Source organism: Heteronotia binoei, chromosome 5 (genome assembly GCF_032191835.1).
Source record: "Heteronotia binoei isolate CCM8104 ecotype False Entrance Well chromosome 5, APGP_CSIRO_Hbin_v1, whole genome shotgun sequence".
NCBI classification, from domain to species: domain Eukaryota; kingdom Metazoa; phylum Chordata; class Lepidosauria; order Squamata; family Gekkonidae; genus Heteronotia; species Heteronotia binoei.
Window position 1 is genome coordinate 32,893,580 of NC_083227.1, and position 141,777 is coordinate 33,035,356.

Below are 141,777 nucleotides of genomic sequence, written 5' to 3' on the forward strand. Positions count from 1 at the left end.
CTTCTTCTTCTTGACCGTAACTGCCCTTAGCCAATTCTTTTTCCAGGCTTAAGATAGGTTTGGAAAGGCGTGGGCACCATCCTGTGAATGATGTGACCTGGGGATGAGATGCAGAATAAGAATAGGCTTTTTGGACCAAAGGATAGGACTTCAGCCCTCTGTTTTGCTCCTTTTCCCCTCAAATGACAATAGGGTTGCCATCTTTGGGTTTGGAAATACCTAGAGATTTTGAAGGTGGAGCCGGAGGGGGGGTGGGGGTTTGGGCATAATGCCATTCAGTCCAACTTCCAAAGTGGCTGTTTTCTCTTTGTCACCTGGAGATCAGTTGTAACAGGAAATTTTCCAGCCACCACCTGGAAGTTGGCAACCCTAGGTGACAGAGGAAGTGAAACAGACCCAAACACTGCCAGCAACATCATGTACCTAGCCTGCAGAATCCAGCTTAGTTTATAGCCTACTGCAACAGATACATTTATAGCACAGATGCTCATCTCTAAACTCCTCTCCTGTTATTTCTCTAGATATCACATGAGGAAGTTCCTCAATCACCCACTTTCAAACCACATGTCTTCATTTGGAACACTTCCTTCTTTTTCTCTCATAACTTCTTGTCCAGAGGCCACAGCGACTGCTGGCACAAACCCAATTGATCAAAAACACTTTCCAAAGCAACCAACACTTTTGCTTTACAGAAAGTGTTATATGTCCTTCACACATAATGGTGTTAAAGTTTCATTTACTTCATTTATACCTTTCCTTTCTCCCCAGTAGGGACCAAAATGCATCATTTTCCTTACCTTCATTTTATCCTCACAACAACCCTGTGAGGTAGGTTGGCTGAGAGTGTACGACTGGCTCAAACTCACCCAACAAGTTTTCATGGGGATACTGGGGAAGAGACTTGCCTCACCTGGACAAAATTCCTTTTGGGGGAGGAGTGAGCATTGTGTGTGACTGGAAATCATGGTTGACTTCAGGTGACCCCTAGGGGGGCTTGGACATTCAGAGAGATGGCTTGCTATTGCCTGCCTCTGCGTCCCAGCCCTGGTATTCCTTGGAGGTCTCCCATCCAAGTACTAGCCAGGGTCGGCCCTTGTTAAGTAGTGAGTTCAATTCAGTGGAGTTCAACTCCGAACATGGTTTATTGCTACTACATACTAAGACAACATGGCGGGGCCGAGACCCCGCTTATATTCATGCAATAGAACCTCCCCCCCCTCAATTCCCATACCAAATCACAACAGTCAAGTTTAGCTCCAAGACTGCTCATTGGTTGCTGTTCCGAGTTCAAATCTATCAGAGTCTACAGTGTTTCCGGCAGTTGCCTGGATGCCTGTGAAGCTACCGCAGTAAATTCAGTACATAACAGCCCTGCTTAGCTACCAAGATCTGATGAGATTGGGCTCACCTTGGGCTATCCATTCCTTTAACAACAGCCCCTTTCATATTACCATTCTAAACCAGCATACCGGGTATTCAATATGAATCTCCAAATGCATTTCAGAATCCACAGTAAATCCTGGCTTCTCAGATACCTGATGTGAAATTATGAGAGCATTTGTTTGGTTGAAGTAGGGAACAAGCATGGCTTTTTTTCTGGAGGAACGTGACAGAACATCAAAAAAGGTTTAAAAGTTTCATGAGGGGCATTCATGTGTTTCTCCTTCATTTTCCTCTTGAGAGTTCTGGCGCCTCTTTTTCCAGCCTGGGTCCAAGACTGCAAAATTGCCTCAGTTTCTGTATTTGGTCTCTCTCTCTCGGCTTGGCTTCGCGAACGAAGATTTAAGAAGGGTGCAATAGTCCACGTTTGCTGCAGGCTCGCTGGTGGCTGACAAGACCAATGTGGGACAGGCAGGTCCGGCCACAGCGGCTGCAGGGAAAAGTCTGATTTAGGGTTGGTCCTGTAGCAGTGCAATTCTTAACCAGCTTTATTTCCCCTCTCCATATACCGACAAAAATATGCTATTTCCATACCTTTAACAGGGTAGTAAAGACAGCACACTCCCTAAGAAGAACTGCAGTCTCAGCAGCATAGAGATCCTTCCCATCCTTGGAAGTCAGTTGTAGGGCTGCCACCTGGCTGAGGCTCCTCCCCCTCCTGGTCCCCTGGGGAAGGAAGGCAAGAACCAGAGCTTCCTTTGCCCAGTTCCCTAGATCACACGGGAGAGATACAAAGAAAGCACCATTAAGATCAACAAGTGCTAGTGTCTTAAGCATGTTTTATTTTAAGTTTTTTAAAAAAATCTTTAATTGTGTTAGTGTCCTTTATAAGTTTATATCTCTGCTATCTGGCATTACATTTTATGACACACATGGCCCAGCCAGACAAGGTCTCATTTATGTCAGATCTGGCCCTCATGACAAATGAGTTTGACACCCTTGGCCTAGAGCATCCCTGACAAGTATTCATCCAGCCACTGCTTAAAGATTGCCAGTGAGGGGGAGCTCACCACCTCCCTAGGGAGCTGATTCCACTGTTGAGCAACTCTTACTGTGAAAAGGTTTTTCCTAATATCCAGCTGGCACCCATCTGCCCTTAATTTAAAGCCGTTCTTGTGAGTCCTTTCCTCTGCTGCCAACAGGAACAGCTCCCTGCCCTCCTCTAAGTGACCGATTCTCCCAAGGTCTCTTCAACGGAATTTAATCCTGGAAAAGTATTCTGTGGACAGCATTGTTCTTATCCTGTATGGCTAAAAACACTCCGACCTGGATGGCCCAGGCTAGCCCAATCTTGTCAGATCTCGGAAGCTAAAAAGGGGTCATCTTAGTAGGAGCCCATCAAGGAAGTCCAGGATCATAATGCAGAGGCAAGTGAGCCACCTCTGAATGCCTCTTGCCTTGAAAACATGATGGGGTCATCGTAAGTGAGCTGTGACTTGGCCACACTTTCAACAACCACCACGGCTAGGAATGCCAAGTGTGTGTTTTTTTTTTTTAACAAAGTCCCAAGTAGGCTTGTTTTTCTCCATTCAACGTGAGGAAGTACAGCTGAGAGTAAAGCATTAGATTATTGACTTTTTGAATCTGCTTGCATTTCCACTTTCTGGCACTTCGACTTCCTTTTCTCAATGTCCTAACCACAAAGGCTGCCCACCCCTTGCCCTTCCCCTTCTCATGCCATTCTATGAAAAGGCATCCTTGGCAGAAGGTCCTGAAAGATGGGGAATGAAGATGGAGATGGGACAGGATGCCTCCAAAGAATGAGAATAGCGACAAGAACACCTCCAAAGGAGGTCCGAGGTATTGAATGTTATGGTCATCCTTCCTCTCTTAATTTCTAGCCTGAAAGTTTTACTTCACAGTCTAGGAGAAAAAAGCTGCTTTTCCAACCATCATTTCATTTAGGTTTTGTTTTTGCTGTAGGGTTTTCAGGGCAAGGGCTGTTCAGAGGTAGTTTGCCATTGCCTGCCTCTGGGTCATGACCCTGGATATTTGTGGTGGTCTCCCATCCAAATACTAACCTGGCTGACCCTGCTTGGTAGCTGAGATCTGAAGATGAGGCTAGCAGTAGACATCAGTAATTCACTCCGTTTTTACACCTTCCTTTATTATATATGCTACTTAACTTAATTACTTAAGGTCCCTCCCCCTCAGGGCCATAGCATTCTTGAACAGATCCTTAATCTGTTGGGGAGAGGGGTAAAGGTAAAGGTAGTCCCCTGTGCAAGCACCAGTCATTTTCGACTCTGGGGTGACGTTGCTTTCACAACGTTTTCACGGTAGACTTTTTACGGGGTGGTTTGCCATTGCCTTCCCCAATCATCTACCCTTTCCGACCAGCAAGCTGGGTACTCATTTTATCGACCTCGGAAGGATGGAAGGCTGAGTCAACCTGGAGCCAGCTACCTGAACCAGCTTCCACTGGGATCAAACTTAGGTTGTGAGCAGAGGGCTCCAACTGCAGTACTGCAGCTTTACCACTCTGCGCCACGGGGCTCTATTTTGGGGAGAGAGTTGCGTGGTATTAAATACTTTGATTCCACCCCCCCCCCCCCCTCTTTACAGTATATTAAGGTTGCCAGCTGTGGGTTGGAAAATATCTGGAGATTTGGGGTTTGGAGCTTGGGGAGGGCAGGGTTTGGGTAGGAAATGGTCATTGGGATGGTACTATGCCACAGAGTCCACTCTCCAAAGCAGCCATTTTCTCCAGAGGAACTGATCTCTAGTCTGGAGAACAGCTGCAAAAGCAAGAGATTTCCAAGCCCTTCCTGGAGATTGGCAATGATACCCAGCAATATTCTGTGGCAGACTAGAGATTCAAAATTGGGTCTCTTTGTGAGTATGTGTTAAGTGCCATCAATTCACTTCTAGTGACCATATGAATTAACCTCCAAAAAATCTTGACTTGAACAGTCTTGCTCAGGTCTTGCAAACCGAGGTCTCGCTTAGGTCTTGCAAACCGAGGTCTTGCTTAGGTCTTGCAAACTGAGGGCTATGGCTTCCTGCATCGAGTCAATCTATCTCATGTTGGGTCCTCGTCTTAGCCTGCTGCTTTTCCTAGCATTGTTATCCTTTCTAGTGAGCCCAGGGCTGGCCCTAGACTGTCTTGCACCCCAGGCAAGGCTAGCTTCTGCCCCCCCTCCACTGATAACATCATGAGTCATATGGGGGAACGCCCAATTTGTCACCCCCAGAAGGCCGACGCCCTAGGCAATTGCCTAGTTTGCCTAGTGGCAAAGCCAGCCCTGAGTGAGCCTCGTCTTCTCATAATGTGACTCCCCTCTTCTATGCCTGCCACAAATGGACGGACACATCCTTTTACTATTATAGATTCAACAGGAAACTGTCCTGTCCCCATGTGGGTGGGTGTTAAATGCCACTGTATCTGAAGGCGTGTGCCTGCACACAAAAGCTGATACTCGGAATGAAACTTCGTTGGTCTTAAAGGTGCCACCGCACTCAAACTTTGTTCTGCTGCTTCAGACCAACATGGCCACCCCCCTGATTCTGAATCTATCTTCCTCTTCTGGGGAGAGTTCAAGCTCGATTTGCTCTAGTCCACAGTATCTATAAAACTCTCCTCCAAACCACACTTCCAATGAATCAGTTTTCTTCCTGTCAGCTTTGCCAACTGGGTCCTGAAACAGAGGCTTAATGGGATTTCATTTACCAAGTGATTCAGGGGTGGAATTCTAGCAGGAGCGCCTTTGCATATTAGGCCACACACCCCTGATGTAGCCAGTCCTCTAAGAGCTTACAAGGCCCTTTTTTGTAAGCTCTTGGAGGATTGGCTACATCAGGGGTGTGTGGCCTAATATGCAGAGGAGCTCCTGCTAGAATGCCACCCCTGGATGAGATTTACCTCCTTGCAGTAAAAAGCTCCATGCATTAACCTATTAAAGGGACAAGACTTTATTCTCCAGGCCAACGGGCAACCCTAGCTGTAAGTTGTAGCTTTGCAACCTCTGCTTCTTTCATAGATACACAGAGGAATATGTAGTCAGCAAGCAGATAGAGAGAGTAATGGTCTCAAGACAACATCATAAGTCCAAGAAACCTCAGACATTTGTCATGGTAGCCCAGTGTGCTCCTTAAAATGTCTAAAGATGTTTCCATATTGTCCTCCTAACCCCCCCCCCCCCGAGACTTTTCCTCTTGCAGGTTTTTTTGGTACCATTATTGCACATTTGTGTGTGTATGTGTACTGCACCCAAGCTCTTCTGTCTGGCTGCAGTCTTGGGTAAAATCGACATCCATTCTCCAGATTTTCCCCTAGAGTTGCCAGTCTGCAGGCAGTAGATAAAGCCTTGAATTCAATAATGCAGTTGCAGTTGGAGTCTCACAGATCAACAGATCTCTTAGCACAGAGACATTTTGAATCTGGTGACAAAGGGTAACCCCTAATGGAAAACTGTTGATCTCTGAGGCTCCAATTGCAACAGTCTATACAACGATTGTAAAAGCTGGAGAGCGTCTAGCTATAAATTTGAAGGAAATACTGTGTATTCCGTTATTGAATTCAAGGCTTTACCTAGTGTACTGCAGCCTGAAGAAGGCAAATGAAATGGATAGTTACCTAGGCAATCCAGTGTTGCTGCTATTGCTGTAACATCAACCCTTGTCATTTTGCCAATTTTGTTAAAATCTGGCATTTAGTGTGTAGTGCTTTTTTGTCAATAATATTGATAATAAATTGTTCCAAAATATTGAGTAGCAAGCTAAGACTTGTATCAACAGTTGATACTTTTATACAGTTTTTTCCTTTTGTTACAACTCTCTTTCCTTTTCTATATAACTCAGTTTCCTTTTCTATATAACCCTCTCTTTCTGTATAGCCTGCAGGCAGTGGCCGGAGAACTCCTGGGATTACAACTAATCTCCAGGTAATAGAGATCAGTTCACCTGGAGAAAATGGATGCTTTGGAAGGTGGACTCCAATGGCACTATACCCCATGGAAGCCCCTCCACTCCCCAAACTCTGCCCTCTTCAGGCTCCACCCCCAAAATCTCCAGGTATTTCCCAATCCAGAGTTGGCAACCCTATTTTCACCACAAATTTTAATTCCACAGGCCCTACTCTGAAAGTCTGCAGAATAATGTTGGTGGTTCTTCTGGCAGTGAGCGTTGCTCTGAAGTTGTATCTCCTTTTCATTCTCCTTCAGCCAGGTACTTTTCTTGCCGGCTTTAACTCATTCAATACCTGCACATCCCTACTTGTGCTACATCCAGATGGGTAGCTGTGTTAGTCTGTTTGTAGCAGTAGAAAAGAGCAAGAGCCCAGTAGCACCTTAAAGACTAAAAAAAATTGTGGCAGGGTAGGAGCTTTCATGAGTTACTGCTCATTTCTTCAGATGTATCTAAAGAAGTGAGCAGTGACACACGAAAGCTCATACCCTGCCTGCTGTAAATTTTGTTAGATTTAAGTTGCTACTAGACTCTTGCTCTTTTCCTCTGGTGCTATCGATAGTCATCCCACTGTTGCCTCTGGTAAAAGAGTTTCACAGGTTTTCGCCATTTTAAAAGAAACCTGCAAAACCTGTTTGACCAAGAATGGGGCGGGGGGGGGGTGGAATATGCATACAGGGCTTCTTTTCCTGGGGGAACACAGCAGAGTGTAGTTTCAGAACCTCTACATGGAAACAAAATTATTTTTTTAATGTTTAGAAGTTCATGAGAGGCACCTGTGTGTTTCTTCTTCATTTTCCTCTCGAATGTTCCAGCACCTCTTCTTCCAGAAAAAAAAAAAGCCCTGTACACAGAAGGAAGTGATGAAGCACCTCTAACCCCCACCCACTAAAGTTGTCTGACTGCATGTTTGGATGGCATAGTGCCATTTGAAATCCTTCTTTTTGTATCTGTTGTGTATGTGTACTAGTTGGTCTGGGCGGGGAATCTACCACCCGGGAAGTTCTCAACCCGCCGGCCCACATTGGGTCAGCGGGGTGAACCTTCCCCTGCATCGCTGGCATGATGACATCACCCAGAAGTGATGTCATCAAAATGGCGGCGCCCATGTGGGGCCGCTCTAAGCATTTCTAGGAAAACTCTATGGTTTCCCCCGGATGGTCTAGCCATTTGGGAGGTAAAACTGTGGTGGGGCTTTTGTCAACGGGTACAATAGGTACCATAGGTACAACAGGGGTACAAAAGGTACCCCTGGAAAAGGAACCTGGAATTAACATCAAGCCATCTTGTATATACTGAGACTGTAGCACCATTATACTGTTTTTAGATTAATGATTTTAATGCTAATTTATATATTGTATAATTTATATAGTTCTGTCTATTGCTTGTATTACTTTGTTTTATTGTTATACCATGATACTTTATATCATGCCTTGTAAGCCGCCCTGAGCCTGCTTCGGCGGGGAGGGCGGGGTATAAATAAAAGCTTATTATTATTATTAAAAGGTACCATAGAGTTTTAACCTCCCAAATAGCTAGAGCATCCGGTAAAACAATAGAGTTTCCCCAGAAATGCCTATGAGTGGCCTTGCACGGGCGGCAGCATTTTGATGATGTCACTTCTGCGTGACGTCATTTCATCGTGCGCACATTGTGCACGCAAATGTCCCCCAACGGTGGATGAAGAGGACTTGGCAATCCTAATGTGGACTAATGTGTATGTTATTGGTAGTGTTCCTGCCTGGCTCATTGGAGCCTTGAGGCCTGAGCTTGGGGACTCAGGAACAATGGGAAGTAGGATCCAAGTCCCTTCTGCCCTGCTCCAATCACGAGCCCCCTGCTGGTTTGAATGATCCAATGGCGTCCTAGCAAGGGAACCTTGAAGTGTATATAGTTGGCCCCCACTGGCCCAGTTCTCCAGTCTTTGAGTTCAGCCATTACCGTGCTGTACTTAATAAAAGAGCTATGATCACTACATCAGCGTCTTCTCCTTGCATTGAACCCACTATATTATAATATCACAGTCGACAACTGGCATTTTTCAGTGGGCAGGGCAGATTTGGCCCCGGTGTTGCTGATTGTTATAGCACACATTCCCAGATATACCTGAAATACAATTTCTAGTGCTGCAAGGAAATATTACCATTAGAACTGCTATTCAGTGTGGCAGTGCCAAGCCCTGCATCATGAGCCTTGATTGGGAAATTCCTGGAGATTTTGTGGGTGAAGCCCAGAGAGGACACCATTTGAGGAGAGAAGGGAACTCAGTGGGGTACAATGCCACAGAATCCATCCTCCAAAGCAGCCATATTCTCCAGGGGAAGTGAGCTCTGTCATCTGGGGATAAGCTGTAATTCTGGGAGTTCTCCAAGCCCCACCTGGAGGTGGCAAGCCCAGCCTCAGGATTTGGGAAGTGAGGCAAATCCTAAACGAGTGTAAAAGTTGTGTCAGAATGAAACAGTGGTGTTTTTCTAATGGAAGATATTTACAAGTTTTTCAGGCAAACTCTTCAGAAATTGACTCCACTTCTGCAGTCTCATTTCGTTCCTGTGAACTGGCCCATCGCAATTTAACAGGTAATCCTGGCATTCTCTTAGAGCAGGGGTTCCCACAACATAGTGCCCAATGACAACTTTCCAAGTGCCCACCAAATGTTTTTAGAAACTGGGGAGGGCCTGGTTCATCAGTGGTACAGCAGTTCCTCAGTGGAACAGGCTTCCTCGGTTGGTGGTGGACTCTCCTTCCTTGGAGGTTTTTAAACAGAGGCTATATGGCCATCTGACAGCAAGGAAGATCCTATGAATTTAGGGGGAGGTATTTGTGAGTTTCCTGCATTGCGCAGGGAGTTGGACTAGATGACCCTGAAGGTCCCTTCTAACTCTATGATTCTGTGGTGGGGCTTTTGCCAACAGGGCTTTTGATTGGCTGTGCATGTCGTAATTCAGAAGCTGGGACCAAGTGCGCAGATCCAGCCCACGCACTGGTGATAAGAGAAAGATTTACACCAAAAGAAAAACACACACATGCACACAAGGAGGCGCCTGGAAAAAGTTATCTAGTGTTGCGCAAATCAGTCAGAAGCTTCTTCATAACTCAAAAACTCTTTATTATCTTCTTGGTACATTCTTAGTTCCTACAAAAAGCCCTACAAAAGACCAAAAGACCCAAAAAGCCCCAAAAGACCCTCCCAATACCGAGGGCTGCCTTTTATATCTTTCATGACTTAATAACATGCCACCTGTACCAGCCAATTAATTACCCTGTGTATTCTGCCCAGAGACAGTAGCTCACACATGCGTACAATAAAAACAACAGCAAGTTTCTTTGAGACATAAATCAAACTAGGCTGCAAAACATCCCATCCAAGTTCTTATCTCTTTCTGTTCCTCAAGCCTGCATTCCAACACACTTCTATGTACTTAAACTGAATGAATCCCCACATCTCCTCTGTTTTTATTTATTTTGTCAACTATTAAGGCTAAAGGAAAACATTAACTACATAATCTAAATACATTGATTAATGCAGGAATACATTGAATATAAAACAAGCTATTAATAATATGAATATCATAATCACTGCCATTACAAAATTTCCCAACTACTCCCAATTTTGAAACCAGGATCATATTTAACCATGGCTTCCTCTATAACCCTTGATTCACTTAAAAAAACACAACAAAATTGATTTAAGAAAGATATAAAACCTCATTCTATAAAAATAAAAAATCTAAACCAAGACAATTCTAAAAAATAGTATTCATTACAAAATTCATTTCAATTAGCAAAGCAGCAATAGCTATTTTTAAAGCATTAGTAAATAATTCTATATCTTTAGAAATGGTTAACAATATCAAATCATTACTAACAAAAATCATAGTAAGAATAAAAACTTATAATATCCAATAATACTATCTGTAACTTATTCAGTGCTTGCTTATACATATATGTGTGTGAGGATTATATGATACCATAATATCAGAATGCTTAACAGTATACATGTCATAAGGACTAAGAGCAATTAGAGTACATTTGCTTCTCTAATAAGAAAACAAAACCTTATAAGCACTATGTTTACAAACAAAATACACCATCTTTTAAAACCATAACTATAATTTTCAGTTGTTTCCACGTTTGTCTTTCATTTCAGAATTACATTTCCATCTCCAACTGTTACTCTTAACATTGAGATTATAAAAACAATCCAAATTCTCTATGCCATGGTTTGACACATCGAGCAGGGATCCATAGAACACCCTGCCACGTTGGGGGAATCCATAGAGGTGCTTTCTTTAATGCTACTGCAATATATTCTCTTCCTCAGGTGATCAGGGGGACAGGACCTTTCCATTCAGGATAAGGAAACTTCTGATAGGTGACAAGTGGTCTAGGCAGTTGTTCTTCTGACCTAAAATAAAGCTCAACAGGAATATGAGACCCTGTTATGGGAAATAAACAAAAATTTAATGCATAAAGCACTCTAGCCATGACTGTGAGAATAGCTGCTGTTGGAATCTCTTTCCCCTCCGTCTGGCAATACAATAGCAATATAAAGATCAAATGAGCTCTCTCCACAATAGCTTGACCTGTTGAATTGAAAGGAATAGCATGAGTTAATTTTATGCCCCACAATTGACAAAAATCTGCAAATGCTGTAGAAACATAGCCAGGTGCATTGTCCATTTTTAAACATCCTGGCCTCCATAACTGCAAAAGCTCAAATACAATGTTGAATGACATGACATGATGTTTCTTCTTTCATGGGCATAGTCCAGATAAAACCCAAAGATGTGTTTAAGGTGAGATGTAACTTGTTGAGAGGAGCTAATGTTGACACATGAATCACATCCAATTGCCAAACCTGGTTGGCCTGAGCTTCTCGAAAATTCACTGCATCATAAGAAAAGCTAATAGAAGTCTTACAATAAGAAAAACACACAGATACAATGTCTCTTGCCTGTAACATCTGTATGGAAAACATTCTATGCAAAGTCTTTGCAGACGGATGGAATGCAGCATGTGACTGAATAGGATTGTCAAATAAGGAAAAAACATTATTCTGAAGAGATGCATCTGCACGTGCATTTCCTTTCACCAACATCCCTGGTAGGCCAGAGCAGAAACGAATGTGACAAAACTGAAAGCTCTTCTCTCCTGTAATAAAAACTGCAACTGACAAAACATTTCATACAACTCTTTGTCAATAGATGGAACCAAATAAAACAAAAGTAAATGCATCATTAATCTGAACACATATTAAGTATCTACTACAAGAATAAAATCATTATTTTCAAACAACTGAAATGCTAAAATTACAGCAGCCAATTTTGACCACTGGGCTAATGACTGTAAATTAGTAAATTTCACTTCCCACACCCTGGAGATCCATCTGTAAAAAGAGTTAACACATCTTGCAAAGGGTGTGGAGAAAAAATAAGCTATTAGTTTTAAGGCATTTGGAAAAACAACAACAAACATTTATCTTTGGGGGGGTGTTACAAAGGATTGTTCCCAGAAAACCCTCAAAAGCTATTTGGAACTTTGAAGTAGTCTGCAACAACCTGTGAAAAGGGAAAATAAACAAGATTAATATCTTTTTCTGTTAACTGGATTGGATTACTTCTGGATTTAAAAACAAGTCAGAGATTGCTATAATCTTTGAGTACAAATTCTTTTTAAAAGTATGTGGTAGATGAATCCATTCCACGACAGCAATTTCTTCAAAGGTAGACTTCAATCTTTTCTGCAGGAGATGAATGTCCAGCAAGTGCTAAAAATAAAGGTGACAGTTCCATGGTTGTAAACGCTAGGAAGGCCTAGCCCAATTAATGTTTCCCAGTGTACTTTGTAATTGTATAAATGTCAATGTCTTTTGGAAGCTGTAATTGTGGAAAAACTGGAATTAATGAAGCTGTGGAAAATTTGTGCCTTAAATACACATAAGGACTTTGACGTTGAATCTTTTCTGGTGCAATCATAAGGCCATATTCTTGAAACACTTGTTACTAAAAAAATCCACATGATGACTTAATGTCCACTTCCAGCCAGCAGAATGTCATCCATATTTCCAGTGTATAGGCAGGGCATGTAATGACACTGCTGGATTTAATGATCCTTGAGCAGCTTGAATTGCAGCCGCCAAGAGGCAGGATCCCACATTTTGGCACACTTTGAGCATAGATTGAATATCAGTGGTGGGATTGCTGTAGATAGGTGTCAAAGCTGCCTTGCAATCCTCATTAGCATTTTCAAAAGACAATTGCTTTCCAGCCCCAGCACTGTCAATCTGCCTCTGCACTGCCCTCATAAGTCCATTAACAGATTCAGCATAGGGTTCTGTGGCACCTTGGCGTGTGTTAGCAAAACTAGCCAAGGAATTCTCATCAGCCTCTGGGATTTTTTTATAGGCCTTAGTAACAAGTGAGGACAATTGAGAGAGTGCTCCATCCTTCAGCACTGCCTGCTGTACAGCTGTGGTACAAGGTACTGATTCCTGCAGCTCATTCAGAGTCTGGAATGTATCAAATCTGCCACAAACAGCTAGCTCTCCTCCCCCACTTGAGCCTTCTGGGAAAACAACTTCAGTTTGGCCTTGATGTTCTGTATCTGGGCCTCCTCGGATATTTGCATCCCCCTCCTCCAGCACTGCAGCTTGGAGATTTGTAGTTAATTGTGCTGGCCTCTGCATCTTTGGAACAAGAGCAATGCTGTTGAGTAGTTGCTTATTTGAATCTGAGCCATCTGGTGATTTAGGGGGTAGATGAATCTCATCATGGCCAGAAGATGTAACACAAAACCCTGAAGGCAATGGTAGCAGAATCTGAGGTAAGACGCCAGAAAGCATTGCTTCAGCCTCTGTCTGCTGATTAAATAGAATGTTGGTGGGCTTAAGCCCTTCTAAACAAGCTTTCACTTTGCCCCAGGTGCATAGAACTTTGGCTGTGATCTTTGGATGATCCTGAAAAGCATATCCTATTTTATGCAAGTCTTGTATTGTTAAAGTTCTACTCTCAGGAACCCACAAACAAATATCTGTAATAGCTTTCACCAAATCAAAAACATCACACTTTTTGACAACAAGCCCTTCTTTGGAAAGAAGACAGTGTAAATATTTTCTGAGGCTGGCTGGGCCAGCTGATAAGGAACAACCCATTTTTTTCAGGGTCTGTGTGCTCTTTACTTGACAAATCACTCTCACTGTCGGGATCCTTGTCCGGATGAATGAAATGTCTTTGAAGCCCTTCCTCGGGCGGAGTGGAGTGATTTTCAAGCAATAAATCAGCCTGAGCAGCACATAACGTAGACCCCATCTTCACTACAGTGTGTGTGGTCTAACTTGACAAGCCAACTCACCCCGGAACCTTGAGCAGGTAAATTCGACGTCGTAGCCCTCGCCGGGCGCAGGGTGTGAGTGATGATCAATAAATCAGGTTATCTTGTCATGCTATCTCTTCTGAGCCTCGCTGAGGGGCACCAAATGTCGTAATTCAGAAGCTGGGACCAAGTGCGCAGATCCAGCCCACGCACTGGTGATAAGAGAAAGATTTACACCAAAAGAAAAACACACACATGCACACAAGGAGGCGCCTGGAAAAAGTTATCTAGTGTTGCGCAAATCAGTCAGAAGCTTCTTCATAACTCAAAAACTCTTTATTATCTTCTTGGTACATTCTTAGTTCCTACAAAAAGCCCTACAAAAGACAAAAGACCAAAAGCCCCAAAAAGCCCCAAAAGACCCTCCCAATACCGAGGGCTGCCTTTTATATCTTTCATGACTTAATAACATGCCACCTGTACCAGCCAATTAATTACCCTGTGTATTCTGCCCAGAGACAGTAGCTCACACATGCGTACAATAAAAACAACAGCAAGTTTCTTTGAGACATAAATCAAACTAGGCTGCAAAACATCCCGTCCAAGTTCTTATCTCTTTCTGTTCCTCAAGCCTGCATTCCAACACACTTCTATGTACTTAAACTGAATGAATCCCCACATGTGCAGATGTTTTAAAAGTTACTTCAGCACAAGGATCTTCACTGAATATAAACTACGTATATACAAGAAAATGTTTTAAAAGTTCATTAAACCATGCTTCCGCTTGAAGTATTAAACAGTTACTATTAGACTTATGCATGACCTCACTCCCTGACATTTTGTGGCTGGCTCCACCTCCTGTGGCAGCCCTTTTGTATTTGTGCTCACTACCCTAGGTCAGAATTCCAAAGGTGCCCTGCACGCTCAAAAGAGTTGGGGACCCCTGTCTTAGACTCAGATGGATGAGTTTCTACTTTGAGCATGGATTCAGTCCAGGCTTTAGACCCAGGATTCTGGATTGCTAGAAGCCCTGGCCCCGGGTTAATGGGGGAGGGGGCTAACAGGATATACTAAAGTGCATGAGCCTTCCTCCCAACACAGCGCTAACAGCAGTAGTGGCCAAGGATGAATTTAGGTAGTCTTGTCTACTTAGGGTTGCCAACTCCAGTTCATGAAATATCTGGGGACTTTGGGGGTGGAGCCAGGAGACATTGGGGTAGAGCCAGGATCAAGGATGTGACAAGCATAATTGAACTCCAAAGGGAGTTCTGGCCATCACATTTCAAGGGACTGCGCACCTTTTAAATGCCTTCCTTCCATAGGAAATAATGAAGGATAGGGGCACCTTCTTTGGGGGCTCATAGAATTGGAACCCCTGGTCCAATCTTTTTGAAACTTAAGAAGTATATTAGGGAGAGTCACTGGATGCTATACTGAAAATCTGGTGCATCTACCTCAAAAAACAGGGCCCCCAGAGCCCCAGATACCTGCTGATCAATTCTCCATTATTTTCTATGGGAATAAGCCTCCATAGGGAATCATCAGATCTTCTTCGTGGTCTCTGTGCAGTCCCACACATGGGTCTTGCCGCAGGCAACGGATCCGTACCTCAGAGCTCCAATAGCTCGCCTATAGCGTCTTTTGGCGCGCTTTCCTCCCGCCCTGGGGAGCAGGCAGCGACTGCGCATGCCTGGAGCGGGGGGAGAGCGCCCATTCCACTCAGTTTCTTCCCTACCGCCGCCCGGACATCACCTACCTCGCTGCGTTTCCTCCTTAGCTCGCTTTTTTCTTCATCCTTATCTCTATCTGGTATCGTATTCTCTCGCCCTTTTATTCCTTACTATTTTCGTCCCTTAAAAATATATATATAAAAAAATCCGTTTTCTGCGCTTCCTTTCCCCTTTTCTTTCCCTCCCTCCCCTCCCTTGTCCGGAGCGCATGGAAGGGAAGGTTACCTTCAAAAAGTGCAGGCGCTGTGGGGCTAAAATCCCCACCACTGACGGCCACAGCCATTGCCTTTTCTGCCTTGGAGAAGCCCACCGGGTCGACTCCTGTGCACATTGTGCGAACTTCGGAAAGCAGGCCCGTAAAAATCGCGCAGCAAGGCTCCAGAGCTTTCTGCTTGAATTGTCTTTGCGGGCGATGCCCACATCTTCCTCGCCGCCTCCCCCACCTAGAGCGGGAGATTCGGCCACTTCGGACGTGCCTCTCTCGCAAAAGCAGACGCACAAGTCCGTAAAGAAAGTTTCGAAGCACGCCGGGACCGGCCATAAGTCTTCAAAAAAGTCGCGTCATTCCGGCTCCGAGGAATTGGCGCCGAAAGCACCACGTCATTCGAAAGCGACGGATTCGACTCCGAGGAAGTCTTCCGAGTTGCACTCGACCGAGTCGCACCCGACCTCGCACTCGCATCGGGCTTCGACTTCGGCTCCTGACCCTATGGATGCCTCAACTTCGACTGCTCAACTCCGGCTCCCGTCGGAACTCTCGGCTCCGTCAGATGTAATCACTGACATGCCGCAGCTCACTCATCAGTCTTCTATGGCCGTAGAAGTGATTCCTATTCAGTCTCATTCACCGTCGGTCCACAGCGTGGTTCCATCGGACTTCTTGGAACCCGACCCATCCGATCCTACTCAACACTACGCAAAGTCTTCACTTCGAGTCGGATCTTTCCAGGACGTCGCACTTTCTCCCCTCTATAGGGATTCAGCGACCCAAAGCTCTACTCATCGACTTCGTTTGCACTCTCCAGAGACCCAACACATACCGCGTCGGATTCGATCACGTTCCCCGACACCTATGCCTCCTCGGTTTCGCTCTCGCTCCCCGCGGGGACACCGCGATTCCGGCTCCTCCGCCTACTATGACCGGTATGACCCGTATGCTCGTCCGCGCTATGACTACTCTTCGCAGTCACGATCACCTTCGCCAAGGGTTAGGTCTCGTCATCGCCGATCTCGCTCTCCTTCCTACGAGAGAACTCACCGCTCCAGATATCTAGACCTCGGTCGTGATGTCGTTGCCCCTCGGATCCGCTATGACGACTCTCCACGAACCCGACTATATGATCCTCATCGAACCCGAGCATACGGTCGGTTCCGTGACCTTCCTCCAATCCGACACTCTCCTCGAACCCGTGACGTCGATCAACTCCGAGACCTTTCCGAGCTTCGAGAATCCGATCACCTCCCTCGACAGTCGGCTCTGTCTCCAGTTCATGATCGCCCTCGGGACCTCAACAAGCCCGTTACTATTCCCTCCGGAGCCCCCACGGCTCCCATCCGGATTTCTCCGACTCGACCAGCCCAGGACACTCACGCTCCCAAGCTTCGGGCTTCGGCTTCGGAGTCGATCGCTCCATACCACTCACCCAATGCTGACGACTCCCAGTCTGATCGGGAATCCTCCCTTTCATCGGACTCGGAGGACCACCCTGCCTCTGTCGCTTCGGAGTCTGCACCACAGCTGCGCCTTTCACCATCAGATGCTTCCAAAGCATATCTAAATCTTATCACCACTATGGCCGACGCTCTCCAAATTGCCTTGCCGTCTGACTCTCCTAAAGTTTCAGACATTGTACATGACTTAGTACAGGCTGACTTCCCACCAGGGTCACTCCTTCCGATGCTACCCGTACATCTCGAGGGGTTGCGAGAGGCGTGGGACAAGCCGGCCTCTGTCCCGCCTACCTCCAAACGATTCGACTCGCTCTACAGGGTTCATGCCCCGGATGCTAAATTCTTGGCGACTCACCCAGCGCCCAACTCCATTATAGTTCACTCTGCAACTAAGGCCAAGCCCTCACGGCACCCTACACCACCAGATCGCGAAGGGAGAAAACTGGACACCCTGGCACGGAAGTTATTCACTCTGGCCTCTACCAATTCTAAGCTCAACAACTACTTGGCTTATTTTTCTGCCTATGTCTTCAATCTAGCCAATCAATTCACACCCTTGATCCCTTCTCTCCCTGAAACCTCTCAGAGAACGGCCTCCAATTTGGTCTCAGAATTGTCCAGAGTCTCCAAACAGCAGATAAACACCGTACAACATGCTGTTTCCTGCTCTTCTAGAGTCTTCGCCTCCTCCGTCGCCTTGCGCCGTCATGCCTGGCTGCGTTCTACTAACCTGCAGCCTGACATCAAGCAGAAGATAGAGGACCTACCCTTCGACGGCCTAGGCCTCTTCCATGCGTCCACGGACGAAGTGCTAACCTCTGTCGACGATGGCCGCAAACGCGCCAAACGTCTGGGAGTGTCCCAACCAAACTCCCAGCAGTTCAATCGAGCAAAAACTTGGAGACCATCATTTCCAAAACGACAACGGTCACCAAAACAAAGTGACTACTGGAGGCGGAAGGGTCCACAACAAAAACCTCATTTCCAACAGAGACCTAAGCCCCAGCAAACTAAGAAGGCCTCCCTCCAGACCAAGCAGTCTCTTTGACTCTTTCACAAACCCACTTGCTCTCCAAACTCCACCGTCCTACAGCACACGTCTCCTTCCGTTCCTTCCCAATTGGAACTCGATCACAACCGACTCCTGGGTGCTGACCATCGTGCGCCTAGGTTACGCAATCGAGTTCATTTCTCCACCTCGCCACCACTACTTCATTTCTACCCCCCTGTCTTCACTCCTCCATCAGGAAATTCTGGACTTGCTCCAGAAAAATGCCATAGAACCCGTTCCTCCTCAACATCGAGGGACAGGCTTCTACTCGAGATACTTTCTGGTCCCCAAGAGGGATGGAGGCAAGCGTCCCATTCTAGATCTGCGAAACCTCAACCGACACATCGAATACAGGAAGTTCAGAATGATTTCCCTGCAGTCCATCTTGCCCCTGATTCCCAGGAATTCCTGGATGGCTTCCCTAGATCTCCAGGACGCTTACTTCCATGTGACCATTCGACCTCAACATCGGAGGTATCTGCGATTCGCCATGGGCCAGGACCACTTCCAATATGTGTCCCTACCATTCGGCCTCTCCACTGCACCCCGCGTTTTCACCAAGTGCATGGCAGTGGTGGCAGCTGCTCTTCGCATCCGGAACATCCCAGTCTTCCCATATATCGATGACTGGCTTTTCATAGCTCCGACTCAACATCGACTGCAGAGCAACCTCAACACAGCTCTCACCCTTCTGAAATCCCTGGGCCTTCGTGTGAATGCGTCAAAATCTCATCTCACACCCACCCAGGACCTCAAGTTCATAGGGGCCCTTCTCTGCACTTCTCTCCATCGTGCCTTCCTCCCCGAAGATCGGGCACTAACTATCATTGCCTTAGCCAAGTCAGTTCAACGACAGCCTCGTCAGTCTGCATTCACAATCCAACGCCTGCTGGGCCTCATGGCCGCCACAACGTCTGTCCTTTACTTTGCCAGGCTACGGATGCGGCAACTTCAGCTCTGGTTTGTACGAGCCTACCATCCTCAGGCGCAACCGCAGAGCGTTTTACTCACTGTTCCACAGAGAGCACTTCTATCTCTCACTTGGTGGACTATACCCGACAATCTGCTCGCAGGCATGCCGTTTCTACCGACTCCTCCGATGACTGTCGTGACAACAGACGCCTCCAAGTGGGGATGGGGAGCCCACTTAGAGGACAAGACCGTCAGGGGGCTTTGGACTCCCTCCGAGAGGGCCATGCACATAAACTGCCTAGAACTGATTGCTGTACACAGGGCCCTCCAATCGTTTCTCCCTCTGATCAGGGACCGACACGTTCAGATTTCCACGGACAATATGGCAACAGTTTACTACATAAACAAACAGGGAGGCACCAGATCCCTCCGCCTGTGCCGTATAGCCGTACTGCTCTGGGAATGGTTTGTCAAGCACAACATCTACATGACTGCCATTCACCTCCCCGGTGTGGAGAATATTCTGGCCGACTCCCTCAGCAGGATTCGCATAGACGACCACGAATGGTCCATCAATCCGACCTACCTTCGGCATATCTTCCGATGCTTCGGAATGCCCAAGGTGGACGCTTTTGCTTCCAGGGAGAATGCCAAATGTCCTCATTTTTATTCCAGGAGGGGCAACGACGCCTTCCTTCACAGCTGGGCGGGTCCCCTTCACTACTTCTTTCCACCAACCCCCCTTCTGACACGGGTGTTGGTAAAGATAGCACGAGATGGCACGGACTGCATCCTCATTGCTCCATGGTGGCCTCGGCAACCGTGGTTCACGAGGCTTCTCCAAATGTCCCGCCACACTTACCGCCGTCTTCCTCCTGTGGGCGACCTTTTATCCCAGGCCAGTGGTCAGGTTCTACATCACAACCCTCGGGTTCTGGCCTTGGCAGCCTGGAGAATACATCCGCCTGCCTCTCCACAGAGGTAGCCAACATCATCCTCAACGCAAGGAAGCCTTCCACTAGACTTTCGTACCAACGCAAATGGAAGCGCTTCTGCTCATTCGCGACATCTAACCATCTGCAGCCAGAATCAGCACCCCTTAACCTGATCCTTGATTATCTACTTTCTCTACAGAAATCAGGACTCTGCTATTCCTCTTTAAAAGTTCACTTATCTGCGGTTTCTGCGTTCCATAACCCTGTTGATGGCAAAACTGTGTTCTCCCATCCCTTGTCCAAGTCCTTTCTTAAGGGCATGTTGCACCTCAATCCACCTGTTAAGCCCTTCGTCCCGACCTGGAGTTTGTCACTAGTTCTTTCCTGCTTGATGAAAGTTCCCTTTGAACCTATGGCTACCATAGACCTTAACCTTCTTTCCTGGAAGACAGCATTGCTGGTAGCCCTTACCTCAGACAAACGGGCAAGTGACTTATGCGCCTTCCGCCACGATCCTCCCTACACTATTTTCCACAAGGACAAAGTTGTTCTGCGACCGGACCCTGCGTTCCTTCCTAAGGTTGTCTCCCAGTTCCACTTATCGACTTCAACTTCTCTACCAACGTTTTTCTCCAACCCATCCGACCAGGGACAACGAGCCCTGCATTCTCTGGACGTTAGAAGGGCTTTATCTTTCTACCTTGATCGTACACAACCTTTCCGTAAGGACCCTAATCTGTTTGTGGCCTACGGAAATCCTCACAGAGGACACAAAATCTCTACCCAGAGACTATCTAAATGGGTAGTTAGTGCCATCAGGTTGTGTTACGAACTGGCTAAACAGCCTCTGCCCAAAGGTCTTAAGGCCCACTCTACTAGAGCGGTCTCGACATCTTCGGCTTTCCTGCAAGGCGTCTCCCTAGAGGACATTTGTGCGGCTGCATCGTGGTCCTCACCATCCACGTTCGTCTCCCGTTATGCCTTAGACGTTCGTGCGAGACGTGACGCCTCCTTCGGTCAAGCGGTCCTCAGATCCATCTTCCACTGAAGCCAGGGGTGAGTGCATCCGCTTCCATCTCTATGTTGCATAATATGATGTGATTGGGTTACGTGACTAACTTTTTTCTTTTACCAGCACCCTCCTCCAGGACATTTAGCTGGCTAGTCACCCATGTGTGGGACTGCACAGAGACCACGAAGAAGATAAACAGGTTGCTTACCTGTAACTGATGATCTTCGAGTGGTCATCTGTGCAGTCACACACGCCCACCCAGCCTTCCCCGCTGCTGGCCTCTTGTAATCGTTGCCTAACTTGGTATAGTGTCAGTGCCAACGGCGGCTGGAAGAAACTGAGTGGAATGGGCGCTCTCCCCCCGCTCCAGGCATGCGCAGTCGCTGCCTGCTCCCCAGGGCGGGAGGAAAGCGCGCCAAAAGACGCTATAGGCGAGCTATTGGAGCTCCAAGGTACGGATCCGTTGCCTGCGGCAAGACCCATGTGTGTGACTGCACAGATGACCACTCGAAGATCATCAGTTACAGGTAAGCAACCTGTTTTTCCCATTAGACATTTCCCTCCCCCCTCCCCGCTTTCTGATTACCCTGAAGTGGGGGGAGGGCCTCCAAATCAGGGGATCCCCTGCCCCCACCTGGGGATTGGCAACCCTATGTCTACTGTAGGGCTGCCAAGCCCCAAGTCCCCAGTCCCCAGGAGGTTCCCAACCCGCCAGCCCACATTGGTTTGCCTGGATGCTTTAGCCATTTGGGAGGGGACCTCTTTTTGGCGGTTTCCGTTTGCGCCGCAAAAGCGCCGGGACTTTCCGGCTCTTCCGGCTGCTCCGCGGCGTTTAGTGCGAAATCCGCGCAGATCCTGCGCGGTGAAGAGGGGCGTCGCGCCGGCTGAAGGTGAGTGCGAAAACGCTCTATGGTTTTTCCGGATGCTTTAGCCATTTGGGAGGGGAAATTCTATGGTACTCTCCTGAGTGCTTTGGAGAAAAGGCGGGATAGTAATGTAAGAAACTGTGGAGTTCTACTAGGGGTTTCAAACTACTTATGAGACTCGGGTAAAAGTGTACTTTTCCTCCACTCTCCCCCCACCCCAATTCAATTCCTCTGAGAGAGAAAAGGCACTCTGTACATGCTCAGCAGCAACAATCTTCCTTACTCCCATTTTTTGGAAAAAAAAACTCCAAAAGCTAGCTCTCTTCAGAAAGGTCACCTCGAGAATAGACTACTGTAATGCCCTCTACATGGGCTTGCCCTTGACTCTGACTCGACTACAGCTAGTGCAGAATGCTGCAGCATGGTTGTTAATGGGACTCTCAAGATGGGAGCACATTCAACCAGTGCTGAAAGAGCTGCACTGGCTGCCTATTGCGTTCCGAGTCCATTTCAAAGTGCTGGTATTGACTTTTAAAGCCCTATATGGCCGAGGACCTGTCTATCTAAGGGACCGCCTTTCCCCATATGTTCCCCAGAGAGCACTGCATTCAGGTACTAGGCTTCCCAATCGCCAGGTCCCAGCAGGGGATCCCCCTTTTTGACAGGCTTCTCCCCGCCCCCAGCCAGCTGACCTGTGGGGGAAGCCCCGCCTCCACAGTCATCCTGTAGTTTTAGAGCTCCTGCAGGTTTAGAAACCTGCAAACTGTTTTTAAAATGTGTGCCTTTAAGACTGAGCAGGAAGCATGAAACAGGAAGGGCTTCATAGGAAAGGATCAGTAACAGTTTCCTCAGAGAACGGCCCTTCCCTTTCTTTTGCTTTCGTTTTCAGAGCAAGGAAAGTTCTGCAGGAACAAGACCCAGTAAGTATTTGTGTGTGTGAGAGAGGGAGGGGGCAGGGGATTCCTTGGTTTGGAGGCCCTCCCCACACTTTAGAAAGCGTGGTGGGGGAGGGAAATATCTACTGGGCACTCTATTATTCCCTATGGAGAACGATTCCCATAGGGAATAATGGGGAATTGATCCGTCGGTATTGGGGGCTCTGGGGGGCTATTTTTTGAGGTAGAGGCACCAAATTTTTCATATAGCATCTAATGCCTCTCCCCAAAATACCCCCCACGTTTCAAAATGATAGGACCAGGGGGTCCAATTCTATGAGCCCCAAAATATGGTGCCCCTATCCTTCATTATTTCCTATGGAAGAAAGGCATTTGAAAAGGTGTGCTGCCCCTTTAAATGTGATGGCCAGAACTCCCTTGGAGTTCAATTATGCTTGTCACACCCTTGTTCCTGGCTCCACCCCCAATGTCTCCTGGCTCCACCCCCAAAGTCCCCAGATATTTCTTGAATTGGACTTGGCAACCCTATTAGGAACTTAAAATCTATTGTCCATCCCCAGACCAAGGGAGGCCAGACTGGGCGTTACACGGGCCAGGGCCTTCTCAGTGGCAGCACCAATGCTGTGGAATGCACTCCCTGAGGCCATAAGAGCTCTGCGGGATCTCTCCTAATTCCACAGAGCTTGTAAAACTGGACTTTTAAAACAGGCCTATAACAACTAGGGGAGAAGGCTGCTGCTACTGGGCAACTCCACCAGAAGGACCACCAACAGATAAATTGTATACTCTGTATATTACCAATACTTTGTTTTAAATTGTTTTAAGTTATAATTGACTATCTTATTGTTTTATATTTGAAATTGAGATGTTGTTTTTTATATGATTGTTAGCCGCCCTGAGTCCGTTTAGAATGGGCGGGATATAAATGGAAAGTAAATAAATAAATGAAAAATAAAAGTAAAGAAGCTCTGCGTGTACACAGTGACATTTTGTCAGCAGGGGTTTTTTTTCGCCTTTCTACCCTTCCTGCACAAGTTTAGATGCATCATTTCTTAGGCACCAGAATCTCCGAAAGTGTCATCCATTAATTGTTCAGAGCCACATGAACATGTGTGTCATCCAAGACTGGTCTTTGCTTCTGGTGAACATCTCTTCTCTCCTTTGTTTTTGCAGAAGACCTGACTTTGGATCCAGAGACAGCACATTACCAGCTGGTTTTGACAACAGATGGCAAAAATGTTTGGCGTGGAAACAGTACAGTAGATACGCTATCCCCAAACGAAAAGAGATTTGACCATGTCCTCAGTATCCTGACCCATCAGGGATTCACCTCAGGGAAACATTGCTGGAAGGTGGATACCAGGAATGGGAGATACTGGGCTATGGGGGTTGCCAGAGAGTCTGTGAGAAGAAAGGGAAGGTTCAACATTAGTCCTGAGGAAGGGTTCTGGGCGATTCAGCAGTGGGATGGTGAATACCAGGCTCTCACTTCCCCAACACTGGTTCTCTCTCTGAGAAATTTCCCCAGAATTATCTGGGTGTATTTGGACTATAAAGAAGAGAAGGTGGTGTTTTTCAATGCTGTGACTAAAGACCCCATTTTCACTTTTCCAAAGGCTTCGTTTTCTGGAGAAAGAGTTTCCCCCTGGTTTGCAGTGTGGGCCTCGGGTTTCTACCTTACTCTGCTGCCCTGAGATACCAAGAGCTAGGCCTACAGACTAAAGGGCTCTGGTATTTGTGGCTCTCAAAAGACATTTCTGCCACTGGACTCAAACTTCATTCTGTTGCTTCAGACCAACATATTTAACTGAATCTATCCTCCCATTTTGTTTACTCGGTTTCCCTCCTCCTTCCATTAACTCTCCTCAGCTTTCAGTTTGGCCTTTCTGTTTCTACCTTAAAGAGGTAGCTCTTTGGGAATAAAACAGTTATCCAAACAAACAGATTGCTGAGAGCTACACCTGGTTCTCAGGCAATAGTCCACACATCCCCCTCATAGATAGAGTTACCAGCTTTGGGTTAGGAAATACTGGATTTTTTTTGGGGGGGGGGAGGACGGATGGGGTTTGGGGAGGGGAGGAACTTCAGTCCTCCTTCCAAAGTGGCCATTTTCTCCAGGTGAACTGATCCTTGTCACCTGGAGATCAGTAATCTCAGGAGAGCTCCAGCCACCCTACATCATGTCACCCAGACCCAAGCCAGACTTCACCCAGAAAGCAAATCACCCAACTTTCCCAGTCTCATGGCTAGTCACATAAACATAGGAAGCTGCCTTCTACTGAGTAAGGTCATTGACATACGAAAGCCGGTATGGTCTACTCTGACAGGCAGCAGCTGTCCAGGGTCTCAGGCAGAAGCCTCTCACATCACCTGCCACCTGATCTTTTTAACTAAAGATGCTGGGAGTGACCTGCATACAAAACAAATGCTCCAACCCTGAACCATGGCCCTTGCCTCTTTGGGTCCTGGGTATTTTGTTGCCCTTAGACACTTTTCCTTGGTGGCCCTGTCAACTAGAAGCCACATACCAGAGCCCTGGTAGCAGCCTGTCTCTTCCAATGCTCAACCCCACTTTATAAACTTCTTAACTGTCTGTTGTCTTCTTTCCCCCACTCAGCGATAGCTTGGCTAACATTATTTTTTTTTAAAAAAATGCTAGCTTGGCTGTCACTTGACAACACTTTCCATCATCACCATCTTAGCCATGAGAGAGGCAGGTTCATCCAGAAAGCTTTTTTTTTAAAGCTTTCAAAATACCACAAATAAGACAGAACCGGGATCTCAGCTTCTTTGTTTTGAATTTTTTAACATGGATTTGTCATGGTTTGAGCACCGCACATGAAAGATTCTGCTTGGAAGTATGGTTTATGTGGAACACCTCATGATATACCTGGAACACATTGTGGAACTGTAAGAGAAGTCTATCTTGTGTGTGTCACAACACTCACAGTCCTTGTGATATATTAAAAGTTTGGGGCTTTTTAGCCATACGACTGGTGCTTGCACGGGGGCCTACCTTTACCTTTATTTAGTCATTATGGATGTGCATCTGTTCTTTCTGGTGATAACTATTTCTGCAGCCAATCAATAAGGAACAGTGGGGACGGGTGCCAATCCAAGATTTAATGCACAAATCCTTTTTGCCACTGGTGGGTCAGAACAATAGATCTATATAAACTAAAGGCTCTTTTCTTCAATCTGTGACAGACAAAATTTATATGAAACTCAACCTAGGAGCCTTGAAATTCACCTCTAGCTTCAGAATGATGATAGGAGCTGCTATGCCAAAATGAACAGAACTGGAGCATTTTGGCTCAGGTAATTTCCAGAGGACCCTCCACCCCATTTGCACTGGAAACTACATAAGAAGAGAAGATTGGATATTATACCCTATCCTTCGCTGGAAGTCTCAGAGCAGCTTACATAAGAATATAAGAGAAGCCATATTGGATCAGGCCAATTGCCCATCCAGTCCAACACTCTGTATCACACAGTGGCCAAAATTTTTTTATATATATACACACACACACACACACACACACACACACACACACACTGTGGCTAATAGCCACTTACAATCTCCTTTGCCTTCCACTCCCCACAACAGACACCCTGTAAGGTGGAGTTGAGAGAGCTCTTTCAAGAACTGCTTTTGAGAGAACAGCTCTTTTGACCATTGTGACTGCAGGTGCATGTAGAAGAGTGAGAAATTAAACTTGGTTCTCCCAGATTAGAGTCTGTGTTCCTAACCATTACACCAAACTAGCTCTCAGTTGACTGTGTCGGTATAACTCATCCAAAATTAAAACTAGGAGCTTCAAAACTGGCTACTGGCTTGAGGACTATTGTGGGCACTGCAGTGCCAACAAAGAAGGGAATTGGACCATCCTGCCACAGATGAGTTTCCAAACATCTCTTTTTGCAAGGGAAGCAAAAGTTTACTCACAAGAAGTCAGGAAAGTGCTGGCTGAATAATAGTGTGTTGATTTCAGCAGTCACATGGTGTTTTGATTTCAGTGTTTGCTCAATCTCCAGTTGGCAGGGGATCCTCCGGGTTGGAGGTTCCCCCCCCTCACGGTTATTAGAAAGCGGGGGGAGGGAAATGTATGATGGGAACTCCATTAGACCCTATGGCGACTGATTCCCATAGGGTATAATGGAGAATTTATCTGCAGGTATCTGGGGCAGGGCCAGATCTAGGGGAGAGCAGAGGGGGCACTTGTCCAAGGTGCAACCGGAGGGGGGGTGCCAAATTGGGTATGGAGTCCATTCAATTCTATGGGTCCATAAGATAGAATGGGTTTATATGGGGGTGTCAGTTTTTAATTTTGCCCCCCCCCCCTCAAAAAACATGTCAATCCTGTCCTGTTCTGAGGGGCTGTTTTTTGAGGTAGAGGCACAAATTTTCAGCATAGCATCTGGTGCCTCTCCTCAAAGCATCCCCACACACAAAGTTTCAAAAAGATTGGACCAGGGGGTCCAGTTCTATTAGCCCCCAAAGAAGGTGCCTCTAAGTTATTTCCAAATGGAGGGAAGGCCTTTAAAAGGTGTGTGGTCTCTTTAAATGCTAGAACTCTGGAGTTCAATCGTGCTTGTCACACCCTTGCTTCTGGCTCCACCCCCAAAGTTCCCAGATATATCTTGAGTTGGACCTGGCAACCCTACACTAAATACATAATAAATAAGCCTACCTGATACTAGAAACAATCTGGACTGCATTAAAACTTTGATCTATAAATCATTTCAGCAACCAAACACAACCTGGATATTCTGTGACATCATTTTCTAATGCATTTGTGGCATATTTTATATGAAAATGAAAATATACAAGAGAAACTTGGGGTTAAACTTAGCCACAGATCAAGGAAAGGTAGAATTAGCAAAGGAGAGAAGCTTAAATTTCGTAAACCAGAAGCAGAGAAGTTCTACCACACATGACTACATTTTACAATGTTTTCAATATATTGTTAAGGAAATGGTTGTTTTTGAGTGGACTGAGTGAAAGGATTGAGAAGTCACTGAAATGTCACATTTTAAAACTAAATTTGTGAGGGAGGTTCAGTGGCACAAGAGAAACATATTTTATGTGTTCACGTCAGAGCAATTACACCTACATGCCCATTGTATGAAGAATAAGAAGAGGATATAGTGGGTTCTATGCATTGATGAGTCATAGTATACGTGATAACAAGCTCTTTATTAGGTACAGCACAGTCAAGACTGGCAACTGGCTAACAGGCCAAACTTATATACATCTCTGGGTTCCCATGCAAGCACATTATTGGGTATTTCAAACTGGTGGGACTTGTGATTGGTCCAGGGCGGCAGAGATTTGTATTCTACAACCCACTGATCTTCATAGCCTCTGTGCAGCTCACACACTGGGTCTTGCGCCTGAGCCAGACTCGTTGGTAGCTTCAAAAGCTATAGACATATGCCTCTTCTGGGTGGGACTTTGCCAGAGCTGAGGCAAGCCCTCCCACCACTCAGTTCCTTCCTTACCACCTTCACAGCTGGACATTTTTTCCTCGGGTCTCCATGACAGCCTCTTCAAACAAAACAAAACAAAACAAAAAACATACAAAGACTACTGGGACTCATGTCGGCTACGACGGCAGTTGTGCCTCTTGCAAAGCTATGTATGAGACCACTGCAATTATGGTTTCTAAAAAAATACCATTCTGTCATAGTACCTCCACATCTCAGGGTAACCATACCACGAATAGTACAATCAGCACTTCAATGGTGGACTTCGCTCACCAACCTTATGCCAGGGATGCCATTCCGCCAAAGGACAGCAGAAGTGACTGTGTACACAGATGCATTCCCGTGGGGGTGGGGAGCCCACTGCAGAGATTTGTCAATCCAAGGACAGTGGACAGAAATGCAGAAACAACTACACATAAATGTCCTCAAACTATTAGCAGCATGGAATGCTCTCCATTCTTTTCTCCCAACAATTCAGAACAAATCTGTGCAGATCACCACAGACAAAATGACAACAATGTACTACATCCTCAAACAAGGGGGTACAACCTCACCAACCTTATGTCAGTTGACCACACAGGTCTGGGACTGGTGTCTTTGTCACAATATTCATCCAACAGCCATGCATGTTCCAGGCACCGTGAATATTCAAGTCGAACTCTGGTCACACAACATGAGTGGTCACTAAACGAGACAGACCTCAAGAAAGTGTTCCAAGTGTTTGGATACCCATCAATAGATGTGTTTTCAAATGCAAGCAATACTCACGGGGTCTACTCATGGGGTCAACTGGATCAGGGCTCCTTGAGAGATGCGTTTCTCCATCAATGGAAAGGACAAATGTATTACATATTCCCACCTTTTCCTCTGATTCCACGGGTACTACAAAAGATTATCTCTGATCAAACAACCACCGTATTGATTGCACCATGGTGGCCAAGACAGCCTTGGTTCCCACTTCTTCGGTTATCCAGAAATCAGTATATACTGATTCCAGCCAAGCTAGATCTACTGTCACAACAAGACGGTCACCTCCTACACCACAACCCAGGATTTTTCAAGCTCACAGCTTGGAAGATTCAACCACCCTTCCATCTGATGTATCAGAGATCTTACTAAATGCTAGGAGGCCCTCAACCCGTCAATCATATCACAAGAAGTGGACTAAATTTGTTCAGTAGGCAAATGTGCAGGGATTTGATCCAAATTCAGCCACACTTTCTTCAGTCCTCATCTACCTCACTAGCCTACATAAGTCAGGACTTGTGTTCTCTACGATTAAAGTCCACATGGCGGTGATCTGGGCATACCACAAGTGGGTTAATGGTCAGCCAGTTTTCTCTCACCCCACCGTTCTTCTTAAGGGGCGTTCTACACCGCCAGCCACCACAACGACCATTCACACCGGCTTGGAGTTTATCGCTGGTGCTTGCTAAACTAATAGGGAAGCCTTTTGAGCCACTGGCAACGGCTTCAATGCACTTAGTATCATGAAAAGTAGCATTTCTTGTGGCACAGCCAGGAGGGCCAGTGAACTCTGCTCTTTAAGGTCTGATCCACCATACACAGTTTTTCACCACAGTGAAAAGGCATACATATTTAGCTTTTGAAGCTACCGGTGAGAGTCTGGCACAGGCGCAAGACCCAGTGTGTGACTACACAGATGACCACTCGAAGATCATCAGTTACAGGTAAGCAACCTGTTTTTCCCAAGTCCCCAAGCTCAGTCCATATGACTACAGTGAACCAGGCAGGAGCACTCAAAGTCTTTACTTGAGTCCACATACATAACAATGCCCATTGATTTGAAAGCACTTTCGTTAAAAACACGAACTCCTCTTTTTAAAAAAAGTACTGTCTGATTTCTCAGGACAACTTTTAAATGAACAAAAGGCTATATATGTTTACATATAGCATTCTTCCTGCACTCCAATGTTTTGTCACACAAAAAGGTGGCATTTAAGGTGAGGTAGGGAAGTAAAAGGGAAGGCTTGTCTATTCCATGGCAGTGGGATGAGCCCATCATCTTTGGCAGATTTTTTTTTTAAACCCAACAGCTTAACTTCTCTAAACCAAAAAAAATGTAGTAAAGATTTTCACATCAGAAGGCATGCCTTCCAAGAGAGAAAGAGAGAGAGAGAGAGAGAGAAAGATCAGGCTAGAAAGAGGGTTACCAACTTTTTAACTGGTCTCTCTAGCTGTCCCTTTAATATCAGCTCAATGTGGCAAATACTAAGTGATATTATTCTCAGGTGCCATTGAAGAGCTTCACCTTCCTGTTCCCACACAGTAAGCCTCTAATAAAGGGACAGGTCATTTTTGGCAATCTTGCTGGGGGAAACATAGCTGAAGTAGCACTCTGAGTTGCATGTTCAGAAATATCATGAGGCAGATCCATTCCTTTGACTGTACCACTTCAGGAGACAGGAATTTCCCTGGAAGATCTCCCTGCTAGGTTTCCTCATAACAGCCCAGAGGTAGCTGGTCTCTGTTGCAGAGTCCCCATCTGCTGGAGGGACTTTGATCCAGCATAATTCTTACCATTTGGGGAATAAAAGACAAGGCGGGGCTCCCAGACAAAGTCGCATGTTTGGTGATGCTTTAACAAAGGGAAACCTTATGATTTCTCACACACCTAATTGAGTTTGAGACTGTAGCTTGAGTTTGGAATGACCGACCAACCAACCCTACCTGTTCAACAAAACTAGGGTTGCCAAGTCCAATTTAAGAAATATTTGGGAACTTTGGGGGTGGAGCCAGGAGACATTGGGGTGGAGCCAAGATCAAGGCTGTGACAAGCATAACTGAACTCCAAAGGGAGTTCTGGCCATCACATTTAGAGGGACGGCACGCCTTTTCAATGCCTTCCTTCCATAAGAAATAATGAAGGATAGGGGCACCTTCTTTTGGGGTTCATAGAATTGGACCCCCTGGTCCAATCGTTTTGAAACTTGGGGGATATTTTGGGGAGAGGCACTAGATGCTGTATCGAAAATTTGGTGCATCTACCTAAAAAAACAGCCCCCCCAGAGCCCCAGATACCCGTGGATCAATTCTCCATTATTTTCTATGGGAATAAATCTCCATAGGGAATAACAGAGTTCCCAGCAGACATTTCCCTTCCCTCCCCCCACTTTCTGAAGACCCTGAAGCGGGGGGAGGGCCTCCAAACCGGGGGATCCCCTGCCCCCACCTGGGGATTGGCAACCCTAAACAAAACACAGTTGAAATTAACTGAAGTTATCTTGGGCTGCTTCACAGTTACCGTGGCTTCCACACTAATGTGCTAAATAATACTGTTTCAATCTACTTCAGTGACTGTTTGCAAGTGGATTTTGCAATTTCACGCAGTGAAATCCTGCTGCAAAGTTCCCACTGAGGAAGAAAAACAGGTTATAAATGTCTAAATAATATTAGGCTTTTGCTCAACTTCATTTTTCTTTTGCCTGATGGACCTCCTAGAGTTGCCAGCTCTGTGTGGAAAAATACCTTGAGCCTTTGGGGGTGGATCCAGGAGAGGGTGGGGTTTGAGGAGGAGAGGGCCCTCAGCATGGTACAGTCCCATAAAGTCTACTTTTCAAAGCAGCCATTTTCTCCAGGGGAGCAAATCTCTGCCAGCTAGAGGTCAGTTGTAAAAGTGGGAGATCCAGGGCCCCACCTGGAGGCTGGCAATCCTAGGTAAAGGTAAAAGGTAAAGGTAGTCCTCTGTGCAAGTACCAAGTCCACTCATGGAAAAAGAAAAGAAACATCCCCTGTGCAAGCATCAGTCATTTTAGAGGTGACGTTGCTTTCATAACGTTTTCACAGCAGACTTTTTACAGGGTAGTTTGCCATTGCCTTCCCCCGTCATCTACACTTTCCCCCAGCAAGCTGGGTACTCATTTTACTGACCTCGGAAGGATGGAAGGCTGAGTCAACCTGGAGCTGGCTACCTGAACCAGCTTCTGCTGGGATCAAATGCAAGTGAACAAAGGGCTCCAACTGCAGTACTGCAGCTTTACCACTCTGTGCCATGGGGCAATCCTAGGACCTCCCTAGGATTGCCCCATGGTTGCTGCAAATACTTAACTGTTTCTGGAATATTTATAGGTACCAAGAAGCAGCCCTGAATTTTGTCTCCTGACTCCCAGGTTTTAGGCACCAGAAACTGATCATACCAGCTTCTTCTTCCATAGGCTTAAGGTTGCCAGCTTGGGTTGGGGCAAACCTGGAGATTTGGGGGGTGGGGCCTGAGAAGACATGTCTTGGGAAGAGGAGGGACCTCAGCAAGGTGTAATGACACAGACTCCATCCTCCAAAGCAGCCATTTTCTCCAGAGCAAATGATCTTGGTCGTCTGGAGATCAATTGTAATAGTGGGAGATCCCCAGGTGCCACCTGAAGGTTGACAAGTAGGGATGCCAGCTCCCAGGTGGGACCTGCGGATCCCCTGGAATTATAGCTCATCTCTAGACTACAGAAATCAGTTCCCTGAGAGAAATGGATCCTTTGGAAGGTGGACTCTTGATGGGCATTTTACCATGCTGAGGTCCCTGCCCTCTCCAGGCCCCATCCCCAGATCTCAAAGAACTTCCCAACCTGAAACTGGCAACCCTGTCAAGCCTACACAGGCTACACTAGTTTTCCTAAATGAACAGTGGTGACGATCCTGGAAAGAAAAAAGTTATGTTCAAGTTGAGCGCGTGTATTGCCAGGGAGTCCCCAGCCCCTCACAGAAGCAATTCTCAGCTCAATGCAAAGAACCAATCGTTCTCTTTAAGACTACAGTTTTCATGAGGCAATTTTGAAACTCTGAAACCAAAAAGGACAGTAGTAGGTGCGGCACAGCCTTTTGGGAACTGTAGTTCAGTGTTCGTAGAAGGGCGTGGCCAGAAGCCTATCAGAGGGCTATATAGTTCATGAGAGCAGGTACAGCTTAGGTGTGGAGAGGTTTCTTCTTTGCTTTGGAGGGTAATTGCCTGCTTTTGTGGTTGTAGCTTTTCTGAATGGGAGGACTCCCTCTGTAGGGTGGTAATTTGAACTAGCTGTGAATTTTCTGCATGGTCAGCCTGAGTGTTTTTCTCTTCTTTTATGTTGGTGTTGCTGTTGTGTGAAAAGCTGAGGTGTAGCTCTTCCTGTTGATAGCTAAAATGCCACAAAAATTAGTCCTTTTGTTCCTTCAGTGGACCTGACCATGTGTAGAGTGTAATTTTCTTACTCATGAATAGGCACAGCCTGAATGCACATCATTTAGGACTGTAGTCATTACAAAGGAGTGTGTTGTAGGATTGGATGGGGCTCTTAAGGCTTAATTGGTTCCAGTGCAGAAACTTAAAGCCTGTCTTTTGTACTGTTGCTTTGTCTTGCTTCCATCAATCAACTATTTTATGTCTGTGGTATGCACAATGGCTGGTAATGTGGAAAGACGAGGCTTTTTTCGAGCAGGAATGCAGTTCCAGCTGGATTGGCTTCAGGGGTGTGTGGCCTAATATACAAATGAAGAAAAAATGAGAAAAAGCCGCATGAAACAATGGTGTTGTCAGGGGGTGTGGCCTAATATACAAATGAATTCATGTGAGGCTTTTTCTACAAAAAATAGCCCTGGGAAAAACTCTTGACGTGATCAGAATGCTTCTTTAGAAAGAAAAAAAACAAATTTCCTAGTGCTTTTTTCTGAATCATATTTGGCCCTTTAAGAAACACAAAGTGCTCCAATCTGGTTGGGGCTTGCTGCTCCAAAATTGGTTGTTTCTTCAGCTAGTCTGGTCTTCCTTCTTCTCACTCAGTGTATATAATTCCCAGTTGGCAGTAAGTACCTGATGCATTTTTAATGGTTCTCTTCAGGTACAGCAACCTTCCTATGTCCAATAGTAGACTTGAAATGGAAAAAAGTCAGAAATATGTACACCTCTCCACAGAAAACTTTAATAAAAGGCAAAAGAACGCGCACACACCCTTGAATATGTATGGAGTATAAATTTCTTACCAATCAGTAGCCATGTCCTGATAGTAAGATTGACTCGACTTGTTCTGGTTTTAGAGACACAAGACTAGCCCCCAACCCCCTGGATCACTAAACTCTGCTGACACCTCTTACTATGCTGTACTGGTACTGGTACCTTGTGACTGGGAGCCTCTCAATGTGTCACAGGCTGTGGGCACCTCTGAGTAGCCTTGCCAGTCTCCAAATGGGGCTTTAGAGCAGGGTTGCCAGATCCAGGTTGGGAAATATCTGGAGATTTGGCTGCTGGAGCCTGGAGAGGGAAAAGTTTGGGGAAGTGAGAGACCTCAGCAAGTTATATAGAGTCCACCCTCCAGATGAGCCATTTTCTCCAGGGGAACTGATCTTTATAGTTTGGAGATCAGTTGTAAATGCAGGAAAGCTCCAGGGCCCACTTGGAGTTTGGCAACTCTACTTTGGAGATCTTGTGGCATGACAACTGATCTCCAGACTGCAGAGATCAGTTCTCCTGGAGAAGTCATCTGTTTGTAAGGTAGAGTCTGTGGTCTTATACATCCTCCCTGGGTTCTGCCCCTTAAATCCAGCAATTTCCCAAACGGGAGCTGACAATTGCATGTCTGAGGCATTTGAACTTCACTCCCATTTTCTTCTATTATCTCCAAGTAGTTGTTCCTCTCAAGCCATTCCTGGTAAACTCTGCAGTGAAGAGCTACTGGTGCTCCAGTGACGTTAACCTTTTATAGTTCGACCCATGGATACGGAACTTTTCAAGACAAAGCTTCAGGATGAAGCCACGTGCTCCGTCTGCTTGGAGTATTTTATCAATCCAGTCCTTCTGGACTGTGGGCACAATTTCTGTCGTAGCTGCATTAACCGGTGCTGGATGGAGTTTCCCGAAGACGCTGCCTGCCCTCAGTGCAGGAAGGCTGTCATGACAAAGAACTGTAGGCCGAACAGGGCATTAGCTAACGTGGTTGAGATAGTCAAGCAGCTTGATAACCTGAAGGAAGAGAGTATAAACAAAATCTGCAGGAAACACCCAGAACCCTCTGAAGTTGTCTTTTGCAAAGAAGATCAAATCTCTCTATGCCTGCTGTGTGAGGGACATGAGCAACACAGATGTCACCATGTGATTCCTCTGAAGGAAGCTGCCCAGGAGTATAAGGTAGGAATTGAGATGTCTGACCATGAGTTAAATGAAGGCTGCTTAGGAAAAAGTAGGACGTTGGGTGAGGAGAATTGAAGGAAGGGGTTGTATGTGAGGAGGGTAGGGTTGCCAGCATTGGATTGGGAAATACTTGGAGATTTTGAAGGTGGAGGATTGGGCTGGAGGAGGGACCTCACCATGGTATAATACCAAAGAGTCCACCCTTCAAAGCAGCCGTTTTCTTTAGGGGACCTGATCTTGGTCATTATAAGAGAAGCCATGTTGAATCAGGCCAATGGCTCATCCAGTCCAACACTCTGTGTCACACAGTAACCAAAGGTGCCATTGGGAGGTCCACCACTGGGGCCACCTGGAGGCTGTGGTCCACCACAGATCTTCAAGTGCCACCTGGAGGCTGGTAACCCCAGTTAGGAGGTAGCTGTTCCTGGGTTGCAGAGGTAGTCCTAAAGGGTGCCCAGTCAGGAAAAAAGGATTTCCCCTTACTTCAACATGTGAGAGTTCATTATCCAAAAGAATGCCGGCCCCAGTGCATTCCCTGGTCCCTTCTTGCTTCTTGAGGTTTGGGAATAACATTTAGAGTCTTGAACAGAAAAATGAGGCTTCTCAGATTGCTTTTCTAGTCAGTTAGCTGGAGCTCCCCACATTCCGGGGTTGCCATGTCATAGCTGTGTATCCTTGGCTTATTCATAGAAAGAGGCCTTTTGTGTCTCTGGGCGTGGAGTTCTTTCAGTGGAGGTTATTCCAGTAAGAAGAGGAGAAAATTTTATACCTTGCTTTTTATTACCTCAAGGAGTTTCAAAGCAGCTTAGCTTTCAATCACTTTCCCTTCCTCTCCCCACAAGAGATCCCTTGTGGAGTAAGTGGGGCTGAGAGAGTTCTGAGACAACCGGAATTGGCCCAAGGCCACCCAGCAGGTGTCAATGTGGAAAAAAGTGGGCTCTCTTAATTGCTACATACATAGCCACTACAACAAGCCTTCTCCTTCTCTTTTTGAAACTGAAAACAAGTAACCTGTGCTGCTTGCTTACACATTTTTATTCAGTCTTTTCCCTCAGAGAGATGTACATGGCTATTTGTACTTCTCTCCTCTTCACCATATTTTGTCCTCACAACAATCCTGTGAGGTGGGCTAGGATGACATTGACTGGCCCAAAACCACACAGTGAAGCTTGCAGTTTGCTTGCTGTGAGGGAAAGAAAAAATGTCTCTGTGGTGTTAAAGTCTTACACAGGCTGCTGCGCCAGTGTGATGTAGTGATTAGAGAGCTGGACCTTGTTCTGAGACAACTGGAATTGGCCCAAGGGGAGGTCTGGCCATCACATTTAAAGGGACCATGCTCTTTTTAAATGCCTTCCCTCCATTTGGAATAATGAAGGATAGGGGCACCTTCTTTTGAGGCTCATAGAATTGAATCTCTGGTTCAATCTTTTTGAAACGTGGAGGGTATTTTGAGGAGAGGCATCAGATGCTGTGCTGCAAATTTAGTGCCTCTAACTCAAGAAACAGCCCCCCCCCAAGCCCCAGATATACACAGATCAATTTTCCATTATAGGGAATAATGGAGTGTCCAGCAGCCATTTTCCTCCCCCTCCCCCGTTTTCTGATGGCACTAAAGCGGGAGGGAGACCCTCCAAACTGGGGGGATCCCCTGCCGTCACCTGAGGATTGGCAGCCCTACTTAATTACCCCATCCTAGCTCAGGTGAGGCTCTGGGTGAATTTTACAACATAGTTAAACTATATAACATTAACAACAACACACAAATTAGGTAAAATTGTAAAAACTCAGATGGCACCCTATAGGTTTTCTTAAATCCTGAACTACCAGGGCATCCTGCTTGGGGGAGAAGGAAACTTTCAAAGTGTCTGGGAGGGGGGGTTAGAAAAAAGGGAACTACCAGCCAAATAATAAACTGTTGCTGCCCTCAAGTGAAAGCCTGATGGAACACCTCTGCCTTACAGGCCCTGTGGGATTTCATAAGGTCCTGCAAGGCTCTGATATCATCTGGCAGAGAGTTCCACCAGGGCCAAGAAGGCCTTAGGTCGAGGACAGCTAGTGCCAGAGATCACCAGGGTGTTGTTAGCAGTGGGGCGCAAAGCCCTTCCAGAGACATACCAAAGAAGATGGTCTCTCAGATATGTTGTTCCCAGACCACTCAAGGCTTTAAAGGTTAAAAACAAAACCTTGAACTTTAAGTTGTGATTCCAGAAGATCTCCAACCACTACCGTTGGAGGTTGGCAACTATTCATCACAGAGCCATGGCTCCTCTCCTGAGATGATAACTAGGCTACAATCAAGAAATTGGGGCTTGAAGGAAGGGTAAATAAGAGGAAGGATCTTGAGGAAGAAAACAAAAGTGAAATGAAAATTAACCTTGATGAACAGTGTTATTTTTGCTACAGGACTCCAGTAAACTAACACAGATACATGTTTTTCCCTCCTTTGCAGGATCGTTTTCGTAGCTATATCAAGGCTTTATTGAACGAGAAGAAAGAAATTCTAACATATAAAATATATGCTATACGAGAATTCGAAGAGTTGATGGTGGGTGTCTGTTTCTGGGAACTGACTGAATGAACTTTGAGCTGGGTGGGGTAGAGACCAGCCTTCCCTCGAGGGGACCACAGAATCTTACTGAAAGACAATTTCTTAAAAAGAAAAACATTTTTGCAAAGGATCCCCATGTTGGTTTGCAGTAGAATATTGTGGTTTGTTTATTTGTCCCAGGTTCAAAGTGAAAACCCAGGCCGATTTCCCACTCATCTTATGCCGCTCTCATGTTCCTCTTCTCAGCGGGGCTTCCTTCCGATTTCACACTATCTGCCCAGGGGCTACAAGTAGTCGACGTTTTTGCACAGCAAACAGAAACCTCTGAAAACCAGTTTCTGTTGGCCGCGTGAAAATGCCAACGTTACTTGCAGCTCTGGGGCAGATAGTGTGAAATTGGAAGGAACTTGAGATTGGCATATGGTGAGTGGGAAATTGGTCCATGTATTTCCTAACAATAAATAAGTATTCACTTTGAGCCTGGAACAAATATATAAACTTCAATATCTCCCTTAGAGCTTGGGGGGCTGTGGCCTTGAAGACTGAATATTTTAAAGGTGCATCCAATTATTATCCAGCACTATGATCCAGTGGCCAGTGTGTTGCTTTACTTCAGTCAAAGAAGTTTTAATTACCATTTAACTCATTAAATTAATATCCCCTCTCAGGTAGGTCCAAGTGACTACCACCCTCTCAATACACAGCGAATACATCTTCTACATCTTGACTCTGCACCGATAGTCTCCTTTTGCTGGCTATGATCTGTTTCCTCTCTCTTCCAATTGTTGTAGAAACGTACAGAAGCAGAGAAACAAAAAATACTGGAAGAGTTCAAGCAACTGCACCAATTCCTGACCGAGCAAGAGATCTTCCTGCTGGCCAAGATCCAAGCTGTGGCCAGAGACATTGGGAACAAAAGGAATGATAAGTTGTGTACAATCTCTGCGGAGCTCTTCACTCTTCAGAATAGCGTCCGGCAGTTGGAGGAGAAATGCCAGCAACCTGACAATAAACTTTTGCAGGTGAGACCAGGGACTGTTTCTATTGGGCTCTTCTCGGGGGGAGGGGGGGGGGAAGCCAGAACCAAAAACTTGCATACACTCCTTAGTTAATTATCAACCCCAGAAATGAAGGAGGCTACCAATAATTGCATTTATGGCTGCTCATACAGTGCCACAGGGGGACCGAGTAGCAATACTTGTGGCAGAATGCAGAATAAGCTGGTCTGAAGCTGTTGTGTAATACCACGGACAGGGCTTTTTTTTTGTAGCAGGAACTGCTTTGCATATTAGGCCACATACCCCTGATGTAGCCAATCCTCCAAGAGCTTACAGGGGTCTTTTTACAGGGCCTACAAAAAAAGCCCTACTGGCTGGTGTTCTTTATTTAAGTGTTTCTCAAATGGACCAGCTGAGGATAATGTGTTTTCTTTTGTCCATAAAATGCAAAGTACATCCTCCTGCAACTTCACTTTGCCTTGGGGCCATGCAGAAAGAGGGACACTGTTTAAATTAATGTGGTTTTCGTACTTACCTTATTCCGGAGCGACGTCCTTCTTCACCACGCAGCGTCTGCACGGATTTCGCACTACTTGCTCCGCAGAATCCGGAAGTCCCGCGGCTTTTGCGTCGCAAATGTAAACCGCCAAAAACCAGTTTACATTTGCGACGCAAAAGCCGCGGGACTTTCGGCTTCTGCGGAGCAAGTAGTGCGAAATCCGCAGAGACGCTGCGCGGTGAAGAGGGACGTCGCTCCGGAATAAGGTAAGTGCGAAAACGACCTTAGTTTCAGTCAGTTTCTCTTTTTGAGATGGTGTGGTTCCTAATTTGCTGTTAGTAGTTTTAAAAGGAGAAATGTAGTGCCAGCTTACAGAAAAGTTCAAATACTGCAGGCAAAGCAGAAAGCCCAGTTTCAAAGAGGGAAACTGAGTGGAGATTGAAAGGCTGAAACCTGCTCTTCTTCCTCTGCCTGGGCCAGAGGCAGATGGGGGCTGCATCCCTTCTGTCAGAGACCCACCTAAGCTCTCTTGAAAGAAAAGGCCTAACACAGGAGAAATTCCAGCTGCCGAAGAGATTGTCCTGCCTTCCAAAAGATGTTTGTTTCTCTAACACAAATGAGAGCACTAAACTTAATTCTGCAAATGGAATAGCAAGAGTTTGAATCGGAGGTAAAACCAAGTTGAGGAAGAACTTTAAGGGTGCGGTCACATGTCACATTAAAACCAGGCGTGCAGCGCTCCAATTTGAACCGCTGAATATTGATTTGGCGCAGGGCCGATCAGACGAGCATCTGAGAATGTGACTCATCCCGATATCGTCCTGTTGTTGAACGATCAGACATATTGAACGCTATCGCACTCTTTTCTTGGAGCATGCGCACAACCGATCAAGCAGATTCAAAGTTGTCTCTCTCATTCAGTTGCTGAGCAATCATACTGTGATTCCTGCTGTGGTGTTTTCATTAAATATGCACCCAAACATTGGGAGGTGGGGAATCAAATGTTGCTTCAAAAGGTGGCGGGGGAGAGGTTCCGGGAATTAACATTGTCGATTCAAACTAGGGGACTGCCAGGATCTACTTTTCTGAAAATGGCAGTGACAATGATATCTGGAAATCCTCCACATTGAAAAAAAAAAATCCTCCCCCCCCATTCTTCTGCTCACATGGATTCTGTGTCGAACGGAGAAGTAGAAGCCTCACCTCAGATTCCTGATGATCTTGTCATGTGCATGTCTGCTGGGGCCTTAAAAAAAAAAAAAAAAAAGGTGAGAGGGGTGGAAGGTTGATGCCAAACACCCCGAGGGGCAGTATCCCGCATGAGCTGTCCAAACAGGAAAAACCCAAATGTGTGCCGCTTCTGCGGAAAAGGACCAGACTTTCTCTGGTGTCTAGTAACGCCGACATCAAACCAGGGCAAGTCAGGATGCTGAAGAGTTGCATTTGAGGGACAGATGTGGTTGTCTGGACATGCTTATTAAATCTGAACAGAAACCGTAGGTAAGACGGAGCTAAAGGTGCGTATGAATGCACCCTCACAGTCTTTTGGGGGAGATTTATTGACTGCATGCAATATCACACTTCTGTGACTCGGCAACTTCTGCTCTACTACCCAGCTATCCCAGTAAGGCCAACCTGTGACAGGCACTTAACTTCCTTTGTCTCTTTTTAGGATGCTCAGAAGACCTTGGAAAAGTAAGTAAAATTATGGTTTTTTGTGCTCTGTCTAGGCAAGTTTATGACTGGAAAGCTCTCTTTGTGTGGTAATATGTAGAAGAATCTTCAAAGAATTGCTCAGATAACTATTGACTCCACATGGGGTGGGGTGGGGGTAGAAAAAGTCACACACCCATTGTGGAAGCAGCAGCAAATGGGCAGGAGGCACGCATGGAAGAAGAAAAGGATTGGTCCTCTCCTCTGGGTAAAATTGGGGGAAGTGGTGTTGGATTTAACACCTTCGAAACCTGCAGGCAAATACTATAAATTGCAGTTTGCTAGAATGGACTCCCTTGCACTGTTAAAGATCCAGTAAACTTGGATATTAGAAAGTCCAGATCAGTAAACTTGGACATTAGAAGCATTGGGTGTTAGCAGCACCTTGGATAAAGACCCTAGATCAATGGAAAAGGCATTTCTACAACTTCTCTTCTAGCCAAAGAGAACAGTCTACACTACTATCTGAAGCTTGTCACAGGCATGTTCAGGCAGGCAGTTGAACTGTAGCTGTTCTGTTCCTGGTGGTTCCCTGTGGGTTCAGGTTGCCACCAGCCTCCAAGAGGAACCTTGTTTCTCCCAGAATTGCCACTGATCTCTAGATTACATTGATCAATTCCCTTGGAGGAAGTGGCATCACTTCCCACTTGAGTTTGCTCCCCAGGTTGCACCCCATCACACTGAGGAAAGTAAGGTAGAAGTTACAACATTTTGCTTCCACTGAACTTTTGTACTGTGGTCCTATTCCCGCAACTGGGATCCTTTAATTGCAAATTGATTGTTTTCAGCCACCTCTAAGCAGCTTGTCTGCACTGTTTTAATCAGTTCAATATCCTCCTTTTCCGCCTCAGCTTCCAACTCCCAATTAGAACATAAGAACATAAGAGAAGCCATGTTGGATCAGGCCAACGGCCCATCCAGTCCAACACTCTGTGTCACACAGTGGCAAAATTTTTATATATACACACACACTGTGGCTAATAGCCACTGATGGACCTGTGCTCCATATTTTTATCTAAACCCCTCTTGAAGCTGGCTATGCTTGTGGCCGCCACCACCTCCTGTGGCAGTGAATTCCACATGTTAATCACACTTTGGGTGAAGAAGTACTTCCTTTTACCCGTTTTAACCTGTCTGCTCAGCAATTTCATCGAATGCCCACGAGTTCTTGTATTGTGAAAAAGGGAGAAAAGTACTTCTTTCTCTACTTTCTCCATCCCATACATTATCTTGTAAACCTCTATCATGTCACCCCGCAGTCGACGTTTCTCCAAGCTAAAGAGTCCCAAGCGTTTCAACCTTTCTTCATGGGGAAAGTGCTCCAGCCCTTTAATCATTCTAGTTGCCCTTTTCTGGACTTTTTCCAAATCTTTGTTCGCGAAGTCAAGCCGAGAGAGAGAGAGAGAATATTCTTTTTGAGGTGCGGCGACCAGAACTGCACACAGTACTCCAAATGAGACTGTGCTGTCCTTACCTGCTGTTTTCCACCTGCCACTATCACATTCTGTCCCCTCTCATTGGCTGCTCTTAGAGAGAGGCAGAACCTATCCTGTCCATCACAGGGAGGCCAGGAAAGCAGGACTTGCGTGTTGCTAGAGCTCCAATATTGCATCGGCAGGTCTTGTTCTTCATTCTTTTATCCTGACTGTTGCTGGGAGTTCTGGATGGTCATGGAGTGTCAATTTTTTCTTTCCAGCTATGAGAAAAGGCCGAAGTTTAAACCTTCTGAGGCAGTTCCACTTGAGTTGAAATGGGCGACTTGGGAGCTGTGTGATTTAAATGTCCTTCTGGAAGGTGCAGCAAAGCATTTCAGAAGTAAGGACATTTCAGAAGTTATACTAGCATCCTCTGTCTAATAGCCAAGTAAAACCCCTTGTGTTGATCAGTTGTGGAGGAGGGAGTAGCAGAGGGGTTTGATAAGTTTCTGTAAACCCAAACACAAATGGTGGATTTGCAGAAAAACGTAGAAAGTAAAAAGTGAGACTAACAAAAAAATCAAGTAAACTAATAAAACCGCAGGTTGCCAGATCCAACTCGGGAAATATCTGGGGACTTTGGGGGTGGAGCCAGGAGGAAGATTGTGGCAAGCACAAATGAACTCCAAAGGGAGTTCTGAGTATCGTATTTAAAGGGACCGCATTTCTTTTAAATGCTTTCCCTCCATTGGAAGTAATAGAAGATGGGGACACCTTATTTGGGGGCTCATAGAATTGGACCCCCCAGTGCAATCTTTTTGAAACTCGGAGGGTTTTTTTTTAGGAGAGGCATCAGATGCTGAATATTTGGTGTCTCTACCTCAAAAAAACAGTCCCCTCGAGCCCAGATACCCGCATATCCATTCTCCATTATACCCTATGGGGAGTAGTCTCCACAGGGTATAATGGTGCACTCAGAGGACATTTCCCTTCTTCCACCCACATGCTTTCTGCTAACCCTGAAGCAGGAACAGAGCCTCCAGACCAGGAGTTCCCCTGCCCCTCCCCCCAGGATTGAAGGAAAACCAAACCTAGTAAAGGCTACTGTGACCCAAAATTACTATGAATAATATAAATTGTAATCACTTAGAACAGGCATACAAGAGAAATATACACAAGTCCATTCCAATCATACAATACAATAGAAATTCATACAGTTTGATAGAAAGACACACAAGATGCATAGTCCATTCTCATAAATTCATAGTAAATAATCTATTTCCAATTCACAGTAAAAAGTCCATTCTCTTTCATCCCGTGAATAGCAGTGACAGGACCGTTAACTTTTACTTCCTGTTTCAGCAGTTTCATCAGGCACTGGCTTAACAATGCTGTGAACTAAAATACCATAAGTAACAGGCAGGCCCCAAATGGCAGTTACAGCCTTTCCCTCCCCCCACAGTGGGTCACTGAGTGTCCCTCACATGGAACTGAAGTCGGTTTGTCCTCCAAACTGGAACAATCACAAAGGGCCCTAGATATAACGTTATCACAACAATGGGACTTTGAATATTTACAAGCTCATGGAAAATTGCTGAACCTTTTCAGCTTGTGGTGAACCCTTCACTTGAAACAATAACTTATCTCAATGTAAGAGAAACAAATTTCCTAACCCATAACATGGTGCGTAACCCCTGTCATTTTTTTCTTCAGGTACTCTGCAAGGCGGGTATCAACTGCATCGAGGTAGGTTTCTGGGACTGATGGAGTACCAAGCTGAAGTACAGAGGTGGTGGACCGTAGTTCCTTTGTTATACAGTGATTTTATCCTCTGACTCTGGAAATGAATGGGGATTGACCAATGAATAGTGAGCCAGGACAAAGGGGAAATAGTTCTGGCCTTTCCTAGATTAATTCTTTGTCAGCCAACTACCCTACTTCAGAACTTCAGCTGACAGAAGGCCTCTACACCCAAAATCTGCCTTAGGTGTCTGCCCTCCTCTTTACGATAACTTCTGTTGGTAGCTTCAGAATACCCTCAACTTAAATCTGGAGAAAGTTTTTAGAAAGAAACTGAACACCCCAATTTTATATGGATTGATATTCCATTGTAATGCCCATAAGCAGAACTGGTTCTAAGGTAATGGCTAAGGGTGTGAGCCGGGTTCAAATGTTTCCTTAGTAGGGTTGCCAGACTTCAGGTAGGGGCTGGAGTTCTCCCAGAATCACATCTGATCTCCAGACTACAGAGATCAGTTCCCCTGGAAAAAATGGCCACTTCAGAGGGCAAACATTATGCTGTTCTATAAGCTATTGCTGAAATCACTCTTGGGGATGCCAGGTGTTGTAGTATACCAATGTAGTATACCAGTACATCCCCCCCCACTCAGTTTTCCATCCAGTAATCTTTGAAGCACCACCAGGCAATATTTGGGGTTTCCAGGAGAGCTAGGGTTGCCAAGTCCCTGCACCACTGCAGCAGGGGACTTGTTCCTCTAGCACGCAAAGTGCACACAGCTCAGTGACATCACCCAGAAGTGACATCAAGCCGTGGACGTTGCATGGGGGACGCTCTAGGACTTAGTATGAGTCCTAGAGTGTCCTCCACGTGACATCTCTGGTGCAATGATGTTTCTTTTGGGTGACATCATCACTCCAGGGATGGCACACTCCAATGGGGCTCTTTGGAGGTGGGGATCCCGCCTGGCGGCTTGCTCCCTGCTGGTGGGTTGGGACCCTCCAGGGTGGGGGATCCCTTGTCCCTGGTGAGAGACCTAAGGAGACCTCCTGCTGTAGCAGGAGAACTGGCATTCCTAACTTCTCGCAAATTCTGTTTTCCACGGGCACTACTCCAGATCCCCAGGAATTTTCCAGGCCAGAGTTGGCAATCCTGCCCCTTAGCCAAGAACTTCCAAGATGGCTATCCTCCTGCTTTACTTCCCTTGCTTTCATTTGCAGTGAGGAAATTGTCAATACTGCCCTAATCTGTGAGGCCTGTTTTACAATGTGTGAAGTGCCTTGAAAACACACCTGAGTGATCATTACTAAATATTGGCAGTGTTGTATCTGGGGTCAAGATGTCCTGCCACTGTCTTTACCTTTCTCTCTCCTCTCACCAGCCAATGTAACTTTGGATCCAGAATCTGCTCATCCCCAACTGCTCCTGTCTAGTGATGGTAAAAGCCTGAGATGGACTGAGATGAAGCAAGATGTGCCCGAGACACCCAAAAGATTCATCAGACATTTTTGTGCAGTGGGACACCAGGAGTTCACAACTGGCAGACACTTCTGGGATGTGGCTGTGGAAGGCAAAGAGAATTGGGTGGTGGGGGTGACCACCAGCTCTGTGGATAGGAAGGGCTGTCAGGCTTTTATTCCTGAAGAAGGGTTCTTTGCTATAGAGTGGGCGGCAAGGCGGGACAGGCCTCCCAGCATCCCAGAGCAAGCAGAAGAGGTCAAGATGCTCCGGGTCTCTCTGAACTGCGCCGGAGGGCAGGTAGTGTTTTATGATGCAGAGACAGCAGACAAGGTCTGCTGTTTCAGTAACACTTCCTTCCACCGGGAGACCCTTCTACCTTTCTTCTGGCTGAGGGGAAAGACCAAACTCAGTCTCCGTACCAACTTAGAGCCATCCTATGTGCTTTTCAGTCCCTCAGCCCCGGTTTCCTTCTCTCCCATCAACACACACCACCCTTCATCTGCCAGTCTTCTAGAAGCAGTAGAGTAACAGATGTTAAAAACAGGTGGCTTGGTGTGGCTCAGAGAGGCTAGTGTGATGCCCAGAATCAGTGTTTGTGCAACATGCCTTCTTACTTGTTACAGAATGGATTCCACTAGGTTTTATGAGTTGCAGTGCAGCAAGGGAGGGTGGAATCCAGTTGATCCATTCCAGGGGGTGTTAGTCCAGACAGGGTTTCATAGATCTGTTTTGTAAAAAATCTACTGCAGCTCAGTGGACAAAACCTGTTTTGTCTGCATAATGTTTTTAAACTATTAGAATAAAGGTTTTACTTCTTGCTGTTGTGTGTTTTATTTGTCCTTCTTATTGTAGGGTGGGTTTTTTAGGGGGTTTTTAATGTTTTTTATATGCGCATGTGTGAATGTGTGTGCACTTGGAAGTCATGGATACCTCAGGTGACGACCCATACTGGGGGTCTCGAGGATATTCAGGGAGGTGGCTGAATAAATCCTGCCCCTGCCTCCCAGCTCTGGTATTCCAAGGAGGTCTCCCATCCAAGTACTTGCTAGAGTCATCCCTGCTTAGCTTCTGAGATCAAACAAGATCAATGTTGTAGTTCTTATCTACTTATTGCCTCATCCTTTTCTGTTCATGGGGAAAACAACCTGAGTGGAGTATTGTCGACTCTCATCCCAAAGCAGGGGTCCCAAACCTTTTTCAGCCTGTGGGCACCTTTGGAATTCTGATACATCACGGTGGGTGCAGCCACAAAATGGCCACCACAGGAGGCAAAGCCAGGCACAAAATGGTCACAGGAGGCAGAGCCAGGCACAAAATGGCTGCCATGGCTTTCCTTCAATCATGCAGTAAACATCCTTGCGTTGTGGTGGCAGGCAGCTGCTGCCTAAGTGATGTCTTTAAAAATCTACACAGCCAATCCTATCTCCAGTGACCAATCAGGAGACTTGCTGGCTAAAAAAGCTCCAAGCTGGCTGCATCTACTTTTGAAAAACACTTGGCAGGCACCAGAAGAGATGTTGGTGGGCACCATGGCACCCACAGGTACCAAATCCGGGACCCCTGCCCTAATACATCTCGGAGGGTTAAAATGGATGGAAGAAAAGAGAAATATGAATGCTGCCCTTGAGTTTAAAAATGCAATAAATTAGGGTTGCCAATCCCCAGTTGGGACACACTAAACACGAAACCATGATGAGCAAACACTGAAATCAAAACACCATGTAATTGCTGAATAATAGCGTGTTGACACATGGTGATTTGATTTCAGCGTTTGCTCAATATGCAGTTGGGGTCAGGGGATCCCCAGGTTGGAGACTCTCTTATGTTGAGGAAGTATCAGAAAGTGTGTGTATGGGGGGGGGGGAGGGAAATGTCTGCTGGGCACTCCGTTATACCCTATGGGGACTGATTCCCATAGGGCATGATTCCCATAGGCTCTGGGGCTGTTTTTGGAGGTAGAGGCATCAAATTTTCAGCATAGCATCCAGTGCCTCTCCCCCACCCCCCTCCCCCAAGTTTCAAAAAGATTGGACCAGGGGATTCTATTTTATGAGCCCCGAAACAAGGTGCCTCTATCCTTCATTGTTTCCAAATGGCGGGAAGGCATGTGGTCCCTTTAAATGTGATTGCTAAAACTCCTGAGTTCAATTGTGCTTCTCACACCCTTGCTCCTGGCTCCACCCCCAAACTCCCCAGGTATTTCTTGAGTTGGACCTGGCAACCCTACACTAAATACATAATAAATAATAAACCTGATCTTACACTAAAAACCATCTGGACTGCATTATCACTTTGATCTAGAAGTCATTTCAGCAACGAAGCACAACCTGAATATTCTGCGGCATCATTTTTAATACATTTGTGGCGTATTTTATTTGAAAATGAAAATATACAAGAGATACTTGGGGTTAAGCTTAGCCACAGTTCAAGGAAAGGAAGAATTAGCAGATGCTTAAATTTTGTAACTCAGAAGGAGAGAAGTTCTACCACGCATGACTACACTTTACAATGTTTTCAATATGCTGAGCAGTTTGTGCCACAAATGTATAATCGATGTGGCATATTTCTATTATACTGTCTTTTTAAATATTTAAACTTTACCGTTTTAGAGTTAAAAATGTTTATGGTGTATGGCCTGTGGACTTTTAAACATCATAAACTGAACTGAACTGAAAACTGAACAATGTTTCCAATATATTGTTAAAGAAATGGTTGTTTTTGAGTGGACTGAGTGAAAGAATTGAGAAGCCGCTGAAATGTCACATTCTTAAACCAAATTTGTGAGGGAGGTTCAGTGGCACATGAGAAACATATTTTATGTGTTCACCTCACAGCAATTACACCTACATGTCCATCGATTTGAAAGCACGTTTTTTAAAAACGCATGCCCCTCTTTTTTTAAAAAGTCGCTGTCTGATCTTTCAGGACAACTTTTAAATGAACGAAAGGTTGTATATGTTTACATATAGCAGTCTTCTTACATTTCAACATTTTGTCACACAAAAAGGCGTCATTTAAGGTGAGGCTAGGAAAGTAAAGGGGAAGGCTTGTCTGTTCCATGGCAATGGAATGAACCCTACTGTCTTTGGCAGAATTTGTTTTAATAAAGCCGACAGCCTATAGCTTCTCTAAACAGAGAGAGAGAGAAAGATTAGATTAGAGAGTGGGTTAAAAAGGTAAAGGTAGTCCCCTGTGCAAGCACCTGTCATTTTCGACTCAGGGGTGACGTTCCTTTCACGTTTTCACAGCAGGCTTTTTATGGGGTGGTTTGCCAGAGTGGGTTACCAACTTTTTAACTGGTCTCTCTAGCTGTCCCTTTAATATCAGTAAACTTGTGGCAAATACTAAGTGATGTTCTTCTATGCCATGCCATTAAAGAGCTTCACCTTCCTGTTCCCACACAGTAAGCCTCCATTAAAGGGACAGGTCATTTTTGGCAACCTTGCTGGGGGAACAAAGCTGAAGTAGCGCTCTGAGCTACATGTTCAGAAATATCATGAGGCAGATCCATTCCTTTGACTGCCCCACTTTAGGAGACAGGAATTGCCCTGGAAGATCTCCCTGCTAGGTTTCCTCATAACAGCCCAGAGGTAGGTGGTCTCTGTTGCAAACAGAGCCCCATCTGCTGGAGGGATTTTGATCGTACATAATTCTTACCATTTGGGGAATAAAAGAGGTAGTGGGGGATCCCAGACTGAGCTGCGTGTTTGGTGATTCATTAACAAAGAACTTTATAATTTCTCACGCACTCAATTGAGTTTGAGACTCTAGTTTGAGTCTGGAACAACCAACCAACAACTCCTAGTTGAATTTGAGACCAACCAACCAACCCCCTACCTGTTCAACAAAACACAGCTGAAATTAATTGAAGTTACCTTGGGCTGCTTCACAGTTACTATCACTTTCACACATGCTAAATAATGCTATTTCAATCCACTTCAGTGACTGTTTCAAGTGGATTTTGCCATTTCACGTAGTTAGATCCAGCTGCAAAGTGCGCTGACTGGATTGAAAGTGCATTACTTAATATGTGTGAATGAGCCTATATGAATTAATGTGGTATCAGACTAGGATCCAGGAGACCCAAGTTTTAACTCCCGCTTTACCATAGAAACTTGCTGGGTGTCTCTGGGCCAGTATACCTGCTCTTCACCAAAACCACCACACAAGCTGGTTGTGAAAATAAAATAGAGAAAGGGAAAATGTTGCAAGCCAGGGCTTTTTTTGAGCAGGAATGCACAGGAACGCAGTTCCGGCTGGCTTGGCGTCAGGGGGTATGGCCTAATATGTAAATGAATTTAACTGGGCTTTTCCTACAAAAAACCTGTGTGAAACAATGGTGATGGGGTGTGGCCTAATATGCAAATGAGTTCCTGCTGGGCTTTTTCTGCAAAAAAAAGCCCTGTTGCAAGCTATTTTGGGGTTTCCACTGAGGAAGAAAAGTAGGGTATAATCTAAATAATTATACGGATTTTGCTCATCTTTATTTTTCTTTGGACTGATGGACCTTCTAGAGTTGCCAGCTCTGTGTGGGAAAATATCTGGAGACTTTGGGGGTGGATCTAGGAGAGGGCGGAGTTTGAGGAGTGGTCAGGGGAGGGGCCTCAGCATGGTATAATCGGACAGAGTCCACCTTTCAAAGCAGCCATTTTCTCCAGGGGAGCAGATCTCTGTGAGCTGGTTTTTAGCACCTGAAACTGATCACACCATCTTCCAGGAGAGGCCTGGGGATCCCCCAGAATTACAGGTCATCTCCAGACTGTAGAGGTCAGTTCCCCAGGGGGAAATGGATGCTTTGGAGGGTGGACTCTTGATGGTCATTGTACCCTGCTGATGTCCCTGTCCTCTCCAGACTCCATCCTCAAATCTCCAGGAGCTTCCCAACCTGGATCTGGAGGCCCTACCCCCTCTGGTGGCCAGAAGGGATCTGGCACTCCTCTGTTCCTCTGTTTCCTTGAGAGCCGGAAACAGAAAGAGCAATTAACATGCATTGATCCAAGTTGTTGAATGTTGTACTGAGGCTCCAGGATAAAACACTGAGAAAAAAAGATTGACGAAGGTCTAAAACCATGAGGAACCCCCGGGCTGCAGTCGCTTACTCTCTCAGAGACAAGCTGTGCTGGAGATTTGAGAACTCCACCCAAGTTGCTGAACATAAGGGAGAATAGCAGGAAGGCAATTGCCTCTGAGGAACTGTACCTTACTAACTTCAACCAGCAGACAGTGTGTGGGAGTGAAAAGAACTCTTTTTCCAGCTACGTTTGTATTACGAGCATTTGTGAATTTAGTATTAAGAGTGGTTTATAATTTCCTAATGATGACTGCTGCTATGCATGCATTTTCATAAACGTAGGTTGCAAATACACTCTATTGTGTAAAAGTGCTATTGCTATTCTGGTGTTTTTTTCACTTATTTTCTCCAGGGGAGCAGATCTCTGCCGGCTGGTTTTTGGCACCTGAAACCAATCACATCAGCTTCCAGGAGGGACCTGGGGATCCCCTAGAATTACAGGTCATCTCCAGACTACAGAGATCAGTTCCCCAGGAGGAAATGGATGCTTTCGAGGGCGGACTCTTGATGGCCATTGTACCCTGCTGAGATCCATGTCCTCTCCCGGCTCCATCCCCAAATATCCAGGAGCTTCCCAACCTGGATCTGGAGACCCTACTCTCTCTGGTGGCCAGGAGGGATCTGGCAACCCTATCAACCCTACACAGGCTACACTAGTTTTCCTAAAGGGACAGTGGAAGTGATCCACTGATAAAAGGAAGTACTTCTTCACCCAAAGGGTGATTAACACATGGAATTCACTGCCACAGGAGCTGGCGGCAGCTACAAGCATAGCCAGCTTCAGGAGGGGATTGGATAAGCATATGGAACAGAGGCCCATCAGTGGCTATTGATAGAACTCTCTGTCTGGGGCAGTGATGTCCTGTACTCTTGGTGTTTGGGAGGGTTTCTGGTGTCCTAGCCCCACTGATGGACCTCCTGATGGAACCTAGGTTTTTGGCCACGGTGTGACACAGTGTTGGACTGGATGGGCCATTGCCCTGATCCAACATGACTTCTCTGATGTTCTTATCCTGGAAAGAAAAAAGTTAAGTTCAAGTTGGGCACAGGTATTGCCAGAGAGCACCCAGCCCCTCACAGAAGCAATTCTCAGCTCAATGCAAAGAACCTTTAAGACTACAGTTTTCATGAGGCAATTTTGAACTCCAAAAGCAAAAGGGACAGGAGTAGGTGGGACACAGCCTTTTGGGAATTGTAGTTCAGTGTTGTTAGAAGGGCGTGGCCAGAAGGCTATGAGAGGGCTATATAGCTCATGAGAGCAGATGTGGCTTAGGTGTGGAGAGGCTTCTTCTCTGCTTCGGTGGGTAATTGGCTGCTTTTGTGACTATAGCTTTTCTGAATGGGAGGACTCCCTCTGTAGGGTGGTAATTTGAACTAGCTGTTGTGTGTGAATCTGAGCTGAGGTGTAATTTTTCCTATTGATAACTAAAAATGCTACAAACCCCCATCCTTTTGTTCCTTCAGTGGACCTGACTATGTGCAGAATGTAACTTTCTCACTCATGAACAGGCATAGCCTGAATGCACATCATTTTAGACAGTAGCCATTACAAAGGAGTGTGCTGTAGGATTGTGCAGGCTTTTGATGCTCAATTGGTACCAGTGCAGAAACTTAAAGCCTATCTTTTGTACTGTTGCTTTGTCTTGGTTCAATCAATCAACTATTTTATGTCTGTGGTATGCATAATGGCTGATAATGTGGAAATACAGGGCTTTTTTTGAACAGGGAATGCAGTTCTGGCTGGCTTAGTGTTGGGGATGTGTAGTCTAATAAGCAAATGAGCTCTTGCTGAGCTTGTGGGAAAAAGCCCTGTGTGAAAAAATGGTGTCTCAGGGGTGTGTGGCTTGATATGCAAATGAGTTTCTTGATGTGAACAAAGTGCCTCTTTAGAAACAAAAAACAAATTTCCTAGTGCTTTTTTTCTGAATCATATTTGGTCTTTTAAGAAACACAAAGTGCTCTTGTTTGGTTGGGGCTTGCTGGTCCAAAAATGGGTTGTTTCTTCAGCTAGTTTGGTCTTCCTTCTCACTCAATGTATATAATCCCCAGTTGGTGGTAAGTACCTGATACATTTTTAATGGTTCTCTTCAGGTACGGCAACCTTCCTGTGTCTAATAGTAGACCTGAAATGGAAAAAGTCATAAATATGTACACCTGTCCACAGAAATCTTTAGTAAAAGGCTAATGAACACACACAGACCCTTGAATATACATAGAGTATAAATTTCTTACCAGTGAGTAGCCACATCCTGATAGTAAAACTATAGTAATTGCAAGGCTGACTGGCTTGTTCTGGTTTTAGAGAAACAAGACTAGCCCCCAACCCCCTGGATCCCTAAACTCTGCTGGTGTCCTCTTACTATGCTGTACTGGTACCTTGTAACTGGGAGCCTCCAAGTGTGTCAAAGGCTGTGGGCATCTCTGAGTAGCCTTGCCGGTCTCCACATTGGGCTGTGGAGCAGAGTTGCCAGATCCAGGTTGGGAAATATCTGGAGAATTGGGGAGTGGAGTTTGGAGAGAGCAGGATTTGGGGAGGTGAGAGACCTCAGCAAGGTATATAGAGTCCACCCTCCAGAACAGCCATATTCTTCAGTGGAACTGATCTTTGTAGTCTAGAGATCAACTGTAAAAGCAGGAGGGTTCCAGGGCCCACCTGGAAGGCTTAATGGCCAACCTGGAGGTTGGCAACCCTACTTTGGAGATCTTGTGGGATCACAACTGAGATCAGTTCACCTGGAGAAAACATCTGCTTTGGAAGGTGAAGACTGTGGTATTACACATCCCCAAGGTTCCTCCCTGGGTTCTGCCCCCAAAATCCAGCAATTTCCCAAACGGGAGCTGACAACTGTATGTCTGAGGCTTTTGAACTTCACTCTCATTTTCTTCTATTCTCTCCAAGAAGTTGTTCCTCTCAAGCCGTTCCTGGTAACCTCTGCAGTGAAGAGCTACTGGTGCTCTGGACAGTGACCGTAACTTTTGCTGTTTGACCCATGGATACAGAGCTTTTCAAGACAAAGCTTCAGGATGAAGCCACGTGCTCCATCTGCTTGAAGTATTTTATTGAACCAGCAATTCTGGACTGTGGGCACAATTTCTGTCACAGCTGCATTCACTGGTGCTGGATGGAGTTTCCTAATGAACCTGCCTGCCCTCAGTGCAGGAAGGGTGTCATGACAAAGAACTGTAGGCCGAACAGGGCATTAGCGAATGTGGTGGAGTTAGTCAAGCAGCTCAACAACCTGAAGGAAGACAGCATAGACAAAATCTGCAGGAAACACCCAGAACCCTCTGAAGTTGTCTTTTGCAAAGAAGATCAAGTCTCTCTATGCCTGGTGTGTGAGAGAGGTGAGCAACACAGATGTCACCATGTGGTTCCTCTGAAGGAAGCTGCCCAGGAGTATAAGGTAGGAACTGAGATGTCTGACAATAAATGAAGGCTGGTTAGGAAAAGTAGGACGGTGGGTGAGGAGAGTTGAAGGAAGGGGTTGTATGCGAGAATAGGGTTGCCAGCTCAGCAAAGTGTAATACCATAGAGTCCAGCTTTCAAAGCAGCCATTTTCTTCAGGGGACCTGATCTTGGTGGTCATAAGAGAAGTCATGCTGGATTAGGCCAACGACTCATCCCATCCAACTCTCTGTGTCACACAGTAGCCAAAACCCAGGTGCCATTGGGAGATCCACCAGCGAGGCCAGATCTTCAAGTGCCACCTGGAGGCTGGTAACCCTAGTTAAGAGGTGGCTGTTTCTGGGTTGCTGAGGTAGTCCTAAAGAGTACCCAGTCAGGAGAAAGGATTTTCTTTTACTTCAGCCTGTCAGCGTTCAAGATCCAAAACAATGCCTGCCCCAGTGCATTCCCTGGTCTTTCCTTGCTTCTTAAGGCTTGGAAATAAAATCTTAAAGAGTCTTGAACAGGAAAATGAGGCTTCTCAGACTGCTTTGCTAGTCAGCTGGAGCAATGTGCTCCCCACAGGCAGGTGTTGGCCATGTCATAGCTGTGTATCCTTGACTTATTCATGGAAAGAGGCTTTTTGTGTCTCTGGGCATGGAATTCTTTCGATGGAGGTTATTCCAGTAAGATGAGAAGAAAGGAAGGTTTACCTTGCTTTTCTCTGCCTCAAGGAGTTGCAAAGCAGCTTAGCTTACAGTCACTTTCCCTTCCCCTCCACACAACAGGCACCTTGTGACATAGATGGGGCTGAGAGAGTTCTGAGACAACTGGAATAGGCCCAAGGCCACCCAGCAGGTGTCAGTGTGGAGGAAAAGTGGGCTCTTAATCACTACATAGCCACTACAACAAGCCTTCCCCTTCTCAAGTTAAAACTAGTAGCCTGCCAAATTACACATTTTTATTCAGTCTTTTTCCTCACACAGATGTACATGGCTATTTGTACTTCTCTCCTATACACCACATTTTCTCCTCACAACAATCCTGTGAGGTAGGCATTGACTGGCCCAAGACCACACAGTGAAGCTTGCAGTTTGCTGTCTGTGAGGGAAAGGAAAAATGTCTCTGTGGGGTTGAAGTCTTGCACAGGCTACTGCACCAGTGTGATGCAGTAGCTAGAGTGCTAAACTCTGATCTTAAAACTGTGGGTTGAAATTTCCACACAGAAAGAAACTCACAGGGTGACCTTGAGCTTGGGTTGCCAGTCTCCAGGTGAGACCTGGGAATCTCTTGTAATTACAGCTCATTTCCAGACAATAGAGATCAGTTCCCCTGGAAAAAATGGATAATTTGAAGGATGGACATTGTACCCCACTGAGGCAGTCCCTGTCCTCCTCAGGCTGCATCCCCAAATCTCCATGAGTTTCCCAAACTGGATCTGGCAGCTCCATCCTTCCATCCCCAGCTGGTGGCCAGGGGTGACCTGGCAACACTGCTTGGAGCCAGTCACTCGCTCACTCCCATCCCAATCCCTCTCATAGGGTAAGGAGAATAAAATGGAGGAAGCAGCAACTATGTTTGCCACCCTCAACTTCTTAAAGAAAGGGTGAGACTAAAAGGTACTAGATAAAAATAGCAGGCTGAGGAGTGGGAAAAGACTTTTGGGAGCAGAGAAGTCACAGGAAAAGGAGCCCAGGAGCAATACTCCCTCTAAGCTGTGGAATCTTGTGAGCAAAAATTCTACTTTGTGAACTACTGCATCAGTTAGTTTGCTCGGGGGCCATTTTTCCTGAGCTAAGACAAAAAGGTGTGAGCCGGAGGCTAAACTGTGAGTTAGCCTGCAGTAACTCATCTTAGAGGGAACACTGCCCAGGAGCAAGTTGGCTGGAAGTGGCAAGTGGACACACAAATGACCACATGAAAAGCTGCCTTAAGGTCAGTATTTTCTCCTCAGACTAGCAGTGGCTCTTCAGGGTTGTAGGTAGGGGTCTTTCATATCACCCACTTCCTTGCCATTTTAACTGGAGATTCAGAAGGGCTGAATCGTTGGAGACCATCTGCATGCAAAGCAAATGCTCTGCCCCTAGGGCTGCCAGTTCTGGGTTGGGGGATACCTGGAGATTTGAGGGGGTGGAGCCTGAGGTTTGGGGAGGGGAGAGACTTCAGGGGAGTGTAATCCACTTTCTAAAGTGGCCAGTTTTCTCCAGGTGACCTGATTTGTCACCAGGAGATGGGTTGTGATTACTACTGCTACTATTACTCCTACGTAATTGCCCCCAACCCAGCTGAGGTGAGGCTCTGGGTGATTTACAACATAGTTAAACGACATAAAATTAACAATACCCAAATTAGCTAAGATTGTAAAAAATCAGATGGCACCCTATAGATTTTCTTAAATCCAGGACTACCAGGGTATCCTGCTGGGGGGAGAAGGAAATTTACAAAAAGGGGGGGGTAGGGAAAAAAGGGAGGTACCAGCCGGATAATAAACTGTTCATGCCCTCAAGTGATGCCCTGCAGAATTTCATAAGGCCCCACAAGGCCCTGATGTCATCTGGCAGAGAGTTCCTCCAAGACTGAGAAGGCTCTAGCCCTGGTTGAGGACAGCTGGACCTCTCCTGGGCTAGGGATCACCAAAGTGTTGTTAGCAGTGGAGTGCAAGGCTCTTCCAGAGACATAATGGAAAAGATGGTCTCACAGATATGTTGGTCTCAGACCACTCAACGCCATAAAGGTCAAAAACAAAACCTTGAACCTTAAGTTGATATCCCAGAAGATCTCCAGCCTCTACCCCTGGAGGTTGGCAACTATCTATCACTGAGTCATGGCTCCTCCCCTGAGATGATAAGTAGGCTACAGTCAAGAAATTGGGGCTTGAAGGAAGGGTAAATAAGAGGAATGATCTTGAGGAAGAAAGCAGAAGTGAGATGAAAATTAACGTTGATGAACAGTGTTATTTTTGCTACAGGACTCCAGTAAACTAACACAGATACATGTTTTTCCCACCTTCACAGGATCGTTTTCATAGTTGTATCAAGGCTTTACTGAATGAGAAGAATGAAATTCTAACATATCAACTAAATTCCATACGAGAATGCGAAGAGCTTATGGTAGGTGCTTCTGGTAACTGAGCTGGGTGGGGTGGAAACCAGCCTTCCCTTGAGGGGACCACTGATTCTTACTGAAAGACATTAAAAAACGTTTTTCAAAGCATCACCTTGTTAATTTGCATTAGAATAGTTAAATTCAAGTCTGGTACCAATTAGATCAGAAGTGGCGTGGTGAAACTTGCTTCATGTAAGAGCCACAGACAATAAACATCAGATGTCTGAGAGCTGAAAGACATGAACATCAGTGGAAAGAAAGCAACTTTAAGTGAATTCTCCAAGCCGCTAGCTGATTTGGCTTGGCTTGGAGAAGTTATTTAAAGAGACAAATGCCTTCTCCAACCCAGCCCAATGGGGTGGTGGGAGTTTCAGGAGTCACACAATATGTGTGAAAGAGGCACATGTGGCTCCCAAGTATCAGTTTGGCCACCCCTGAACTAGAGTTTCAAGAGCCCCGTGGCGCAGAGTGGTAAAGCTGCAGTATTGCAGTTTGAGCTCTCTGCTCATGACCTGAGTTCGATCCCAGCAAAAGCTGGGTTTAGGTAGCCGGCTCAAAGTTGACTCAGCCTTCCATTCTTCCAAGGTCAGTAAAATGAGTATGCAGCTTGCTGGGGGTAAAGCGTAGATGACTGGGGAAGGCAATGGCAAACCACCCCGTAAAAAGTCTGCTGTGAAAACATTGTGATTCGTCGTCACCCCAGAGTCGGAAATGATTGGTGCTTGCACAGGGGACTACCTTTACTGAACACAAAAGTTTCAGGACATAAGCTTTTGAGAGTCAAAGCACCCTTCATCAGACATGAGTAGAAATGGATATCTGAAATCTGTCTTGCAACTAAAACTAGTAGGTAGGCAAAAAACTTAACAAGAAATGAGAGAGAGAATTCCTCTGTCTTCCTTTCCCTGTCTTTTAATGGGCACAGCTCTAGATTGGGAAAATCCTGAAGATTTGATGGTGGAGCTTAGGGAAGGCAGGGCGAGGGGAGGGACCTTAGCAGGGAAGTGATGTCATACAATCCAGCTTCCAAAGCAGCCATTTTCTCCAGGGGAAGTAGGGTTGCCAAGTCCAATTCAAGAAATATCTGGGGACTTTGGGGGTGAAGCCAGGAGACTTTGGGTGTGGAGCCAGGAGACATTGGGGGCAGAGCCAGGAGCAAGGGTGTGACAAGCATAATTGAACTCCAAGGGAGTTCTGGCCATCACATTTAAAGAGACAGCACACTTTTTAAAATGTCTTCCTTCCATAGGAAATGATGAAGGATAGGGGCACCTTCTTTTGGGGCTCATAGAATTGTACCCCCTGGTCCAATCATTTTGAAACTTGGGGGATACTTTGGGAAGAGGCACTAGATACTGTACTGAAAATCTGGTGCCTCTACCTCAAAAGACAGCTCCCCCAGAGCCCCCGAAACCTTCAGATCAATTCCCCATTATACCCTATGAGAATCGATCTCCACATAGGGAATAATGAAGTGCTCAGCAGATGTCCCCCCCCCCCCCCCCGTTTCTGGTGACTCTGAAGTAAGGGATTGGCCATTCTACTTACGAGTTGCAGCCAATTTCTTCCAAGTAACACAGAACCCCATCCCAAGAGGAAGCCTTTCAATCGGAGACTGGAGCCTCCTGAGGGGGAAAGGTGGCTTTGGGGGTGGGGCTTCCCCCCGCAGGCCAGCTGACTGGGGGCAGGAAGGAGCCTGGGAAAATGGAAGAACCCCCGCTGGGACCTTGGGATTGGCAAGCCTAAGGGGAAGTGGTCTCTGTAGTTTGGTAATCAGGTGTAATTCTGGGAGATCTCCAAGCTGTACCTGCAGGTTTGACAATCCAATGAGCAGCTTGGTGTGGAGGAAAAAAACAAAAGCCAAAGGCTCCATTGCAAAAGTTGTCTCAAAAGCACAATTCCAAAAGGTTCATACAAATTTATCAAAAGTTCAGTATTGCTGGGGCATAGCAATGTACAGTGACCATGATGCTAGGTTGCACACTGTGACCGATTTTGCACTCACCTTACACCGCTCTCACGTTCATCTTCTCAGCGGGCTTCTTTCTGATTTCCCGCTATCTGCCCCAGGACTGCAGCAAAGATTGACGTTTAAGCGCAGCAAACAGAAACTGTTTTTTAGCGGTTTCTGTTTGCTGTTCTTAAATGGCGATCTTTGCTGAAGCCCTGGGGCAGATAGTGGGAAATCGGAAGGATGCTGCGCTGAGAAGACGAATGTGAGAGTGGCGTAGGGTGAGTGTAAACGGTCTGTGTTTAACTAAATATTTTAAGGAAGAGGTAAAGAGATAGCAGTGGATGTGGGGTATCACCTGCAAGGCTGTGTGCATTTGAATTTTCTATGGTTTTGCTTTCCTTTCTTTTCAAACAAATTCTGCAGGTTTTTCCAATCACCAATCAGTCTGTATTGGTTCAATCCTAGATCAGCCAAGATTGACAGAGAGAGAGCGAGTCATCAGCACATCTACCTTCAATAGAATTTCTGAACCATATAAGAGTCTGAGTTCAGTAGGACAGATGTAATATTTTTTTAAATGATAAAAATAAGCCAGTTGCTTCCTTGTTGAGCATTTGAGTTGCAAAAATTGACCTCCTTATAGGTGTTTTGTTGTAACAATTGGAGAGGAGGAAGGAAATATAACATTCATCAGGTCTGTCTGGAAAATATGGTAAGATTGCAGTTATGCATTGAGACTGCATGTCCTTATACAAGGGGCAATGCAATAAGTTGTGGTTAACTGTTTTAACTGTGTCAAGGGAAAACACCTTGAGAGAAAGGGATACATGTATATCTCCCTTCCAAAAGAGCTGATGGTTAACATTTTAAAGAGAGGAAGGTAGAATGAGGATACACATCACATTTGTGAGACTTACTTTTAAACGGTTGTCTGAGATGCATTCCTGGATCTGACCAAAGAGAGGGTGTTACAGTGGCTATGGATTTGAGCTATGAGCCAGGAGTCTGTTGCAAACTGGGCTTCTGCTTTAACTTTGCAGAGTGGACTCGTAAGTAAGCTACTTTCTCTCAGATGACCTCTTTGTCTTCAATATGGTGATCGTATTGGCCTACCTTATAAAGACTACCTTGTAGAGACTACTGGGCATGTACATGTTGTGCTCGGAAGGCAGCCATTACTTTAAGCAGTTACGTGGTGATTAAAACTACTCCGACTTAATTAGATGACCACCAATGTTCCCTCTAAGTGCAGAGTCTTGTGAGCAAAAACTCTACTTTGTGAGCTACTGGCATTAAAGTTGTGAGCTACTGCATAAATTATTGTGCTCTAGGGCCATTTTTACTGAGCTAAGACAAAAATGTGTGAGCTGGAGGCTAAAAATCTGTGAGCTAGCTCATGCTAACTCAGCTTAGAGAGAACACTGATGACCACATTAATCACTTGATTGCAGTGATTCTTGATAACTAACTCTCCCTGAAAATCTTCAGTCTTTCTCCCTTAGAGTTGGGGGGGAGGGGGAGCTGTGTCCTGTGAAGATTGAATATTTTAAGGTGCATCCAGTTACTAACCAGCACTGTGATCCAGCGGCCACTGTGTTGCTTTACTTCGGTCGAAGAAGTTTTAATTACCATTAACTCTTTAAAGTAATGTCCCCTCTCAGGTGGGTCCAAGCAACTACCGCCCTCCCAATGCACAGGGAATGCATCTCCTACATCTTGACTCTGCACCGATAGTCTCCTTTTGCTGGCTGTGATCTGTTTTTTCTCTCTTTCAATTGTTGTAGAAACGTATTGAGGCAGAAAAACAAAAAACCCTGGAAGAGTTCAGGCAACTGCACCAATTCTTGACTGATCAAGAGACCTGCCTGCTGGCCAAGATCCAAGCTGTGGCCAGAGACATTGGGAACAAAAAGAATGATACATTGTATAAACTCTCTGCAGAGCTCGTTTCTCTTCAGAATAGCGTCTGGCAGTTGGAGGAGAAATGCCAGCAACCTGACAATAAACTTTTGCAGGTGAGACCAGGGACTGTTTCTATTGGGCTCTTCTCAAGGGCAAAAAGCCAGAACCAAAAACTTGCATACAAGGTTTGGGGCTCTATAGCTTGGAGAAATGTCAAATGAGGAGTGGTTCTCTATCTGAGGAGGGGTGGTCCAAGGGGAAGGGTCCAGCTGCCGGCTCTAGACGGGGTGCCATTGATACCGGCCCCTAAGGTCAAGAGCTTGGGTGTGCTCCTTGAGTCCTCCCTTACAATGGAGGCCCAGGTAGCAGCCACTATTAGGTCTGCCTTTTTTCATCTTCGGTGGGTGCAGCAGCTGGCTCCTTTTCTGGAGCACAATGACTTAGCAATGATGATCCATGCTACGGTCACCTCAAGGATAGATCGCTGTAATGCTCTCTACATGGGACTACCCTTGATGCTGACTCGGAAACTACAGTTAGTGCAGAACGTTGCAGCACGGCTGTTAATGAGGCTCCCTCGATGGGAGCACATTCAGCTAGTGCTGAAAGAGCTGCACTGGCTACCTATTGTGTTCTGAATCCGTTTCAAGGTGTTGGTATTGACCTTTAAAGCCCTTTATGGTCAGGGACGTGTTTATCTGCGGGACCGCCTTTCCCCATATATCCCCCAGAGAGCACTGTGTTCAGGGACAAAAAATCTGCTGTCCACCCCTGGACCAAAGGAGGCCAGGTTGCGTTTGACACAAGCCAGGGCCTTCTTGGTGGCAGCACCAGAGTTATGGAATGCTCTCCAGGAGGCCATAAGGGCCCTGTGGGACCTTCCTACATTCCGCAGGGCCTGTAAGACCGAATTGTTTCGAAAGGCCTTCGATGCTTAAACTGAGAGAGAGCTGCCACCTGACATCAGCTAGATTTCCCGGTGACCAACCATCTGAAAAGCAGAACCGCCAACATAGTAATGGTACGGCACCATGGAATAGTTTTTAAATTTTAATTGTATTAATGTTTTATAGATTATATTGACTTATTGTTTTAAATCGTGTAAACAATTGTTGTAAGCCGCCCTGAGTCCGCTTGCGGAGAGGGCGGGATAAAAGTCTAATGTAAATAAATAAACAAGGGGTGACATGATAGAGGTTTACAAGATTATGCATGGGATAGAGAAGGCTGAGAAAAAAAGTACTTTTCTCCCTTTCTCACAATACGAGAACTTGTGGGTGTTCAATGAAATTGCTGAGCAGTCAGGTTAGTTTAGTTTATAAATTATTTATGATTTATATCCTGCCCTTCCCACCAAGTGGCTCAGGTTAGAATGGATAAAAGGAAGTACTACGTCACCCGTAGGGGGATTAAAAAATGGAATTCACTGCCACAGGAGGTGGCGGCAGCTATAAGCATAGACAGCTTCAAGAGGGGACTGGATAAACATATGGAGCAGAGGTCCATCGGTGGCTATTATCCACAGCATATTGCTGGAACTCTCTGGGGCAGTGATGCTCTGTATTCTTGGTGCTTGGAGGGGGAGGACAGTGGGGAGGGCTTCTAGTGTCCTGGCCTCCTGATGGCACCTGTTTTTTGGCCACTGTGTGATATAGTGTTGGACTGGATGGGTCATTGGCCTGATCCAACATGGCTTCCCTTATGTTCTTATGTTCACTAAACTTCCTTTGTCTCTTTTTAGGATGCTCAAAGGATCTTGGAAAAGTAAGTAAAATTAAGATTCTTGTGCTCTGCCTAGGCAAGTTTATGACTGCAATGCTATCTTTGTGTGGTAAGCTGTAAAAGAATCTCAAAAAATTGCTCAGATAACAACTTCTTTCCACACGGGGTGGGGTGGGGTAGAACAAGTCACACCCAGGGCTTTTTTTGAGCAGGAATGCGCAGGAACGCAATCCTGGCTGGCTTGGTGTCAGGGGGTGTGGCTTTATTTGCAAATTATTTCCTGCTGGGTTTTTCTACAAAAAAGCCCCTTGTGAAACAGTAGTGATGTCAGTGTGTGTGGTCTGATATGCAAATGAGTTTCTGCTGGGCTTTTTCTACAAAAAAAGCTCTAGTCACACCCATTGTAGAAGCAGCAGCAAACAGGCAGGAGGCATAAGAAGGAAAGGAAGAAGACAACGACATTGGTTTTGTATCCCGCCCTCCACTCTGAATCTCAGAGTAGCTCACAATCCCCTTTACCTTCCTGCCACAAAATAAACACCTTGTGAAGTAGATGGGACTGAGAGACCTCTCACAGCAGCTGCCCTTTCAAGAACAACTCTACGAGAGCTATGGCTGACCCAAGGCCATTGCAGCAGCTGCAAGTGGAGGAGTAGGGAATCAAACCCAGTTCTTCCAGATAACAGCCTACACCCTTAACCGCTACACCAAGGAAAGGATTGGTCCTCTGGGTAAAATTGGGGGAAGTGGTGTTGGATTTAACACCATCGAAACCTGCAGGCAAATACTATAAAATGTAGTTTGCTAGAATGGACTCCCTTGCACTGTTAAAGATCCAGTGAAAGTCCAGTAGTAAACTTGGACATTGGGTATTAGCAGCATTAGGTGTTAGCAGCATCTTGGATAAAGACCCTGGATCTATGGAAAAGTCATCTCTACAACTTCTCTTCTGGCCAAAGAGAAGAGTCTACACTAATGTCTCAAGTTTGTCACAGGCATGTTTAGGCAGGTAGTTGGAACCATAGCTGATCTGTTCCTGGTGCTTCCATATGGGTTTGGGTTGCCACCAGCCTCCAAGAGGGAATTTGCTCTCTCAGAATTGCCACTGATCTCTAGATTACATTGATCAGTTCCCTTGGAGGAAGTGACATCACTTCCCTCTTGAATTTGCTCCCCAGGCTCCACCCCATCACACTGAGGAAAGTTAGGTAGAAGTTACAACATTTTGCTTCCACTGAACTTTTGAACTGTGGTCCTATTCCCACAAGTTTAGTTACAAATGGGTTATTTTCAGCCCACTCTAAGCGCTTGTCTGCAAAGTTTATCTCAGTTCAATATCCTCCTTTTCCTTCTCAACTCCCAATTGCCACCCTTAACTGCTGTTTTCCACCTGCCACTCTCACATTCTGTCCCCTCTCACTGACTGCTCTTAGAGAGAGGCAGAACCTATCCTGTCCATCACAGGGAGGCCAGGAAAGCAGGACTTGCGTGTTGCTAGAGTCCAGTATTGCATCAGCAGGTCTTGTTCTTCATTCTTTTATCCTGACTGTTGCTGGGAGTTCTGGATGGTCATGGAGCGTCATTTTTTTCTTTCCAGCTATGAGAAAAGGCCGAAGTTTAAACCTTCTGAGGCTATTCCACTTAAGCTGAAATGGGCGACTTGGGAGCTGTGTGATTTAAATGTCCTTCTGGAAGGTGCAGCAAAGCATTTCAGAAGTAAGGACATTTCAGAAGTTATACTAGCATCCTCTGTCTAATAGCCAAGTAAAACCCCTTGTGTTGATCAGTTGTGGAGGAGGTAGTAGCAGAGGGGTTTGATAAGTTTCTGTAAACCCAAACACAAATGGTGGATTTGCAGAAAAACTTAGAAAGTAAAAAGTGAGACTAAAAAAAAATCAAGTAAACAAACCCCGCAAACCTCAAAATGAGACGATTGTGTAGTGTTGCCAGGTCCAACTCAGGAAATATCTGGGGACTTTGGGGGTGGGGCCAGAAGCAAGGTTGTGGCAAGCACAAATGAACTTCAAAGGGAGTTCTGACCATTGTATTTAATAAAGGGACCGTGTTTCTTTTAAATGCCTTCCCTCCATTGGAAATAATGAAGAATAGGGGCATCTTCTTTGGGGGCTCATTGAATTGGATCCCCTGGTCCCATCTTTTTGAAACTTGGAGGGGGTTTTTTTTTATGAGAGGCACCAGATGGTATGCTGAAAATTTGGTGCCTCTACCTCAAAGAACAGCCCCCTCGAGCCCCAGATACCTACAGATGCATTCTCCATTATACCTTATGGGGACCTAGTTTCCATAGGGTATAGTGGAGCACACAGAGGACATATCCCTCCCCCCATGCTTTCTGCTAACCCTGAAACAGGGATAGGGCCTCCAAACCAGGAGTTCCCCTGCCCCCATCTGGGGAATGCAAAAGAACAGTGGCAGCACAATATATGAAATACAAAAATACAAAATATTGTGCACAAATACTCTTAACTGGTGTAAATAAAGTTCTATTATAATGAAATGAACAGCCTACAACAGTGGGCATACATTCATACAGTATAAATAGAAATAGCAAACAACAGTCTCAAAACAATATTCCAAGGAGGACCCCACACAATCACAGAGTTTTCAAAATGAGTACAATGACTCAAAAATAAAGTTCCACAGGAGTCCCTCCGTTGTTTGTTGACTTCTGAAGGACAAATTCTAGCCTTCACGCAAACCCCGGATTTGATTGCGTTCCGCTGCTCCTGCAGCTTCCTCGCAAGTCAACTGTAAACAACAAAAGTGACCGATAAAAACCACCCTAAACCAAAGTGATTTTAACAAAAACATACAGATACAGTAGGTAAAACAACCTGAAAAATCCAGCCAAGTTCTTTCTCAAACGCCCATTTTGATATCTTAATTTGCAGCTTGGGCTGTCAGAGCCCACGGCTTTTTTTAAAGGGACGGACACAGCTGTTGTTGTTTAACCATTTAAAAGAGACCACACCACACTCTCCAACATACCCAAGAAACACCAAACATTATATATAACAAGAGAAATCATTGTGTTGGTTAAGGCCAGAGGGTTCAATGGTGTTTAAACGATGTATCCACCGTGCCTCTTTTTGTAACATGGTCCTTTGTAAATCACCACCTCTACTATCACCAATTTTCTGAATCACAAAGAATTTTAAGGCTTCTAAGTTATGATCAGTCTCAGTAAAATGTTGAAGGAGAGGAACACCAGGAACTTGATGGCGAACCCTTGAGATGTGTTCCAGAACACGTGTCTTAATAGCCCTACGGGAACATCCTATGTACATTTTAGAGCAATCTCCACAGACCAGGGCATAGATGACCCCTTTAGAGTCACAATTAGTGAAACCTGTCAATTTAATGGTTGTTTGGGATCTAGGATCCACATACTCTTTTATTTGTAAAGAGTACTTGCACGCTTTGCAACCCTTGCAACGGAAATGACCAGGGGGCAATCGAGAAGACGTCTGTGCAGTATTCAAATCCGTATGTACCAAATAGTCCCTTAGATTCCTAGATCTACGGAAACCAATTATAGGTGGGGAGGCACATCCTGCAATGCTGGAAACAATACCCCAATGGCGCAAAATGATGTTTTTAATCGCTAATGCCTTCGGAGTATATTGTAATGAACAAAATAATCTTTGATTTTCCCTAGCCTCTCCATTCTGTTTGTTCGTACGCTGAAGCATAAGGGAACGTCCTTGTTTGGCAGCCCTCGTCTCCGCCCCTTTGATGACTGTTTCTGGATAACCCCGTTCCTTAAACTGCACTGTCAGTTGATTACACGATTTTTTATACTCAGTGACTGAGGTGCTATTGCGTTTCATGCGTAAGAACTGCCCATAGGGTATATTATTCCGCAAAACGGGAGGATGGAAAGAGTCATAATGTAGATACCCATTCTTAGCCACCGCCTTTCTATGGTTCTTAATAGCTAGAGTATTATTGGCAGTGCGATACACCACTGTGTCCAAAAATACAATGGTGTCAGGATCTCTATTAAAGGAAAACTTAATGCTAGGGTGACAAGAGTCCATCCATTCAACTAAACTCTCCAATCTTTCTGCATGTTTCATAATCAAAAAGATGTCGTCCACAAACCTAACAAAAAACAATATGTCTTCAAAGAAAGGGTTAACGTCACTGTTACAATAAAAATCATTTTCCAGCACAGCCATAAACAAACAGGCAATAGATGGTGCCAGAGCGCTGCCCATCGCAACCCCTTTACGTTGCAGAAAAAATTCTTGGTCAAAACGAAAATAGTTATTTTCAATAATCAGGTCCACTAGCTCCAACAAAAAAGGTGTTGGTGGATCCAAGTCCTCTCTCTGATCCAAATAACACTGAGCTGTACTTCTCAAATCCTCAAAGGGAATATTAGTGTATAATGATTGAACATCCAATGTTACTAATGAGGCATCTGCAGGGATATAAAAATCCTCAATCTTAGAGACAAAATCTGTCGTGTCTCTAATAAAACTGGGAATCTTACAAACAAAAGGCTTCAAAAAGTGATCCACAAATTTAGATAGGGGTTCTAGTAACGAACCCTTTCCTGACACAATTGGACGACCAGGAGGGGGTCTGATTTCTTTATGTACCTTCGGGAGGGCATAAAAAATAGGTACTTTAGGGTGGGGGTTATCCAAAAATTCAAACTCTTTCTTGGAGATATACCCCATTTCTCTAGCGTCTACAAGTACCATCCTCACCAATTTAGATATTCTTTCAGTGGGATCAGTGTTAAGACGTGTATAGTATTCCACATCCGATAATAATGAACCTACCATCAAGAGATAGTCCTGCCTATCCTGAATCACAATCCCACCTCCTTTATCAGCTGATTTAATTACAAGATCGGGATTATCAGATAGTTGGGATAAGATGTCCCTTTCATATTTATTCAGATTGTTGAAGTAAGGGTTTTGTTGACGCTCTAGTTGTTCAAGATCCTGAAGCACCATTCTCTCAAAAACAATAATTCGTGGGTCATCATTAGTAGGAATAAACAAAGACCTACGTCTAAAAGGTGTCCTCTGACAGCCCAAGCTGCAAATTAAGATATCAAAATGGGCGTTTGAGAAAGAACTTGGCTGGATTTTTCAGGTTGTTTTACCTACTGTATCTGTATGTTTTTGTTAAAATCACTTTGGTTTAGGGTGGTTTTTATCGGTCACTTTTGTTGTTTACAGTTGACTTGCGAGGAAGCTGCAGGAGCAGCGGAATGCAATCAAATCCGGGGTTTGCGTGAAGGCTAGAATTTGTCCTTCAGAAGTCAACAAACAACGGAGGGACTCCTGTGGAACTTTATTTTTGAGTCATTGTACTCATTTTGAAAACTCTGTGATTGTGTGGGGTCCTCCTTGGAATATTGTTTTGAGACTGTTGTTTGCTATTTCTATTTATACTGTATGAATGTATGCCCACTGTTGTAGGCTGTTCATTTCATTATAATAGAACTTTATTTACACCAGTTAAGAGTATTTGTGCACAATATTTTGTATTTTTGTATCCCATCTGGGGAATGGCAACCCTACAGAGTAGGAGAGAACTTGCTCAGTAGTGAAGGCAGGGCAGCTGAGTAGAGCAAAAGGGGAAGGGACTGAGGGGATTTCATTTCCCTTGCAGATCCCTTTCTTGTTCTACTTAACATGGAAGTATGTGTATGGAGGTGGCTGGTTAGCCCCTTCTAAGCATGGAGAAGGCCTGTACCTAAAACAGGGTTACCAACTCCAGGTTAGGAAATTCCTGGAGATTTGGGGAGGTGCAGCCTGAGGAGGCCAGTGTGGGGCCTCAGCAGGGTAAAATGGCATAGAATCTACCCTCCAAAGCTACCACTTTCTGCCGGGGAGCTGATTTTGTCACCTGCAGATCAGTTGTAATTCCAGGAGATCTCCAGGTCACACCTGAGGGTTGGCAACCTTAACTGGGCAGGCCCTAAATGGCAGTTATATCCTCTCCCTCCCCCCAAAGTGGGTCACTGAGTGTCCCTCACATGGAACTGAAGTCGGTTTGTCCTCCAAACTGGAACAGTCACATAGGGCCCTAGATATAACGTTATCACAACAATGGGACTTTGAATATTTACAAACTCATGGAAAATTGCTGAACCTTTTCAGCTTGTAGTGAGCCCTTCACTTGAAACAATTATTTATCTCAATATAAGAGAAAGAAATTTCCTAAAACAAAATATGGTGCGTAACCCCTTTCATTTTTTCTTCAGGTACTCTGCAAGGCGGGTATCAACTGCATCGAGGTAGGTTTCTGGGACTGATGGAATACCAAGCTGAAGTATAGAGGTGACGGACCGTAGTTCCTTTGTTATCCAATGATTCTGTCCTGCGACTTTGGAACTGGAGAGGGATTGACCAATGAATAGTGAGCCAGGAGAGTGAGGGGAAGCAGTTCTGGCCTTTCCTAGATTAATTCTTAGCCAACTACCCTACTTCAGAACTTCAGCTGACAAAAGGCCTCTGCACCAAAAATCTTTCTTAGGCGTCTGCCCTCCTCTTTACAATAACTTCCGTTGGTAGCTTCAGAATACCTTCAACTTAAATCTGGGGAATGTTTTTAGAAAGAAATTGAATACCCCAATTTTATATGGATCGATATTCCATCGTAATGCCCATAAGCAGAACTGGTTCTAAGGTAATGGCTAAGGGTGTGAGACGGGAAGGCCCAGGTTCAAATGTTTTCTTAGTAGGGTTGCCAGACTTCAGGTAGGGGCTGGAGTTCTCCCAGAATCACATCTGATCTCCAGACTACAGAGATCAGTTCCCCTGGAGAAAATGGCCACTTCAGAGGGCAAACGTTATGCTGTTGCATAGGCTCTTGTGAAATCACTCCTAGGCAGGGCTTCTTTTGTAGAAAAAGCCCAGCAGACACTTATTTACATATTAGGTCACACCCCCTGACATCACCATTGTTTCACACTGGCCTTTTTAGAAGAAAAGGCACAGCAGGAATCCATTTGCGTATCAGGCCACACCCCCTGGTGCCAAACCAGCCCAAACTGCATTCCTGCTCAAAAACAGAATTTGGGGAGAAGTTAAAGATGTCAGGTCTCCTGCTAGGGCAAACCTCAAGCATTGCCTGATGGTGCTTCAAAGACTAGCTGAGGGAAAACTGGAAGGGGGGGGGAATGCACTGGTGTACTACATTAGTATACTACAACACCTGGTATCCCCAGGATCAGGGCTTTTTTTCTTCACAGGCATCACCCCAAATCTGCAGGAATTTTCCAGGCCAGAGTTGGCAAGCCTGCCCCTTAGCCAAGAACTTCTAAGATGGCCACCTCCCTGCTTTACCTCCCTTTCTTTCACTTGCAGTGGGGGAATTGTCAATACTGACCTAATCTGCAAGGCCTGTTTTGCAATGCATAAAATGCCTTGAAAATTAAGCCATGTGATCATTACTAAATATTGGCAGTGTTGTATCTGGGGTCAAGATATCCTGCTACTGTCTTTACCTTTCTCTCTCCTCTCACCAGCCAATGTGACTTTGGATCCTGAATCTGCTCATCCCCAGCTGCTCCTGTCTAGCGATGGTAAAAGCCTGAGGTGGACTGAGATGGAGCAAGATATGCCTGAGACGCCCAAAAGATTCATCAGACATTTTTGCGCAGTGGGGCACCAGGAGTTCACAGCCGGCAGACACTTCTGGGATGTGGCTGTGGGAGGCGAGGAGAATTGGGCAGTGGGAGTCACCACCAGCTCTGCGGACAGGAAGGGCTTTAATGGTTTTGTTCCTGAAGAAGGGTTCTTTATTATAGGGTGGGAGGAAAGGGAGGACACGTCTCTCAACATCCCAGAGCTAGCAAAAGAGCTCAAGGTGGTCCGGGTCTCTGTGAACTGCGCCGGAGGGCAGGTGGTGTTTTATGATGCAGAAAGAGCAGACAAGGTCTTCTGTTTCAGTAACACTTCCTTCCACAGGGAGACCCTTCAACCTTTCTTCTGGCTGAGGGGAGAGACCCAGCTCAGTCTCTGTACCAACTAAAGCCAACCTGCTTTTCAGTCCCTCAGCCCTGGTTTCCTTCTCTCTCTCTCCCCCCCCATGCCACCCTTCATCTGCCAGTCTTTTATAAGCAGTAGAGTAATAGGTGGCTTGGTGTGACTCTAGGCTAGTGTGATGCCCAGAATCAGTGTATGCAACATGCCTTCTTGCTTGTTACAGCATGGATTCCCTTAGCTTTTATGAGTTGCAGTGCAGTAAGGGAGGGTGGAATCCAGTTGATCCATTCCAGGGGGTGTTAATCCAGACGGGGTTTCAAAGATCCGTTTTGTAAAAAATCTACTGCAGCTCAGTGGATAAAACCTGTTTTATCTTGCATAATGTTTTTAGACTATTAGAATAAAGGTTTTACTTCTTGCTGTTGTGTGTTTTATGTGTCCTACTTATTATAGGGTGGATTTTGTTTTGGTATTTTTTTTTTTAACATATGTGCACATGTGAGTATATGTGCACTTGGAAGTCATGGCAACCTCTGGTGACTGACCCATACTGGGGGCCTTGAGGATATTCAGGGAGATGGCTGAATAAATCTTGCCTCTGCCTCCCAGCTCTGGTATTGTGAGGCGGTCTCCCATCCAAGTACTTTCCAGAGTCATCCCTGCATAGCTTCCAAGATCTGACAAGATCAATGTTGTAGTTCTTATCTACTTATTGCCTCATCCTTTTCTGTTCGTGGGGAAAACAACTTGAGAGGAGGCTAGCTTCAAAGAGGAACTTGGCCAGGGTTAGTCATTGAGCTTTGGGGCTGGGCTGTGAGTGGAATCTGGGCTTCCCCACCACTAGACCAGCACTCACTCTGACTTACTGCATCTAATTCTCTTATGCCTTTGTCATACAGCATGGCATTCTTATGGAAACCCCAGTCTTGTTGCAGCTGCCAATGCAGCACAGCAACAACAGGGCTCCAGAATACAATTTCCCCAGTACTCCAATCCCTGCAATGTCTGCTGGGCACTCCATTATTCACTATGGAGACCAATTCCCATAGGGTATAATGGAGAATTGATCCATGGGTATCTTTGGCTCTGAGGCGGCTGTTATTTGAGGTAGATGCACCAAATTTGCAGCATAGCATCCGGTGTCTCTTCTCAAAACACTTTCCAAGTTTCAAAAAGATTGGACTAGGGTGTCCAATCTAGGGGCCCCAAAAGAAGAACATAAGAGAAGCCATGTTGGATCAGGCCAATGCCCATCCAGTCCAACACACTGTAACACAGTGGCCAAAAAACCCCAGGTGCCATCAGGAGGTCCATCAGTGGGGCCAGGACACTAGAAGCCCTCCCACTGTGCCCTCCGCAAGCACCAAGAATACAGAGCATCACTACCCCAGACAGAGAGTTTCAACAATGCGCTGTCACTAATAGCCACTGATGGACCTCTACTTCATATGTTTATCCAATCCCCTCATGCTTGCAGCCATGAACACCTCCTGTGGCAGTGAATTTCATGTGTTAATCACTCTTTGGGTGAAGAAGTACTTCCTTTAACAGTTCTAACCCAACTGCTCAGCAATTTAATTGAATGTCCACAAGTTCTCGTATTGTGAGAAAGGGAGAAAAGTACTTCTTTCTCTACCTTCTCTATCCCATGCATAATCTTGTAAACCTCTATCATGTCACCCCTCATTTGACGTTTCTCCAAGATAAAGAGCCCCAAGCGTTTAAACCTTTCTTCAAAGGGAAAGTGTTCCAAACCTTTAATCATTCTAGTTGCCCTTTTCTGTACTTTTTCCAGTGCTATAATATCTTTTTGAGGTGCAGTGACCAGAATTGTACACAGTATTCCAAATAAGGACACACCATCGATGTATACAGGAGCATTATGATACTGGCTGATTTGTTTTTAATTCCCTTCCTAATAATTCCCAGCATGGTGTTGGCCTCTTTTATTGCAATCGCACACCGTCTCGACATTTTCAGTGAGTTATCTACCACGACCCCAAGATCTCTGTCTTGGTCAGTCTCCACCAGTTTATACCCCATCAACTTGTATTTATAGTTAGAATTTTTGGTCCCAATGTGCGTTACTTTGCACTTGGCCACGTTGACGCCCACTCTCGACAGATCCCTTTTGAGTGCCTCACAATCCTCTCTGGTTCTCACCACACTTAACAATTTAGTGTCATATGCAAACTTAGCCACTTTACTGCTTACTCCCAACTCCAAATAATGAGCAAGTTAAAAAGCACCCGGTACTGAGCCCTGTGGCATCCCACTGCTTACCATCCTCCACTGTGAAAATTGCATGTATAGATGCACACTTCTTCAGACACATTCAAATACAACCATTACATATGGGGGGGGGGTTGTCAGGAAGGGCTAATTAGAGTTAAACTGGATCAGGCCTCCTAGGAAACGTCCTTCAAGCATCCACAAATTTAAGCTTCTGTTTTCCTAAAGGGATATGCAAAGCACGCAGTGTAAGAGAAAGCAACGCTGCCGGTGGATACAGGTGTGATCCATCTCATTTAATCAGAACTGACATAGCCTGCTCTTCTTGTGCATTGAGCCCGTAACTAGAGGCAGCTGAACTCATTTCAATCACGAGCAAATTGCCCAAGCAGACTATAGTTCCCATGAGGCCGCTCTGCATTTCCATAAGGGAACTGAGCAGGAACAGGTAGCGCAGAGCCCTTTGGGAATTGTAGTTCAATGGGTCTAACCAGGGCATAGGTAGAAGAGTGTGGCAAGACTTTAAAAGCGGCAAGCGGCGTTGCTCTTAGAAGAAAAATTGTGTGTGCTCTGGTGAGTAACTGGGTGGGCTTCTCTCTGTTGGCAGTTTGTATTGGATTTGGTGATCAACCAGGGTTTTTTTGTTCTAGCTAGTAAATGTTAGTCATTTCTGCTTATATGTGAGAATGCAACTGAGATTAATTTTCTTCCCCCCTTTCCCCCCCAATATCTTCATTTGGTGGATAGCGCTTAAGTTTTGAAAGGGATGGTTAAAGTCTTATTCTGAGTCTGTAAACATGATATTCCTAACACTGCCTGTGTATTCTGCTTCAACCAAGAGAAATGGTATAGTGCCTACTTAATGGTTTCTACCTTTAGAATACATGGTGAAGAGTAGTTGGTGAAATCTGTTAACACGAGTGGAAGGCTTCTGAAAACAACAGATGCTTTAGTTTTACAGGGCGGTTTGCCTTGTAAGCAGTTAGTCATAGCTTCAAGTCAAATATGAATTGAATTTATTAGTCCAGTTTACCTTGGGGTCTTCGCAACTTCTTTATATCTCTTGTGAACACATTCTATCTGGGCTTCACCTGCAAGTCTCCAGGAATTTTCCAGCTTGGGGTGAGTAACTGTATACCCACTGGTAGCCAAAGTATTTTGGCTGCTTCCTCATGGAGACCATTTTCTCCCCCTTAGTTAGGGTTGCCAGGTCTGACTCAAGAAATATCTGGGGGCTTTGAGGGTGGAGCCAGGAGACTGAGAGTGTAGCTAGGAGCAAGGTTGTGATAAGCACAATTCAACTCTAAAGGGAGTTTTGGCCATCACATTTAAAGGGACTGCACACTTTTTAAATGCCTTCCTCCATTTAGAAATAATGAAGGATAGGGGCACCTTCTTTTTGGGCACATATAATTAGATCCTCTGGCTCAATCTTTTTGAAACTCTGGGAGTGTTTTGAGAAGAGGCACCAGATGCTATGCTGAAAATTTGATGCCTCTACCTAACAAAATCAGTCCCTCCCTGAGCTCCAGATACCCACAGATCAATTCTCCATTATACCTTGTGGGAATTGGTCTCCACAGGGTATAATGGAGTGCCCAGCAGACATTTCCTTCCTCCCTCCCTCTGCTTTCTGACGGCCCTGAAGCGGGGGGAGAGCATCCAAACTGGTGGATCCACTGCCCCCAACTGGGGATTGGCAACACTATGGAGTATAATAGGACGCTGTAAAAGGAAGCTGGAAGCTGGAAGCTGTAAAAGGTAAGAAGGACTCCTTTAAGCGGTGGAAAACCAGTCCAAGTGAGATTAATAAAAGGGAACACAGGCAGTGGCAAATCAAATGCAAGACTGTGATCAGGCAGGCAAAAAGGGACTATGAGGAGCATATTGCAAAAAACATAAAGACCAACAATAAAAATTTCTTCAAATATATTAGAAGTAGGAAACCAGCCAGGGAAGCAGTGGGGCCCTTGGATGACCATGGGGTAAAAGGATTACTGAAGGAGGATGGGGAAATGGCTGAGAAGCTGAATGCATTTTTTGCCTCCGTCTTCACCGTGGAAGATGAGAAGTGTTTGCCCGCCCCAGAACCACTAATATTGGAAGGGGTGTTGAAAGACCTGAGTCAGATTGAGGTGACAAAAGAGGAGGTCCTACAACTAATAGACAAATTAAAAACTAATAAGTCACCGGGTCCGGATGGCATACATCCGAGAGTTCTGAAAGAACTCAAAGTTGAACTTGTGGCTCTTCTAACAAAAATCTGTAATCTTTCATTGAAATCTGCCTCCGTTCCTGAGGACTGGAAGGTAGCAAATGTCACCCCCATCTTTAAAAAGGGTTCCAGAGGAGATACGGGAAACTACAGGCCAGTCAGTCTGACTTCAATACCGGGAAAGTTGGTAGAAACCATTATCAAGGACAGAATGAGTAGGCACATTGATGAACACGGGTTATTGAGGAAGACTCAGCATGGGTTCTGCAAGGGAAGATCTTGCCTCACTAACCTGTTACATTTCTTTGAGGGGGTGAACAAACATGTGGACAAAGGAGACCCGATAGATGTTGTTTACCTTGACTTCCAGAAAGCTTTTGATAAAGTTCCTCATCAAAGGCTCCTTAGAAAGCTTGAGAGTCTTGGAGTAAAAGGACAGGTCCTCTTGTGGATCAAAAACTGGCTGAGTAATAGGAAGCAGAGAGTGAGTATAAATGGGCAGTCTTCGCAGTGGAGGACGGTAAGCAGTGGGGTGCCGCAGGGCTCGGTACTGGGTCCCATCCTCTTTAACTTGTTCATAAATGATTTAGAGTTGGGAGTGAGCAGTGAAGTGGCCAAATTTGCAGATGACACTAAATTGTTCAGGGTGGTGAGAACCAGAGAGGATTGTGAGGAACTCCAAAGGGATCTGTTGAGGCTGGGTGAGTGGGCGTCAACGTGGCAGATGCGGTTCAATGTGGCCAAGTGCAAAGTAATGCACATTGGGGCCAAGAATCCCAGCTACAAATACAAGTTGATGGGGTGTGAACTGGCAGAGACAGACCAAGAGAGAGATCTTGGGGTCATGGTAGATAATTCACTGAAAATGTCAAGACAGTGTGCGTTTGCAATAAAAAAGGCCAACGCCATGCTGGGAATTATTAGGAAGGGAATTGAAAACAAATCAGCCAGTATCATAATGCCTCTGTATAAATCGATGGTGCGGTCTCATTTGGAGTACTGTGTGCAGTTCTGGTCGCCGCACCTCAAAAAGGATATTATAGCATTGGAGAAAGTTCAGAAAAGGGCAACTAAAATGATTAAAGGGCTGGAACACCTTCCCTATGAAGAAAGGTTGAAACGCTTAGGGCTCTTTAGCTTGGAGAAACGTCGACTGAGGGGTGACATGATAGAAGTTTACAAGATAATGCATGGGATGGGGAAAGTAGAGAAAGAAGTACTTTTCTCCCTTTCTCACAATACAAGAACTCGTGGGCATTCGATGAAATTGCTGAGCAGACAGGTTAAAACAGATAAAAGGAAGTACTTCTTCACCCAAAGGGTGATTAACATGTGGAATTCACTGCCACAGGAGGTGGTGGCGTCCACAAGCATAGCCACCTTCAAGAAGGGGTTAGATAAAAATATGGAGCAGAGGTCCATCAGTGGCTATTAGCCACAGTGTGTGTGTGTGTGTGTGTGTATATATATATATATATATATATATTTGGCCGCTGTGTGACACAGAATGTTGGACTGGATGGGCCATTGGCCTGATCTAACATGGCTTCTCTTATGTTCTTAGGACACTGCTTTTTTGTGTGTGTGTGGGGGGGGGAGCTTCCCCATGCACCCAACTTGTAGGTCTCCTGGAGTTTCCCCCTTTTACCTCCTTTGCTCTAACATCAAGGGAGGAAGTGGTGTGGCGGCTGCAGGCTGGCCCTGGGTGTGAAATGGCTGCCAGCAGCCAGTGTGTGGAAGGGGATGCAAAATGAACACCAAATGCCATCCCTAAGCTCTGCACGAACCCCTTTATAATGTCACACCTGCTCTTACATGATATTGCTGGGAATTCTTGAGTATTTTGGAAGCTGAGGAGCCTTTCTCAGATTGTTAACGTTACTTTCCTTTCCTTTCCTTTCCGCACCCCTCCCCCCCCACAAGACTGGAAGTTATTCCTTTCAGAACATTCCAGAGAAAAGAAATTCTATGTTACTTCTCTAAATCAAGAGCCGTTGGAACTCTGGAAAGTAAGAAATCAATTTTAAAAAAACAACCTGGTGCTGAAATCATGGCTAGCGGCAGTCCTTGGACGAGACTTCAGGAAGAAGCCACTTGCTCGATTTGCTGGAAATATTACAACAATCCGAGCATCTTGGACTGCGGACACAGTTTCTGTGCGGCCTGTATTTCCCAGTGCTGGAAGGAGTTTCCTGACCACACTGTCTGCCCCAAGTGCAGAATAACTGTAGAGAGAAAGAACTGTCGCCTGAACACCCGGCTGGCCAATGTCGTTGAGATAGCCAAGCAGCTGAGCAGTCAGGTGAAGGAAGGAGGAGAAAGGTCGAAGGTCTGTGAGAAGCATCCCTCCAGAACTGTCTTCTGTGTGCCAGACCAAATAATCTTCTGCCAGATGTGTGAGGGATCTGAGCAGCACAGAGATCACCCTGTGGCTTCTGTGGAGGGAGCTAGCAAGATGTATGAGGTAGGTGTAGACTTTGGTGTCATCTTTTGAAGAGCGAAATAGTCCTCCTTAGGAGAGGGAGGGCAATGCTTCAGGTGGAGTGTTGAAGGGAGGAGTGTAATGGCATGTTGGGGGTGGCAGGGTGGACTGGGAGGCAGAAACAGCCCTAGAAAAGGGCTCAGTCCTCATGGAAGGGGAGGAAAGAAGAGCAGGCTCCTGTCTGTCATGTATAAAGAAGAAGATGATGATATTGGATTTATATCCCACCCTCCACTCCAAATCTCAGAGTGGCTCACAATCTCCTTTATCTTCCTTCCCCACAGCAGACACCCTGTGAGGTAGGTGGGGCTGAGAGAGCTTTGACAGAAGCTGCCCTTTCAAGGACAACTTCTGTGAGAGCTATAGCTGACCCAAGGCCATTCCAACAGCTGCAAGTTGAGGAATGGGGAATCAAACCCAGTTCTCCCAGATAAGAGTCTGCAGACTTAACTGCTACACCAAACTGGCTCAGGGCCTTGCTGCTTGGTGGCAGCAGCTTACACCTGCCTTGCATAGGGTGAGGTCCATAAGGCTACTGAAATTTTTCTCAGTAACCTTAATTGCCAATTCACTGCTGCCCTGAGGTATACCGCTACATGTCAGCAATGCCCTTCCACCCACTACATTGGACAAACATGACAAAGAGTAAATGGATGTAAGTCTGACCAGTAGAAACTGCAGCATTCAAAAACCAATGAAGGGGGGGAGGAATACCCTCCTCCTCTAGTAAGTGACCTTGCTATTCTTCCATGTGGGGCTCCACAGAAGCCGATGAAAACGAGGTTGCGCTTACTGGTAAGTGTGGTTCGTCGAGTGTCCTTCTGTGCAGTCACACATCCCTCCCTCTGATCCCTGCTGTGGGATGCCAATGGAACAAAGGTCTCCTCATGGCCAGGAAGAGAACTGGGGTGAGGGGAGTGCGCTTGTCCTGCCTCTGTCACATGACCCTTTGAGTGGGAAAGGGATCTCTGCAGACAGAGGGGAGGGGGAGCACTCCTAGAGCCTGGAAACTTTAAAACCTTGGAAGTTCTTCTCTGCATCAGGTCTGCAATGTTGCCTGCATAGAAGGCCACTCGATGGAAAACGGTTACAGGTGAGTACAACCCTGTTTTCTTTTTTCTCTTCTCAGGATTGTTATTCTGGATATATTAAGCTGCTAAAGAAGAAGCGGGCTGACATAGTGAAGGATAGATTCTGCATTCTAGAGTGGAGTGAAACCCTGAAGGTGGGTGCTGATTGTTTCTGGGAGCTGAATGAAATTTAGGGGTGGGGGGAGAGCTGCAAGGGCACCACCACGTCATTCAAAGATGAACATTTTCTAGTGATCCTGTCCCACGCAGGCCAAGTTTTAACTAGGACTGAAGAGAAATAGGATTCCTCTGCCTTTCCCCTCTTTCTTCTTTGCAGTGTGCATATGGCTGCAGGCTCCTGCCTCATGTCATTGGCTGTCAGCTGCTGGGGCGTGGCAGTGCAGAAGCAGCTACTATGATGCCTTGTGCCCTGTGCTTAAAGATCTCAAGGAAGGAGGGGAAAGGAGAGCAGAGGGGCAGCTATGGGAGTTGAAAATGACTAGAGCAGGGCATTATTGTCCAGGCTGTGGGCATGTGGGCTTTCTTGGTTTCATGGTCGCTTCTGCTTAAACTGATTCTGCAGATTTGCAAAACAATTTTTTAAAAACCTCCTTGCATTTCCCAAAAAGGAAAGTAGAATGATCATACATACCATATTAGTGAGCCTTCTTTAAACAGTCTTATACTCTTCACCAGGTTGTTTACACACGGAGGGTTTGTTCTAGTTTGGTGTCCAAACCAAGACTGGCTGTTTTTTTTAATAAGAAGAATCCACATTATTTCATTCTCTTTTCAAAGATTGATTTCCCACTAGCCTTGCTCCACCCTTCTGTTTCCTCGGAGCAAGCGATAGATTTCCCACTAGTTGTTCCATGGGTACATTCTGACCTGTGGTAACCTCCAATTCTACACATGACAACATAATCCTAAAAAGAGAGCATCTAAAAACGGTACAGGAAACTGGAGGTTGCTGTGGCTCAAAATGTTGCCACGGAGCAACTGATAGGAAACTGATCACTTGAAGGTGGGGGGGGGGGGGGCGGGGAACTGAAGCCTTGGGGCGGAGCAACACTAGTGGAAAATCAATCCCAGTTTCCCTTTGTTTTGCTACACTCTTCCCTCAACCTGGTTTGTTTCAGACTTCTTTGAAAGATCAGTCAAAGCAACTCTGCACATTCTGTGGGAGGGTGTACATTATTATTGAGGGAGGGTGTACATTGAGGGTCTTGCCCACATCAGCACCCTTTTTCTTGCCTCAGCCCCTGCAGTTGCTGTTCTGCTCATGCTGCCCAAGGGCTTTCTTGGGCTTTTTGGGGAGGGAGGGATGTAATTGCCAGATGTCTTAACATAATAATGTTCTCTTGTTGCTGTTATTTCTTCTGCACTTCTAGCTTTTGCTGTTTAAAAAGTCTGCAGCCTTTTTTTATTGTGGGGGTATAAGGGATGCATCTTTCCTCTTGGATCTCCACAATGAAAAGGGCTCAAATTTTAATTTCCTTTAAATAGAAGATGATGATGATATTGAATTTATATCCCGCCTTATACTCTGAATCGCAGGGTCTCAGAGTAGTCACAATCTCCTTTACCTTCCCCCCCCACACACACATGCAACAGACACTCTGTGAGGTGGGTGGGGCTGAGAGAGCTCTCTCAGAAGCTGCCCTTTCAAGGACAACTCCTATGAGAGTTTCCAAGGCTGGAAACTAACCCATGATGGATGTTTTGTTACTATTTTTAAAGCCCCTGGTGGCCCAGGGGGAATGTTGGTCATTGGGAGGGGGGTGGTCTGAGGTGGAGCATATGCAGGAAAAACTCCTGTATGGATGCTCTTTGAGTGCCTCTGAATTCACAACAGTGAGAGCCAGCACTGAGAATTGTTACCATAAGCTGTTCTGTTTCTATTCTGGCTTCAGTCATGAACTTTCAGAGTGACCAAAAGCATTTTTCTCAGTCCCATTTCCCTGCCTGCCATATGGTTATGATACTGTCCTACCTTGCAGAGCTGTTGTGATTCTTACTGTGAATGTAAGAACATTCAGAGTCCCCTCTCCATATATAGGGGAAGGTATTTTAATATTTTGTATCTGTACAGACTCTTTCATGGTTTTCTTTTTATCTTACTGCAGAAAAAATTCATTATAGAGCAACAAACGATAGCTGCTGAGTTCAAGAATTTGCACGATTTCCTGAGAAACCAAGAAAACCACCTACTGAAATATTTAAAGTCTATGTCCAGGGAGATAACTGATAAAAAGAACTGTGACTTGGCTCATCTCTGTCTAGATTTCTTCACAGTTGAGAATAACATCCGGCTAATGGAGGAAAAAGTTTCCCAACCGGGGCTTGAATTCCTGCGGGTGAGACTGTGGGTTATTTCTGCTGGGTTCCCTCACCCCCCTCTTAGAGAAAGCTGGGATGAAACGTTGGTTGGATCTCCTTAGTTAACCACCTGTACCCCAAATGAAGAGGAGAGGACTTCAAGTACATGTGTGCAGGCCTCAGATTCAGCAGGAGCTCACAAGAGCACAGTTCCTGAACTTTTCTGAGGGTTCCCCCTCTTCCTCCTCACCTTCCTACCTTGTCCATTGAATAATAGGTGCAGCTGCATAACAGTCTCTGGATTAGAAGAGTGGACAGCCAGCCAGGCACCAGTTTTGCCACACCCCCAGCAGCCCTCATGAACCCCTGGAGAAGCCCGTGCCACCCTTTCTCTTCTTATGTGATTTTGGGCAGTGGGTTGCTTGCTGGCCTTTTGACTGGGGGTGGGGGGTGGCCAAGGAGAGCCCCATGTGAGCGAGGCCTGCTTGGGCTGGCTAGATCTCTAGCCAGCCCAAGCAGGCCTCACTCGCTGGGGGCTCTCCTTTCTTGCATCAGGTTGCTTTTGGCTGGGGGGGTGGCATATGCTAATGAGTTATGCTAATGAGCCCCACTGCCTGTTTTTCTACAAAACGACCCCTGCATATGTGGATAATAAGAGGATCATATGGGGTTGGGGGAGAAGCTCTGGGGAAGAACATTCGTGAGATTCTGCAGTTTTCTGTGGAAGTTCATGGGAGATTTCTGCAGTTTGCTGTAGAAGTGCAGTGTGAAAGTAAGGCCCCAAATGTGATTACAGGGGGATATGCTATCTAATAGGTTGGTGGATGGCAAACTTAAAACCCATAAAGCAGATATTTACTCATGGGGAGGGGAGGCATCTTGGCTGGCACAACATCCTTGGTAAGAAGAGCCCAGTGTGTCAGATCACATCACCTGCTGAGAAATGATCACCATGCAGAATGCTTCACTGTCTTTTTCAAGGACAGAGTGGTAGAGCATCCAGAACTTTAAGATTGGGCTAGGCTGGGGTGGCCAGACTTGCTTAACGTAAGAGCCAAACAGAATAAATGTTAGATGATTGAGAGCTGTGGGACATGAACATCAGATATTTGGGAGCTGCAAGACAGGAAGGAAGGAAAACAAATAGATGGGGGAGGGAGAGGTAGAAAACAGATGGTATGCAAAAATGTGATTTTAATTAAATACATTTCAGTGTGCCTTTCTGAATGCTGGCCATTCCACTAATCCAGGGGTTAGCAATGTGGGCCCCAGGGGTGTCATGACAGGGCTTTTTTTGTAGCAGGAACCGGGTTTGAATCCCCACTCCTCCACTCTCTCAGCCCCACTCACATCACAGGATGTCTGTTGTGGAGGGAGAGGATATAGGAGATTGTAAGCCGCTCTGAGACTCTGATTCAGAGAGAAGGGTGGGGTATAAATCTGCAGTCTTCTTCTTCTTTGCATATTAGGCCACACCTGTCTTATGTAGCCAATCCTCCAAGAGCTTACAGGGTTCTTAGTACAGGGCCTACTGCAAGCTCCAGGAGGATTGGCTACGTCAGGGGTGTGTGGCCTAATATGCAAAGGAGTTCCTGCTACAAAAAAAGACCTGGCCAATGACACCTATAGATCCCTTCTTTGTTGCCCACCAAGTGTTCTTGGAAAGTGGGTGGGGCTGCTAAACATCAGGGCTTCAGCTTGGTCCTTGGATATCTGATTGGCTATGCAAAGTAAAATAAAACTGCTCCTCTTGTCCCCCTGCATTTGAGCTTCCTTTATGTGGCTCCATCTCTCACGGTTGTCATTTTGTGGCTGTACCGATCACTATGTGTGAGAATTCCAAAGGTGCTGCAGGCTCAAAAAGTATGCCCTCACTAACGTGGAATACATCAAACCGGTATCTGAAACCATGGTGTGAAGTTTCTCTACAGGTAATCCTTCTGTGGTTTTGCAGGATACATGCACAAGGACATGGTGGCATAATTCTAGTTTGTTTTTTTGAAACTGTTACAGCCACCTTCAAGAAGGGTTTAGATAAAAATATGTAGCACAGGTCCATCAGTGGCTATTAGCCACAGTGTATGTGTGTATATAAATTTTTTTGCCACTGTGTGACACAGAGTGTTGGACTTGATGGGCCGTTGGCCTGATCCAACATGGCTTCTCTTATGTTCTTATGTAGTGCATGCTGGGATACAAAGTATGTAGGCAGTGCAGCATTTGTCAAGCCAATCCAGGACTGAAATGACTGTAAGAGGAACTCCACTTTCACAAACAAGACATAGTTTATCGCTCTTCCTGTGTTTGATGTGAACTGGCAATGCAGTCCTTCCTTGGTGTTACACCCTCCCAAGGCTTTTCAGTGGGCTTGGAAGAGTGTAGCTTTTTAAAATTGTCTAGTAAAGTGCTGAGGCAAGAGGGCATCATTATCCAAAACCTGGCAGGTGTTTCTGGAACATGCTTTCTCTTTCTGTTTTTTTTTTTTCTCCCCAGGATGCTACGATGACCTTTAAAAGGTAAGGACCCAAAACAAATACAAATTCTTAGTAGTAAAGTGCCAGGTTGATCTGGATAGGTGTAAAATGAAGTGGGCTGCAGACTCTGTTGGAAATCTGATTTTAAAGAACTGTTTAAATTCAAAAGGCTCCCTGCTTGGGTGTAAGTACTGCTGGGAACCTCACAAAATAAGACTAAACAAAGATTGCTAATTGAGAATGTTCTAAGGATTTTTTGAGGTGGGTAACTGTTAGTCTTTAGTACAAAGGTCCCCAACCTTTTTGTGTCCTGATTATCTGACTGAAATCCCCATTCAGCTATTAGCTGAGAGCCAGTTTGGTGTAGTGGTTAAGTGTGCGGACTGTTATCTGGGAGAACCGGGCATGATTCCCAACACCTCCACTTGCAGTTGCTGGAATGGCCTTGGGTCAGCCATAGCTCTCGCAGAGCTGTCCTTGAAAGGGCAGCTTCTGGGAGAGCTCTCTCCAGCCCCACCCAACTCACAGGGTGTCTGTTGTGGGGGAGGAAGGTAAAGGAGATTGTGAGCCGCTCTGAGACTCTTTGGAGTGGAGGGCGGGATATAAATTGGGAGGCGCCATTGCTCAGCATTAGAGCACCTGCTTGGCATGCAGAAGGTCTCAGGTTCAATCTCTGGCATCTCCAATTGAAAAGGGCCTGGTAATAGATGACAGGAAAGACCTCCACTTGAGACCCTGAAGAATCACTGCCACTCACAGAGGACAGTATTGACCTTGAAGGACCAAAAGTCTGATTCAGTTGCCTTGTTCATAAATTAGAGTGAATGCATGTGCATCCCATATGCTATGGTGCACTCCATCTTTATAAATGCAAGTAATTCTCATGTTACATTCAACACATGTACAGCTGGAGGTGTGGGACTGAAGCAGCAGATTTATATGAGACTGCCAATGTATTGCAGTGGTTAAGAGTGTTGGACTCGGATCTGGAAGACCCAGGTTCGAATTCCCACTTGTGCTTTGGAAGCTCGATGGGTGACTGTGGGCCAGACACACTCTTGTAGCCTAACCTGTGTCTCGCATACCTGTCTTTCTCGCCAGATGTCAGATGAGAAAAAGATTGCCAACCGTAGAAAATATCTCAGTGCTTTTGAAATGGGGTTTTTGGGAACTGACAGAAATTAGTGCTGTGGTGAAGGGTGTAGCAAGCTACTTCACAGGTAAGGAAAAAAGTTTTTTTTTAAACCATGGGCAAATTATCTGAAGCAGAAAGTGGCTGTTGTTGGCAGGCTATTCTTTCACCCCAGACTATTCTTTCAGGGCTGGGTGAAAAGGGAAGCCCTTAGAGAATTTTCAGACAGGAACATTAATTCTTGGTGTAGAGTTCAGTGGCCCTCAGTATTCCTGCATGTTCTTTGCTTGGGTGGACATGGACTAGCGTCCATGAAATAGAGTCCTTTCTATTTCTCTTTGCATAGAGAAGTGCCAGGAAGTGTCCAGCCTCCAATGCTGAGAGACACTGAGCTTTTTTTCTACTGCAGGGGACTCCTGAACGGTGCAAACAGTGTTGGAAGGAGTGGATTGTGCAGTGTCACTTGATGCTACCACAGACTTTGGTGTCTCAGGGGAGGGCAGGGGAGAGTTAGTACAGGGGTAGATAGGGTGCTCTCTGACCTTTCCTTTGACCACTTCTGCTGCTGTTCCTTTTTTACTTAGGTAATGCTAATCTCAGTGGTTCCTTTTTTCTGCTCACTTCCCTTCTCTCTCTTCATCAGGCCTGGACATGCCTTCTGCACTCTCTCCATCCTAGCTTAGATAAGATAGCCCCTTTATGTTCTTCCTATCCAGTTCTCTTAACTTACAGAAAAGAAAGAGGAGCTCTTTGTGTAACAAGCTTAAGTGTGAATTTACTCCTTAAGCAGCCAGGCTATAGCGCAGGGGTGACCCAGCTGTGGCTTGGGAGCCACATGTAGCTCTTTCATACATATTTTTTGGCTCTTGAAGCCCCCACTGCCCTGTCAGCCAGCTTGGAGAAGGCATTTCTCTCTTTAAATCCCAAGACAGCTGGTGGCTTGGAGAATGCATTTAAAGTTGCTTTCTTTCCACTTCTCCCTCCTCCATCTATTTCCCTTCCTTCCTTGTGGCTCTCAAACATCTAGTGATTATTCTATGTGCCTCTTGCATTAAGCACGTTTGGCCACCCTTGCTATAAAATTTCACTGTGCGGAACTCAGCTCTGCTTTCTGTCAAGAAATAACTTGGAGTGTTTCCACATTGGGTTTTTGCCCTGGGTTGGAAGCTTTTGGGAAGCAGGTTTTTTCCCTCCTCCCCATGTAATTCCAGTACATTTGTGCACCTCCTGGGGCTTTGTTGGCTTTCCTTTGTCCTTTCCCAAACCTCCTGGAAAAGTCAGGTTTCCCCGCTCTGCAAAAGCTACTCCTCTCAATGAGGCAGGGCTGTCTTTTTAAAAATCTATAATCTACCATTTGCACATCAGGATCCCTGAATTCTCACCTCCTATTAAAAAATAAGTCTCTAGGCCCTTCTCTTACGGAGACAGGGAAGAGGCATATCTCTGCAGGGGAGGGGATAGAGACTTTTTTTTAAAAGAAAGATGGTAACTTAGAGAAATAGGTGCACATTGGTATTATGATATAATGTGATTCAATCACTGTGCGGGGAATCCTACATATGGAAGCCCAGTTACAACTCTGTGGTACTAGCTAAATGATCCACCTGTAGTTCATCCCCCTGTAGATAAACAATCTGGAAAACAGAATGCTTTGGGCCAGTTAGGTTATAGCCCCAGTTATCACAGATGAGAAGGGGCACTGCAGCACACAAGGGCTGACCTGAGGTTTGGATCCTGTGAATCAGTTTTATGCATGCTAGGTAGCCACTGACCTCAAAAGAGTGATTAACACATGGAATTCACTGCCACAGCAGGTGGTGGCAGCTTCAAGCATAGACAGCTTCAAGAGGGGATTGAATAAACATTTGGAGCAGAGGTATAGATGGAATTATCTATTTGGGGCAAGTGATGTTCTGTATTCTTGGTGCTTGGGGGGCAGGCAACAGTGGGAAGGCTTCTAGTGTTCTGGCCCCACTACTTGACCTCCTGATGACACCTGGTTTGTTTGGCCACTGTATGACAGAGTGTTGAACTGGGTGGGCCATTGGCCTGATCCAACATGGCTTCTCTCATGTTCTTATGATCATGTTTTCTCTTTCTCTGGAGAAAGCGTTGGAGCACACAAAAATGTGTTAGTGGGAGACGAAGCATGCTGTGCAACTATGAGTGCTGAACATGCACTGTATTCATTCGTAGGCTCCAAACTGATATTCCTTAGTACCAAAGTGCACATGCAAGTCTAGGACGTGGATGAAAAAAAAAGTTTTGACCTTGTCTGTGTCCATTCTCCATCTTGGCTTCCATCTTGAGTGTTTGGTCTGACCTGCTGCTGCTGATAGGAAGTGGTCTCCTCCATGCTTGCATAGCCTTGTGGTGCTCTAGTGCACCATTCAGCTTTTCTTAAGGTTGCTGACTCGGACTTGGGAAATTCCTGGAGATTTGGGGGTGGAGCCCAGGGAGGGCGGAGTTTAGGAAGGGGAAGCTTGGCAGGAATATGATACTGTGAAGTCCCCCCCCCCCGAGCAGCCATTTTCTCCAGGGAGACTGATCCCTGTTGTCAGCAAATAGGTTTCATTCCAGGAAGACAAGCCAAACCCTACTTTCATTCCAGGAAAACAGGCCAACCCTATTGAGGTTGGCAAACCTAGCTTTTCCCTGGTGTCTCCCTCCCAGCATCTGTTAGTGCGTCCTGAAACCTGTTCTGAACCGAACATCATTTAATTGATTTTAAGTCTGCAACCTATCCCGTGTGTTCCATGTTAAGATCTATTCTCTTAAACTGGAGAAAGAATGTAAGATGAGAGAGCTCTGTTGGATAAGAGCAATGGTCCATCCAGTCCAGCACTGTGTTCCACATGGTGACCTACCCACCATTCAAGACTTTACATTTAACCTCAGTGAGAAGGGTATGAACAGGGCCGGCCCTAGATTGTCCGGCATCCTAGGCAAGGCTAACTTCTGGTGTCCCTCCCCCCACTCTGATAATGTGACCAAGTCACATGGGGGGTGCCCAATTTTGTGCCTTCAGAAGGCCAGCGCCCTAGGCAGTTGCCTAGTGGCAGGGCCAGCCCTGGGTCAGTTATTGTGTAAAGCAATGCAGTCAGATAGCAAGAGATGTCTACTATACAATGCAACAAGTCCAGGATTTCATTTAATGACATGATGCATAACCCCTGTTCTTGTTCTTCCTTCAGATTTTCTACAACATGCATGCTCTGTGGAAAAAGGTAGGTTTCTGGGATGGATGGAGAACATCTGAAGGGAGGTACACCTTTCAGGCAGCTGTTTGCCTTGTGTTTCACTGCAAGCCAGTGATGATGTTTTGGGGTCAAAGAGGAAGTGGCAAATGAATGGTGGGCAAAGAGAAGGTTGTTCCAATCTTGTCTCTGTTCACTCTTGGTTAGGCAACAAATCCTAGTCTTAAAGCTATCAAAAACCAATCCTAGAAAGAGCAAAAGAGAGCCATGCCTTTCAGGAAACTGGAGCTGGAACAACAGTTGACAGGGCTGTTTGCTGTTGTGTGTGTGTGTGTGTGGAGGGGAAGGGACTTCTATATGTCATCTCAGAACACATGATTATGTTGGAAGCAGGGCCAGTTCCAGGTTTTGGGAGACCCCACGCAGGAAGTTCCAAGCCTGCCCACCTCAGGCCCTCCTCTCATACCCTCCTTCCCCACCAGCCCTGTAACTAGGGGCCGGTGGGGGGAGGGGACCATGGGAGGGCCATGGGGGGTGAAAGCAAGAAGCTGGAGAGGCTGGGGCCACTCCTCTTCCTCCCTCCATGTGATTTAGAGCCAGTCAATAAGGTGATTGGCTCACCCTTTAAATGGCGCAGGACAGGCAGAGGCTCCTCTTGGGTGCCCCTCCTGTGCAATTAAATTGCACTGGAGTGGGAGGGAGAGGGTTGGCCCTGGGTTAGAAGGTGAGGACCCCCCAAAAAACTGTCAGGGGGCCAGGCCCCGTGGGCCCCTGGTTAGCTATGGGCCTGTTCCCCACCCATATGTATTCCTTCTGCTTGCCTGTGTGTCCTTCCTCTGCCCACTTGTGAGCCCACCAACTGCCAGTCCACACAGTTGCCTGCACTGCCAACAGTCCCTTCTCCAGTGGCACTAGCCATGTGGGAGCATGGATGGTAGAGTGCTAGCAAGTGGCTGGGTGTATTACAGTAGCGGGCCCTCCCAGAAGCCTTGGGCCTTGGCAGCTGCCCACCTCAGGGTATGCTGACCCTGGCCCCAGTTACAAGATTCCATGCCCTCAAAATGGAAGCCAAGGAATTTACATTACACGAAGAGAGCCATTTTGGTGTAGTGGTTAAGTGTATGGACTCTTTATCTGGAAGAACTGGGTTTGATTCCCCACTCCACATGCAGCTGCTTGAATGGGTCAGCCATGGCTCTTGCAGAGTTGTCCTTGAAAGGGCAGCTTCTGTGAGAGCTTTCTCAGCCCCACCCACCTCACAGGGTGTCTGTTGTGGGGGAGGAAGGCAAAGGCGATTGTGAGACACTCTGAAATTCGGAGTGGAGGGTGGGATATGAATCCAATAACATCATCATCTACATGTGGCGTGAAGGAAACAGATAATGCAGTGAGATTGTAGCGTGAGGGATGTGTTTCTGCACTGCTAAATAGAAGCTAAGGGACAGTAGGAGGAATGGGACTGATTTCTCGCAGAAGGTATTTGTGTTGCCCCCGAACGCAGGGAAATTGTATTGCAGAATATCTGAGCAGAGGCATCCCTAACTGGCGTGGTCCACGGGACTACTGATTGATGCTTTGAATGTGGGTGAATAGCCAGTTTTACATATAGGTGGTATGAAGAGTTTGGACGTGTCTTTCTTATCCAGCAGTCACAAAAAACATGGATAGGGTTGGGCTGGCATCCCGATGCACTTCCATTGTTCTATTTAAGGGAAGTTGAAGCTTCAGACATACTCCCAACTGAAAGCTGGGGAAGAGAAAATGAGCATCCCAACCATCTATACATCGGTATTGGATGCAATTCCTATAGTTGGAACTCGCTTATTAATGGTAATGTCTACAGGTATGGGTTATGAGCCAGGACGTCACCAGTTCAAACATCCCCTTAGCTGAGAGCCTCCAAGATGGCTGCACTCCTATTTCACCTCCCACCTTCAGTCTGTAACAAGGGAACGGTATAACTGACCTGTTTTGCAGAGCCTTATTTTTATAAGGGTTATCAGCATATGAGTGAAATGCCCTTGTACATGAGTTAATCACTAAACATTATTTACGCTATAGCTAGGATCAAGATGTAAATTTATTTATCAGATTTATATTCTGCCCTCCCCTGACGGGCTAAGGGCGGCTAACAACAGTTAAAAACATGAAGAAGAATTGCAGTTTTATACCCCGCCCTTCTCTCTGAATCAGACTCAGAGTGGCTCACAATCTATATTTTCTCTCCCCACAATGGACACCCTGTGAGGTGGGTGGGGCTGAGAAGGCTCTCACAGCAGCTGCCCTTTCAAGGACAACCTCTGCCGGAGCTATGGCTAACCCAAGGCCATTCCAGCAGGTGCAAATGGAGGAGGAGGGAATCAAACCTGGTTCTCCCAGATAAGAGTCTGCACACTTAACCACTACACCAAACTGTATTAACAATTAATATACATAGAATATTAAAAATAAAACATCTAATAAAACATTTCCATACATATCAACAATCATCAATCCATTCATTACAAGTCCAAGATGGCAGGTTTCTGATTTCCATTATATTAATTCAGTGAGATTGTTGGTGCTGTAAGGTAATAGCCACCTCCCCCTAACCATTGAAGGTGAGTTTGAATAATTCAGCCTTACAGGCCCTGCGAAACTGTGGCAGGTCCCACAGGGCCCTGATGTTTTCGGGGAGAGCATTCCACAAAGTGGGGGCTATTACCAAGAACGCTCTGGCGGTGGATAATCGAGCTTTTCTTAGTCCAGGGATCTTAAGGAGATTTTGAGACCCTGAACATAGTGCTCTCTGGGGTACAAATGGGGTACAAATTGGGAACACAGGCTGTGGCAAATCAAATGCAAGACTGTGATCAAGCAGGCAAAAAGGGACTATGAGCATATTGCAAAAAACATAAAGACCAACAATAAAAATTTCTTCAAATATATTAGAAGCACGAAACCAGCCAGGGAGGCTGTGGGGCCCATGGATGACCAAGGGGTAAAAGGATTACTGAAGGAGGATAGGGAAATGGCTGAGAAGCTGAATGCATTTTTTGCCTCCATCTTCACTGTGGAAGATGAGAAGTGTTTGCCTGCTCCAGAACTACTTATTTTGGAAGGGGTGTTGAAAGACCTGAGTCAGATTGGGGTGGTAAGAGAGGAGGTCCTACAACTGATAGACAAATTAAAAACTAATAAGTCACCAGGTCCGGATGGCATACATCCAAGAGTTCTGAAAGAACTCAAAGTTGAACTTGTGGATCTTCTGACAAAAATATGTAATCTTTCATTGAAATCTGCCTGGGTTCCTGAGGACTGGAAGGTAGCAAATGTCACCCCCATCTTTAAAAAGGGTTCCAGAGGAGATCCGGGAAATTACAGGCCAGTCAGTCTGACTTCAATACCGGGAAAGTTGGTAGAAAGCATTATCAAGGACAGAATGAGTAGGCACATTGATGAACACGGGTTATTGAGGAAGACTCAGCATGGGTTCTGTAAAGGAAGATCTTGCCTCACTAACCTGTTACATTTCTTTGAGGGGGTGAACAAACATGTGGACAAAGGAGACCCAGCAGATGTTTACCTTGACTTCCAGAAAGCTTTTGATAAAGTTCCTCATCAAAGGCTCCTTAGTAAGCTCGAGAGTCATGGAGTAAAAGGACAGGTCCTCTTGTGGATCAAAAACTGGCTAATAAATAGGAAGCAGAGAGTGAGTATAAATGGGCAGTCTTTGCAGTGGAGGATGCTAAGCAGTGCGGTGCCGCAGGGCTCAGTACTGGGTCCCATGCTCTTTAACCTGTTCATAAATAATTTGGAGTTGGGAGTAAGCAGTGAAGTGGCCAAGTTTGCAGATGACACTAAATTGTTCAGGGTGGTGAGAACCAGAGAGGATTGTGAGGCACTCCAGAGGGATCTGTTGAGGCTGGGTGAGTGGGCGTCAATGTAGCAGATGTGGTTTAATGTGGCCAAGTGCAAAGTAATGCACATTGGGGCCAAAAATCCCAGCTACAAATACAAGTTGATGGGGTGTGAACTGGCAGAGACTGGCCAAGAGAGATCTTGGGGTTGTGGTAGATAACTCACTGAAAATGTCAAGACAGTGTGCAATTGCAATAAAAAAGACCAATGCCATGCTGGGAATTATTAGGAAGGGAATTGAAAACAAATCAGCCAATATCATAATGCCCTGTATAAATCGATGGTGCAGTCTCATTTGGAATACTGTGTACAATTCTGGTCACCGCACCTCAAAAAGGATATTAGATCATTGGAAAAAGTTCAGAAAAGGGCAACTAGAATGATTAAAGGATTAGAATACTTTCCCTATGAAGAAAGGTTAAAACGCTTGGGGCTCTTTAGCTTGGAAAAACGTCGACTGTGGGGTGACATGATAGAGGTTTACAAGATCATGCATGGGATGGAGAAAGTAGAGAAAGAAGTACTTTTCTCCCTTTCTCACAATACAAGAACTCGTGGGCATTCGATGAAATTGCTGAGCAGTTGGGTTAAAATGGATAAAAGAAAGTACTTCACCCAAAGGGTGATTAACATGTGGAATTCACTGCCACAGGAGGTGGTGGCGGCTACAAGCATAGCCCGCTTCATGACGGGGTTAGATAAAAATATGGAGCAGAGGTCCATCAGTGGCTGTTAGCCACAGTGTGTGTATAATTTTTTTGGCCACTGTGTGACAGAGTGTTGGACTGGATGGGCCACTGGCCTGATCCAACATGGCTTCTCTTATGTTCTTATGTTGTTGTTTTGCTTGTCATTTTCACTATCTTTCTTCTGCTTCCCTGCTCCCCAAACGGCAGCTAGTGTGACCTTGGACAGAACTTCAAATCATCCCCAACTCCTTGTGTCCCCTAATGGTAAAAGCGTGAAATGGAGACCTGTGGCGGCACAGCATCCCACCTTGCACAGAAGATTTAACATGCTTAGTTGGGTGCTGGGGTGTCAGGAGTTCACAGTCGGATGCCATCACTGGGATGTCATTGTGAAAGGCAGGGGGGAATGGGCTGTGGGGGTTGCCAAAAGCTCTGTGAGGAGGAAGGGCTTCTTTCACCTCTATGCCACGGAAGGAGTCTTTGTTGTGGGGAAGCTGGACCAGTACAGGATCATCAACATCCCACAGTCACCTTTTCTGCAGCTGGACGGAGAGCTCAGGTGGATCCGGGTGTATCTGAACTGCTCTGGGGGGCAAGTGAACTTTTACGACGTGGCAAGAGCCACAAGGATCCATGGGTTCACTGAAATCAGCTGCTTCCAAGAGACCTTCCTCCCCTTCTTCTACCTAAAAGGACAAGCCCAACTCACTCTTATTGAGTAGGGCAGCAGCAGCCTCTGGGCCGTAGCTTTTCCCATAGCCCTGCAGTTCTGGTTTGCTTTCCCCTCTACTTCCATCAGCTGCGAGGAAAGCACAGACTTTGTTGCTTGGTGCTGCTTCCTGAGGAGTCCAGTGTGACTGAGGGAAAATTGTAATACCCAAGATGGCTGCTTGCTTGAACAAAATCCCTTGGCAAATGAGGACATAAGGATGGTATTTTTAAATGAAGAATTCTGGCTACCTCAGTCAGATGAGTCTTCTGAGGGGTGTGGGTGGGTAGCGGGGCATGCCTATTCACTTTTGGAAGATTTGTAGGCTGCAGTTAAGCTGCCACAGCTGTGCTGTTTTTAAATAAAATCTTTGTGCTCTTTTGGGTAATATGAGTGTCTGCAGTATTTTTAACAATGCTATACCTCTATTTTCACTCTTATATTCTGTCAACTCCCTCATTCCACTTGTGTGGGTTTTTTTTAACCCATCCTCTGCTGGAGCAACACCCCTGGGAGTTAGGTCATGTGGGGCTAGGGTTGCCAGGCCCCTCTTGGCCCACCAGTAAGGGTGGGGTGGGAGATAGGGGGTTGCAGCTGGGAAACCCCTGGTAATTTGGGGGGTGCATGGCAGGTGCATGGGAGTAGGCCAAGTAGATAGCCCCCTAGGGTGGCCTAGGGGGTGAAACTAGGCACCCCCTCTCCCCCGAGCAGTGTGTGTTTTCCTTGGAGCCTGCCTTCCCCAATAGAAAGCAGGCTGCATGGAGCGCAGATGCTGCCCGTCTAGTTTAAAAAATGGATGGTGCCTGAGCAGTGCATGACTTATTTTTTTTTTTTTAATTTGATCAGAATTATGTTATAAAAGATGTTCTAGGCCGAGATTCTTCTACAGTGGCCCCTCTGGCTTGGGAAAAGTATGGAGATTTTGGGGTGCAGAGCCTGGGGAAGATGGAGTTTGAGGGGGTGACCTCAGTGGGGTACAATGCTGTAGCAGCCACCCTCCAAAGCAAGATGGGTACCTGCGTTTGTCTGTCTGTAGTTGTAGAAAAGAGCAAGAGTCCAGCAGCACCTTAAAAAACAATCCCCTGTGCAAGCCCCAGTCATTTCTGACTGGGGTGACATCGCATCATGATGTTTTCACAGTAGACTTTTTACAGGGTGGTTTGCCATTGCCTTCCCCCGTCATCTACACTTCCCCCCAGCAAGCTGGGTACTCATTTTACTGACCTCAGAAGGATGGAAGGCTGAGTCAACCTGGAGCCAGGTACCCGAACCCAGCTTCCACCAGGATCAAACTCAGGTCGTGAGCAGAGAGCTCAGACCGCAGTATTGCAGTTTTACCACTCTGCGCCATGGGGCTTAGACTAACACCTTAAAGATTTACATAGTTTGTGGCAGGGGAGGAGCTGTTAGGAGCAGCGACTCGTGAAAGTTCATAGCTTACAGCAAATTTTGTTGTTCTTTAAGGTGCTACTGGACTCTTTCCTGCTCCTCCAAAGAGGCAGGGAACTGGTCTGTGTCACCTGGAGACCAGTTGTAAAAGAAGCTCTCCATCCACCCCCTAGAGCAGATGTGGCCAAACTTGCCTAACGTAAGAGTCACACAAATGTCAGATTTCTGAGGGCCGCAAGACAGGGGGGGAGGGAGAGGGAAAAGTGGAAAGAAAGCAACTTTAAATGCCTTCGTGAAGCTGTAGGCTGGTTTGGCTTGGAGAAGTGATTTAAAGAGATACCTGCCTTCTCCAAGCCAGCCAATGGGGCAGTGGGGGCTTGGGAGAGTTACAATATTTGTGAAAGAGCCGCATGTGGCTCCTGAGCAGGGCTGGATTAACAAATAGACTGAGTAGGCACCGGCCTATGGGCCCCGGGCCAGCTTTCCCCCCCTGTGCAAAATATTAGTATCCCCTCTGGTGTACATCCGAGATAGGGTTGCCAAGTCCAATTCAAGAAATATCTGGGGACTTTGGGAGTGGAGCCAGAAGCAAGGTAGTGACAAGCATAATGGAACTCCAAAGGGAGTTCTGGCCATCACATTTAAATGGACAGCACACCTTTTAAATGCCTTCCCTCCACTAAAATAATGAATAGGGGCACTTTCTTTTGGGACTCATAGAACTGAACCCCCTGATCCAATCTTTTTGAAACCTGGAGGGTGTTTTGGGGAAAGGCACTGGATGCTATGCTGAAAATGTGGTGCCTCTACCTCAAAAGGCAGCCCCCCCCTTAGCCGCAGATACCAGCGGATCAATTCTCCATTATACCTTATGGGACTCTGTCTCCATAGGGAATAATGAAGTGCCCAGCAGACATTTCCCTCTCTCCCTCCCCAACTTTCTGATGGGCGGGGGGGGGGGGAGGAGAGTCTACAAACCGGGGGATCCCCTGTCTCCACCTGGGGAAGATTGGCAACTCGAGGGTCCTCTGAACGCTGCAGATTTTCACACGCAGGGCGAGAGCGGAACTTTGAAAGCGGCCGCTTCCTTCCCGGGCTACACACCAGGCGGTCCCAGGAGCGATGTGGGCGGTGTTTCCAGCTGGAGACCCGCCCTTTCCCCTTAGCCATGGCGGAGGTCTTGGAGTTCCTCGTCCCCACTGGCAACGGCAGGACCCTCCTCGTCCTGGGCCTGGAGACAAACGCGACAGAGGCAACTATCCGACCTCCCCCGGGGTGGAAGGCGGGGGGAGACGTGCTAGCTGTTCCGCCCCTTCACTGGTCGCGGGGAGGGGTGGGGAGATGGGGGTTCTTTCCAGGGGGCATCCTGCGATATCTGAAGACGTGTGCTTGCACACAAAAGCTTGTACCAAAACCTTGTTCGCCTAAAAATAGCCACTGGACTCACTTTGTTCTGCAAAGTCTTCAGTTTACTATGGGGTTCGGAGTAATGTCCTTTTGTTTGCCTCTGGTTTCTCCAATCCTTCACAAATGTAGGGGAGGGACGGTGGCTCAGTGGTAGAGCGAAGGGTCCCAGGTTCATTCCCAGGCATCTCCAACTAAAAAGAATCCAGGCAAATAGGCGTAAAATACCACAGCCCTGAGACCCTGGAGAGCCACTGCCAGTCTGAGTAGACAATACTGACTTCAATGGAATCAGTATAAAGGCAGCTTCATATTTTATATATGTTCAAATACAGAATACTATAGTACTAGGCAACCCAATGAGAATTAAATCTGGAGTATCTGTTACTGGCTCTTTTGTAGAGCGGCTTAGAAGCTCACTCAACAGGGATGCATTTTACTCTGTGTAACTTATGCAGCCGAGCCTTTTCAGTTCTGCCTCCTTCTCCTCTTCACTGTAATGGTTGAAAGATAGGGTTGCCAATCCCCAGGTGGGGGCGGGGGATCCCCCAGAGGTCCTCCCCCCCCCCCGCTTCAGAGTAATCAGAAAGCAGGGGAGGGGAGAGAAATGTCTGCTAGGCACTCCATTATTCCCTCTGGAGACTGATTCCCATAGGGTATAATGGAGAATTGATCCGCTGGTATCTGCGGCTTGGGAGGGCTGCTTTTTGAGATGGAGGCACCAAATTTGCAGCATAGCATCCAATGCCGCTCCTCAAAACATCCTGAAACGGGGTCCAATTCTATGAGCCCCAAAAGAAAATACCCCTATCCTTCATAATTTCCCATGGAGGGAAGGCATTTAAAAGGTGTGTGGTCCCTTTAAATGTGATGGCCAGAACTCCCTTTGGAGTTCCATTATGCTTGTCACAACCTTGCTCTTGGCTCCACCTCCAAAACCCCCCGTTATTTCTTGAATTGGATTTGGCAACCCTACTGAAAGGGCTTGAAATTAGTATCCTGAGTAGAAAGAAAGACTGAAAGCATGTTTAGGGAAAGAGAAGTGCTGGGCCCCAGATCTGCGTGAAACATTGATGCGCACGGTTGCCAACCCCAGCTTAAGGGGATTTCTGTAGATTTGGGAACAGAGCCCAGGTGGTGGTTGGGGGAACTTGGTGAGGGGTTTCACTGTGAGCCCCTCTGGCCCTGGATCTTAAGTGAGGAGTTCCTGGTATGGGCTGCTGCCCTGAAGAGCCACTGCTGGCCAGGTGCAAGGGAAGCTAGCAGTGCCACAGGGACCATGGAGCTTGGTCCTGCACTCGCCGTTCTTGTTTCTGCAGTTGTGGGCACTGCCAACTCCTCAGGAATACTTTTGGCTGCAAGTGCCCTGGGGCCTCCTAGTGTGCCCCAGCATGCCTGATGGTCTCCTAGTTGTAGAAAAGAGCAAGAGTCAAGTAGCGCTTTAAAGACTAACTAAATTTGTGGCAGGGAATGAACTGTCATGAGTCACTTCTTCAGATACAGCTAGAGTGTGAATCTGTCTTCAGATACAGTTAGAATGTGAGTCTGTCTGTCCTATATATTGGAAAGTGGGGTGATTTCAGATGGCGAATGACATTAGCAGCTGAATGGCAATTGCAGGCACGATTGGATTAGGTGTTATATACAAAGGGTTAGTAGGAGTGGAGAAATCAGCATTGGTAATGAGACAGGAAACCTACGTCTTGATTCAGCCCAGGAGGCCACTATCCACCTTGGTCTTCTAATTGTTTGATAAGCAGGCCTACACTTCGCCTTTTCTAATAGATCTCACCTTTTGCTTGTCTTTTCTTTCAGCATGCACTGTACTTAGCATTTTCTGCTTTTGGGCCGCTCTACTCTGTCAGACTTCACAGAAATGCTGCAGTTGCTGGTCCTGGCTATTACGCCCTTGTCAAGTACTACTCCACCAGAGATGCCAGCAGAGCGCAGCTTGCGTGCAATCGGCAGCCACTGTTTCAGAAATCAGCTTTGAAGGTACTTGACCACATACCATTAGGACTAATCTGGGGTTGGTGGTGTTTATGACTCAGCGAGGTTAGGAAGTGATATTTTCCCTCCATTCTTCCCCCATGTTCTTATGAGATTGCAGCCACATGGCAAGGATTTTGCATCACCTTGTTGTCACCATTGCAAATGCAGAGGCATTTACACTGGCAGTGAAGCATCAATGTAGAAGTTTTAGGCGCACTGTCCATTTTTTCTGTAATCCTCCCCACTTTCATGTAACTGGAAGTCTTTTTTTAAAAAATTAATTGCTATGTGCTGCATTGCCATCACAATCTACTAGTTCCTCAGAATCACCAGATTTCATTTTAGAGGTCTCTAGTCCTTTTCATTGTAGAGATATATGGGGAAAGGGGACATTCCCTCTCAGGTTTCTGTAAAGCAAAGAGCTACAGATTAACTCCTTTTTGTAACATGAAAGCTCCCCAGCATTCATTTAGGAGAACTAGTAGGCAGAACATCATGTTATAGTGCAATAGCAATTACTGATTTTTGATTCTATAAAGCCCTCTGGTGGTGAATCAGGGAAGATGGTGGCCAGACGGGAGGATTGTGGGCAGAGCTAGAGGCTGAATGGGGAACCTCCATGTTCAGGGGCAGCTATCCCTGAACACAAGGTGATGAGGTTGAACTAGGGAATGTGTGTGTCACCTCCCTGCCAGGGTTGGACTTCAGCTCTCTCTCCTACCTCCCCAGAAGAAATGAGAACTTGCTTGCTTCAATTCATGCAAATTTTCTAATACACTGATGGCTCTCTTTGTGTGTTTGTCCCCAGGTATGTCTCTGTACCAGGCAGAGGCCCTTCCCACAGCAAAACTTGGCTTTGAACAGCCACAAATGCCAGGAATTGGCCAACCATTACCTCGGTTTCAACAGCTGGTCCAGTCGCATTGTCACGGTAAGGACTGGGGCCTCCTGTCCTGTCTCCATCTCATGCTGCTTTGACCGGAGAGACAGAATTGTCACCTGTGCTTCATTTTTAAGTCTCGTGGTTTCCTTCCAAGGACAGTTGAAGGGTGGACCCCAAATCAGCCTGTTGCTGACTGTGCGTTTAAATGGTAATCTGAGACTTTGCTGCCTGTGAGAGGCCATGGATACATTTTGTCTGGTCACTTAAGGAGCTGTCTATTTGGGGGCCTGGAGCCTGAGTGGGGTGGGGACAGACTGTAGGAGCCAGCCACCATTTGTTGTGGACCCTCTCATGTGCCCAGGCGATTTGGGGAAGGGGACAGGGCAGACTTCCACTCTGAGAAGGTATATGTTCAGATCACTAAGAACCACCACACAGTGCAATTGAACAGCCATGCTTCTTGCCCTGGTCCAGGGGCCGTTTTTTCACTTTGTGATGGGCCAGAAATCTGCAAGAGTCTCCCAGCCTGAAGTACAAGACAAACTCCATGTCCCCCCACCACATTCTCTGGGAAGAGACTTAGGTGAGGAATAGGTTTGTTCTATTGGGTTAAAGGTTTAAAAAGTATATATATATATAATTTATCTTGGAAGCACAGAAGCTTTTTGGCAGCATCCCCAATCCTCCAGATTTCCCGGTTAAGGTAAAATGCTTTTCAGACAGCAAATTACAAAGATGATCTGACTCCAATGATAATGAGAAAAAGAAATTTTACTTACAAAAATTAGAGCACATCTTATATGACATAGTCCTTGAGAAGGCTTCTGCCTCTCTCAGCCCCACCTACCTCACAGGGTATCTGTTGTGGGGGAGGAAAGTAAGAGAGATTGCAAACCACTTTGAGACTCTGAAATTCAGAGTGAAGGGTGGAATATAAATCCAATATAATCATCTCCTCCTCTTCCTTCTCCTTTTCCTTCTCCTCCTTCTTGGTATATTTAACTTATTGCAAACAAATTAACTTTTAAAAAGGTGAATGTGATACAGCTCCATGCCCAGATAAGAAATCAGAGGAAGAGAGGTCCCATATAAGATCAAACACAAAAGCAAGGAAGTGCCAAAGAGGCTCAGCATCTAACTGATGCTGATATTGAGGCCGGTGAGGCCAACTTCTCAGAACTCTTTCCCTCCCAAATCCTCTTGCATGCAAAGTTACAATAGCCAATGCTTCCTCCCTGTACATTTATATATATTTTTTGGCCACTGTGTGACACAGAGTGTTGGACTGGATGGGCCATTGGCCTGATCCAACATGGCTTCTCTTATGTTCTTATGTACCCAGTATTGAGCCACTGACTCTGCAAGAGTTCTCTGCAGTGTGAGGAGGATGCTGGGGAAGGGAAGAATGTCTTGTCTCATGTCTATGTCAACAAGGGGGTAGGGGTACTCTGCCATAGGGGTACCTCTAGGGGAACTCTGCCATAGACACAGGGCTGGATTAACAGTTAAGCCAAGTAGGCACTGGCCTATGGGCCCCCACACATTTAGGGGCCCCAGGCTGACTCCCCCCCCAGTTTTCCCCCTGTTTGCAGCACTCCTAGTCTGCACATACAGCCAGCAACTGAGCCACTCATTGCCAAGTTTGCTTCTCTCTGCCTCTCCCCTGCAGCTTTGTCAAAGGGGCTTTTGAGAAGGTGCCTGCAGGCTTCAGCGGGGGCCATAGGTGGCAGGGTGGGCGCTCTGACTCAGAGATAATTTGCAAGGGGGCCCCTGAAATTTCAGCTGCCTAGGGGCCTCCACAGGGTTTAATCCAACCCTGAATAGGCAGTAAAAAAACCTGTACCCTGGGGTTATGGGGAGGGAAGCAGTGGTAGGAAGGATGTAGGCTTCACTTTCCCTGTGTTGCTGTTCCCCCTGCCAATGAGAGCAGCTCCAGGATATCTCTGGCTTTGAAGAGAACGAAGAGGAAGACTCCAGGGCTTTGCTGGCGAGCCAGCGTTGCAAGTATCTGTGCATTCAAGAATTAACTATCCCGCAACACAGCATCTGCGCCAGAGGGGTCGGAGTGGCCGAAACTCCCGTAGACCCCAGCCAAGGTAGCAATGGGGGGGGGGGATAGGGGTAGAAAACAACATAGTAGTAGAAAGTGCCTTAAATTCACAACTATGCCATAGGGCAGGGGTGGCCAAACTTGCTTAACGTAAGAGTCACATAGAATAAACGTCAGATGTTTTTGAGTCGCAAGACATGATGTCAGATGTTTGAAAGTGGAAGGAAGGTAAATAGATGAGGGAGGGTGAGATGGAAAGAAAGCCAGCTGGCTTGACTTGGAGAAGTGATTTAAAGAGAGAAATGCTTTCTCCAAGCAATGGGGGCTTTGAGAGTCACACAGTATGTGTAAAAGAACCACATGTGGCCCACGGTTTGGCCACCCCGCCATAGAGTTTTCAAGGCAAGCAATGGACATAAGTGGTTTGTCATTGGCTGCCTCTGTGTAGACTTCTTTGGTGGTCTCCCATCCAAATACTAGCCAGGGCTAGCCTGAGATATTCAGGTCAGGCAGAAGTCATATAGATAGAGAGATATAGATAGAGAGATACATAACATGTTATTATTTCATGTCTGTCTGTCTTTTCCACCAAGAAGAATACGTGATTCTTCCTCCCTCTAACCTTGAAAAAGTCCTGTGGGGTGGATTGATTTGGCCTAAAGTCACCCAATGGTCTTCCTGGCCGAAACCAGGATCTGAACCCAGTTCTCAGCATTCCTAGTCCAACTCTTGATCTGTTACCCCACACTTGTACAAGCCCTCTGAAGCACAACCCTGCAGCAAAAGTGACAGCAGGCCAGACCAGACTTCATGGGAACCAGGAGGGGAATTCTAGGAGGAGCTCCTTTGCATATTAGGTCACACCCCTGATGTAGCCAATCCTCCAAGGGCTTACAAAAAAAGAGCCTTGTAAGCTCTCGGAGGATTGGCTACATCAGGGGTGTGTGGCCTAATATGCAAAGGAGCTCCTCCTAGAATTCCAGCCCTGATGGGAACCATTTCTGTTGACCAGATTTGGCTGAGCATTTTTGCTTCCAAAAAGGGTCCTTAGAATCTGTGTTCTTCAAGCCATTGACCTTGAGGGATCAGTCAGTGAATCAAAAAGTTTTCAGCACCAACCAGATCCTGGCACACAAATCTCTCTTTCAATACTCTGGGCTTTTTGCTGGACTTTTCTCTTTTTCAGGGTTTCTCACAGCCACACGCAGTGCTCAGAAGCTTGCGGCACAGAAAGCACTCTCGGATGCATTTCAGAAGATTGTCCTTGTAGTTCTAGGTAAATCTTTTTACTTAATTTTTTTCACTGATGGTGTCCCCTCTTGTGGAATAGTTAGATGCCAGCATAGCTTCAGCGACACCTATCACTTAGGGCAGGGGTGTCAGATGTCCACCCTGTGGGCCAAACTGGCCTGCCCCAGGTTTCAATCAGGCCCATGGGGCTCTCTTCTCCCCCCCCCCCCTCCTGTCTTCCCTTTCCCCCCTCCTGTCCTCAAGGATGTTTTTCATTTTCCCAACTGAGCTGTGGTAAAACATTAGACCAAAGCTTAGCTGGAAAGGGAAGGTTTCTAGGCCATTGCGAGACTCAGCGCACTTGTCGTTGTGTAAGATAAATGAAATGGTATTTAAGAATATAAGAGAAGCCATGTTGGATCAGGCCAATCCAGTCCAACACTCTGTGTCACACAGTGGCCAAAAAACCCAGATGCCATCAAAAGGTCCATCAGTGGGGCCAAGACACTAGAAGCCCTCCCACTGTGCCCCCCAAGTACCAAGAATACAGAGCATCACTTGCCCCAGACAGAGAGTTCCAACAACAATTAATTATTAAAAACTTGGCTTTTGTTTTCTTGCTTGATTCAGAAAATGGGAAGGTGGCTGTGGAGTTCATCTCCCCCCAAGAGGACCTTGTAGACTGTTTAGCAGATGAAGAACTCAAGGGGCTCCTCCAGGTGAGCTGAAGCACAATCAGATGAATTCACACAAACTGGAGTCACTTTGGTATAGCTTGCTCAGCTCTTGGTGACTGGGTTTCATCAGAGGGGGAGAATCAGTTTCTTCACTTTAGAATTGGTCATTCGATGACACTGGTTGCCACTGATTTAGACTGAAAGAGGGTTGCTGTGTAATTGTTAAAGGTAAGGGTAGTCCCCTGTGCAAGCACCAGTCGTTTCTGACTCTGGGGTGACATCGCATCACGGCGTTTTCATGGCAGACTTTTTACAGGGTGGTTTACCACTACCTTTCCCAGTCATTTACACTATCCCCTCAGCAAGCTGGGATGTAATTATTAGTCTGGTTGGATCAATCAGGACCCCTTCTGGTTCTGTTAACTAGTTTTGTGGATTTTGTGGTCTTGGAGGCACAGCTAAGGCAAAATGAAGGACAGCAAGTGGGAGGTGGTTATCCTAGTTGTTCAGACAAGCCGGCCAGCCTTTACAGGCATCTTAGCTGTAGGGCAGAAAAGCATGATGGGCATGCAGCACCCCAGACCACCTTGGCCTTCCTTCAGAAGTTGGAATGTCTGAAATGGACCTCTTGGTTGGTGAAATCTGAGACGCCCAAAGTGCATCCAGAGCAATCAACACCCCTTCTCTTTCTAGGTGACTGACTTGTCCTTCTCACAACTGAATCCTGAAGGAGAAGAGGAGATCTTATCTGACTTCAGCATGGATGGAGAATAGCAGCTGGTGTCCTCATGTTAGACTAGGAGGGCTTTGTCTGACCCCTGTGTCCTGTTTTCCTCTCCATGCTATGTAAGAGCAAGGGTCCCAGCCTTCTAAGTATGTTCCATTGTCTGGAAGCCGATTCCATTGTTCTGCTGAAATTTGCACCTGAATCCACTGAAACAACACCTCCCTATTGGATGGTTTAACATTTCTGTAATGACCTGTTATGTTTGTGAAGGTTGTGCACGGGAGTGGTTCACATTTCGCAGTATTCCTTTTTAATAATAGATTTGTCACTTAAAAAATCATTGTGTGTGTGCTTTTTTTTCCTACACAGGGAGTTGCTTTCTGTCAATAAACACAATGTGAGCTTGCTTTCCATGTTGGCTCAGTAAAAAGCATCGTATAAATATTTTTTTTTCCTTGTCCATTTTCCCACCTCCATCTCAGCTTTTACTATTGACATTTAAGTGATGTGCCTCAGTGGTTAATGTGGCTGGAGAGGTTGGGTGAACCTCACAGAGGTGAGAAAGATCAAGATGAGTAGCTGTGTTAGTCTGTAGCAGTAGAAAAGAGCAAGAGTCCAGTGGGCAGTGACTCATGAAAGCTCCTACCCTGCCACAAATTTTGTTAGTCTCTGGGTGTTTTCGCACTCACCTTCAGCCGGCGCCGCGACCCTCTTGACGACGGAGGATCTGTGCTGATTTCCCACACGAAGCGCTGGAGCAACCAGAAGAGCCGCCAATTTCCGGCGCGAAGCCCGCTCAAACGTAAATCGCCAAGAAGCAGGAAAACGCTTGAGCGGGCTTCGCGCCGGAAATTGGCGGCTCTTCTGGTTGCTCCTGCGCTTCGTGTGGGAAATCAGCACAGATCCTCCGTCGTCAAGAGGGTCGCGGCGCCGGCTGAAGGTGAGTGCGAAAACACCCTCTGAGGTGCTCCTGGATTCTTGTTCTTTTCTAGAGCTGAGAAAGGTTAAAGAACTCGGCCTTCTGGTTTCCAGCTGTAAAAGAACAATGGATCTGATCCATTTAGATCAGTGCACATCACATTCAGTGAATACCCACTTCCCCTCCGCCAAAACCCCCCCATACCCTGAGAGCCAAGTGCTCCCAGTGTCTCAAGCTCACCAGTCCTTAATTCACCATCAAGACCTCCATTGTTGCCATGGTGATGGCCATAATGGTTGAAGTCCAGCTAAATGATGTGGTGGGGCTGACTCCAAATGAAATCAAGACTGCTGCTACATGACAGGACAGGAAGCAGTCCTTGAGGCTTAGAGAGCAGCAGTTTTAAACCAACAGAGTGGTGTGTGTGTGTGGATAATTTTAAGGGGACAATTGCTGTAGGGAGCAAGGTTCGAGTCCAGTCTGATGAAGGGGGCTTCAACTCGAGAAATCTTTGACTCCCAGAAATCTTGTTGGTTTCTTAAGGTGGTGCTAGGTAAAGGTAGTTCTCTTGTCGGTCTCTTAAAGTGCTACTCCAATCTTGCTCTTCTACAGTGCAGACCAACTTGGCTACCTATCTGAAACTTGAAGTGGGGAGAAAATGTAATCAAAAGCAAAGATTCTGCAAAGACAGGAGAGATAGGAAAAGTGCAAGTACGTACCAGGGCTATTTTTGTAGCAGGAACTCCTTTGCATATTAGGCTACACTCCTCTTATGTAGCCAATCATCCAAGAGCTTACAGGGCTCTTAGTACAGGGCCTACTGTAAGCTCCAGAAGGATTGGCTAGATCAGGGGTATGTGGCCTAATGTGCAAAGGAGTTTCTGCTACAAAAATAGCCCTGGTACTTGCACTTTTGTAGCACTCCCTGTTACAAAAAAGGCCTGGACAAGTATGAACTGAGTTACACAATTCTGTGGTTCAATAGAAATGGGCAAACCCATTCGTTCTAGAAAGGTTACTTCCTACACAGACTGGCTCCTGAGCAGTCAAAGATCTGTTGCTGAGAGGTACATCCTGGGGAGGCTGTTCCTTAACCCTCTGGATGTAACATTATCCAGCATTTTGACTGCCTCTACAGCGCTCAGCAATGTAAGGACCAACAGACTTTGCTGGGTAAGCAGGAAACTGAAGGCAGACAAAAGATATTCCTGCATTCTGTCACAGTATGAATACAATAGGCAGCCTCTTAGACCGGCAGGTATCTTCATTCTGAACACAAACAGTTGAGGAATCTTGACAAATCCTCTGCTTGTCCCACTTTTTGTCAGTCTGGTTGCCATGCATGGTTTTCTCATCTGAAATTGCTAGCTGGGGGAGGGGGTGATTTTTGGAAGATCAGCTTAATGCACACAGAGAGAATTGCAAGCAAATGTCCCTTGATGCCATTAGAGTAGGTTGCTGGCCACTGATTCTGCTTTAGAAACCCAAATAAAATTCTTATATTGGAGCAAAGGGAGAGAACCAATGAAAAGAACATTAACCTCAGTTTTTTTAAAATTACAGTAAAATGTAGCCTCCTTTCCAGCCTGCTGAGGGAAAGAGGAGAGAATTCATTGATAGAAGAATCAAAGTTCAGTGGTTATAGTCAGTGTTCCCTCTGAGTTAGTGTGAGCTAGCTCACAGATTTTTAGCCTCCAGCTCACACATTTTTGTCTTAGCTCAGGAAGGATGACCCCAGAGCACACTGATTTATGCAATAGCTCACAACTTTAATGCCAGTAACTCACAATTTTAATACCAGTAGCTCATAAAGTAGAATTTTTGTTCACAAGACTCTTCAGCTTAGAAGAAACATTGGTTATAGTTAATGGGGTGTGGAAAGTGTGTGTGTGCATGTGTGATGGGTCCTATGGGTGGTGGAGGAGAAGGAATACTCATGGAGGATGAAGGACTATCCATACACCTGTTGCAAAGATGATTCTTGTTGACATACACCACTTCGTGCTTAGCAACAGTTGCTGCAAAGGAGCAGCTCAAATGGGTTCAATGCCTCAGGATGGGCAAAACTAAACACTTGATTTGCCAATGAGAAAGGCAATTTCCTAAACGTGCGAGGAGCTGGCGCCAGTTAGTACTTGGGCGGAAGGCCACCACGGAAGTCCAGGGTTGCTACACAGGCAGCAAGCAGCAAACCACTTCTTTCACTGGCACTTCCATAGGAGGGCTCCTCACTTGCTGAGGGACTCTGTTCTGTAGTAAGTGATGTCATGATCCTGGGCCTAGTGAGGCCTGCAGGTCCCAGGGAAGACTGCTTAGGAGTTAGTGGGAAAAGCCTACTTTCCCAGGATCCCCTCTATCCCTCTGATTGGGTAGTAAGGGATTTGGAGGGAAACAGGCTCAGAAAGGGGTGGGGCCTGGGAAGAGAATATAAAGGCCCAGCCCAGGAAATGGGGGGGGGAAATGGGGGGGGGTTCTTTCCCTGGAAGGCTGAGTTGGAGGTACGCTGTGCCTGAAGAGCTTGAGCCAGGGAAAGCTCCCTCACCCAAGGGGAGTGGTGAGTGGTCGTAAGTTAAGATGCGTTAGGACTTATGTTTATTTTCCCTGCACCCTTTTACTGTTTTATGCACCCTGTTAATTTATCTTGCACTGACTTTAAAATAAACCTTTTTGTTGTTCACTCTGTCTGGTCCTCACGCCTATTATTTGGCCTAAGCTACAAGAGGCCTGAAGGGCTTGGGAGGGAACTCTGGGCCTTCTCAAGGGGAACCCTTAACCCAGAGTGGTGGCAGCAATTGATAAGACCCCCCCTGAGTCGTGACAAGTGGCCACACTGAATGTTGGATTTACACCTTGAATATCACACCAGCCTCCTTCGGTAACTGCAGTTGTTAGGTTTATGACATCCACATCTACACAGTAGCTGGGAGGAAATGGATCAAGATGGGTAGCCATATTTGTCCATAGTAATAGAAAAAGAGCAAGATTCCAGCAGCGCCTTAAAGACTAACGAAATTTGTGGCAGGGGATGAACTTTCGTGAGTCACTGCTCACTTCTTCAGATACCAGAAGAATATATCTGAAGAAGTGATCAATGACTCACGAAAGCTCATAACCTGCCACAAATTCTGTTAATCTTAAAGGCGCTAGTGAACTCTTGTTCTTTTCTATTATATCTGTACCGAGGGGCTGAAATTTGCAGTCAGCAGATTTTTTTCCTTTAGAGAGAGCAACTAAGGTGGCCTTTTTTTTCTATTAGGCAAAAGAATGGCTGAAGGGTCTCTCCAGAGAACAATCTGTGCCAAAAAGTGCCACCTGCCCTCCACTACAGTTCAGAAATGTTCTGATTCTCTTGAGTTCGCCATTCAGGGATGGGTTAGATCATCTGAGTTGTTGAAAACTCTGTACTGGTCTGATAATTGCCCAACAGCTAGGGGTTGGAAACCACCAGATGGTTTCCAACCGGACTCCAGAAGATAGAGATCAGTTCCCCTGGAGAAAATAGCTGCTTTGGAAGGTGGACTGTATGGCATTATACCCTGCTGAGGTCCCTCTGCTCTCCAAACCCCATCCCAAGCTCCTTTCCCACAAAACTTGAGGTATTACCCAACCCTGAGCTGGCCTCAGTACAGATATCATCCTTAGAGCAAAAGTGGAATGCCTGCTTTCCTACAGTGCTCCTAGCCAACCCCATCTCCCTTTAGGTCCCTAGAATTGCCTGCCTTGAGAAGAATCCCTTAGGTCCTACGTGCATACATTTTCCAAGCATCCCGTGATACTTATTCCACACACCCCCATCTGAAGCATTTATGGTGTGATCTTTAGAAAGTCCAAGTCGAGGAGAAGGAGTTGGATTTATACCCTGTCCTTCACTCAGGAGTCTCAGAATGGCTTACGATCTCCTGCCTTCCTCTTTCCACAACAGATGCCCCTCTGTGAAGTAGATGAGGCTGAGAGACCTATGACTGATCCAAGGTCACCCAGCTGGCTGCATGTGGAGGAGTGGGAAATCAAACCTAGCTCTGCAGATTGGAGTCCACTGCTCTTTGCCACTATGTCAAATTGGCTGTCTGTGTATCCAAGACAAAAGGCAGGGTGGGGTGAGGGCAACATTCCTGAGCCAATTAATGTTAATTGTACTCTGAGCCAGAGTACAATTAACATGTATAATACTAAACATTTTTATAGTCCTTTTAAGCATTCAGAGCTATTTACATAAAGTATCTTGGCACAGAGTTGCCAACTCTGGGTAGGGAAATTCCTGGAGATTTGGAGGTGCAGCCTGGGGAAGGGAGAGGGCTCAGCCAGATATAATGCCACAGAATCCACCCTCCACAGTTGCCATTTTCTCCAGGGGGACTGGTCTGTTTCCTGGAGTCCAGCTGTAGTTTCAAGTGATCTCCAACACATGTGGAGGTTGGCAAACCTGTCATAACTCTGGTAACTCTTAAATGTCACTCTGTAAATTTTATTTCTTTCGTTAGTTTGATCAAGGAAAATTCATGGGTGGGCTTGAAATTGTTAGAGAAATTTGTATCCACAAGCTATCTGCACCTGACATTCGAAAGAATCCAGACACAAGGGAGACTCATTTTAGCGGCAGACTTAACACATTTAATAAAAACCAAACTAAAGCAACCCCCCCCCCCCATGGTATTTAACATGTTCCCATCTCCGTTAGAAAGCTTCAGGTGGGTAGCCCTGTTGGTCTGAAGCAGCAGAACAAAGTTTGAGTCTCGTGGCACCTTGAAGTTCTACAACAGAGGTGGCCAAACTGGCTCAGGAGCCACATGTGGTTCTTTTACACATATTGTGTGGCTCTCAAAGCCTCCACCACCCTGTCAGCCAGCTTGGAGAAGGCATTTCTCTCTTTAAATACCAAGCCAAGCCAACTCGCAGCTTCGAGAATGCATTCAAAGTTAACGTCGTTTTCTTTCGCCTCTCTCTCCCCACGCCCTCCCCAATCTATTCGTCTGCCTGCCTTCCTGTTTTGTGGCTCTCAAACATCTGATGTTCATGTCTTGCGGCTGGGCTCTCAAGCCTCTGACGTTTATTCTATGTAGCTTTACATTACATTACATTAAGCAAGCTTGGCCACCCCTGTTCTACAAAGTTTTCTTTCTGGCATAAGCTTTCTTGTCCATGTGCACTTAGAAGTGTGCACGCACAGGAAAGTTTGTACCAGGAGTCGGTCTTAAAGAAGCCACCGGACTCAAACTTTACTTTTATTAGAAAGCGACCGCCAGGTGGCAGCCAACTCACCAGTTTTCCGAAACAAAAGCGAAAGCAAAAGCAGGGAATGGAACATGGCGGTTACTATTCTCGTCCATTTAGCAACGCCTGCACTGACCCTCGCGCCGAGACAATGGTGGCAGGAACGCTCGAGCCAATGCAAGAGAAGGACCCATCCGTGCTCAAAAAGACTACAATTCCCACAGAGCCGCTGTTGCATCGCTGCGAAAGAACCCAGGGCAAAGCCTTTCGGGAATCGTAGTTCCCTTGTCTTTCTGAGGCACGGCCAGGTGACGACGGTAGAACTGGAGTTGAAAGGCAGGCGCTGCGTCTTGGTGGCATATGCTCGTTAGGAACCCAGAAAAATGGTTTTAAGATTGCACTGAAAAGCGGTGTGCGTGCCGGTAATACCTTCCCTGTTTTGGAAAATAGCATGCCAGCGAGACTGAGATGTGTATGACAGGGAAGCTGATGTCACTTGGGGCTAGAATTTGCCTTATTCATCAAATACAAATACATGCTGCAAATAATTGAAGAACAGTATAATATTATTAGTGAGAACTGCCTGTGCAAATTGGTGCCAGGCAAGAGGGACCATTCTGCACGTTCGTTGTAAGAAGCAGCTTTTTCCTCACTCCCAAGGGCGCTGAGGGAGCATTGCTGGTCATCCATATCTATCTATGTCATGCCTTCTCAAAAACCTGCTCTAGGCATCTTACAGCTAGGATAATAATCCAAAGCCATTAAAGCACCCACAATTAAAAACAAAGTCAAGAAAACACAGCCATTAAAAAATCCAGGCCAATATCATTAAAACATGCCATGGCCTAACAACAAAATAAGTTACACAATGAGCAGCCTGAAAAGATTTCAGTAAAGTGATTTGCAGGCCCAAAGCGCATCATAAAGCATTTAAGTTTAAAGCCTAATTTTTAAAAAATGAAAAAAGGATTTTAGGGAGGAAGCTAAAAGAAAGGAAAATGCCAGGCAAGTCTCATGGGGGAGGGCATTGCAAAGGCAAGATTTCATACAAGGAATCAATGTGGGCTCTGTGTTCTGATCTTCTTGTAACATTCCACTAACGCTTCCAGGGTGTTGTAGAGGCCTCCAGAATTTAAGCTAAGCCATTGGGTAAGTTATACAACAACTTACTTTAGATAACAATTAGAAGGGGGTCTTTAAATTAAATTAATTGGGATTAATTTTTGCTGGTACAAAAAAACTTAAGTAGTGATGTACCTTAGGTGACCTATTGATGCAACGATTGGGTAAGAAATACCTAATGATAGATTCATTTTAACTTTATGGGTGTTTGTGGATGTAATTATAATTATGCTTGTCTCTGTATTTTTAGTTCACTGATGAAGACAATAATATCCAAACAGAATATATCTAGCATTCCTATGTGAACGTTAAACTTGTGAATTCTAAACTTAAACCATTGGGTTTAAAATTTATTTTCTGATTGAATTTATGCTTTTGAAATGAATATTGGAATTGTGGAAACAAATATTGAATATTGTACCTGTAAACCTAACTGATTATTGTATTTGGAATTTCTTACTGTTTTTGTATTATGATTTAACTCTGGTTATTGAAAATAAATAAACAAGAATTAGAGAACGACCGTCTCTCTCTTCTCTGAAGCCTCACCAACCTCACAGAGTTGTGAGCATAAATGGAGATGGAAGCATCACATATGCAGCCTTGAGCTCCCTGAAGGAAAGGAAAGGTCCCCTGTGCAAGCACCAGTCATTTCTGACTTTGGGGTGATGTTGCTTTCACAACATTTTCACGGCAGACTTTTTGCCACGGTGGTTTGCCATTGCCTTCCCCAGTCTTTTACACTTTCCCACAGCAAGCTGGGTACTCATTTTACCGACCTCGGAAGGATGGAAGGCTGAGTCAACCTTGGACTGGCTACCTGAATCCAGCTTCCGCTGGAATCGAACTTAGGTCATGAGCAGAGGGTTCAGACCACAGTACTATAGTACTGCTGCTTTACCACTCTGCGTCATGGGGCAAGGTAAAAATGCACTGAACAAATTGATACATTGATTCCATTCTCAGTATAAAGCAAGATCAAGTGGTTCCCTACTGATTGGCTGCATTAGGTCATTCCACACACTGTCTGTGCCTGCTTTCTGATGCCTGGCCAGACTGAAGTCCCATGAACCCCCAGAAGGCTTGTCTTCTAAGGAAGTGGCAGCATCTCCAGATCCTGGCAAGGATCAGTGTGGGCTACACTTCAACACCACCTATGCACATGAAGCCACTTGTACTCATAGATCCCACTCCAGAACAAGAGGTGCACTCATTAATATATGCTAAGGGCATACATGTACATCCAGCATCCACTTTGATACCCCAACAGTATCACACCCAACCCGAAGTGCATAGCAGAAGGTGGAGCTACTCACTTGGTAGCAGATCTCCCTTCTGACACTAGCTGCCCCAATTCTGCACATGAAAACTATCCATAAAACTGAAGCAGATGGTTTAAAAGCTGATAAGAATGGACCCATGATTAAAAGCCTGAGTAAGCAGAAGTGTTGTAGCCTGGTGCCTAAGGGACAGTAGTGTAGGTGCCACTACCCCTACCCCAGGACCTAAGCGCAGACCTTTCTGAACAATTTCAGCTACAGAACTAAGATGCACAAAATAGTAACAGTCCGGTAGCACTTTACAGTCTAACAAAATTTGTGGCAGGGTATGAAGTTTTGTGAGTTAATGTTCCTACCTTGCCACAAATTTTATTAGTCTTTAAGGTGCTACTAGACTCTCACTCTTTTCTGCTGCTACAGACAGGCTAACAGGGTGACCCATCTTGATCAATCTCCTTTAGGGTTGCCAAGTCCAATTTAAGAAATATCTGGGGACTCTGGGGGTGGAGCCAGGAGACTTTGGGGGTGGAGCCAGGAGACATTGGGGTGGAGCCAAGATCAAGGCTATGACAAGCATCATTGAACTCCAAAGGGAGTTCTGGCCATCACATTTAAAGGGACGGCACACCTTTTCAATGCCTTCCTTCCATAGGAAATAATGAAGGATAGGGGCACCTTCTTTTGGGGCTCATAGAATTGGACCCCCTGGTCCAATCGTTTTGAAACTTGGGGGACATTTTGGGGAGAGGCACTAGATGCTGTACCGAAAATTTGGTGCCTCTACCTCAAAAAACAGCCTCACCCCCAAAGCCCCAGATACCCCCGGATCAAATCTCCATGATTTTCTATGGGAATAAATCTCCATAGGGAATAACAGAGTTCCCAGCAGACACTTCCCTCCCCTCCCCCCGTTTTCTGACGACCCTGAAGCGGGAGGAGGGCCTCCAAAGCGGGGGATCCCCTGCCCCCACCTGGGGATTGGCAACCGTAATCTCCTTAGAAATTCTGTTTGGAATGAAATTCTAAGTTAGAATTAAGGTGGTAGGTTTCCTTCCAAACAAAGAAGGGAGCTCCCGCATGGCCCTGAGCTCCAGTATGTCGTGTTCTAAAGTGAATCACTCCTTAACTTTCTCTGGATACCATTCCGAGAGCAGAAGGGTAATAAATATTCTGAAAATGTAAAGAACATATAAAAGTCAGGCTTAATCACACAGGGTTCTTTAAGACACATTGAATGAATGGAGTTTGCATGTCTGAAATGTGTATGGCATGGGAGATCAGGCATCACCAATTTAGTACAGGATTTTGAGGATGAGAGGGCAGGAAAACAGATCTGCAATAAAATAAAATCAACCCCCATCTAATGTTTTTCTTCCAGAATGGAAAAAATTTGGTGTATTACTAGCATGTTGCATGCACAGCCAACCATGTTTGAAGAGTGGAGAAAAAGAGATCCAGGGGAAAATTTTTTTAAAAAAAATTATGTTGGCTTAAGGTTGCAAGAGCCACTGAAACCAAGAGTTCAATTGAGAAAGTACAATTAGAGCTATTGCCTGCAGATTCTAAACATGCATTCAGTTAGGAAAAATCCAATGTATGGCTATAAGATGGGAGAGACTTGTCTTAGCAGTAGTATGTGCAAAAAGGATCTAGGGGTCTTAGTGGACCATACGCTGAACATTAGTCAACAGTTTGATGTGGTGGCTAAAAAGGCAAATGCTGTTTTGGGCTGTATCAACAGTAGTGTCCAGATCACATGAAGTGATAATATTGCTTTACTCTGCTCTGCTAAGACCTAACCTGGAGTATTGTGTTCAGTTTTGGGCACCACATTTTAAGAAGGATATAGACAATGTTAGGCCAGATGCCCTCAAAACGAGGTTGGGGAATTAGTTAGGTGGGCACCTGGCTCATTAGGAATCTTTTTACCAATTTATACCAGGCTCAACCATCCAGAGGGTAAATGCTCAATAAAAGGACTCTAATTTAATAAAAACCAATTGTAATTTATTTAGAATAATAGTTCTTCCACACAAGATAAAAATACAATACAATCACACATTCACACAGGCCTAAGAAACACAGATAGATTGATAGGGGAACATATAAGGGTAAACAGACAGGGTAATATTTACCATCGTAGTCTTCGAGGAAGGTTCCAATGGCGACATCAGAGGACAGGGGAAATGGACCCAAAACTGTGGCCAGAATTGGGGATGGATCTATGCAGCGGAATATGGGTTGCTGATAGAAGCACACCTGAGTGGAGTTGGGTCAGAGGTTAAATAGACTCCCTTAGACCCCTTAGGGGCTGGGAGGTGACGGGGAGGAGAGATGGGAGGCTCTGTGATGACCATGAAGGCTGGACATTAGCAGAGCCAATGGTGAGTCCTTTGGTGACATCCAATTGGGTGTCAGCTTTAACCAATGAACTTCACCTTAGTCCTGTGAACCTGGAAATTTCCAAGTTGCAATAAGGCCTGGGGCGGCTCCAAGGGTGTCAGTATGGAAATGGCTAGGTACTTGGGATTAAGTGGGCTTATCTGGGAAGGTGACAATAGGGAATCAAATACTGGCCTAGGTATCACCCGGGTAAGACAAAGACTTGGTTGAGACAGGAGAAGTTCTTCCTCTTTTCTCATCATCTTATGGGCAAGAGTTATTGTTCAGGGGATTGCTAAGCAATCAGGACTAACAGTTGAGCTATTAATCCATTCATGGAGCAAATGGGTTGCTTGCGGGCTAAGGGTGACTCAGGGTGTGTACGTGAACTTTCCACTATGAAGGAATGAAGTCCAGCCTGGCAGGAAGATGGCTACAAGTGGTGTTAGCGAGACACAGTGGATTCCATGCTCAGCGCTTCAACACCGGTCGCCTGGAAAGCTCCGTGGCGGCGCAGCTTCTTCCCCACCATGGCGGACCCACGCAGTGACGGGGAAACGTCCGTGCACGTTGGCAAGCACTCTATACCGGTTTAGAATGCTTGCACACTTAGGCTGTTTGCACACATGAGTCCCTTTTAATCCCTGGATGGTTTTGCTCACATCCTCTGGCCAAAGGTGTGCGAGCTCACTTCTCCAGGCACCCTGGCAACCATGCTGGTGACTATAATATTGGGGAAAGAGGGGTCATTTCCTCACAACAAGCTGGAATGGGTCCAGTGGAGGGCAACGAAAATGGTGAGGGGTCTGGAGATCAAGTCCTATGAAGAAAGGTTGAAGGAGCTGGGGATGTTTAGCCTGGAGAGGAAGTGGCTAAGAGGTGATATGATCACCATCTTCAAGTACTTGAAGGACTGTCATATAGAGGATGGTGTGGAATTGTTTTCTGTGGCGCCGAAAGGTAGGACCAGAACCAATGGGTTGAAATTAAATCAAGAGTTTCTGGCTCAACATTAGGAAGAACTTCCTGACCATTAGAGCAGTTCCTCCTCAGGAGGTGGTGGGCTCTCCTTCCTTGGAGGTTTTTAAACAGAGGCTAGATGGCCATCTGACAGCAATGAAGATCCTGTGAATTTAGGGGGAGGCATTTGTGAGTTTCCTCCATTGTGCAGGGGGTTGGACTAGATAACCCTGGAGGTCCCTTCCAACTCTATGATTCTGTTTTACCTGAAAGTAACACACACCTCCATGAAGTCAGAAGCCTTAAATTCAGTGTGCCTACTTCAAAGAGTGGGCTGAGAACTCCCAAATCAGCATGCACAAGGTTGGGGTGGCTCTCTTCAGCAGGAAGTGGCAGCATCGTGATCTGTCTGGTGCTGACTCGGGAGTAAGCCCAGCTGAAACACTGGGATTTCCTTCCTAGTAAATGTGCAAAATAAACAAATAAAAGGTGGGATGAAGGAGGCTTGGAAGCCTCTGGTGTGCAAAGCGGCTACAAATTGATCCCAACAGGTTCTCTGTGTAAATGCTGAGATTGGGAAGGGAAAGTGAGGAGACAGAATGGAGGGGGGAGGAAAAAAGGGCAATTTTCAAGGGCTAGTCAGCATGCAGTTAACCTATCACTGCCCCCCCCCCATGCTCCAGGAGGAACTTCTACCCTCAGGGTGGCAACGCTAGTCAGCAAAGTGCCTGCACATCCTCCCCCCTCCCCAACAGCTCCAAGCACAGCACGCGCCCCAGGTTCAGGATAGGGGAAACTATTCCCCACCCACCCCGGGATGGGTGAAACCACCCGCCCCCTAACAAACACTTTCTTTTCTCATTCTCCCCCCATTATCAGGCAGGCTCTCTCTTTCACACAGACATGCATGCAGGCAAATAAACAAACACCTCCTTTTCTCTACTCCCCCCCCCACCCTCCCTTCTGAGGCAGACTCTTTCTCTGTGGGCAGGGAAATAATGCAGGGGGAAGATAGGCAGCGCAGCACGAGTCCTCCACATGGTGATGCTCTAGCCTCCACTCTATGGTATCATAGGAAAGATCTACTAGAGCATTACATGACAGGCACTGCTGCTGCCGATACTTTTAGATGTGGGGAGGGGCCATCACTGCGGGAGACCCCTGCTCCTATTCACTATAATCAATTAACTGAATGAAACAGAATAGAAATAAAGGTAAGCAATTAGAAATGAAATAGAAACAGGGATTAAAAGAGGGAAACCAGCAATAAAGAGAAAGAGAAAAGGGGGGGGGGGGTACTGTTGTCTTTGGAAGGCTAGCAAAGCCAGCCAAGGCTAAAAAGATGCAGATAAGATCAAAACCTCAAGAAATGTAAATATAAAACAGTGAATAGCAGAGAAACAAAGCAAAGAATAAAAATATACTCCCGTACACAAAGAGGAGCTTAAAGGGGGAAAGGATACAAATAAAATAAAACCGAAGCTCCAAATGCTGAGCAGAGCTTGAGCATCTGCTATTTTACACTGGAAATTGGAACACAACCTACCCGGTCACCAGATTTCTGTTGAACATATTTTCCTTTAGTATTTAGTCATTTCTCAAGACCTGATCATAGAACTCTAAAGAGGAAAGTAAGTAAATAAGATGTTAGCCTTAAAATGTGATAGGCCAAAGGGCATCCAAAGAGCTTCCAAGTCTACTGTAGATTTGAACCCAGGTCCATTACGTCGTAATCCAGCACTCTGGCTCTTGAATTTAACTGACCCACATCATGAATGGAAGCAAACTGTGTTGGGTTCATTCAAGAACATCACTCATGGCCCAAGGTGTAAGTTTCAAGTGTCTGGAAGAAGATTTTTATATACAATTGAAAAAAAACATGCCACACTAATCTTTGACACATATAATGGTAGCTCAACTCATAAAAACCTCTACAAACCACTGAGAACACCAGTCTGATTTACCTGATACAAAGAATAATTTCTTTAATGAGGTAATTAGCTGAGTTTTGTTTTCTGAGACATAAGAAAGCATTAGCCTAAGGTTGCTAACTGCCCAGAGGAGAAACGTTTGTTCCTTTCACACTATGCAGGATGTACTTGAGGGCTTCAAGCATGCAGTTGAAGAAGACTGAATCTCTTTCCACACTCAGAGCATTCAAAAGGTTTCTCCCCTGTGTGGGTTGTTTAATGCCTTTGAAGACTGCAACTCTGATTGCATCTCTTTCGACATTATAAACATTCAGAAGGTTATTCTCATATAGGTTCTTTGATACAGCTGGAGATTGCCTCTCTGATAGAATCTTTTTTGAAATTCTGAACATTCAAAACATTTCTCCCTTTATGGATTCTTTGGTGCGGTTGAAGTTTGTCACTCCTACTGAATCTCATTTGACTTTCTGAACATTCAAAAAGTTTCTCCCATGTGGGTTCTCAAATGCAGTTGAAGACTGCCACTCCGACAAAATTTCCTTTCACATTTTGAACATTCAAAAGGTTTCTCCCCTGTATGAGTTCTCTGATCCCTTTTAAGACTGCTCATCTGACTGAATTTCTTTCCACACTCAGAACATTCGCAAGGTTTCTCCCCTGTGTGGGTTCTCTGATGCTTTTGAAGACTCCCCCTGTCGCTGAATCTCTTTCCACACTAAGAGCATTCAAAAGGTTTCTCCCCTGTGTGAATTTTTTGGTGCTTTTGTAGATTCCCTCTCTCACTGAATCTCTTTCTACACCCAGTGCATTCAAAAGGCTTCTCCCCTGTGTGAGTTCTTTGGTGCTTTTGAAGACTCCCCCTCTCGCTGAATCTCTTTCCGCACTCAGTGCATTCAAAAGGTTTCTCCCTTGTGTGGGTTTTTTGGTGCAGCTGAAGATGGCCTTACCGACTGAATCTCTTTCCACACTCTGAGCACTGAAATGGTTTCTCCCCTGTGTGGGTTCTTTGGTGCAGTTGAAGATGGCTGTGCCAACTGAATTTCTTTCCACACTCTGTGCATTGAAATGGTTTCTCGCCTCTGTGTATCCTTTGGTGCACAAGGAGCTGTGATCTATTTTTGAAGTACTTTCCACACCTCTGGAAAGACAACATCTCAACAGCATCTCTTCACTGCCTGTTTCTGGGACAAAGGAGGAAAGAAGGGTGTCTGTTTGTTTCTTCTCTGCTTCACTCACCACCTTCCCAGGGTTGTGAAACGAAGGAGGAGGAGGAGAAGATAATGATATTGGATTTATATCCCGCCCTATACTGTGAATCTCAGAGTGGTTACAATCTCCTTTACCTTCCCCCCCCCCCCCCCACACACACAACAGACACCATGTGAGGTGAGTGGGGCTGAGAACAAGGCTTTGGAACAACACTAGGGGTGAAAATAGGAATGCTGTCTATTGAGTGCACGCATTGAGGATGTGACAGAAAGGGTAGGAAGACTCATCAAGCCCACAGATTACTATCCTTTCTTGCTGATCCATGTGGGAACACATGATAATGCCTGGCACAGTCCAGAATTTATTAAAAGAGACTATATGGCTCTGGGTAAGAAAGTGAAAGACCTGGGAATGCAAGTTGTGTTTTCGTCAGTTGTCAGTTAAGAACAAGTCATGTCAAACTAACCTTACCGCTTTTTTGAGAAAGCTACTAACTTGCTGGATCAGAGGAAATTCTGTAGACATAGTTTATCTTGATGTCAGTAAGGCTTTTGATCAGGTTTTGCATAATATTCTTGTTGACAAGTTGGTAAAATGTGGTTTGGATCCTGTTACTGTTAGGCGGATTTGTAACTGGTTGACAGCATCTCACCCAAAGAGTGATTGTGAATAGTTCATCATCCTCTTGGATAGGAGTGACAAGTGGAGTTCCTCAAGGATATGTCCTGGAACCTGTTTTATTCAACAGCTTTATAAATGATTTGCATGAAAGAACAGAGGGAATGATTATTAAATTTGCAGATGATACTAAATTGGGAGGGGTAGCAAATATGATAGAGTCAGGATACAGGATTATCTTGATAAGCTGGAAAACTGAGCTAAAACCAATAAAATGAATGTTAACAGGGATAAATGTAAAGTTCTGCATTTAGGAAGGAAAAATCCAATGTATCATTATAGGTTGAGAGAAACTTGCCTTGGCAGTAGTATATGCAAAAAGTATCTAGGGGTCTTAGTGGACCATACACTGAACATGAGTTAGCAGTGTGGTGCAGTAAGCTAAAAAGGCCAATGTGATTTTGGCCTATATCAACAAGTATAGTGTCCAGATCATGTGAAGTGATGGTATCACTTGTCTCTGCTCTGGTCAGACCTCATGTAGAGTACTGTGCTCAGTTTTGGGCACCACAGTTTAAGAGGGACAGAGACAAGCTGAAACATGCCTAGAGGAGGACAATGAAGATGATGAGGGATCTAAAGACCAACTCCTATGAGGAAATGTTGAAAGAGCCAGGTATGTTTAGCCTGAAGAGGAGGTGCCTGAGAGGTGATATGATCACCATCTTCAAGTGCTTGAAGGTCCTTTCCGCTGCCAGCACCACAGCACTGAATGTGCTGAGAGCACCAGAAAGCCGACAGAGAAGCTGCCGGCCTCAGTGCTGCTTTTCCCCCTGGTCGGCGGCTGGGGGGGGCTCTTTGAAAGAGCCCCGAGACCCGGCACTTTATCAGGTTGGTGGGTGGGAGGGAGGAGGGCAGGGGTCAACAGAGTGGTGGGAAGATCGGGAGCCACCAAAGCAGCACTGGCAGAGAGCAGGGCCACGAGAGGGGTGGGGAGAGGGGGGATGGGGAGAGCAATGTAGGGGTCATATCGTTGGAAGGGGGGGGGTTGGGTGGAGGGGCCTAGCCCCCCCACCCCCCACCATGGCTATGGGCCTGAAAGGAATCTGCATTAGGATTGCTAACAGGCCTGAATGGGGTGGGGGGTTGGGATCCTGCCTGTTTCCCAGAGGCTTAGTATGTAAATTGGCATCTGAAGACATAAATAACATCTCAAAATTCCTGCATTAAAGGGACAACACACTTTCCCCCCCACCCAGGGGGTTGACAACCTTAGATTAAGTGTTTCTTTATCAATCAGAGAAAACAAAACTCAGCTAAGGAATGTTCAATCTAAACTTTAACACAAAGGGAAGGGAAGGAGGATAAGCAGCTACATGTATTTAGACCTAATCTGAGTGGTTAAGGGGAACTGGGGGGCTATGCCAAATGATTAGAGAAGATTTTTAGGATGGTCAGGGCAGTGAGAGATGTTCCAGCAAACAGGTGGGCTGCAAAGTGCAGGTATTATTGTTCTTAATAACAATCAGGTTTTTGTAGCAGGAACTCCTTTGTATATTAGGCTACACCTCCCTGATGTAGCCAGTCCTCCTGGAGCTTATAGTAGGCCCTGTACTAAGAGCCCCATAAATTCTTAGAGGACTAGCTACATCAGGGGTGTGTGGCCTAATATGCAAAGGAGTTCCTGCTACAGAAAAAGCCCTGGTAGCCTCTACAGGCATTGCCGACTGACAGGACCAAGTTCCCTGCTTTGCGGTGTTGTTCTAATGCCTACCTTGTGTCTGTATCTCCTGCTATCCAGAGTCTGGTTAGGGGTTAGCTTACATCACTTGCACAACACTGAGCGATTAGTGTCAATCTCCAATCCAAGGGATTCTCGATACGAGCCAGCAGAACACGAAAACTTACAAAAATCCTGTGGTGTGCGTCCGCACATTCACCATGAGGTCTAGGATCTGTCACCAGCCCCTTGGACTACTCACACAGTCTGAAGCTAAGGGGTGAGCTTCTAACACTGGGATTAATCAAGAAAGTCAACCGGGCAAGGTAGGCCCCTTGCAGACTGAATTTCCACAACGATTAACCTGGTAGGTGGACTCCTGAAGTCTAAGGTACTGGAAGTAGGATTGAGGCATTTGAAGCACATAACACAGCAAATATAATCAAAGGATATTCATTAAAGTGTGCCACAATTTTTCAAAAAGAACATTAGCCGGTGAGAAAACAAAAAAATACCTTACAGTTAACATATTAGCTGCATGTTAGGCCATGAATTCATAGTTAGCAGATGCTACCCTTCTGGGTTGAAGTCAGGCAGCATTCTATACCTCTCTGTCTGGAGAGCACTTGGCCAGGCAAGAATCTGGTCCATCCTCAGGTTAGCTAAGATCATCATACCTCTTTAATAGCAAGTCCAATTCAAGAAATATCTGGGGACTTTGGGGGTGGAGACAGGAGACTTTGGGGGTGGAGCCAGGAAACATTAGGGGTGGAGCCAGGAGCAAGGCTGTGACAAGTGTAATTGAACTCCAAAGGGAGTTCTGGCCATCACATTTAAAGGGACCTTTTCAATTCCTTCCTTCCATAGGAAATAATGAAGGATAGGGGCACCTCTTTTGGGGCTCATAGAATTGGACCCCCTGATCCAATCGTTTAGAAACTTGGTGGGTATTTTGGGGAGAGGCACTAGATGCTGTACTGAAAATGTGGTGCCTCTACCTCAAAAAACAGCCCCCCCAGAGCCCCAGATACCCACGGATCAAGTCTCCATTATTTTCTATGGGAATAAATCTCCTTAGGGAATAACAGAGTTCCCAGCAGACATTCCCCTACCCTCCCCCTGCTTTCTGACGACCCTGAAGTGGGGGGAGGGCCTCCAAACCGGGGGATCCCCTGTCCCCACCTGGAGATTGGCAACCCTATTAATAGCTGGGTCTAGCTGACAAACAAAAAACAGACAGTCTAACTTTTTTAAGCCTTAAGATTTGAGTGGGCTGGGGCCCAATAAAAAAAAAAATCAGACCATTGAAATTATGTTGACATTACCCTGTTACAACAGATGTCCAAAAAGAGGATTGTCGTGCTGTATGTTTTTAATATTGTGTGGTGTTTTAAAGATACACTTCATATCGTTATGCAATGTATTTCATACACACAACACAATGAAAGCAGTTTTCTATTAACCTATACATGGTGGTTTTCTTGTAATTGTCCTTATATACACTATGTGCCTTTATTGCAGTTGATAGCACATGCATACTTTCAGCACAGCAATGGACTGAGCAAGGGATCAAAAAGAACAGTATGAGACACAGTTCCTCCCCGCCCCCCTCGTATATGCTGCACAGGTGATGTTATTCTAAGGCATCCTGTTTCATCTCGTTTAACTTGAAGGCTCTGTTTAGGCCTGAAGTCTTCCTCCATATAGTACTGGCAGCCAGCAGGAGTCCCAATATAAGAGCTCTTTCCTCCTTGATGGAATCAGCCAAAGACAGAATCTCCCCTCTAAACCAAAGGTTTTATTATCTGTGTCCTCCCCACGGGTCAGCAAAACCCTTCAGGAAGACACCTTCTATCTCAAACAAACAAATCTTTCTCTCCTGCCTGCAGGGCCGGTGCTAGGCTTTCTGGCGCCCTAGGCGAATCACCCACTAACGGCCCCCCATTATTAAAAAATATATGGAAACCGAAGAGTGCCAAACTTGAAACTTTTCACATTTTTAATTTACTGATTTTTAATTTTTCAAAAAATTGTGATGTTATAAAAAAATTGTGAGAATAAGTGCTTGCCGGCCATGTCAGGAAGAAGGGTGGCAGGATAGGATGAGGTGGGAGGCCATGTCACACATCGGGGAGAGGGGGATGGCTTGGCTTTGTTGAGGGCAGCTTGGTGATAGGAGAGGACAAGGTGACAGTGGTCAGGAGCCAGAGTCATGCGCCAGGTGGTGCCCTAGGCAACTGCCTGCTTTGCCTACTCCCATGCACCAGCCCTGCCTGCCAGGTATCAGCTTCTAGCCTGAGCTCTGTGTCCAGCCTGGGAGGCTATTAGTATTTGTACAGCCTGGCTGGATAAAGCTTGAGTTCCCCTCTCCTGCCTGTTCTCTGCTAAGAGAGAAGAACTTTTAAAAACTGAAGGTAAAGATTTTGTACAGTCCAAAATTCCAAGGTAAGACACATTTGTCCACAATGGCCAAGGGCCATTGGGAAAGGAAAAGTCCCCTGTGCAAGCACCAGTCGTTTCCGACTCTGGGGTGACGTTGCTTTCACATCATTTTCACAGCGGACTTTTTATGGGGTGGTTTGCCATTGCTTTCCCCAGTCATCTACACTTTCCCCCCAGCAAGCTGGTACCAACCTCGGAAGGATGGAAGGCTGAGTCAACCTGGAACCGGCTTCAGGGGATCCCAGCTTCCACTGGGGATCGAACTCAGGTAGTGAGCAGAGCTTAGGACTGAGGTACTGCAGCTTTAACACTCTGCACCACGGGGCAGCTCAAGGACCATTACAATATAATAAAAAGGTATGCGAGTTCCACAGCAAGACTCAAGGCTCACATGCTATTAATGAGTTGTGACTGCTCTGCTGAACATCTTTTCATTTTCCTCCAATGTCAAACCAGGACTGGGTCTAAGAATAAGATGACCTGGCAAAATTAGATACTCCTAGTTCTATGAAAGAGCCCCGTGGTGCAGAGTGGCAAAGCTGCAGTACTGCAGTCCAAGCTCTGCTCATGACCAGAGTTTGATCCCAGCAGAAGCTAAGTTCAGGTAGCCGGCTCAAGGCTGTCTCAGCCTTCCATCCTTTTGAGGTCAGTAAAATGAGTACCCCACTTGCTGGGGGGTAAAATGTTGATGACTGGGGAAGGCAATGGCAAGCCACCCCATAAGAACATCACCTCATAGGTCAGTAATGACCCAGTACTTGCACAGGGGACTAACTTTACCTTTTTTACCTTTCAGTTCCAAGACATTAACAAAAACAAACATACAAAAAAAGTAAAATGCTAATGCTTTGTGCAAGATCATTAGGTAATATGGCTGCTTCAAACAAAAAACAAAAGAAATTTAATGGAACAGCAAGTATTTGTTTTTCCTGCAATGCAGCTTGCTCTCATTTGCACTCAGTCAGTGTGTATTGATGTTTTATTATAGATATAGATGTACGGAGGTACTATAGATATGGATGCATTTGATCTAATAGCAGCACTGAGAAGTAAATTTCCCAAAATAGTACAATGGATTTTTAAATAGCATGGAGACAGAAGACCAACATTGATATGGACATATAAAGCTGCCTTATACTGAATCAGACCCTTGGTCCATCAAAGTCAGTATTGTCTACTCAGACTGGCTGCGGCTCTCCAGGGTCTCAAGCTGAGGTTTTTCACATCTATTTGCCTGGACCCTTTTTTGGAGATGCCGGGGATTGAACCTGGGACCTTCTGCATACCAAGCAGATGCTCTACCACTGAGCCACCGTCCCTCCCCTAACATTACAAAGAATGCACTGAATGTACCCAAAATCAGAACCCATTTTTTTGTTTCATCATTAGTAGTTCCCTTGTATTCAGATGAGGCCTCAGTAGAATAATGTAGCATTTGGGAAGAAAGATAAATCCCAGTAAGCCCAAGCTGGAGGCCAAGATAGAGAAGACCTGCACAGCAACCATGTACTTCCCCTTAGTGCTCAGGTACGTGGGCATAAAGGACACCCAAACACTGCAGAACACCAACATGCTGAAGGTGATCAGCTTGGCTTCATTGAATGCCCCAGGCAGCTTCCTGGCTAGGAAAGCCACAGTGAAGCAGACGGCGGCCAGAAAGCCCATGTAGCCAAGGGCAGCATAAAACATGGCCACAGACCCTTCGTTACATCGCAGTATGATTTCTCCAGGCTGGGAGTGGCTGTCAGAGTCTGGGAAAGGGGGAGAGATGCTCAGCCAGAGAATGCAGATGCCCACTTGAATACCAGAACAGGAAAAGACAATGGAGTTAGCCAAGCCCTTCCCCAGCAATTTCCTCATCCTGCTCCCAGGCTGTGAGGCCATGAAGGCCACCACCACAGTGACAGTTTTGGCTAACACAGAAGACACTGCAGTGGAGAAGATGATGCTGAAGGCAGTTTGTCGGAGAAGGCATGTCATTTTCTGGGGTTCACCAATGAAGAGAAAAGAGGAGAGAAATGAAAGTAGGAGGGAGATGAGGAGAATGTAGGAGAGGTCCCGATTGTTGGCTTTGACCACTGGAGTTTCTAAGTATTTAATGAAGATTCCCAAAACAAAACTCGTTATTAGGATGAAGAAAAGAGTAAGAACATTCAGGATGATTCCCAAAGGTTCTTCATAGGACAGGAAGGTTGTATGCTTTGGAACACACTGATCTTGGATCTTGTTTGGATGTTGATCTTCTGGACACTTATAACAATGACTTGCATCTGAAAAGAACATATTAGCTTCAGTATCACACCACTTCAGTATCTACTTTATATCCCTGTATAGTCTGGAACCAGCATACCTTTGGGACTGCCTCTCCTGGTATACCCCTGGCCCAAAGGATATCTATCGAGCCTCTACCAGGGCCAGAACATTTTCGACTCTGGCCCTGACCTGGTGGAACATGCTCCCAAGTGAGATCAGGCCCCTGTGGGACTTATTATAGTTCTTCATAGCCTGCAAAATGGAGCTATTCCATATTTGCTTGCGGTGACAGGTGTCCGTTGTATCGGCCTCCCCTGTTCCACCATGTTCCACCTTGCCCCACTTACTTCTTGGGTCTTGGATTAATTTAATTGTAGTATAGATGGAGGTCATGTACACTCCCCTGATATTCTTAGGCTGTCATGATAGTTTCGTGTAAAAGTTCCTGTTGAACTGTAATTGGTATCTTGTGGATTCTGTTATTGGCGGTATGCATCGCAACTGCATATGTTGCGATGCTTTTCATTTTTTTATTCTGTTGTAACCTGCCCTGAGCCCACTTGCAGGAGACGGTGGGATAGAAATACGATAAGATAAATAAATAAATATTCCTCGGACTCTAGACAATGAATTTTGACCAAAGTAGGGAAAATACTAGGAATGTGATCTAAAAAATATGACTTGGCACAAGGCACTTTGTATGTGATCCCAACTGTAGTGTAATGACTGGTAAAGAGAACCAAAGGGGACAAGCTGAGTTTGTGATGGAATTATTTTTGCCTCTTCTTCCTTCCTCCAACTAGAACTGGTGTGACTTACCTTCCTGAGTCGAGATTGTCCCGTCCACACATGGAGAACAATCGTAGCAGCAAAGAGGTTCTCCTTTCTTAATCAGCTTAGCATATCCAGGCAGGCAGCTTTTGGTGCACCTAGAATGAGGCTGGGTCTAAGCATAAAGACAAGCAGTACTGAGTAAAATATGCTAGGGGCTTTGCTTTGTGGGTCCATGACCTTTATCTATAGCAGGGGTGGCCAAACTTGCTTAATGTAAGAACCACATAGAATAAACATAAGATGTTTGAGAACTGCAAGACATGAATGTTAGACGTTTGAGAGTCGCAAAACATGAATGTCAGATGTTTGAGAGCTGTAAAGAAGGCAAATAATGGGGGAGAAGGGAGAGAGAGGTGGAAAGAAAGCAACTTTAAATGCATTCTCCAAGCTACTGGCTGGCTTGGCGAAGTGATTTAAAGAGACAAATGCCTTCTCCAAGCCAGTCGATGGAGCAGTAGGGGCTTCAAGAGCCGCACAATATGTGTGAAAGAGCTGCATGTGGTTCCTGAGCCGCAGTTTGGCCACCCCTGATCTATAGAAACAACTTCACAGATTCTCTACTCCTATATTAGATTTTACCATCATGTCCAGTGCAGCATATTTGGTTCACAGCTGCATGGAATGGACACAACTTTGATGTACATAATTCTGCTGCTCTGCTATGTCAGGGCAAAGGATAAAAAAGGGGATTGGAGTCCTTTTGCTTGAGCTGGGAAAGACAACAGGCTCTTCTGCATTGTTGTTTTCATGAGTTGTGTGAATTTATTACTTTGTTTTTTGTCTGGTTTTTTTTTTTCATTTGCACAAATGCAAGAGAATAGGTTGAGATACAGCAATGTAATATTTACTCAATCAGCAGAGGGAGCAAAATCCATATGGAAATGAAAAAGAACTCCCAAAGCAATAAAGTCACAGAATTGATCAAAATGTGAATGTAGAAGGCCTCAATATTTAATGAGTAATGTGAGCTTCAGGCCTCAGATTCAGTTGCAGCTCACAGGAGCACAGCTCCTAAACCTTTCTGAAAGTTCCACCTCTTCCTTCTGAGAGTTTCACCTCCTTGTCCATTGAACAGTAGGTGCAGCTGCATAAAAATCCCTGGAAGAGCTCCACCACCTATTTTTCCACAAAATGACCCCTGGTGAGCTTTATATGAGTCCGTGAGGGGCAGATGCATTTGTGTATCCCATTAAATGAGTCCTCAAGAATAAATTTCTGTTTCTCCCAGAGTAAGGTCAATTTAGGAAGAGTCTTGCTTAGGACTTGTTCTGCATGTTGCTTGCAGTCTCCTAGTTGTATGTACTGGAAGCATTAAAGCGAGCTGTTGTTGAAACCACCAGAGACTCTTGTGTGCTATTTACTGAGCATGACTGAAAGGTGACCCTCTTGGTAAGCTTACCACTTCAGAGTATATCACACTTCAGAGTATATATAATGCGTTTGGAACCTGAATACCTGGACTCACAGAATAACAAGAAGAAAATCAGCTTGGTAGGGAGTCAATAACCTTTCAGCTTTTTCTAGCCCACTGTCATATAAATTTTTCATTAAATGTTTGTAGGAAATGGTTTGGGCCCCTAGAGAATGGAATGGAGGAATATAAGGAGCTCCTTATATGAGGACCAGATGCCCCAGCTCTAATGGCTGTAAATGGGTGCTCCTGTATACAGCAACCCAAGCTAAGCTGGTCTGACAGTGCCTGGATGGGCAACCTGCACAGGAGTTGAATTCAGTGATGACCAAGATTGTTATTATAATTACTTTACATTTCTCTCACCCTTCCCAACATGGGCTCAGGTTGGGTCACATCAATTAAACGATTACAGAACTTTAAAACAGCTAGCTAAAAACAACCAAACAATCAATTTTGAATTAACAAATTCAGATGACGGCCAAGTCAAAAACCTAGAGTCAGACCCTGGCTGACAAAAGACACATGGCAGTAGTCGGGATCAATTCCTGCTCTAAGTAGAATTCACAGTTGGGCCTGCAGGTGGCAGAGAGGCCATGCTGGTGTTCACTGATGTCTGCCACCTCAACTAAAGGCCTGATGCAACAGCTCTGTTTTACAGGCCCTGAGAAATTCCAACAGGTTCCACAGAGCCTGGATGTTTAATTTTATCACCTTCCAAAACTTTGATTCTCCTGATGACACCCAGAAAGATGGTAATAAAGACAACAGTTTCCACAGAAGCTTTCAGTGCTCATCATGGCTCATACTCATTGATCTGGGCTGTATTAGAAAGGACTCCTTTGGGGTCTAGATTTGGGAGCTGTTTCCTTTTTTGTAGAAAAAGCCCAGCAGGAACTTTTTTGCCTATTAGGCCACCAATGTCACCCCAGAGTCGGTAACGACTGGTGCTTGCATAGGGGACCTTTCCTTTCCTGATGCCAAGCCAGCTGGAACTAAAAAAAAAATACCTGCCCATAGCCCTGACTAAGCCCTTTGACCACCACTAGCAGTAACTGTTGTTGACAGCCTATTTCTAAACATTCATCTCATCATACTTCTCTCTACCATTTCCATTCTTTGTGTTCTTAGGCTTTAAAATGATCTAATAGAAGTCAACACTTGACAAATTATTAAGAGTTTTTATAGGGTATAAAATGAAATACATTTTGTCCCACCTCATTAAACCATTTGGACCACACAATGATTTTTTGATCAATGGTGAACTTTATCTCTGCAGCAGCACGTCTCTCCACACTCCCAACTTTCACTCTCATAAGAGACTGATTGGGTGCTGCCACCCAGTTCACAATATCGAAATCCACTGCCATGTTCCCATTCCCATCAAAATAAACTCCTTCTGTGGAATTCTTGTAAGATTGGAAGTTTCTCAGGAAAGGATGAAGCTGGAATGACAAACAAAGCACCAGTATTTAGACATATAGGAAACCATCTTGGTCTTCAGTTTTATTTTGGAGTTCCAATCTCTGATGATTCATCATCTGTCAATGGCCTTCAGACTCAGCAATGGATCTGAGGCCCTTTTCTGAGTCTCCCTTTTCAGCTTCAGCATTTTAGGAGAGATCAACAGTGCAGTCCTCAACATAGTTACACTCTTCCAATTCCAGTGGAGTAATTCTATGTAAGATTAATCAGACACATAAGTTTGGTTTTGCATTCCAAAGAGAACTGTGTAAGCAAGGATTGCTGTTATCAGACATAGCATATCAGACAGAAGAACTGAGGCCTAGTTAAAAGGCAAGAAGTTGTTTTATTAGATTTTTATGGGTGTGTGTGTGTGGAGGGAACAGATTTTTGATTTTCAGGTAATTAGTTAAGTTTATGTATACAGAGCTTGCTGGATGTACTGCCCCCTTTCTGTCATATCTGTCCAGTGCAAGTAAATGTGCATAAAGAATAATGGAAGTAATGTAGTTCAGTTAGCAACAAGGAAGTTATATGTTGGGACTGAGCCCCCATCTCATCATTTAAGGATGATCTTCATCACTTAGGGACATAAAGGTTATGGGCTGGATCCTATGTTATCTTTTCTATGACCCGGAAATGACTGACTACATAGGAACTGAATGGTTAGCTTGAAACCTCACAGTTCTGTGATTGGCCCCACACCCCATGGCAGCCATTTTCTGCAAGGTCCCCACCTTGCTTGGCAGCCATTTTTGTGGTGACAGCCATTCCCAGTTCTCAAAATTCTTAAGAATATGGACAGGCTCAACAAGACTGGAGACCCCTGGATTTAAACATTTTTCAGTTAAGCATCTCTGAAAATTTAAAAGATCTGCCCCTCACAAAAAAAGAACTAGAGTTCTATACAGGGCTTTTTTTGAGCAGGAATGCACAGGAACGCAGTTCTGGCTGGCTTGGTGTCAAGGTACTGTAATGCCCTCTACATGGGGCTGCCTCTGTGCCGAACCCGGAGGTTGCAGCTGGCGGCTAGGCTGATATTGGGGCTCCCGAAGTGGGAGCACATACAGCCGGGGCTATGCGAACTGCACTGGTTGCCAGTTACCTACTGGGTTCGTTAAAAAGTGCTGGTTATTACCTTTAAAGCCCTATATGGCCGAGGACCAGCCTACCTGAGGGACCGTCTCTCCCCATACGAACCCCAGAGAGCACTGAGGTCAGCAGGGAAGAACCAGCTGACTATCCCTGGACCAAAGGAGGCCAAACTTCAAAACACCCGTACACGGGCCTTCTCCATCGCAGCTCCACACCTATGGAACCAGCTCCCGGAAGAAGTGCGAGCCCTGCGGTGCCTTGACCAGTTCCGCAGTGCCTGCAAGACCACTCTTCAGGATGGCCTTTGCTGGCTGAGAGACTGCTGTGGGTGACTTCGCTATTATCATTTATAAATGGAATTAGCACCTGGAAATCTGTTAATTGGAATGTTTTAAAGTTAATGTGATTTTAAACCCTGTATAATTTTATGAAATGTTGTTAGCCGCCCTGAGCCCACCCTGGCGGGGAGGGCGGGATATAAATAAAATTTTATTATTATTATTATTATTATTATTAAGGTGTGGCTTAGAATGCAAACAGTTCCTGCTGGGCTTTTTCTAAAAAAAAACTCTACGTGAAACAATTGTGATGTTATGGGGTGTGGCCTAATATGCAAATGAGTTCCTGCTGGGTTTTTTCCTGCAAAAAAAGCCTTGGTTCTGTATATACAACATATCTGTGTTCAAGGACAACAGAGAGAAGTGTCTTATAATATAAAAGAACCTGTCAGGTTCTCTGAATTGCCAGTTTTTATTTCTTTTACAAATAGCAAGCACCTATGTTTAGCTTTGGAAGGGGGAAGGGCATCTATCTGCAATGAATTCGTCACTATTATAATTTTTGAAATATGAGTCTTTTAGATTATAAATTTCACATTTTAGTTCCTCTGAAACTCTGTGAGGTAAATGGATGGACCTCAGTGCTATGGGGAAACAGGAAAAAAATGCTACTTTTCCATGTCATTGAACCTGTGTCAAATAACCTGTGTGGAAAGTGCTAAAATATAAAACTGGACCTTTTAGAGCTAGTATGAAATATACTTGGTTCCCCATAATTCCTTTTTTGATAACAGCTTTCTAATTCTTTGACCCTTATGATCCACATACTTATGCAGGAAGACTCCTTGTTTCAGCTGTCTTGAACCAAGAGGCAGGGTGAGAGATAAATGTTTTAATAACCCAATTAATACAATTAGTCTTTCTGTCTCTGTTCTCATGATGAGGAAATCCTATCACCGTTCAGTTAGGAACTTCTACCCCATGTATTCCCTACAGACTTCATATTCTGTTAAATTTCACCTGAGGAGGGTTGGTCTAAAGGCAATTTTTAAGATGAGCCCCATTCAGACAGATAATGAGGCCCTCAGTGTGTAAGAATAAAGGGGGAAATCTACGCCAGGGCCGAGAATAAAATTGCCAGGACAGTAGATATTTATATACAAGGCTCTGCTTGCAGGCACATTAGTAATGTGTGTACTGTTCTAATTTAGCTTAGAAAAAAGTGACTTGATTGGGTCCATAAAATTATGCATTGTATATAGAAAATGAATAGAGTGAAAACTTTTCTCCCTCTCCCAGCATAGTAGAACTTGGGATCCACCAATGAAACTGATTTTTGTTGACTTTGTGTTTTACTGTACCATAAAGCAAGTTTAAAGCGAATCTAGGAATAAATTAAGTAAATTCCAGTGGTAATAGGTTCAAGGCAGAAGAAAGAGAGCATTTGACATGAGACTATTGACTTCTGACACAGATTACTGCAAGATGTGGTGGTGGCCACCCCTTACATGGATTTAAAGGGGGTTGGACACATTGAGGGAAGAGAAGACTGCTGTTCGATAGCTGAAGGGGGCTTACAGCTTCAGAGGCTGATTATCACAGGCTTGATAGAATATTTGGTCCAATGCAGCTTAGCTACTCAAATGTTTCCTTATTCTCAGAGAAAACAAATACCTGCCACGGCTGCACCTTCTGAAGTCCCAGCCAGCCTCCTCTCAACTTCCAATCAGATCTGGATAAGAAGGCTGCATTCAAGGCATGTGCCACCACCTGGATAGAGTTATAAATGATGTAGCTATCCTGAGACAGGATCCTTTCAAGCTCCTCATGGGATGGGGTCTCCAGGTCTTCTTTCTCTCTGCATCTTGTCCGGCCTGTCAGATCTAACTCATGATTTGAATAGGAACAATAAAATGCTCCAACTCCAATTTTATTGAGAGTAGAAAGAAAGGAATCCAAATTGTCATAGTCAATGTTCCTGTTTGCCTGGGTCAGAAAGGAAAAAGAACCATGGATGTGCTGGATATCAAACACCTTCAAAAAGAACCTCAGGCTGAGATCATGCAAGACTGCTGTGATCCAAACTTTCCCCACCATGGATTTTTCTGTTTTTTCAGCTAATTTGATCAAAATCCCAAGTGCTATCATAGAGTGGGAGTCTCCATAGTAAACAAATACATTACATTTTCTCTGCATGAAAAGGGAATATGTGTGCAAGATTAACATCTTGATCCCTGTCTTGAATTCTGGGATGCTTTCTGTGAAGGCAATGCAAATCCCACTCCTGAGAGCCACAGGGATCATGGTCCTCAGGAATCGTTCTCCTTGGACATTGTCTGGAGCCAGGAGACCAATCCATGTCCATTGGAAATGCAAGAGCATCTTCACAATCCCCATGAAATATGATTCTTGCTTTGGGCCCATCCGATACACAAAAGGCAACTGAGTCTCATCTCTGAGTACATGGTTATCCAAACTATAGCTGATCTATTCAAGAAAGGAAGAGATTGGTGTTTGGTTTTGTATCTAAGAGAAAACTGATATAGGTGTTAGTGTATAAGGATCAATACTGTTAGCTATCAAAATACCCATTATTATTACAGCCCAGTGTCTAGGTGGGCCTCCTTCTCAGTACACACCGCTCACAGAGGTAGATTGCAGCCTCTTCAAGTTGGGATTAGAACCAGGCTGCTGTTTCTCAAGAGTTATGGAGCACACCCAGGAAGACTACTGCAGAGGAGCTACTTCTGGGTGCAATCAGATGGGCTTTCTGGCCAGCCATAGCCACTCCCCACAAAGGAACTTCCACCCACATGAAATAATGCCGTTTCAATCCATTTGCAAACAGTCACTGAAGTGGATTGAAATGGCGTTATTTAGCACATGGGAAAGCACCCTCAATTTTCTAAGTTCACAGTTTAATGTGAAGCAAGAGAAATAATTTTTTAAATAGAGAAAAGTGTCTTAATGTATGGAAACAGAGGGTCTGGTTACATGTTGCCAGACAAATGTACTTCTAGCCAGGGCTGGCCCTGCCACTAAGCAAACTAGGCAATTGCCTAAGGCGCCGGCCTTCTCGGGGTACTGAATTGGGTGCCCTGCATGTGACTTATCAGTGCGGGGGTGGGGGGCGCTGGAAGTTAGTCTCTCCTAGAGTGCCAGAGAGTCTAGGGCCAGCCCTTCCTCTAGCTAGTGACTGGTTGGTGAAAATGAAGAAATATCCCAGCGATGCAGGGGAATGCTGATGCAGAGCTCAAGAGGTGAACTGCTCAGTGTGATCCAGCTGCTTGACACCTGGGCCGGTGAGTCAGTGCTCCACTCCATATGGTAAAAACAGGCACCAATAGGAATAGGATTGACCACATACCCTTCTAAACCATTGCATACTATTGCATGTAATGAGTTTTAAAAGATACACCTGGGAATAGGGTGACATTCTTTGACTCAGTAACCCTAATTTTATATCCTATACCTGAGGTATTTTATAGATGCTTAACATGATGGAAATCCAGTTGGAAGTTTCAGAATTAGCTCCTTCAAGAACTGCCAAGTGCTTATTCTGTCCTCCACAGCTGTAATTTGGAACATTCTTCCATCCACCAGACAGCAGGTCTATCACTGCATCAGAAGTAATTCTTGCATTAAAATAGTTCTCATAGACATTGTAACCCAGAGTCATGTTGGGTAACAGATAGGAATGTTCGTTGATTTTCTTAATGGCAAACGCGAAGGGCAGGAGTTCCAAATACTTCATCGGACCCACACTGCAACATAATGTGTTCAGTTACATTTCTCCTGGTATTTAGTGCTGAGATGCTAAAATTGGTCTTCTTTACCACTAAAGACCTTTGCAGGCAATAGATATCTCTGGGTCTTTCCCTCAGAGCTAACACAATGCTGTTTATATTCAGAGCTTTTAGCAGGATAGCTGATCCTAACATGGTAGTGTAAGAAGAAGTATTGTCATTTGGCTTTTAAAAACAAAAGAAAAGAGGGCTTAGGTCAGTCCCAGTGCTGGCGAGGAGGAGAGCACAGCCTTTGAAGAATGAAATCTTTATAATAACATTCCTTTAAGAAGTTCATTCATGATCTAACTGGGGAGCATTGCTGCAAGCCAGGATAACTTTTCTGGCACTTGCTATATTTAAAGGCTGGGCTTTTTTTGAGCAGGAACGGAGTTCCGACTGGCTTGGTGTGATTAGGTGTCACCTAAGATGCAAATGAGTTCCTGCTGGACTTTTTCTACAAAAAAGAGAGCCCTGTTTAAAGGGTTGTGTGGGAGGTACATATGCCTTGTATGTAAGTAATTTTTTAGAAAAAAACCCAGTGGCAACGGTTGCCACTTTTGAAGTTTTCAGTGGAGAGGTTGGCTCTTTACTGCATTAGCTGAGTGAACTAACACCATCCTATGCTGGTCCTTAGCCAGGTAAACAACAATGCTGCGCCTGACGGAAATTGACCAGAGTGTTTTGATGCTAATGCAAGAGGCTTCAGTGTTCTGTTTTGAAAAAAATTGGTTTCTCCTCAAGTGCTGTTTTTACAGTTAATTAAGATATTGCTCTTCTGTGAAATCAGCTGGTAAACAAGACACCACAACTGGCTTGCATCGATTGCTGGTCGGCTGATGTTATCTTAATTGCAGTCCCCAAGTAGTAAAGGATTGAAATTGCATTTCTTATAGCTGCAACGGAGAACAAACAATAAAAAGTTCTTGAGAGCAGTTTTGTTACTGTATTCACATGGATGTATGTGATATGTATTTATGAGATTCTCTGTTTAATGGTTGTTTATGCATGGATATTGTGAATATGTTGATATGTTTCTACATATTCATTAGAGATTTGACTTTGACATTGTATAAGAGAGTTATTGTATTACATTGAATGATTAATTTTACAATAGTTATGCTTACACTTAAAATTGACTAGATAGTCAGAGGTGGGGAGAGGGAAAGGTGCACTGAAATTTTGTATATAGATGACCCCCCATTCACAGACAAAAGCTTTTGACAGTGTAGTACATTATCATATTTAACAGTTGAGAATGAGCTCTCCAGCTGCAGCATAGGAAATGACGAGCTAAGCACATGGGTTGCCTTACTGCCCATATAATCACAAATATCCCCATTTGTGCTGCTCTGCATCAGTTCCAGTATTGTGTTCTCACACTGAGAAACAATCAGACAAAAGAGGGATACAATTTCTCCCAGGGTGGATCTCAGAAAACACGGACTGTCCACGGTGAATAGAGTGGAAAAGCAAGACCAGGCTGAGCAGCATGACATCCACAGAAACATGATTACTTACGCAATAAAGATTATCTGGGGAGGCTTTGAAAAAATGTCTGGTTTAAGCACAGAGTTTGACGTAGAAGTGATTCCCCCAATAGCCAAGTCATCCAGCCTGTAATAATTCATAGGGGTTTTTCGATCAGCTATCACACTGAACAGGCACTTCGCCTTCAGAACCCTGCAAGAAAGACGGGGCAGCAGCCAAAAGAGCAGCAACAACAGCAGGGACATCCTTGGTGCACCTGCTAAAGTCATGTCCCCTGTGATGGCTCTCAACCACATACCCAACTAACCAGAGGATGACAAATACTCTTCTGCCACCAATGATGCAAGGACAATTATCAGTCCAAATGAAGCCCTCCGATGGCTTCTGACCCAACAAGATGACTCTGAATCTTGCATCAGCCTTGTCTCCCTCCTATCCAGGTCCTTGGAAGCTATTTGTGCAGCAGCCTTTTCAAGCTCAGTTCAAGAAGTTGCTGTATGTTGTTCTTCAGTTTGGTGTTTCCATTATTGTCTCCATTAGTGATTATGGGACAAATCCCTTGAGCATTGGTAAGAGGAAGAGGAAATTACCATGATTTTCTTCATTTCATCTTTCTGTGACTCCATTCGGAGGTGCGTGGCTGGAAAAAACATGTTTTTGAGTCTCAAAACTGTGGCTTTCTAGTCTTTAGGGTCAGGCTGACCTTAATGGATCAAAGTTCTTCCATTAGGATTTTTATGGGACTGTATGCAACCTGCATGTAAAGAACTGGACAGAACTGCAACTAACCAGGTCCCAGAGGCATAAAACATGCTCTAGGGCCAGCTGCAGGACAGAAAGCAAGGAGGATTGGAGTCTGGTCTTCAATCTGCTCTCTAGTTTAATAACATCCCCTCTGACTTTATAAAACCTTGGCTTGTCATCAACATCTTCAGCTTGAACATTTTGTCGAGTTGTGAATTGGCCTGTCTCAGATTCAGTTTAAGGTTGCAGCTCCCCAATGTGCCTCTTACTTCCTTAGGTCCTGGTCCCAGCCTGCCTAAGATCAGATTTATTGACTGCAGCCGCATGTCCTCCTAATTTGATTCCTCAGAACACATAGTCCTCGATCCTTGTTTCTGCCTTCTTGCTAGGAATGTCACACCCATGATCCTTTGGACTAGTTGTTTGGAGGTGGGGCCTGGTATGGGAAAGCTTTGCTCACTGCTGCCCCCAAACCCTCTAGGAATCCCCCCACTCTACAGTAAATACCACAGAGATTTGGAAATGATGACAAACATCAGTATTAATGTCTTCCCCATTTTCCTCCCACTGCTCACCAGATTGAAGGAAGACAATGGATGAGGAGATCCCCTGTCCTTACTGGGCATGTGAAGAAATGCATTCTTTTTCCTTTGAAGAAGATTGCAGATTTATACCCCGCCCTTCTCTCTGAATCAGAGACTCAGAGTGGCTTTCAATCTCCTATATCTTCTCACCCCACAACAGACACCATGTGAGGCAGGTGGGGCTGAGAGGGCTCTCACAGCAGCTGCCCTTTCAAGGACAATTCTTGCAAGAGCTATGGCCAAAGGCCGTTCCAGGAGCTGCAAGTGGAGGAGTAGGGAATTAAACCCGGTTCTCCCAGATAAGAGTCCACACACTTAACCACTACACCAAACTGGCTCTCTCTTTGGAGGCTTGAAAGGAGCAAAATCTACATTCTGAGTTTTAAAATTCCCCCCTCCCCCCTGCCTCTGGGCAAAGGATAGGCAGGAAGGGAGGGAAATCAGTTCAATGGCTTTCCATACTTACCTCAGCCCACCTTCATAGAAATGCTAATACGTCTATCTAGAAACTATAGGAGGATCCAGTCCTTCTCCCCCTCCCCCCTTCTAGCAGTGAAGAGAGATCTGGAGGTGGTAAATACTAAAGATGCTCACAGGAGGAAGTTCCTGGAGATTTCCAGGAAAAGCCTCCTTGACTAGGCTTGACCTGGGTCAGGGGGTGGGTAAAAGGGAAGTGATAAAAGTCAGGGAAGTGAGGAGGAAGCTTATTCTTTCTTTGCGTGCTGAGTCCATGAGAGGAGACGGAACTCTCCACCGAGCAGGCACTCACCCAAAGAGCTGGAGAGCTCTTCAAGGTAGTGATTATTCTGTAGAGATCTGTACTTTCCTAAGCTAAGGGGCCTGTCCTATATTTTAACATCTAATAGGGTATAGGGCATATATAAATATAGAGAGGGAGGAATTGTATTTTGCCCGTTTCTTTTGAATCTCTTGCTCAGGTTGGTGCTGTGCTAGAAATATGCTTGTGAATATTTTCTCTTAATAAATACTTTATGATTTTTGTTGATAATTTCTGTTCATGACCATCTAATTGTGAGTCAAGTTCTTTAAGTTAAATGATACAGTGGTTCAAAAGCTTCTCATGACCTTGGAGTCTCTGTTCAGGCCTGCATGGCAATGATGGCCCTCAGGAGTCCTGGTGTAAGACCTCCTTCCTCCTTTAAGCCAAGCAGTTTTATAATGTCTGCTGCCTGCCCATGGGTCAATGAAGGTATTCCTGAATTCTCCAGTTTTCTATCTCAGACCTCCCAAACCTCTCTTCCCTGCCAGATATCAGCTTCTAGCCAGACCACTGTCTCCAACTGTAAAAGTAAGCATTTGCTGATAGAAAAGAGCAACAGAAGGGGAGGACAAATCTCTCTAGGGCAAGAGTTCCAGAGCTTTGATGCCATGACCAAGAAGGCCAACTCCTGTGTTGTGACCTGCTTAATCTCAGAAGGCAGGGGCACCTAAAACAGGGCTTCCAAGGACAACTGTAATAGTCAGGCATATTCATAAGGGATCAGGTAGTCCTTCAGATATGTGGGGCCCAAACCACATAGGGCTTTGAAGGTCAAGACCGACACTTTGATTTGTGAACATAAGGTAAGAACATAAGAGAAGCCATGTTGGATCAGGTCAATGGCCAATCCAGTCCAACACTCCGTGTCTCACAGTGACCAAAAAACCAGGTGTCAGCAGAAGGTCCACCAGTGGGGCCAGGACACTAGAAGCCCTCCCACTGTTGCCCCCCGAAGCACCAAGAATACAGAACATCACTGCCTCAGACAGAGAGTTCCAACAATAACCACTGATGGACCTCTGCTCCATATTATCCAATCCCCTCTTGAAGCTGTCTAGGCTTATAGCTGCCATCACCTTCCGTGGCAGTGAATTCCATGTGTTAATCACCCTTTGGGTGAAGAAATATGGGTGAAGAAGCATGGAAACAAATTGGAAGCTGCTGTATGGGGGGCAAAACTGTGTGCTGCGATATGGTCCCTACAACTGACTCCAGTTGACATCCTGGTTGCAGTGCTCTGTACCAACTGAAGCTTCCAAACACTTTTCAAGGGCAGCCTCATAGAGAGTGTATGCAGAAATCTAATCTATGGGTAACCAAGGACACACCACAGTGGCCCACATCTTTGCCATCCACATCTTTGCCACCTGCTGGAATGGCCTTGGGTCAGCCATAGCTCTGGCAGAGGTTGTCCTTGAAAGGGCAGCTGCTGTGAGAGCCCTCTCCAGCCCCACCCACCTCACAGGGTGTGTGTTGTGGGGGAGGAAGATAAAGGAGATTGTGAGCTGCTCTGAGACTCTTCGGAGTGGAGGGCGGGATGTAAATCCAATTTCTTTCTTTCTTTCTTTCTTTCTTTCTTTCTTTCTTTCTTTCTTTCTTTCTTTCTTTCTTTCTTTCTTTCTTTCTTTCTTTCTTTCTTTCTTTCTTTCTTTCTTTCTTTCTTTCTTTCTTTCTTTCTTTCTTTCTTTCTTTGGTTTACCAATCAAAGCTGTTAAAAGGCCCTCGTAGCCACAGCAGCCAAATGCTTATCTAGCTATAGGCCTGGGTGCTAGAGCACCTCTTGACTATGACCCTGTGCGTTCACTTCTGCGTTCCCATGCTCATCGCATCCCCTTGAAGAATGCCTTTTTTGTCTAGTTCAACAGCTGCAAAAACACAAAGCTCTTTTGAAACCTCCTGCCAGTTCAGAACAAAAGAACGCTCATGATATTTTCCTGGTGCCAAAACGTTTACACATTTGTTAAGTCTGGAAAGTTACAAACATTTCCTCTAATTCAATACATACATATGTACGTATATACATGCATACATAAGTTTTTAAACTGCCTCTCCATCCAGTCAGGGTCCTCAAACCTCCCTGTTTACAAGACAGCAAGATAACAACTGAAAACTTCTAAAGGTCTTTATTTGGAACCAATTCCCATGTGGAAGTTCTGTGCAGAGGCAGCAGTGTCTACGTAAGAAGGAAGACTGCGGATATGATTTGTACTTTGGACCACCATGTGACAGATACAGAGAAGAGCTTGTCAAGATGATCCCAAAGAAACGAACAGGAAACACCAAGCATTGTGAAACTATTTAATGTAGCTGTTCTTCAAAGGCCCACAAAGCAATACTGTGAATTCATTAAATTGTATACAAACAACTACTGGAATCAGGTAGTGATTAAAGGATAGAGGTTAAACATTAAAGCAGCATGACCTAGAGGTGTCTAATGCCATTATACATTCACCATCATTCTGCACCATTATTTGTCTTTCTAACATGTGTGAAAGTAAGAACGATTTGTTCTAATCATAACCAGGGAAGAAAACTCTCAAGTGTTTTGGATTCTCCATATGTATTGGATTCATAATGGTGTGAACACAGATTGCAAATACTTAATAGCAATAGCATGCACTCAAAATCAGAGTGCATGTTTCAGCATTAGTTGTTCTTTTGTATTCACGTGAGGTCTTAGTAGAATAATGTAACATTTGGGAAGAAAGATGCAGCCCAGTAAGCCCAAGCTGGAGGCCAAGATAGAGAAGGCCTGCACAGCAACCATGTATTTCCCCTTAGTGCTCAGGTAGGTGGGCACAAAGGACACCCACACACTGCAGAACACCAACATGCTGAAGGTGATCACCTTGGCTTCATTGAACGTCCCAGGCAACTTCCTGGCTAGGAAAGCCACAGTGAAGCAGATGGCGGCCAGAAAGCCCGTGTAGCTAAGGGCAGCATAAGACATGGCCACAGACCCTTCGTTACATTGCAGCACGATCTCTCCAGGCTGGGAGTGGCTGTCAGAGTCTGGGAAGGGGGGAGAGATGCCCAGCCAGAGAAAGCAGATGCCCACTTGAATACTGGAACAGGAAAAGACAATGGAGTTGGCCAAGGTCTTCCCCAGCCATTTCCTCATCCTGCATCCAGGCTGTGAGGCCATGAAGGCCACCACCACAGTGACAGTTTTTGCCAACACAGAAGAGACGGCAACAGAGAAGATGATGTTGAAGGCAGCTTGTCGGAGAAGGCAAGTCACCTTCTGGGGCTGACCAATGAATAGAAAAGAGGAAAAGAAAGAAAGTAGGAGGGAGATGAGGAGATCATAAGAGAGACTGCAATTGTTGGCTTTGACCAGTGGTGTTTCTAAGTATTTGATGAAGATTCCCAAGACAAAACATGTGATGAGGATGAAGAAAAAAGTAAGTATATTTAGGATGATCTCCAAAGGTTCCTCATAGGCCAGGAAGATGATATGCTTGGGAATACATTGGTCTTGGATCACGTTTGGATACTGATCTTCTGGACACTTATCACAATGACTTGCATCTGAAAGGAGATATGAAGCTCAATATCACCACAGCTACTTTATTTCCATGATAATCTTTGTTCTGTCACATTCAATGAAAATACATACTTAGAGGCATGTATTTACATGCCAGAAAAGCTGGACAAGAAGAGGAGGAGGGAGAAGTCAGG

General features: G+C 45.6%; 5 protein-coding genes across 11 annotated transcripts; all 5 read left to right on the top strand.

Moving 5' to 3' along the window:
• Positions 1-3,116: 3,116 nt before the first annotated feature.
• LOC132572243 (E3 ubiquitin-protein ligase TRIM38-like) lies at positions 3,117-25,722 on the top strand. The gene is made up of 4 exons (XM_060239109.1): positions 3,117-3,240; positions 6,511-6,606; positions 8,838-8,921; positions 23,903-25,722. The coding sequence occupies exons 1-4, from the start codon at positions 3,159-3,161 to the stop codon at positions 24,421-24,423; spliced, it is 783 nt and encodes a 260-aa protein (XP_060095092.1). The 5' UTR covers positions 3,117-3,158; the 3' UTR covers positions 24,424-25,722.
• A 7,234-nt stretch (positions 25,723-32,956) lies between these two features.
• Positions 32,957-46,513, top strand: LOC132572244 (E3 ubiquitin-protein ligase TRIM39-like). Of its 2 annotated transcripts, none has more exons than XM_060239111.1 (8): positions 32,957-33,165; positions 34,823-35,321; positions 37,774-37,869; positions 38,664-38,894; positions 41,042-41,064; positions 42,779-42,897; positions 44,211-44,243; positions 45,617-46,513. In XM_060239111.1, the coding sequence occupies exons 2-8, from the start codon at positions 34,908-34,910 to the stop codon at positions 46,222-46,224; spliced, it is 1,524 nt and encodes a 507-aa protein (XP_060095094.1). In that variant the 5' UTR covers positions 32,957-33,165; positions 34,823-34,907; the 3' UTR covers positions 46,225-46,513. The 2 variants fall into 2 exon arrangements, with proteins under 2 accessions (XP_060095094.1, XP_060095095.1); XM_060239112.1 differs by having other exon boundaries at positions 32,957-33,123.
• Positions 46,514-51,907: 5,394 nt separating this feature from the next.
• LOC132572245 (E3 ubiquitin-protein ligase TRIM7-like) lies at positions 51,908-71,229 on the top strand. Of its 4 annotated transcripts, none has more exons than XM_060239114.1 (9): positions 52,039-52,067; positions 53,667-54,112; positions 55,139-55,203; positions 57,167-57,262; positions 60,996-61,226; positions 62,855-62,877; positions 64,433-64,551; positions 69,086-69,118; positions 70,352-71,229. In XM_060239114.1, the coding sequence occupies exons 2-9, from the start codon at positions 53,758-53,760 to the stop codon at positions 70,855-70,857; spliced, it is 1,428 nt and encodes a 475-aa protein (XP_060095097.1). In that variant the 5' UTR covers positions 52,039-52,067; positions 53,667-53,757; the 3' UTR covers positions 70,858-71,229. The 4 variants fall into 4 exon arrangements, with proteins under 4 accessions (XP_060095098.1, XP_060095099.1, XP_060095097.1 ...); XM_060239113.1 differs by having other exon boundaries at positions 53,670-54,112; XM_060239115.1 differs by lacking the exon at positions 55,139-55,203 and having other exon boundaries at positions 51,908-52,067; positions 53,670-54,171.
• Positions 71,230-73,275: 2,046 nt separating this feature from the next.
• Positions 73,276-93,618, top strand: LOC132572246 (E3 ubiquitin-protein ligase TRIM7-like). 3 transcript variants are annotated; one of them, XM_060239117.1, is made up of 8 exons: positions 73,276-73,616; positions 77,182-77,722; positions 78,870-78,965; positions 80,937-81,167; positions 83,623-83,645; positions 84,705-84,823; positions 87,930-87,962; positions 92,729-93,618. In XM_060239117.1, the coding sequence occupies exons 2-8, from the start codon at positions 77,309-77,311 to the stop codon at positions 93,241-93,243; spliced, it is 1,431 nt and encodes a 476-aa protein (XP_060095100.1). In that variant the 5' UTR covers positions 73,276-73,616; positions 77,182-77,308; the 3' UTR covers positions 93,244-93,618. The 3 variants fall into 3 exon arrangements, with proteins under 3 accessions (XP_060095100.1, XP_060095102.1, XP_060095101.1); XM_060239119.1 differs by having other exon boundaries at positions 73,384-73,616; positions 92,733-93,618; XM_060239118.1 differs by lacking the exon at positions 83,623-83,645 and having other exon boundaries at positions 73,384-73,616; positions 80,937-81,175.
• Positions 93,619-95,723: 2,105 nt separating this feature from the next.
• RDM1 (RAD52 motif containing 1) lies at positions 95,724-104,012 on the top strand. The gene is made up of 7 exons (XM_060239120.1): positions 95,724-95,871; positions 97,839-98,018; positions 98,824-98,946; positions 100,829-100,994; positions 102,135-102,224; positions 102,809-102,897; positions 103,549-104,012. Exons 1-7 carry the CDS (start codon positions 95,788-95,790, stop codon positions 103,627-103,629), a joined length of 813 nt encoding a protein of 270 aa, XP_060095103.1. The 5' UTR covers positions 95,724-95,787; the 3' UTR covers positions 103,630-104,012.
• The last annotated feature ends 37,765 nt before the right edge of the window (positions 104,013-141,777 follow it).

Excerpts from the sequence above, each read along its gene's own strand:
- RDM1 (XM_060239120.1), top strand. The coding sequence starts at position 95,788 with ATGGCGGAGGTCTTGGAGTTCCTCGTCCCCACTGGCAACGGCAGGACC. Across the intron at positions 95,872-97,838 it reads TGGAGACAAACGCGACAGAG|CATGCACTGTACTTAGCATT; the intron begins GCAACTATCCGA and ends CTTTTCTTTCAG. Across the intron at positions 102,898-103,548 it reads AACTCAAGGGGCTCCTCCAG|GTGACTGACTTGTCCTTCTC; the intron begins GTGAGCTGAAGC and ends TTCTCTTTCTAG.
- LOC132572246 (XM_060239117.1), top strand. The coding sequence starts at position 77,309 with ATGGCTAGCGGCAGTCCTTGGACGAGACTTCAGGAAGAAGCCACTTGC. Across the intron at positions 78,966-80,936 it reads AGTGGAGTGAAACCCTGAAG|AAAAAATTCATTATAGAGCA; the intron begins GTGGGTGCTGAT and ends ATCTTACTGCAG. Across the intron at positions 83,646-84,704 it reads GCTACGATGACCTTTAAAAG|ATGTCAGATGAGAAAAAGAT; the intron begins GTAAGGACCCAA and ends CTTTCTCGCCAG.
- LOC132572245 (XM_060239114.1), top strand. The coding sequence starts at position 53,758 with ATGGATACAGAGCTTTTCAAGACAAAGCTTCAGGATGAAGCCACGTGC. Across the intron at positions 54,113-55,138 it reads ATGCCTGGTGTGTGAGAGAG|ATGTACATGGCTATTTGTAC; the intron begins GTGAGCAACACA and ends TTCCTCACACAG. Across the intron at positions 55,204-57,166 it reads CCTCACAACAATCCTGTGAG|GATCGTTTTCATAGTTGTAT; the intron begins GTAGGCATTGAC and ends CCACCTTCACAG.
- LOC132572244 (XM_060239111.1), top strand. The coding sequence starts at position 34,908 with ATGGATACGGAACTTTTCAAGACAAAGCTTCAGGATGAAGCCACGTGC. Across the intron at positions 35,322-37,773 it reads AAGCTGCCCAGGAGTATAAG|GATCGTTTTCGTAGCTATAT; the intron begins GTAGGAATTGAG and ends CCTCCTTTGCAG. Across the intron at positions 41,065-42,778 it reads GCTCAGAAGACCTTGGAAAA|CTATGAGAAAAGGCCGAAGT; the intron begins GTAAGTAAAATT and ends TTTTCTTTCCAG.
- LOC132572243 (XM_060239109.1), top strand. The coding sequence starts at position 3,159 with ATGGGGAATGAAGATGGAGATGGGACAGGATGCCTCCAAAGAATGAGA. Across the intron at positions 3,241-6,510 it reads ACCTCCAAAGGAGGTCCGAG|GCCCTACTCTGAAAGTCTGC; the intron begins GTATTGAATGTT and ends TTAATTCCACAG. Across the intron at positions 6,607-8,837 it reads TTTCATTCTCCTTCAGCCAG|TTTTTCAGGCAAACTCTTCA; the intron begins GTACTTTTCTTG and ends GATATTTACAAG.